A 121,896-nucleotide genomic window follows, 5' to 3' on the forward strand; every position below is an offset into this window, starting at 1 on the left:
TAATAATTTTTGTTGGTTTACTACCCGTTTCCCACCTATCCAACATTGATACAAATGATATTAATGAATGATTGCATCTATGGTAGATAAATTTGTACCTGTGTGTTGTTATTGATCCAACAAAAACCTCTACATGAAGAGTTCAAAAAATGTCTCCTCATGGAAATGTGAGAAATGAATCAAAAAGCTCACCTAAGGTGGTTAGAAACTGTGATAAATTTAGAAAAAGCTCACCTAATTTGAAAATTTCTAAAAAAAGCTCACCTAGTCAAAAAAAGCTCGCTCGCAAAAGCTCGCCTAAGTTTTTTATTCCTCTAAGAGCGGCTTGGAAGACCATAGGAAATTTCTATGTGGCTAAGATAAAAAATCACACCTGGAATATTGTAGGCGACTCTCTAAGAGAGGTGACCAGGGAAAAAGTTTGCGGAAAAGAGAGGCAATTAGAGAAAAACGTGCAAAAAAACTAATTTTAAACATGTCTTGCATGTCAGTTTTTGCCCAAAAAGTACCCCAAACCCTTAAAAAAATCACAAATTATGACATAATTTGATGATATCATCGAGCTACATTATAAAGTTAACCCTAAATTTGATGATATGTAGTGAAAGTTATGATGAAAGTCGATCATATCATCAAATTTTCGCATGATTGTGATACAACTCGATAATAGCATCGAGTTTTGTCATAAGTTATGACAAAAATCGATGATATCATTGAAATTTGTTATAAATTATGATAGAATTCGATAACATCATCGAATTTTGTCATAACAAATACAGAAATAGTAAAACTACTATAACTTTTGAGCCAGAACTCCGTTTTGGGAGCTTTTTTTATCAAAATTTAGAGCATAATGGCTCTACAATTATATTTTGGCTCTTTGTTCAAATTTGAATCAAAATGTATTCCAAAATTGGGTGCAATGTAAGGGGGTCATTATCTACTACTACAAAATTCCTTATTAAAGGAAATTCCATCTAACCGACACATATACCCTACAAGTAGCAAGCAATAATCCTAGCATAAATATAGCTCTAATCTCCCATGTTCAAATAATATTAGGGCTCATTGATATTTTGTTTCAACTTATGACATAACTTGATAACATCATCAACTTCTATCATGAGCTATGAGTCATATTAGCATCAACTTTCCTCGTGACCAATAAATACTGGGATGGAGATCAAATTTAAACGTCCACAAATAGATGAGGATGTAATACATGTTGGCATCATCTAGGAATTACAGAATATATACTTGATGAGGAGACAAAAATATGCGGAGAGTATGATGGGTAGCTTCTTTTGATATGATAAAATGGCAATCAAGTTAATTTTCTTCCTTGTGTGTACATCGGTTTAATGCAGAATGTGCTCAATTTTATGTATTCATGCAAATCAAGTCAAGTCAAGAATTCCATTTTTCTAGTGGATTTTTTTTTGGGACGTATGATAGGAAGCAATTTGTTCAAAAATGAGTAAAAAATGATATTTTTAAACGGTATAAAAAAGAATATTCCATTTAGTTCTGATTTCTATGAAATAGTTCTCACTTCATCCGCAATAGTGTTCTACTCATCTTTCCTTCGTTCATTGGAGGATGCAGCAGATGTATGGTATAGCCAATTTTTGGCTGACCATTTTCAAACTTGGGTAACTCTAAGGGAGGAGTTTTTATGGACTTTCAAATTGGAGAACTTTGAACAAATGATTGTCCAGGATTTGTCCACTGACACCACGAAGCCTGAGGAAAGCATCTCTGAGATGTACACAAGGATGAGGGTCTTGGCAGCTAAGATGTCTGTGTCACCTAATGATGCTATCATGAAGGGGTGGTTTTTGAAAGCATTACGCCCTACCATTGCTATAAGGCTGGTTGACAAACTCCCTGAACATGCCTCACTCCAAGACTTCCTGAAGGAAGCCGTCAAGATGGAATGGTCACAGTTAAGTTTCGCCTCATCATCGACTAGACCACCTAGCTCCCAAGAGAGGAGGGATCATCCTCATGGTAGCAACTCAAGAAGGAGTTAGAAGAAATCAAATAAGGTCTGTAGGATATAATAAAGGTGGATGGCCAGTCATCCTTTGAGGCCCAGATTCAAAGTGGTCTTTGGTGCACAGAATGCAAGGGTTCTAACCATGGTCACTGGGAGTGTCCCTCCAAGCGTAAGGTACCTACTTCTACCTCCTTTTGTACATTTTGTGAGATCAATGGACATGATGCCTCTGAGTGTAGGTACCTCAAAGGATTAAGGAAGCTTCTTTCAGAGTATACTTCGGAAGAACCTCTAGTTGCTACAATCAATAGAGCTGTACCAATAACTTCTAGCCCATCATCAGTACCTCATGCTCCTCCTCTTACACAAGCATCTGAGCCACCTTCTCCTCCTATCATACCACCTCCATTACTTCTAACTCCCCCTTTGCTCCAAGTTCCTGCACCCAATTCAATTGGTGCCCCTTATTTCTATCCTCAGCCTAACTATGCAACATACCAACCACCTATGTCAGGAGGTGGCTATGGACCCCCTTATCAACTTGGTCGATGGGGTGGTTTCCGAGGTGGACGTGGAGGTGCAGGCAGAGATACCAACTTTTGAAGACCCATCATGTGTTACAAATGTGGCGAGTATGGCCACTACCAAGATGATTGTACACAGCCATTCGAGGGACCCTATTGTACATAGTGCAACACAAACAACCACTACACCAAAGATTGTCCCAATGGAAGAGCGGAACCTGCATCCCAAGTGAATATGGTTGATGTAGTAGTGGCGAGAGAGGGCAACAACCCCCATTTAATTAGTGCTGTGTTGGGCTCTATGACATGGTCATAAACAAAAGGTGATAAATGTAAGGAGGACTCAGAGTCAGCATCAAAAACCTTAGCATCAATCAGTTCGGCAAGTGTTCCCCCACAAAGGTCATTCTCCTCTCCAAGGTACATAGTACATCCAGGAATAGATCACCCTTTCTTGATCCTGATAGTGATTCAGAAACAATCTCAAAGGGCACACAGCCATTAAGGTCTACCACTAGCTCTGGAGGTGCCTCATCTTCAAGCATCAAACCATTACAAGAAAGTCAAGCATCAGACCATTACATTTCTCAATTGCCTCCTAGGAGGTCGACATAAGGGATCTACTCCCAGTGAGCCAACACTAGAGACATTACCGGCTCAACATGGGTCTACACTAGACTACTACTCCACATACACTGCCCTCACTTATGAATAGAGTCCCAATGGATATTCATGGAGTGGAGCTTAAGGATGTCTTCCTTGATGGTGGGGTAGCCATGAACATCATGCCGAAAGGTACACTCCAAAAATTGGGTTTGAAGTTGACAAGTGATGTTCGACAAGGAAGCTGTCATCTTGGATTGGATGGGAGCCCTGGGATCCTTAGCCATCATTATGGTGGAACTATGCCAACAAGAAGATCCCAAAAAACACCTTAGCACTTCAAGTAGAGTATCAAAAGTCCACCAAGAACCCTATGCACAGGGTCTAGCTAAACTAGTTTACGAAAGGATGCCTTTTTGTCTTTGCAATAAATCCACACATGTATTAGAGAATGGTGACTAGGGGTACGGCACAAGGTAGTGTAGAGGGTACTACTATGGACACCAATGATCATGCCGAGGACAATGATGGTACTGTAGTGAATGCTGGCAATAGTGTAGTGAGCACTGACTTTGATACAGTGCCTGACACTTGCAGTAGTGCATTGAGCACTAACTGTGATAAAGCACCTGACATGGAGGACATTGGTCGAGATGATGTTGATGGTACTATAGCATACAATGATGGATCTACTGTATACAATGCTAGGATTGCACAACCCACCAATGGTACTCCAGTGTACAATGATGGTACTATAGAGTACAACCATGGTACTATTGAGTACAATGAAGGTCATATAGAAGACAGTAACACTAGTGGAGAAGAAACTGATGGTGATGGTGATTTAGAAGACAGTGACATAGACATTGCTAAGCTTGAGGAGAATCAACACCAAGGGCTTGAGGTCTTGGGGAGACCCACGGATATGATGATGAGGACATGGCTGACCTCACTCTGGTTGACCTTTACTTATCAGAAGCCGACCACCCCTCAGTTGAAGACCTTTCGAGAACCACTTATGAGTGGAAGGCTTACCTTACTAGGGCATGCTGAGATAGACACCGAGGCATCGAAGGCACACAACATCTACCGACTCTACATCTCGACCCGTGCACATGCCAGAGAACCCACCAATTACTTATCCCCCATCTTGGTTGAGAGAAGTGGAGGGAGACTTTCCCCTTGAGGATACTCTAGCACATATAGGAATGAGCACGGGTGAGCCAAGTACCTCAACATCTCAATGCACTACCCTTGATGATGCATGGAACTGTGGTACCTCAACATTGGGACTGAGGACCCCAACCTTAGCATTTGAATGTAGCCACTTGGGTCTGAGAACATGATTATCTCCTAGAAGTAGTGACAGATCTTTTTAAAGAATTTGTGGATGTCTTTGCCTGGTCCTACAAGGATCTAAAGGGGGTGCTAGTTGCTTTCATGGAGCATTGCATCGACTTATACCAAGATGTAGATCCTGTGATTAAAGGTCCATATTCAATGAATCCCAACTATGGCAAGGCAGTCCAAATAGATACACAAAAAATGGAGCAAACAGGATTAATCTACCCAGTGGATTACTCGGATTGGGTCAACGGAATTGTCATTATACCCAAAAGAGAGACTGGCAAACTCAGAATATGTGTTGACTATCGGAGTTTGAATCTGCAACATGATGTGATAGGTTTCCCCTTCCCTTCACCGATAGAGGGTTGGAGACAGTGGTAGGACATGCTTTATACTCATTCATGGATGGGCACAGTGGGTACAACCAAGTTTGTGTGAAAGATACCTTGTCACTCAATGGGGAACATACACCTACCGAATGATGCCCTTTGGATTATGTAATGCCCTGGCAACATTTCAATGAGTTGTAACCAAACTCTTTCAGGAGAAAATTGGCAAGTTTCTTGAGGTATTTCTAGATGACTTCTCTATTTTTAATAGTAAAGCCACCTCCCATCTTGATCCGGCCATACAAAATGATCATCTACATAAGTTAAGATGGGTCTTTGATAAGTGCAAAGAAGTGTGCTTGTGCTTGAACCTTGACAAATGCTTCTTTCTCACACTCTGAGGTGTTCTCCTTGGTCATATTCTTTCTATTGAGGGCATGACTATTGACCCCACCAAGGTAGAGGTGATCGTCTCATTGCCTATCCCTCGTACACCTAAAGAGATGAAGTCTTTCTTAGGGCATGTGGGATATTATCAAAGGTTCATATGTTTCTATGCCGACATTGTTGTTGCACTGGCATAACTCCTACATCAAGGCCGATTTGGGCCACCCGCAACAACTAGCCTTTGATGATTTGAAGCATCGCCTCATGAAGGCCCCCATCCTTAGGCAACTAGATTGGGATGTCATTTTTCATGTCCATGTGGATGCTAGTGGGAGGGCAATAGGTGCTATACTAGCTCAACCTAATGAGGATAACAAGATTGATTTGCCCATCTACTTTGCTAGCCGACAACTCAATGGAGCAAAACGCAACTACAATTCCACAGAAAGGGAGGGCGACATGGTTTATGCCATGACCAAGTATCATCATTACCTCTTGGGAAACAAGTTTGTGATCATCACTGATCATCAAGCTCTTAAGTATTTATTGGAATAAGCCTACTCTTGGTGGACGATTAAGCAGATGGATTCTTCTTTTTCAAGAATTTGAATTTGACATTGTGGTGAGGGTTGGCAGACTACATCAACTTGCAGACCACTTGTCCAAGTTACATTCCGAGGAACTAGCCAGTGGTAGCACATATGAATTACCCAGTGTGGGTCTTTTTGAGGTGATGACACTACCTGATGAATGCCTATTTGCGGTGGATTGCTTTCCACCATGGTATGCCAACATAGTACAATTGTTGTCTACAGGTGGCTTTCCTCCAGGTATGACTCCAATAGAGAAACGGAAGAGGATCCTTCAAGCAGCTCCTTTTAAGTAGTTGATTGTAGGTCAATTGTACAAACTCGAGAAGGAACATGTCTTGGGATGGTGTGTGCTTTCCCACGATACACAATCCATTCTTGCAAAGGCCCACACTAGCATAGGTGGAGGGCATATGGCCTCAGATGCTAGTGCTTAGAAGATCATGCATGTTGGGTTCTAGTGGACCAATCTCTTTTGCGACTGCCATGCTTATGTGACCCGATGTGATTCATGTCAAATGAGAAGGCCCCAAGCCTACAAAATATGAGTACCTTCCTCTAAAATCATTTACTCTAGTGCACCCCTTCTATTGTTGGGGGTTGGATTTCAATGGGCACATCTCTCCTACCACACGACAAGGGGACAAGTATGCTCTGCTTGTCACTGATTATGGAACCAAATGGGTCAAAGCCAAGGCAATCAAAAACAGTATAGCCTAGGTGGTAGCCACATTTCTATATGACCAAATCATCTCTCAGTTTGGCTATCCTATTGAGTTGATGAGTGATAGAGGATCTCACTTCCTCAATGACACCATTGTTGCCCTAGTTAACATGTTACAAATAGTTCACAAATTTCATCTCCCTATTACGCACGTGTGAATGGCCTAGATGAGAGCTCAAATTGAACAATGTGTAGGATCATGCATCGTCTTTGCCTTAGTTGTTTAGTAGATTGGGATGACATACTTCCAGTTGCTTTATTCACCTACAACCAAATGGCTTACAAGGCGAGTACTGGGTATTCACCTTTTGAGTTGGTCTATGGATTGGAGGCTGCCATGCCTTACAAATTTCATCTTGACACCCACAAGTGCTTCTGGATAAGGATGACAACTTTGAAGCTTGTACAATGGAACACTTGTGGGATTTGGAGGCATTGGCAGAGCATCGACGTGAAGCAATCTTCGCTCAAGAAGTGTGGTAGAAATGACAGAAAGCATGGCATGATCGGAACCTCAAGAAGAGGGATTTCAAAGTTGGTGATTTAGTATTGTTGTATTCGAGTAAGTTTCTCAAACACAAACCTAAGTTTGTAAGTGGTTGGATAGGCCCATTTTTCATTACCAAGCTTATCCCAAGTGGCAAAGTCTACTTGGCCACTTTGGAAGGCAAACTCCTAGCTGCACCAATGAATGGGCCATGAGTCAAGAGGTACCATGTTCAATGAGGAAACAACCTCCTCCCCCTTGTATATACACTATTGTCTTCTCCTTTCCCCCAGTATCAACTTCTCTTTCTATGTGATTATCACTTTCTCTCTCTACATGGGTCCTCCTCTTTCCACTCCACTATCACTTTATCTCTCTAAGTGAGGGCTGCCCTTTTCACCCCGTGTCACCTTCTCTCTCTCATTGAGGACCCTCTTTCCTACTCCAGTGTCACTTTCTCTCTCTAAGTGAGAACTCCCCTGTGTACTACCATCATCATGTAGAATAACAACCTCTTTGCCATTAATGAAACCTTTCATTTTTAGAAGAGTATGAAAATTATACTTACCTCTCTCTTGCTTTGCTGCTTCATCGTCGATCATGTGCACTTTTGCCGTTGGGGTCTTTTTTCTTTTGGGACATTCAGTGGCTATGTGTCCCACCTTGTTGTTATTTCTTTCTTCAAAAAATTTCCATTGTTCGGCTTCGAAGAAGAATCTGTCTTCTATGGAACAAAACCATTTTTAGATTTAAAAAAGGGTTTTTTATCAAATCTCTTTTTCTTATGGAAGGGTACATGCCATTCCACATCTTTCCCTTCCTTTGGGATCCCATTCTTCCTCTCACAATTCATTGCAAGAGAAATCGCAGAGTTCAGTGAGCGAGGATGAAACATGTTAATCTCGGCTCTCAACTTAGATTTTAGACCTACCACATACTTCCTGCATTGATCTCACTCATTAACTTTCTCTAAGGACTATAACTGGATCAACATTTGCCAAAACCTATAAGTGTATGTCGAGATCGTTTCCTTATTAGAATGCCTAAAAGTGTCCCACTATTGTCTGGATTTTCCTTTGAATTGTGAGGGAAGAAAATCTCTCTTGATGAGCTTTTGAAAAGACTTTCAAGAATTTGGACGCCTTTTACTGTGCTTAGTGATGTTCCACCAAAGTGCAGCACTCTCCACTAAATGATTTGTAGCACATTTAATGTTATCTTTTTTAGAGAATTTCTCCCCAAGAAAAATAATCATCTAGCTGACTGATCCAAGACAAGACAGTGCATGCTTCTTTCTTTCCATCGAAATTTTGAAATGAGAAAGCTTTTCTACTTATCTTACTCTCCTTTCTCAAATTATGTGCTCTCAGTGTGGCTTTGATTGTCTTGATAATAGGATCATCATTGGATGACTCATTGTCAGATGAATACCTCTTCCTTTTCTTACCATTGATTTTCTTTTCCAATCTCTCCCTATGCTCATTGGCCAATTGTGCCTGTAGTGCATCTAATTTCTCCTGAAGCATGGGTGGTTGTGGCTGATGCACCATGCTAATGCGATAAATACAAGTAAAGTGGAGTGGAGGGAAATAAGGATAATAAGAGTATGAGAATTAAACAAGTGAAAAAGTGTGATTCGAGTGTATGGTAAGAAATGGATGGTAGAAGATACTAAGTGTATGAAATATAAAGCAAAAGAAATCACTTATCTCGCTCTTTGATCGGAGGTAGAAATACTAGAGTGGGAGATATGTGACCGATGATGTCGCTTGTTGTCATCTTTTGCACTTGACTACTCTCCAATTAATTGCACGATGATTTTGTGGTTCCAAATCATGTTCTTGATTCAAGCTAGGGCCCTCTTTTGTCTCATGTGTAAAATTGTTGCTCACCAATCCTTCTGCTAAGGTTTGTGTAATGGGGATATGATTCCTCCTTTCCTTTGAAGAGATCAATTAGGCAAGGTTTCCCTCTTGCCCCATTGATTTTTGAAATTGTTTGTTGATTCTATTGGTTGGTTTCTCAAAAGCCAGGTTTGGGGGAAGGCAATCTTAGAGGAATAGAATTATTGTTTGGCAAAGTAGCTAGTGTGTCAATAGTTTGCTGATGGCACAACCCTTACTCCTAAAAACATAGAGCATGATGTGAGATGCACTATGCAATGTTTGGATATTCTTTTCAAAGCATCTGGATCAAGAATTAGTCATACCAAAATAGGATATGCTAGTCTCATTGGAAGGATACAAGACTATTTGAAAGAACTGGGTTGTCACAGGAAAAATAAGGGGATTGCTGCTTGGAATACCCATGGGGTTTGAAATGTCCATGAAGAAAAGGTGGGACTGGTTCATGGAGAGATTCAAAAGAAAATTGATAGGTGGACAGGATTTCAAGCCAATCTTGCACAAGTAGGAGATTGGTGCTCAATCATTGTATCTATCCTATTTTCATATTCTATTTATCTTGTTGGGCTCCATCCAAATCAATTTTGGGCAGATTCATTAGGGTCTGCAAATCCTTCCTTTGGGAACTCTAGAATCTCTAAGGTAAGATGGTCTTACTACATTAAGCCTAAGAAAGAAGGAGGTTTAGAAGTAATTGACATGATAGCCACTATAACTAGAAAACGCTTTGCAACTTGGACTATTAAAGATATCTTAACCCAAAGTGTGATTAGGCACAACTTCTACTAAGAAATATGAACTAGGTCATGTCAATTGTCTCTGCTATCTACAATCTTGAACCTTGTAAAGCTAAAGGTAGCTCCCTTTGGTAGTCTACCTAGAAGGCCTTTGAGGAGATAAAGGCTTTGTTACATTTTTTTGTAAAAGGAGCCTTCATGGTTAGTAACTTTATATGGGTTTTAGCCATCTTCAAAAATCCACATCTCACAAAGGAACAATTCTCTCTAGCCAGTATTCTCTTTAGAAAAGGGCTGCAAATTTAGAGAGTTTAGTTGGATAGGAAGCTTTGTTCTACTTCCTATTCCAACCCCTTCCTCTGACATGGATGATCTTTTCAGAACTCTGAATGCCAGATGGTCATTGCAAGATAACAGGGAAAAGTGGTATGAAAGATTTGGGAAGCTATGTCACAGGCAGGCCCCTGAAAAAGATGTCTTGCCTAGCCTAGCTTACTCTGCATAAAGTTCTGTGGACCAATGCAAGAGGACTCAAAATAGGGAAGGGGGATGGTAACTATAAAAGATGCTCGGCGGGTATTCTTGAAGACATTTTCCACTTGTTTGTTGCATGCCTGCATTCTAGAAAGGTGTGGAAGCTCAAACATTTTGAATTTGGAGAGCTAGTTAATTGGAAGGACATTTTATTAGGAGATGCATTCAAAACCAAGAAGGAGCTTTGGTTTTAAATAATCGCTCATGCTTTATGGTATTGGATATCTAGAAATAATTTTCAATTTAATGATGTGGATATGTGTACTAATGCTATGTTTTCTGCATGGTGGGATTGGGATTGGACTATCACAGTGCAAAATTGGAACCTCTCCTTCAATGCTCAAGTCTCCCACTAGACAAGTAAGCCATATAGCTTCCTTGCATGCCTCAATGGCTGCAACATACTCTGCCTTAGTGGTAGACAAATCCGTACATGGCTGCAAATGAGAGACCCATGAAATTGCACCTCCAGTGAATGAGAAAACATATCTTGTAGTAGACCTCTTGGTGTCTACATTCCCTGCAAAATTAGCATCTGCATATCCAACAACAGATGTGTCCTTCCTCCCAAAAAAATGCACATGTTCTTTGTATCATTCAAGTATCTCATGATACCTTTCACTGCCTTCCAATGCTTCTTGCCAGGATTTGCCATATACCTGCTAACAACTCCCACTGCAAAAGCAATATCTAGATGTGTAGCAACCATGGCATACATCAAGCTTCCTACTATGGATGCATAAGGTATCTTTCCCATTTTACCCACTCCTCACTGGCATAAGTCCTCTCACAACGAACTTGCAGAGTAAGGCTCTGCACTGTAGATCCGGGTCGATGATATTCAAACCCCCTTCTCTTGAAGGAAGAATCAAGGTCTCCCAAGCCACCCTGGTTGTAACATCAGATGTGCCATTTAGACCACTCCATAAAAAGTTTCCTACAAGCCTCTTAAGCTGAGTGACACAATCCCTAGAGTGGAACCAACAAGAGCATACAAATCATGCCGTGGCTAGAAGAACTTGGTTAACCATCACCACCCTGGAAGCCAAGTCAAGTTTGGCTGAGCTCCAGAAAAGGAGCTTTCTTTTGATGCTCTCCAACATCGGAGCAAACCATTGTGAAGGAGACATGCCCACCCCAACTTGGCAGCCCAAATATTTGACAGAGATGCCCCTCTGTACCCAAGTGAAGTGGAAAAAAGAGGCATATGCTCATGCTTATGCATGAGCATATGTCTACTTCGCTTATGCTCATGCATAAGCATAAGCATGAGCATATGTCTCATTTTCTTATGCTCATGCTTATGCTTATGCATGAGCATAAAGAGAAGGGGGAAACAGAGAATAAGAGGGAAAGGAAAGCGGAAAGGAAAGCAAGAAGGGGGAAATAGAGAATAAGAGGGAAAGGAAAGGGGAAAGGAAAGCGAGAAGGGGGAAAGAGAGAATAAGAGAAGGGGGAAATAAGAGAAGGGGGAAAAAGAGACATATGCTTATGCATGAGCATATGTCTACTTTCGCTTATGCTCATGCATAAGCATAAGCATGAGCATATGTCTCATTTCTTATGCTCATGCTTATGCTTATGCATAAGCAAGCGAGAAGGGAGAGATAGAGAATAAGAGGGAAAGGAAAGGGGAAAGGGAATTGAGAAGGGGGAAATAGAGAATAAGAGGGAAAGGGAAAGGGGGAAAGGAAAGCGGAGGAAGGGGGAAAGACAGAAGGGGGAAAGACAGAATAAGAGAAGGGGAAAAAAGAGAAGGGGGAAATGAGAAATAAGAGGGAAAGGAAAGGGGAAATAAGTAGTTAGGTTAGTTTTATTAAGGAGCAACCGGCGAGGGGGAGGGGTAGAGAGAGAGAGGGGGGAAGGGAAAGAGAGAGATAGGGAGAGAGAGAGAGAGAGAGAGAGAGAGAGAGAGAGAGAGAGAGAGAGGGAAGAAAGAGAGAGGTAGAGGAAAAGAGAGAGAGAGAGAGAGTTAGAGAGATAAAGAAAGAGAGAGAGAGAGAGAGAGAGAGAGAGAGAGAAAGAGTGAGAGAGAGAGAGAGAGAGAGATAAAGAAAGAGAGAGAGACAGAGAGAGAGAGAGAGAGAGAGAGAGAGAGAAATAGAGAGTTAGAGAGATAAAGAGAGAGAGAGAGAGTGTGTGAGAGAGAGAAAAAGAAAGAGAGAGAGAGAGGGGGGGACGGATAGAGAGAGAATGAGAGAGAGAGAAAGAGACAGAGAGAGAGAGAGAGAAAGAGAAAGAAAGGGGGAGGGATAGAGAGACAAAGAGAGAGGGGGTGGGGGGAAAAGAGAGAGAGGAGGAGGGAAAGAGAGAGAGAAAGAGAGAGAGAGAGAGAGAAAGGGGGAGGGGGTGGTGATGGAGGGGGTGGTGGAGGGGGGAGGGGGGAGGGGGGAAGGGGGGAGGCGGAGGGGGTGGTGGAGATGGAGGGGGGAGGGGGAAAGGGGGAGGGGGTGGTGGAGATGGAGGGGGGAGGGGGAAAGGGGGTGGTGGAGATGGAGGGAGGAGGGGGGAGGGGGAAAGGGGGTGGTGGAGATGGAGGGGGAAGGGGGAAAGGGGGTGGTGGAGATGGAGGGGGAGGGGGGAGGGGGTAGTGGAGATGGAGGGGAGAGGGGAAAAGGGGGAGGGGGTCGTGGAGATGGAGGGGGGAGGGGGAAAGGGGGTGGTGGAGATGGAGGGGAGGGGGTGGTGGAGATGGAGGGGGGAGGGGGAAAGGGGGTGGTGGAGATGGAGGGGGGGAGGGGGGAGGGGGGGAGGGGTGGTGGAGATGGAGGGGGGAGGGGGAGGGGGGAGGGGGTGGTGGAGATGGAGGGGGGAGGGGGAAAGGGGGTGGTCGAGATGGAGGGGGGAGGGGGTGGTGGAGATGGAGGGGGGAGGGGGAGGGGGGAGGGGGTGGTGGAGATGGAGGGGGAGGGGGAGGGGGAAAGGGGGTGGTGGAAATGGGAGGGGGAAAAAAGGAGAAGAAAAAAGCTTGACGGACGAAAATCCAAAGGGAGGAAGAGGTGGTCACCTGAATGCTCTCCAATCTTTCTCGATGTAACGTTGTTGAGGAACAATGGACAGTGGGTGGATGGCTAGGTTATTGCTACAAGATGGGCTCGAAGTCACTTACCATGTGAGGATGGGAGTAAGGTGGTGGTCGATGGAGAGGGAGGAGTGTCTTACATAGGGCTCGGAATGAAGAAGATGATGGAGGCAAAATGTGAAAGATGAAGAATGAGGGGGTGGAGAGGTTTTTTATAGGAAATGAGTTTAGGTTTAGGGTTTAGGTTTAGGGGTAAACCCTAAACTCTTCCCGAGCCATAACTTCTTATGGATAGCTTAGTTTGCTCTTCTACAAAACGGTGAAATGATCGAAATTGCAAGCTCTACGCATTCGTGTCCACGACCTAGCCTGATTATATATCAAGTGGCTTCTTTTTTAAAAATATAGAAAATTTCTTAAGGTAGTAACCCAAGGTTGATGCTTGGGGTTGATATGTTTGGCTAGAAATGGAAAAAAAAAATTATTCTCCTTTCCCTTGAGTGTTATGTTCATGAAAGTTCGAAGTAGTTAGTTTTTTACACACACCTGCATATGTTTACTCATTACTTGAGATGCTAGTCTCCCCGACAGCGACACCAAATGTTGGCTCTTTCCTACTGCTTTCGTAGGAAGAGTTGGGTATTCTCAGTATGCAGGGTTCCGAGGCTTTTTGTCACCTTCATATATATTGGGGTTGTCGGTTGTAGTATATGTGTAGCTTAGGACCTCGAGTCATGTTTCGGTGAGAGATGTAGGCTTAAGTGTGGTAAGCAAACAAAGTGCATGCATGTGTAAAAGGAACGTGTATCATCGTGATTGAGGCAATGAAGGCTTTTGCCTTCATTAGGGGTTTTAGGGTTTAGGAGAAGGTTCCAAGGTTTAGAAGGAGGCTCTAGGGTTAGAGGGAGTTCCAAGGTTTAGAAGGAGGTTCTAGGGTTAGAAGGAGGATCCAAGGTTCAGGGTATAGTACATGGTGGAGAACTCATCTCCCTCATAGATCATGGAGTTTAAGGGTTGAGGAACAAAGGGTTTAGGGGGAGCATAGGAATGGGAGAGGAAGAAGGTGTAAGAGCATGGGGGAAAGAAGAGAGAGGAGGGAGGAGGAGGAGGAGGAGGAGGAGGAGGAGGGAGGAGGAGAGAGGAGGAGGAGGAGAAGGGAGGAGGAGAGAGGAGGAGGGAGGAGGAGGAGGGAGAAGGGAGGAGGAGGAGGGAGGAGGAGAGGGAGAGGATAGGTTGCAAGGTCGGAGGAGAGGGGAGGAGGAGTTGCAAGGTTAGGACATGCTTTTGGATGTGGAGTGCAAGGAAGCATGGACACTTGAGACAATTGCTTGGAATACCAAAGTAGAACTCAACACAATGCCCCAAAGAGTGCGGACTTCATTCCATTATGGGGTATATATACAAGTTGGAGAGCTTCTCTCTCTGCATGTAGGAAGTGTAACACATTCTCTCTCTACATGTAGAAGTCGTATGTAGAAGTTATAACACATTCTCTTTCTACATGTAGAACTCGCATATAGAAGTTGTAACACATTCTCTTTCTACATGTAGAACTTGCATATAGAAGTTGTAACACATTCTCTTTCTACATGTAAAACTCGCATATAGAAGTTGCATGTAGAAGTCACATGTACAACTCATATGTAGAACTTGCATGTACAACTCGCATGTAAGAGTCGTATTTAGAACTTGCATGTAGAACATGCAAGTTGGATTTCTAAGAGGGATTATTTCTAGCCTTATGCAAGTACAAGCGGAGCTTTGCCGCTACTCTACACACACATGCTATTCTACCTAAGTCCATGTTGGCACAGAGACAATAGCGATAAGGTCCACATACCTTAGGGTGAGCACCTTCCCTTATAGGTATCGTGTGTACTACCACTTCTAGTGAAATTCCTTTCATCTCTTTGTATGACCATGCTAAGCAAACACGGTATTCCATTAGGAGTGTTTTGAGTTTGGTTTCAAGCTATGGAAATCCCAATGAAAACCAATTTTTCTTCCTCCCCTTCAAGGGCGAGGCTTTTGTGCATGTTTTTGCTGGTCCCTCATAGATTGGAGTTTCTCCAATGCTATCAGTTTCTTGAACTTCAGATTCTCTTAGTGGTCTTGGCATTGCTATTGGCACACTGGCACTTGTGTAATTCTTGAAGTATTCTGGCACTTCTCAAAGATCGGCCTCTGATGGTGTTGACGTAGCCTCACATGTGCCATGTGTACTAGGTGGCATAGTTGCATTTACCAATTTGTTAGCCTCTTCTTGACTTCTTTTCTGAAGTCTCTTAATCGAGCTTCATCCAACATGTGGCTTATATTTCCGAAACTTCTTACATTGGGGACTGTGGGGTAACTTTTCCACTGGTAAGGTGTTTCCAAGTAAGGGTTCATTTGTTGTGCATACTCCTTCCAATCCCTCAAGGGACCATTCAAGAGGCGGTGGTTCTGATATTGAGGGAGCTGGCTTTGCAAGGTACAATTCGACGATCCTTGTTTGGACTCATTCGAATTCATTGAAGTGTTCAGCCTTGGCTTTTTTACTTTGTGGGGCCAAGTCATGGATTGGGTCTTGAGCTTGTTTCTCAGTGTCAAATTGAGCTTGTTCCTTTTGTACCCATTGTTGAAGTGCCTGAAAACAAGCCTTCTCCACCTCTACATTTGGGTATGGAGCTTCTTTTATTTGAGGCTCGGGAGTTGATGTGGATGAGCTCGGTTGCTCATTGCTTGGTAGAGGTGGAGGCACTTGTGCTTTCTTTTTAAGAAGTCGCTTTGGTTGGATTGGAATGTTAGGGTCCTTGGTGGCCTCTTTCTGTTGGCATGTAATTACATTTACAAGTGATATTACACTTGCTGGACCCAGACTTTGATGGTCCACCCCAATGATGCCGATTGGGATGTCAGGCTTAACCTCTATTTGTTGTGGTACGTTATTTTTCATGGGACAATTCATATAGGCATGTCCTATGCCACAATCTCTGTAGAGTGGTTGGAAAGTAGTGGGGCTAATTTGCATAAATTGGTATTAGACCCTATAAGAAAACAATACAATGTCTGTGCTCAACAAATAACAAAATCCTCGTATGCAAGAGAGAAAAGCAGATAGTATGGAGAATCAAAAATTTGATTACTGTAAAACTAATACAATAGATGGCGCTGCCTCCCAACCGTGCACTCCTGTGTGAGAAGCTTCGATGGCATGCTGGAAATAGTAGAGGACAGAGGCTGGATGCTAAGGAATCAGGGTTGCTATAGCCAGTGATGAATATGGGCTTCATGGGCTTGCTCTTATATAGCCACCCATCGTAATCGGGTTAGACCCAACTGGGTGACTAGTCGGCCCAAAACAGCCGACTAGAGGTCGGTAGGCCACTGACCACACGATAGAATCGTGGCGTATAATAGAGCAACTAACCTACATTTGGTCTAGAGCCATCCAGGATCATCTAGGGCTCCAAACGGGCCCCGCAACCTGAGAGTGGGTTGCCCCAAGAAATGCTCCATCTACCCTTAGTGTGGTCAGTCATGGGATGCCTTCCTACACTTGCATGTAGCCTAGTTGGCAGTGTGCCAACTCTATCTAAAGCCGTCCAGCCATCAGGCCACACATGGCCCCCATCTGGTGTCCAAACCAAGACCTACCGGATAACCGAGCTACTCAAATGCCTTCTCCTCATATGGGGGGCTTACAAGTAGAGTTAGCTGGTTCCCGGGTAGTTACATGAGAGTGGAGCATTGATATCTAACACCCCCCCTCAATGTCCACCCGGAAGTGAACTTACTTTTTTGTCCCAATGCCAAGTCGATGAAGATGCCTCTCCAGCAAGTCTCTTCCAAGAGCCTTCGTGAAGATGTCCGCAGCATTCTCTATAGTCGGACAATGCACCAAGTTGACCTCTCCATCCATGATGAGCTCACGTACAAAGTGATATTGAATCTCAATGTGTTTCATGCGAGCATGGTACACAGGGTTCTGCAAGTCTAATTGTCACATGATAATTGCGTAGGTTTGTTCTGCACTACACCTATGTCCCCTAAAATCCTCCTCAACCACACTGCCTCACAAGAAGCAAAACATGCTGATTTGTACTTAGCCTCGATAGAAGAAAGAGCAACTGTAGGTTGCTTCTTGCTGACCCATGACACAGCTCCAGATCTAATTAAGAAACAATAACTTGTCACTGATCTCCTGCTGTCCACGTCTCCTGCCCAATCCAAGTCACAGAATCTGGTCAAGATGTTGCCCTTGGTATAGGTGATGCCTTAATCAAGTGTGCCTTTGATGTATTTCAGCACCCGCATCCCTGCCCTCCAATGGTTCTCCCGGGGCTTATTGGAAAACCTACTTAGTACACCAGTCGCAAAGCTAATGTCCAGCCACCTGTTGCACAGGTAAATCAAACTACCCACAAGCCTTCTGTACTTCGCTTCGTCCACCAGTGGTGATGAATCCTCATTTGAGAGCTTCACGTCAACCTCCATAGGGGTGCCAAATGTCTTGCATTCAACCATGCCAAATGCCTTCAGTATCTCTCCAACATACTTTAGCTGTCAGATGAAGATCTATTTTGGCTCTTTCCAAACTTCAATCCCCAAACAGAAATGCATCGGTCCGAGGTCTGTCATTTCAAACTCTCTTCCTAACAACTGCTTTGTCTACGATATCTTTTCTTCATGGTTTCCTATTATGACAAGGTCATCCACATAAAGGACCACGATCATACACCTGCCTCCTTCTCTCTAGCTATACAAATTTGCATCAAATGGGCTCCTCCTGAACCTGTTTTGCAGAAAGTAGGCATCAATCCACTGGTACCATACTCGTGGGGCGTGTTTCACAGCCTGCAAAGTGCCTTCTTCAGTTTACAGACTTTACCTTCTGAATCAGGGATCTGAACCAGGGATCACAAAACCTGGTGGTTGTTCCACATATACCTCCTCCGTGAGATCTCCATTCAGAAAGGTGGATTTTACATCCATCTGAAACACGGGCCAACTTTCCTATGCTGCTAAAGCCAAAACACTGCGAATCCGAGCTGTGGGAGCAAAAGTATCCTGATAATCAAAACCATGTACTTGTGCGAATCCTTTTGCCATGAGCCGAGACTTGTACTTATCCAATGTGCCATCGGACTTGTACTTGGTCTTGTACACCCACTTGGTGCCGATTACCTTGCATTTTGGTGGTCAATCCACAAGGTCCCAAGTGTTGTTCTTCATTATGGAGCCATACTCCGACTGCATAGCCTCCATCCACCTATCATCACCCTGTGCCTCTTCAAGACACTTGGGTTCTTCAGCACGGATCACCTCTGTCATCAAAGTGTAGTTGACCAAGTGTTCCTATGCCCTTCTTTGCTCCTCTAATCTCTTGGACCGGTAGTGTTCGGATGGTTCCTCCTCAATGGTTGGAGGTTCTCTGCCATCCAAAAGCTGCTTTACCCACTTCGGGAATGGCCGTTGCCGTTGTGGTTATGCAGGCTCTTCTTTCTCTTCTTTATCTTGAATCCTCCCAAGCACCATTGGGGGGGTTCGGTCTATTGTTGGTGGTTGTATTGATAGATATCCTAGTTCTGGTTGTCTGGAAAGGAAGCATCCTCCTCCAATTAATGTGGCTGTTCTGAGAAGACCACATCGTGACTTACTATTACCTTCTTGGTAACAGGATTATAGAGATGGTAACCCTTTGCCTCTTCACTATAGCCCAAGAAAATACACTTCCGGCTATTCTGTTCCCATTTGGTCGTGTTAGCATCAGGGACATGCACAAAACAGTCACATCCAAAAACTCTGAAATGTGTAGCTAAAGGTTTCTTACCAGAAAAGGCCTGCAGTGGAGTCATCCCATTCACAGCCTTCGTGTAGCTACGATTTAGAATGTAAACTACTGTGTTACATGCTTCAGCCCAGAATGTCTTTGGCAAATCTCTCCCTTTCATCATACTCCTGCCCATTTCGAAGATGACACGCATCTTGCGCTCTGCTACTCCATTTTGCTGTGGTGTATGTGGCGGGGGTTTCTGCCTCTTGATCCCGTGACTTTTGCAATAACTTTTGAATTCACTTGATGTGAACTCACCACCTCTATTTGATCTCAAATTCTTCACCTTCCTCCCCATTTCTTTCTCGACCATCACATGCCATTCTTTGAACTTACTAAAAGCCTCATCTTTAGTCTTTAGGAAGTATATCCACATCCTTCTATTGTAGTCATCGATCAGCGTCATGAAGTAGTAGGAACCACCCAAAGCTTCCGTCTCCATCTTTCCGCAGAGGTCCGTGTGAACGAGCTCTAGAGGAGCTTTTGCCCTGCTAGCCTCTTTAGGAAAGGGCTGCCAATGCTGCTTGCCCATCATGCAAGTTTCACATACATCGGGCAGATCTATAATTTCTTGTAGGTCTGCAATCATTCCACTTTTATGCATCTCCTTTAAAGAACTAAGGTTTAGATGACCAAACCTCTCATGCCACAGCTTAGTGTTACTCACATTGGCTCAAGCACTGAAAGCTGAGAGTTCGTAGATGTTGTTGCGCCGTGTACCTTTACCAATGACCTTCCCTTGAAGATCCAAAATCTGTGCATCATTCTTATCAAAGTGAACTTTCCCAATTGGGTGACCGACCCAATCGGTCCAAAAACCGCCGATTGGAGGTCAGTCCCGAAATAGGCCACTTACCACATGATAGAACCGTGGTGTAGAATAGAGTAACTAACCTACAGTCTCCGAGATCTCATCTGGGGCTCCAAACAGGCCCCACAGCCCAAGAGTGGGCTGCCCCAAGAAATGCTCCATCTACCCTTAGTGCGGTCCATCATGGGATGCCTTCCTACACTTGCATGTAGCCTAGTTGGTAGTGTGCCAAATCTATCTGAAGTCGTCCAGCCATCAGGACACACATGGCCCCCATCTGGTGTCCAAACCAAGACCTACTAGATAACCGAGCTACTCAAATGCCTTCTTCTCATATGGGGGGATTACAAGTAGAGTTAGCTGGTTCCCACATAGTTACACGAGAGTGGAGCATTGATATCTAATAGACCCTCTGCACCTTCTACATAGTACACTGGGTACTCTGTTTCATACTCATATGACGAGTCTACTTCCTCCACTTGTAATTGATGTATTGGAACTACTTGAGGAGCTAGATTTGGTGCTCTTGGATATGGTCGTGGATTTGGATTCCTAAGTAGTTGTGGGACTTGTGTCCAAATGGGAACAAGATTTAGCTTCGGAGCGAGGGGCGCTTGTCTATCACTTGCCTATACACTAGCATGGGTGCCACTTGATATTGTTGAGGTCGAGGCAGGTTGTTGCGCATGTTAAAGATGCAACTCATGGCCATCGATGATGCAGATATGGCACCACAACCTTGGTGGTGGATTTGCTTGTGCAGTGATCCTGGCTCTTAGGACCGAGCACTCATTTGCTGTATGATTGGCCATGCGATGTGGACACCAGACATTTTCTCACTGTGGATATGTCTGAGTTGGCAGTTGAGACAAGTGAAGTTTTTGTTCCATGGCATGCATCATGTCTTCTTTCAGCTTCATGGTCATCGCCTCTAGGCGATCTTCATTTGATGTTTTGGCAATGGACTTGGATTTACCTTTTTTCGAGTGCTTATCTCGAAACCTAGATCTTCTGTCATCACTACTAGTGTATGAGTCAGTCATGCCATCCTTGATGTCAATGGCTGCCGCATGAGCAGTACTTAACATGTCATAGCTGCTTATCTTTTTCATATCCTTTTGGATTTTCTTTCTTAGTCTTGCAATGGACCAGGCCGTAAGGTACTTTGCATCGAGGCATGGGTCACATTTGGCGATTAGTCTTTTCATCTTACCCAAGTACGTGCGTACATCTTCTCGACGGCCTTGTTCAATCTTGCTTAGTTGGAGAGTGGGATCATCTTGTAGCCTCTCCATTTGAAAGCATCTTTCAAATTCTATTTGAAGCAGGTCCCATGTGGCGCGCTCTTCTACTAGAAGTTCTAGGTACCATTCAGACGCTTCATCAGTTAAGGCCATGGGAAACCAAGCCACCTTGGTTTCATGGGATTGATCTCCACCTGCTCAAGCATGTGGCATCAAAATGCTAGAGGAATCGGGCTGGCTCTCCCCTACCATTATATTTGGAAAGTTCTAGTGTTCCCAAGGGGTGCCTACCTTGAGTCTTATTATTTCTTTGATTAAAGAAATTGTCAGCCTCTGCATCAAGGTCGATATCCCCATCATTGTCACCGATGGCGTCCAGCCATGCTGTGGTGTGGAGGAGTTAAAGGGAGTGATTGAATCTCAGGGGGGATTCGGGGTAGAGGATTGTTGGGGGTGTTGGTTGTAGCAGAGCTGTATGTGAATTTGGCGAGCATTGGAGTCAGAGTCATTGGCCAGAACGTAGCTGCATGTAGATTGGGTGAGATGTCTCTGCCGCAAGTGTGGGTGTGGATGTAGTTTTATTGGGAGGGTTAGAGTGGTGTTAGTTTGTGTAGGGACCATCATGTTAATAATGTACCTAAGATTGTCCTACATGTGTAGAGAACTATGCCGGTGCAAACGGATCGTTAATCGGAGGTCACGGCATGAAGATACGACCGAATTTGTGCGAAACGAGGCCCACATGGGGGCACGAATGAGCGAGTGCTAGGGATGCCAAAATGATGTGCAATGGGTTGTAAAAATGCCCCTTATAGTGTTGATTCTGTGTGTGAAATTTTGGTTCAAGTGGGGTTTAGTTTGGGTCCCAAACGGTGGGCATGATACGAAGTGTTGAAGTAGGGGTAAATTTGGCCTTTTTGGGGGGGGCTTGGTCTTAAGGGTGGTGTGAATGGACTTTAAGTCCAATTGAGGGGTTTGAACCAAGTTAATTCTAGTTAGATTAACTAACTTATATCCTCCCCAGTTACTAGAACTGGGTAGTTAACCTAACTAGTTTTATTAGCTACAGTTAGTTACTAACTGAAGGTTTGTTAAACTAACCTAGTTGTTAGTAACTAACTTAGGTTAAACCTAACTAAGTTAGACTAACCTAACCTAGGTTAAACTAACCTAAGCTAGGTCTAACTAACCTAACCTTGGTTAGTCTTAGGGTTAGGTTAGTATTTTTTTATTTATTTTTTTAATTAATATAATAAATTGATTTTTTTTTAATTTATTAGGGGGGGGATTTCGAACGGCGGCGGTGGGGGGGGGTTACGCGCGATAGCGGGGGGTGGAAGGGAGGGTAGAGGGGAGGGGAGGTTGGAGGGGAGGGGGAGCGCAGAGAGGTGATGGGAGGTCGAGAGCTTGGGCGAGCGGGCTGAGTGGAGAGGGCGGAGGGGAGGAGAAACACAGAGAGGGGAGGGGAGGTGGAGAGGAGGTTGGAGCGCAGGGAGAGAGGTGGAGAGGAGGTTGGGGCATGGATGGCGGAGGGCGCAGGTGGCGGGGGCGAGCGAGCGCTGCCACTGGTGGCTCCGTCGTTAACGGGGCGGGTGTTGCACCAACCTAGGCTAGCGCTACGCACGAGCATCACCTACTGATGGGCCTCGCTGCGGGCATCGCCGCCTGAACAGCAAGGGCTAAGGCTCAAGGGCCTTAAGCCCTTGTCAATTAGAAAGGGCCTTAGGCCCTTAGTCTAGGGAGAGGCTCATGAGCAGAGGGTAGAGAGAGAGAGAGAGAGAGAGAGAGAAAGGGGGGGAAAGAGAGACAAAGAGAGAGCGAGAGAGAGAGAGAGAGAGAGAGAGAGAGAGAGAGAGAGGGGGGGGGGGGGGGGGGGGGAGAGATGGGGGGGTGTGGGGGTGGAGATGGTAGGGGGGGAGGGAAGGGGGGTGGTGGGATGGAAGGGTGTGGGGGAGTGGTGGAGGGGGTGGTGAAGAGGGAGGGGGGAAAGGGTGGGGGTTGAGATGGGAGGGGGGCTGGTGGAAATGGAGGAGGGGGGGGGGAAGGGTAGTAGTGGAGGGGGTGGTGGAGAGGGAGGGGGGGTGGGGGAAATGAAAGGGTGGGGGTGGAGATGGGAGGGGGGGTGGTAATGGAAGGGGGGGTGGAGGGTTGAGTGGGGGTGGAGGAGATGGAAGGGGGGGGGGGAGGTGGAGATGGAGGAGGGGGGTTGATGGAGGGGAGGATGGAGGGGGAGATGGAGGAGGGAGGGGGGGGAAATGGGGGCAGTGGAGATGGAAGGGGTGGAGGGTGGAGGGGGAGATGGAGGAGGGAGAGGGGGGAAAAAAGAAAAAAACTTAACGGATAGAAAACTTTGACGGAAAATGGAAAACTTTGATGGAAATCCAAAGGGCGGAAGAGATGGTCACCTAAATGCTCTCCAAGTCTTTCTCGATGTAACGGGATTGTTGAGGACCAATGGATGGTGGGTGGATGGAAAGGGAGGTGGTGGAGATGGAAGGGGTGGAGGGTGGAGGGGGAGATGAAGGAGGGAGAGGGGGGGAAAAAAGAAAAAAACTTGACGGACAGAAAACTTTGACAAAAAATGGAAAACTTTGATGGAAATCCAAAGGGAGGAAGAGATGGTCACCTGAACGCTCTCCAAGTCTTTCTCAATGTAACAGGATTGTTGAGGACCAATGGACGGTGGGTGGATGGCTAGGTTATCACTGGCCAGATGAGCTTGAAGTAACTTACCATGTGAGGATGGGAGTAGGGTGGTGGTCAATGGAGGGGGAGGAGTGTCTTGCATAGGGCTCGGAATGTGGGAAAGAGGATGGAGGCAAGATGTGAAAGAAAAAGTATGAGAGGGATGGGTGTTCTTTTATAAGGAAGGAGGGGGAGCTCTAGATTTAGTCAAACACATGTCCACCTTTGAATTTGTCCAAGTTTGACTAGGGAGGTGGTATTAATTTTTCTTTTGGGTTATGGCATTTAGAACCTTTAATCATCGATTGCCCATAACTTTTGGTGGTTGTGTCAGAATGTGATTTCGTAAAAAAGGAGAAATGTTCAGAATTTCAAGCTCTACACTCTAACAACCATCATATGGTCTAATTTATTTCTTAAGGTGTTGTTTTTCTAGAAAATATGCATTTTACTAAGACGATAACAAAGAGTTTCAGCTAGGATTTTTTTTTTTTCTTTACTTGAGTTGGAAAAGTTTTAGCTCTCCTAGCTCTTGAGTGATATGTTCATGAAAGTTCAAAGTAGTTTGTCTTTTACACATACCTGTGTATGTTTACTCATTACTTGAGATGCTAGTCTCCCCAACAGCCATGCCAAATGTTGGTTCTTTCCCACGGCTTTCGTGGGAAGAGCAAGGTATTCTCAATATGTAGGATTCTGAGGCTAATTGTCACCTACAAATATATCAAGGTTGTCGTTTGTAGTATACATGTAGGTTAGGACCTCGAGTCATGTTCTGGTGAGAGACGTAGGCTTAAGTGTGGTAAGCAAACATAGTGCATGCATGTGTCAAGGAACGTGTATCATCATGGTTGAGGTAATGAAGGCTTTCGTCTTCATTGGGGGTTGTAGGGTTTAGGAGGAGTTTAAGGGTTAGAAGGAGGTTCCAGGGTTTAGAAGGAGGCTCCAAGGTTAGAAGGAGTTCCAAGGTTTAGAAGGAGGTCCAAGGTTTAGAGAGAGTTCCAGAGTTTAGAAGGAGGTTCCAAAGTTTAGAAGAGGTTCCATGGTTTAGAGTAGAGTACATGGTGCACTCGTGTCCCTTGTAAATCATGGAGATTAAGGGTTGAGAAACTAAGGGTTTAGGGGGAGCATAGGAGTGGGAGAGGAAGGAGGTGTAAGAGCATGGGGGAAAGAAGAGAGAGGAGGGAGGAGGAGGAGGAGGAGGAGAAGGGAGGAGGAGGGAGGAGGAGGAGGAGGAGGGAGGAGGAGGAGGAAGAGGGAGGAAGAGAAGGGAGGAGGAGGAGGGAGGAGGAGAGGAAGAGGATGGGTTACAAGGTTGAAGGAGAGGGGAGGAGGAGTTGCAAGGTTAGGATATGCTTTTGGATGTGGAGTGCAAGGAAGCATGGACACTTGAGACAATTGCTTGGAATACCAAAGTAGAACTCAATACAATATCCCAAAGGGTGTGGGCTTCATTCCATTACATGCAGGAATTGTAAGACATTCTCTCTACATGTAGAACTTGCATATAGAAGTTGCATGTAGGAGTTGCATGTAGAACTCGCATGTAGAACTTGCATGTAGAACTCACATGTAGGAGTTGCATGTAGAACTCGCGTGTAGAACTCGCATGTAGGAGTGGCATGTAGAACTCGCATGTAGAACTCGCATGTAGGAGTCACATGTAGAACTCGCATGTAGAACTCGCATGTAGGAGTTGCATGTACAAGTTGCATGTAGAAGTTGCATGTAGAACTCGCATGTAGAACTCGCATGTAGGAGTTGCATGTAGGAGGTGCATGTAGAACTTGCATGTAGAACTCACATGTAGGAGTTGCATGTAGAACTCACATGTAGAACTCGCATGTAGGAATTGCATGTAGGAATCGTATGTAGAACTTGCATGTAGGAATCGTATGTAGAACTTGCAATGTGTAGAACATGCAAGTTGGATTTCTAAGAGGGATTATTTCTAGCCTTATGCAAGTACAAGCGGAGCTTTGCCGCTACTCTATACACACATTTTGTTCTACCTAAGTCCATGTTGGCACAGAGACAACAGATTTCCATATCCAGGCCACCATTTGCAGTTTTGACACTCCCGGTGGATCCAGAGTGGTCCAAAACTTCTACCTGAGAAGGTGCTTCTAGTTCCGTGAACTTTTGAAGGTGTGGTAAATCTCTGTCTACTCCAACGTCTTCATTTCGCCATTTCCTGTGTGAGTGGGATCTCAACATTTGGGCCTCCATTTGCAAAGCTGTCTATCCCATTGGATCCGGGATTTGCCTGAAACATATGTCTACAAAGTTGGTTGCCATTCCGTGAAGAATTGACAGAGTTGGCATTGAAGGAAATTTCTCAAAGTTTCCAAGACCTTCTCATTGATTGCCATGTGGCATTTTGGCTAAGGTTAAGTTTCCTAAGGTTCATTTTTGCAAGTAAATGCAAGGATTGACTGGCTCTTACTCCATCCTTAAATGAGATTTTGGAGTTGTGGCAGAAGAGAGATATTTGTAGATTGTTTTGCTGAGTTTGATTATGCAGTGACGCCCATGTTTTGAGACATCCTAGGTTCTACTTTCACTAGCAGTCATTGTCATAAGGCTGTGATTTCTTGCATATACCTTATGCAGATGACTCTGATTGTAGTCTAAACCATGTGCCCTCATTTATGGTTTGCATTGGGTTGTAGTGGATGCTTTACAGGCCATTTTGATGCATTGCGATCCTTGTTGGATGCGCTGATAGGCCCAGATTGCCTTGTGGGATGCTTTATTGATGGACGTTTAGCACACAAATGCTATTTCATGTTGAGGGATAGCTTTGACATGTATTGTAGTGGATGCACAGGTTATGCTATGATCTTTTGGATGAGACATTATTGATGCTTATGCCCATGGACGGTGTTTATGCTTGAGGCATTTGGCTCTTATTGTGGCATTATATTTGCCATTGTTTTGTCATTGTGGTTGACATTTTCTTTTGGGCCAAATTTGCTCATATGGATGCATAGTATATGCACATGAGTCAGATGCATTTTGATGTTTTGAGCCTTGAGTTTTGGTGATACTATCCTTCATTAAAGCAAACATATTGGATGCACCTGGTATTTGGTGTGATTTCTCTTTTGCAGGTACTAGCATTTGGGATTTTCTTTCATTTGCATCATGGCATCCTCTTCCATGTCTGAAAAGAAGTTTTTCAAGATTAAAAAGTTTGATGGGACAAACTTTTCTTTGTGGAAAGAGCAGATAAGGGATGTGCTTATTCAAAAGAAGCAGATTAAACCCTTGGTAGGGATTGAAGCTAAGCGTGCAAATATGTCTGAGGATGATTGAAATGAGTTGGATGCATTAGCAAAGTCTACTATTAGACTTCATCTTGCAGAATCTGTTTATTTCATGGTAATAAATGAGCAGACTACATAAGATTTGTGGAAGAAATTGTGTGCCACTTATGAGAAGGAAACTACCTCTAATAAAGTTTACCTCATGAAGAGGTTGTTGGAGCTGCAGATGAAGGAAGGGGTCTCCATTGCTTCTCACTTGAATGAATTCAATATTATTTTCAGCCAACTTCAGGCTCAGAAGATGAATTTCGATGCGGAGACTAAGGCAATATTTCTCTTATGTTCATTGCCATCCTCATGGGATACCTTCCATACAACTATCAGTAACTCTGCACCTGGTGGAAAACTGAAGTTTGATGATGTTGTGGGTAGCTTGTTGGCCGAGGAGATTAGATGAAAGTCTATGGATGGCAACAAGCAGGATGCAGCCTTAAATGTGCAAAGGGGTAGAAATAGTTCAAGGGGAAGTCCCAAGAAAGAGGGAAGCAAATCTAGGGCACAGAGCATTGAGTATTACACTGAGGCAAGAAGGGTCATATGAAAAAGGATTGCTACAAGCTGAAAAGAGAGCAAAAGGATAAGAAAAAGAATGCAAATTGGGGTGCAAATAAGAAGAAAGAGATTCCAAGTGAGGACAAAGGAAAAATGAAGATCGAGGAGATTAATGCAGTCACTGACGATAGTGACAATGACATTTTCTTTATGTCTAGTCTACCTGAAAACTTGCTCACCACTTTAGATGATGCATATTCCCAGGATTGGATTTTGGATTCTGGTGCTTCATTCCATGTTACTCCCCATAGGGAATGGTTTTCCACTTAAGACAATGGAAAGCCAGGTTGTGTGCATCTTGAAAATAACTATGCATGTGACATAGTGGGAGTAGGTGAGTGGGAGTAGGTGACATAAAGTTTTCTTTTGCAAATGGGTCTGCATTTGTTTTAAAAAATGTGAGACACGTGCCTAAGTTGACCAAGAGTCTTATTTCAGTGGGTCAACTAGATGATGCTGGTTTTCAGACCACTTTTGGCTTTCAAAGTTGGAAATTTCAGAAGGGCTCTATGGTTTTGGCTAGGGGTGCCAAGTGTGGGACTTTGTATCCCTTACATGTATCAGGGGTGTCTGATCATGTTGTTGAATAACCGAGCAGCCAAGTACTTCTTTGTGGCATTGTAGGTTGGGGCACATGAGCCAGAATGGAATGAAACTCTTATGCCATTTGGGTTATGTACCGCATTTGAGTTTTTCTGATTTTGAATTTTGTGAGCACTGTGTTTATGGGAAGCAAACTAAATCAGCCCATAAAAGAAGGGGAAAGAAAGAGCTTGAAAGGCTCGATTTGGTGCATTCAGACATATGTGGTCCCATGCCTACACGGTCATTAGGCGGGGCTGAATACTATGTGATATTCATTGATGATGCAACTAGGAAAGTGTGGGCTTATGCTATAGCTCAAAAGAGCAATGTGTTCCAGGTATTTCAAAAATGGTTGGCTTTGGCTAAAAATCAGTCAGATAGAATGCTTAAATGCCTACGGACTAATAATGGTGGAGAGTATATCTCTCATGACTTTCAGCATTTCTGTGATACACATGGGATTAAGAGGGATCTCAAGTCCCCTCACACTACAGAGCAGAATCCAGTTGCAGAACAGATGAACCGCACCATTTAGGAAAGGTTGCAATGTATGCTTTCCAATGCAAGTCTTTCTGGTGGTTTTTGGGCTGAGGCAATGAAGACTGCAGTGCATGTGATCAATAGATCACCTAGCAGGAGTTTGGATGGTGGTATTCCTAAAGAGGCATGGAGTGGCAAGAAGCCCTCTTACTCTCATTTGCATATATTTGGGTGTGAGGCATATGCACATATGGCAAAAGAGCTTTGGAAGAAGCTAGATCCTAAGTCCAGGAAATTGCATCTTTCTGGGTTATGGTGAAAGTCGAGAGATGAGCTATCATCTTGGGGATCTAAAAGCAAAGAAAATGATACGAAGCCATGATGTCTTCAATGAGAAGAAGATGCATAAGACACCCATGAGGGATGTGGAAATGAGGAGAATCACTTTCCAAGATGTGAATCCACCCGCATATGTTGATAGACAGTAAGCTGAACCGAATGTGTAGGAAATGGTGCCACAAGGTACTCCCATAGGTACACAATCAAGGGTAGATGATGGATCATCTATTGGTGGCAATGATGAACCAAATGTGGCTGATATGCAAGCAAGACCACAAGCTAAAATGCCCTTGAGAAGAACATTTACAGTGTTTAGACCACCTGAGAGATTTTTTCCAAGGGTAGACTATGTGATGCTTACTGATTGCAGGCAGCCTTCTTCCTACAGAGAGGCTATGATGCATGAGGATCAGTGCAAGTGGGAGTATGCTATGCAATTAGAGATGAATTCACTTGTAAAGAATAAGGCTTGGGGCTTGGTTTCTTTGCCACATGGAAAGAAAGCATTGCCATGTAAATGGGACTACAAGATGAAGGTCACAGGTGATGATGTGCCTAAGTACAAGGCCCGTTTGGTTGCTAAAGGGTTCAAGCAAGAGAATGGTGTGGACTTTGATGAGATATTATCTCCAATTGTGAAGATGACCACACTTAGATTTGTACTTGGACTTGTGGCAACAGAGGATATGGAGCTTATGCAAATGGATGTCAAGACAGCTTTCTTGCATGGGGATTTGCATGAGAAAATTTACATGGTACAACCAAAAGGCTTTGAAGAAAAGGGCAAAGAGCATTTGGTTTGCAAGCTGAAAAAGTGTCTCTATGGCCTTAAGCAAGTGCCTAGAGAATAGTATCACAAGTTTGATGCTTTCATTCGATCCCAGGGTTTTAGAAGAAGTGAGATTGATCATTGCCTCTACACTACAAGGGCTAAGGATAATAGCCTGATACTATTGGCACTTTATGTGGATGATATGTTGTTGGCCAGCAAGAACACTTATGAGCTTGATGCATTGAAGACCAAGTTGCATTAGGCCTTTGACATGAAGGATTTGGGACCTGCAGGTCATATTCTTGGTATATGCATCACATGTGACCAGAGTAGGAAATTCCTTTGGCCTTCACAGAAGGAGTATGCCACAAAAGTGTTGCAGTATTTCAATATGGAGGGGGGGAAGGCGATAAGTACTCCATTGCCTCCATATGTGAAACTAAGTTAGGTAGATAGTCCCAAATCAAATGAGGAGAGGGCCATGATGGCCAAGGTTCTATATGCATCAACGGTTGGGAGTCTTATGTATGCTATGATAGCTACTAGACCAGACATTGCATTTGCAGTGGGAGTTGTTAGCCGATATATGGCTAATCCAAGAAAGAGGCATTGGGAGGCAGTTAAGTGCATCATGAGGTACATGAAGGGTACCAAGGAGATGTGTATCTACTTTGGTAGAGGAGAGATGCATGTATTTGGGTACACAGATTTCAACTATGTAGGGCATGTGGATAGCAGGAGATCCACTTCTGGTTATGTGTTCACCTTTGCAGGTGGTGCAGTGTCGTGGATGTCTCATGCATTGCTTTATCTACAATAGAGTCCGAGTATGTTGCAGCCGTAGAGGGTTGCAAGGAGGCTATATGGCTTGATTGGCTAGTGAGAGATTTGGGGATTCATACAAGTGGACCGACATTGCATAGTGATTCCATGGGTGTTATTCAGCTAGCACAGAATCTGGTCTTTCATGCAAAGACCAAACACATTGAGGTCAGCTACCATTTTATCAGGGAGGTACTTGAGGACAAGCACATAGAGCTTGTCAAGGTTCATACAGATGATAACCCTATAGATATGCTGACAAAGAGTCTACCTAGTTAGCGATTTGAGTATTGTCATGTATTGATGGGCATTGGATAGTATGCTCATTGGTTGTTCTCCCTTAAAGGCACATTGGCCTTTAAGTGGGAGGTTGTGGGGGTTAAAGGCCACTGTACCTTAACCCCGATTATGTACAATACTCAAACACATATATATATGGATGAAATAGAAGATTAGGGTGTTCTGCACCCACTAAAACTTGTGTCTCTCAAGCTTTCTCTCTCCCTCTCAGCTTCCGTTGTATCCTCACAGGATGCTTATATAGAATGCTAGCTACAGTACCAGATAAGCATGCCATGTCAATTCAACCACAATAGATGCCACTATCTGCAAAATGGCACAAGAGATATGGTCATGTTAATTTCGAGTACTTGTTAGATCTCAGGAATCAGAGTATGGCAATTGGGATTCCTAAGCTACAGTTTCTTGGAAAAGTTTACAAAGCATACTGCTTCGGCAAACAAAAGCAAACCAACTTTGGCAGAAGTACCTCTTGTGCATTAGGTATTATTGATTTGATACATACAGATGTATGGGGTTATGCCCAAACCCGCAACATCAATGGTTCACTTTACTACTTGACTTTCATCGATGACTACAACAGATATTGTTGGGTCTACTTTCTGAAAGAGAAATCTGAAGTGTTTTCCAAATTTCAAGAATTCAAAGACATGGTAGAAAACCAGACAGGCAGAATGATCAAAGTCATGAGATCAGACAGAGGAGGTGAATACATGTCTTTAGCATTCATGAACTTTTGCAGAAATCACGGCATTCGAAGACAATTCACATGTGTAGATACTCCTCAGTAGAATGCAAGAGCTGAAACGAAGAATGTTACTTTAGCAGATAGTGCTAGAGCAATGCTTAGTGAAAAGCATCTTCTGAATCAGTATTGGGTAGAAGCAATAGCCACTGCAAACTATTTGCTTAATCAGCTTTCGACAGAACTGATACAAGGTACGACTCCTTATGAAGCACTCACTGGACACAAGCCACACATTGAGCATCTCTGCATATTTGGTTGCATAGCATATGCCCACATACATGATGATCATCGTAGGAAATTGGATGCGAAGTCATGCAAATGCATCATGGTTGGCTACAATGAAGAAAGCAAAGCATACAAGTTGTATGATCCCATCAACCGCAATGTCATTATCTCCAAAGATGTAATCTTTGATGAGGAATCAGAATGGAAAACGTCAAATACACAAGAGATGGAAGCATCGACTTCACAGTCATCTACAAAACAGGATGATGAAGAAGAGGAAGAATTGCCAGCAGAGCCACAGCAAGTCAGACGGTCTACTAGGGAAAGCAGACCACCAACCAGATTGACATATGGTCAGAAAGGCAAAGCAATTCTGGTGGAAACCATCAACTATGCTCTTATGACTACCATCATGGCTACAGAAGAGCCAGTGTATGTTGAAGATGCATGTTGAAGATGCAGTAGACAAGCCAGAATGGCAAACTACTATGAATGAAGAAATAGATGCTTTGTATAAGAATAATACTTGGGAATTATGTGACCTTCCACCAGGAAAGAAGGCCATAGTAAAATGGGTATACAAAGTGAAGTACAATCCAGATGGAAGTATTCAAAGATACAAAGCCAGACGGGTTCTTGATATCACTAGCGACACTCAGCAGATGGAATGTGTATCAACTTGATATCAAGAATGCATTTCTCAATGGTTACCTAGACGAGGAAGTCTACATGCAACAACCAGCAGCTTATGTTGAACCAGGAAAGGAGAATAAAGTTTGCCATCTCAAGAAAAGCCTCTATGGCTTAAAGCAAGCACCCAGAAGTTGGTATAGCAAAATCAACAAGTATTTTGTTGATCTGGGATACATGAAGTCCAATGCAGATCATACTCTCTACTACAAAGTTCAAGGGGAAGACATTACTCTTGCACTTTTGTACATAGATAATCTGATTGTGACCGGAAGCAAGGATAGCTTCATCAGAAAACTAAAACAAGACTTAACTACAAACTTCAACATGAAAGATCTTGGACTTATGCACTATTATCTTGGAATTGAGTTCTAGAGAGATTTAGGTGGCACATTCATGAGTCAGCTCAAGTATGTTGATAGTCTCCTGAAGAAGTTTCATATGGCAGATTGCAAGATTGCAGCCACTCCCATGGAGTACAGTTTGAAACTTACTAAAGATTCAGAAAAGCCTACAATCAATGACAGGTACTACAGGTAGCTCATCGGATCTCTTATGTATCTGACTATCACACGGCTAGATATTTGTCATACAGTAAGCTCACTTGCACAGTTTATGGCAGAGTGCTAAAAGGATGTACTTTGCCATCCACAAAAATTGAGCAAAAATTAAACAATGCCGAGGTTAATTACACTACAACAGAGAGGGAAGGCCTGGCCATGGTTTACACAGTTAAGAAGTTCAAGCATTACTTGCTAGCTAATAAGTTTGTTTTTTTGGTTGATCATCAAACATTACTGGTTAACAAGCCCTGCATGACAGGATGCATAACAAGGTGGATGCTAATCCTTTTGGAGTTCGACTTCATAGTCACGATGCATAAAGAAAAGACCCACATCCTAGCCATCAACCTTTCAAGGATTCCCAATGGGGAAGCTCCAATAGAAGTTGAGGATGACCTCCTAGATTCTCCCCTATTTCTCATTGACATAATTTCAAAATGGGCAGGCAAAATAGGCCACTACCAAGCAAATGGGCTACCTCTGGACAAAGCCCTCAAGAGGGACAGATCCCGCAAACTCATTAAAGATGCAGCGCCATGCCAACTAATTGCAAGCCAACTCTATCGCATGGGCAAGGAGGGCATCATGCGTAGGTGCATGTGCGAACATGAATATATTGACGTGCTCAAAGAAGCCTATTTAGGGACAACAGGCAATCACTTTGCTGCTAACATTACAGCATGTAAGGTATTACAAGTAGGCCTTTGTTGCCCAACTCTCTTCAGAGATGCAGTCCAGTTTATCAAGTGATGTGATCCCTACCAAAGAGTGAAAATCCCACATAAAGTGGATATAATGCCCCTAATGGGAAAATTAACCGATCAACCTTTTGAGAAATGGGGCATAGGCCAACCCTTCAAAAGGTGACTTATATAAAAGGCCAAATGGTTGACTTTGTTCTTCATTGTTCTTTGCACAAGTTTGAATACAAGCTCCCTCTTCTCCTCCAAGAGAGTGTTTTGGGTGTTCTCTTGTTTCCATTGTAGTGCCCTTGTGTCTGCCACTCCATCCCCCTTCACTCTCCTCTTCCCTTCTCCTTCTCCCTGAAGGACAAATTGATGTAATGGGGTGTACCTAGGGGTACAAGGTTTGTGTGAGTTTATGTTTCACCACATGGTGGTTACAATGACCAGGTTAGGTGGTAGAAGGTTGTAGTAGGTGTGATTAAGAGAATCATGGACATGATTGAGAGATACTGGGAGAAATTTGTGGATCTAGATGCTCTCTTGAGCTCACATATGATGTCACTCTTGGATGTAACTTGTGCCTATATATTGGGCATATCTCTCATGAACAAACTATCTCTTTTCATCATCTTGGTATCTCCATCTTGTCTCCATGCTCCTCCAACATGTGGTATCAAAGCCGTGTTCACCCTCCTTGAGCCCTCTTTGGGTGCCATGTCATCATCTTCCTCCAAAATGAAGGATTTCTTCCCTCTCTTCCCACGTTTTTTCCTTAGGCTTGTTCTCCTCATTCTCTAAGCCATTGTCAACGCCCTTTGAGATCAAGCATCTCCATGATGGGGCAAATACCTGGCTAGGATGAATTAGAGAATAGTGGCTTCCTCTAGCCATGCCGACACATCTACAATCCATGCCATTTCATGCAATGCGACTTACTAGAGCCGAATTTCATCAATTCCTCTTAGGGGAGGTTGGGTGACCTTATGATGGTGGACAGATCAAACAATGATTGTAGACTATGGGGGGCTATAGTAGTAGAGCAATAGCTAGGCAACCAACCAAACCTAATGCATGAACTATGAGATAGAGTTGCTACGTGCAAAAGACATTAGATAATCATAGAGGCCATAATATATGTCTAAAGAGGCTCAAGAGTGGTAACCTTGAGTGGTGGTGTCTTTACTTGTGGTAGAGAAAAAATGGTTGACCAAAGAGAAAAATATGCATAGGGATTGTACAATGATGCTAAATTGAACACACAGTCCAACACATAGTGATGAGGATGAGAGAAGATACCAAAATTTGGCCATATAAAATGTGCATGATAATGTAGTTACTTTCTCCTCTTTCTCTAGTTTTTCATGGAGGAAGGCTACAATTTATCAAAACATTACCAAGCCAAGAATTGGTATTTTCCTGAATTATCTAATACGGTCTTTCTATTAGTCATTTAAAATATTAGTTTCTCTTACCTATGCTCATATTCAAGATGAATTAAGAAACAAACTGGATTGAAATCTATGATGTGTATTTCAAATTCTATGATAAAGAATCAATGACATATTGTCTTTATAATGATGTTAAAAGAAGTCTCGATATCATTATAGATGAAATAATATAAAAGTTTCCTCAACCTAGTAATAATATCAGGGTCAATGTATGATTGGATGTAGCCATTTTTTGTGAAGTTGAAGGAATATATTGCATATGGATAACCTGCTTGCTTCGTAACTTATGCATTTCTCAATGAAGGTTGACAAACTTAATATTTAAACTAATCTAAATATTTTGAACTTGAATTTGAGATCATAACATTATGCAATTTGCATCTTCAATGAGATCATTAAACTATTGCAAAATGCTATAATGCCTATGAGGCAGGTATCTTAGACTGTATAGGATATAAAATATATTTAAAACATCAAATAATTGTACTCATATATATGGAAGCATTTGTTCATTTGAATTTACACTATTTGATCTTCTTACAAATCAAAGCAGGCAACCAATTATGGTTTAGGTGTCTAATATTGTGCTCCAATTATGCACACACATTTGAAGGTGCATAAATACTTTTTTAAATTCTAGTTAAAGTCAAACTTTTTGAAAAAATGCACTCCACACATAAGGAGCTACTGCATGGTGGTCTTAAAACTTTGATATTTGGTGATATTTGTAGCTTCATTCATCCATATACGGATGTAGGTTGGAGGAAAAACTCAACTTATACATGTGCAATTCTTTTTTAATATATCCAACATTATTTATCATTTTGCATTAGTTCTTTTTCAAGTCACTCCCTTATAAGGAGATCCCTAAGCATATCAAAGGTGCTTCCATTTCTTAATCCACAACACCAAACCCACTAGCAAGCCATTTATCTTTTACTTTTTTTAGTCTTTTTGGGCCTCTTTGTACTTGTTGAAGAGGCACAAGTTGGTGACGTGTACAATCAAATGTAGCAAAATATGACCATTATCAAAATTTGACATGTCTTACTTTGTCATCCAAAGTTGCACTTCTTACATGTCCTATCACCTATGCAGAGCATTCTCTTAGCATGTATGACATGTCCCTTTCAAGCTTTTCAAAATTGTTTTTCTCATTGTAGCTATCTTGGTTTCTTCTCATTTGTGTACCCTTCCCTTTGAGGGACATTCGCCCTTGTGCTTGCACCTTTCTCTTTCAGGGACACTTGTGCCCATGCTCTCCATGATCCTCAGACTCAATTAGAATGTGCACAAGTTTTGGTCCTTGTTTTTCTTCACAAGATAGATGGCCTAACATGTTTTTTTTGTTCTTAGTTTAGTTTCTTTATTTGAAATAAGCTACTACACTGTATGATGCAGTTTGCCATGGGTTGCAAGAGAGCTAGATAGAGGCTATAAGATAAAAAAGTTGATAAGCTTGATTAAGATATTATCTCTTTAGTGGTTGGCACTAGCCTAGCTAGCTCAAGGACAAGTGGAATGGGCTTAGAAGGACGGACTTGAAAGCTAGAGGGACTAGCTTGGAGAGCTCAGGTACCTTCTTGACAACCTAGTGGATAAGCAAAGAGGGGGGTTGGTCCTCTTCATCTAGGTCGACAATCTCAGTTTGTCCATGATGGCAAGAGGCAAGGGCTCAGGTCAACCTTCCAAGGCTCACACACCTAGCCAAGGTACTTGTCTAGTCACCAACCAATGAAAAATCATACAATAATGTGGGTTGAACTTTGCTTGGACCTTGCCATCGATTGCCTACAATTGTTGCTCAAAGTGCTTGTGAAATATAGTGAGCTAGTCAACTACAACCTTGTCCTCACAATCTGATAGTGCTTTTGCAACATGATTGGAGAATGTTGCCAATGCTCTTATTTAAGCTGACATATTGGATAAGAGATGAAACAAAGGATGGAACTTGATATCTAGGATCTTTCTAATAAGGTAGCTCTTGGACACTAAGTAGCTCTTTTTCTCAAAGAAAATATTGCAATGCACATTGTTGGGCACTGGCAATCCATAGGGATAGGAGAACATAGGAACACTATCAAAGCAACAACTTGTCAATCTACACATGGTGGTACCTAATCAAGTTGCTATTTTCCTTCTTGTATGACTCTAAGAGATCCTCAGCAAAAGAAGCATTCTAGAGATGAAGTTCATCATCGCCATCCAAAGTTCACTGCGCATCTTTCATACCCTCACCACTTTTGCCAACATCTACCCACAAACATCCCTATCCTCTTAGATGGACAACATGTACCCATGAATCGTTAATGAAATACGTTACTGTCTATGATCCCTTCTAGAGAAGTTCAAGGAATATGAACCCGAGATGAGGGAATAAGACTCCATCTAGGAGGGTATGATACGTGGATGGTTGTTTAATTTAAACTGCTCAAAAATGGTGAATATTACTACATTGTTTCTTGGTTTCATTAAATCATGTGATTGTCACACCTACGATCCAAGTTCTCATGCACGATATGGTGGCCGCTAGGCATTGTATTGAGCAACAAGGATTGAACGACCAAATCTTACAAGCTTGCAGAGAAGACTCTAAGCGAGCGTTGGGGCTAGTGTTTCAGGAGATTGCAGATGCCTCCCCAGCTAGCAACTAGCCTTGGGAGTTGAAACAAGCTTGTTAGACAGATGTTAGTGGGATACTAGGGAGTTTGGAGTTTCCTTGAGATCCCACCCACATGAAGCTTTAGTAGCCTGACATTGAGCTGTGAAGAGAGTGGGAGAGAAGGAAGGAGTCTCACTTATAGCTTTCTCACATATGCAATGGGGGAATATACACAAAGGTGGAGGCTGAAAACAGTCCTCTTCTTAGTTGTGAAAGCCAAAAAAACTCTCTTAGTACAAAAGAATAGGTGAACCCTATATGTGGGTCTCAAACCAAACTCAGCTAACTAAGGTGGCATACTAACTGAGCCACTAACTAGAGTACATAAAGATAGCTGTCATCCAGCTATTATTCATGGGCGGGGTACCAACCACATCTACAGCTAACAAGTCGGTGACATAAATGCACAACGGTCACCCTGGCATATCACGAATAGAGCTCGATATCTCAACACTCCCCCTCGAGCTCAATCCCAATTCTTGCACACCAAGCAGGTCTCTAAACTTGCACAGCTTCTCTGCACCCAATGCCTTCGTGAATATGTCAGCTACCTGATCCTCTGTGCTGACATAAACTAGATCAATAAAACCTACTAGAACCTTCTCCCATACATAATGATAATGCACCTCAATGTGCTTTGTTCTAGTATGATAGACTGGGTTATTTGCCACGTGTATATTGCTCATGTTGTCACAATAAATGACAACTGGCCCATCTGTAGACTGATGCATATCATAAAGAAGCTTATGCAACCAAGCTGCCTCACATGCAGCCATTGCTGCACCCCTGTACTCAGCCTCTGTACTCGACAAGGCAACTGTAGGCTATTTCTTACTACCCCAAGTGATTGCAGCACTCCCAAGAGAGAACACATATCCACTGGTCGTCTATCAAGAATACTACCAGCCCCATCAGTGTATCCATGCAACTGTATCTGAACCCTAGTCTCATAAAAATAGTCCATACTACAATGTGGACTTCACATACCTTAGTATGCATCTAGCCGCATCCAAATGTGGTTTCCTTGGAGCCTGCATAAACTGACTTACCAACCCAACATCATAGCTCAAATCTAGCCTGGTAATAGTCATATAAATCAAACTTCCTACTATGCGTTTGTACATAGTAGGGTCTTCCAAAAGCTTACCTGCATCTGTGCTCAGCTTCACATTCTACTCCAAAGGAACTGAAATAGGCTTACAGCCTATCATCCCATATTTGGACAGCATGTCCAATCCATACTGCCTCTGCAAGAGCCATATCCCACTTGTGGATCTAATCACCTCAATGCCCAAGAAGTAACGCAGCTCTCGCAAATCCTTCATCTCAAACTTCTGCTTCAATAGCATTTTCACATGAAGGATATCTTCATCACTATCACCTGTGATGATCAAATCATCAACATAAATGACAAGCAACATAATGCCTTTCTCTATTTTTCTCACATAAAGTGAGAAATCTGCCTTGGAAATCTGAAAGCCAATAGTGACAAGATACTGTCCTATCTTGTCAGACCATGTCTGGGTGCTTGCTTCAAGCCATACAAGGCTTTCTTCAACTTGCAAACAAACTCAAGATGAACAGCATGAACATAACCTGGTGGCTGCTCCATATAGACCTCTTCTTGCAAATCACCATGCAAGAAATCATTCTTTACATCCATTTGATGTAAAGACCATCCCTTTGATGCAGCCATAGCAATGACTACTCTTACGGTTACCATCCTTGCAACCGGACTGAATGTTTCTTCATAATCAATGCCATATGTCTGTGCATACCCCTTGACAACTAATCTTGCCTTGTATCTATTCACAGAACCATCTGCATTGTGCTTCACCTTATAAACCCACTTGCAGCTAATTGCATTCTTGTCTTTAGGCAAAGGCACCAATTCCCATGTAGCATTTGCTTCCAAGGCATCCATTTCTTCATCCATGGCTTTCTCCCATTTTTCTTTTCCCATGACTTGCTCAAAAGAAGTGGGTTCTAGTTCATGTATCACTTTGACCATATAGGCACAGTGAATGGCTATAAATCCATGATATTTCAGCCTATCCACAGGATGCCTAGCTCTAGTAGACCTACGCAAAATAGGCTCACTAGCAGGTGCTCTCAAAACATCCCTTGTCTTCCTTACTCCAGGTGTAACAATAGAAGGAATACCCAACTCATCATCAAGGCTTTGTTCTGAGCTACTGGATTCACCATCCACATAAGAGTGACTTGCATTCACATCAACCATGGGCTGATCTACTTTCTCTTTTTCTTTTCGTGATACTTGCATATCATTATCTACATTGCTTTGAGGAGATCCTCCTGATCTCAATCTGCCTATCCATGGTGAAGTATGTGAACCACTGCTAGAGGACACTATAGGTCCATTGATATTTTGTGATTGCTGCTATGAATTCTGTAGCATTACCATTTTGTGCATCTACATCATCAATCACATTTACTGGTTTATACCAGCTACTCATCTCATCAAAAACAACATCTCTGCTCACTATTAACTTATGAGTAGAAGGGTTATAGCATTTATACCCTTTCTGCTATATAGAGAATAACCAATAAAGATGCACTTCTCAGCGTTTGGGTCCAACTTGGATCTCAACTCATCTAGCACATGAACATAGGCAATGCAACCAAAAACTTTCAAATGAGAAATACATGGTTTCCTACCAGTATACCTCTCCTCTGGCATCATGCCATGTATTGCTGCAGTGGGATTCCTGTTCATTATGTAGGCTATTGTAGCAACTGCTTCAGCCAATAATAATTTGGCAAGTCTTTTTCATTGAGCATGGCACGAGATACCTCTCCAATATGCCTGTTTTTCCTTTTTGCAAGTCCAATTTGCTGTGGGGTATGACTGCATGAATATTGCTGGTTTATGCCATGCTCCTACAGGAAACTTGCAAACTCATTTGAGAGGTACTCTCCTCCTCCATCTGACCTTAGGCATTTTATTTGCATGCTTGTTTCTTTTTCAACCATAGCTTTGAAAGCTTTGAAATGCCCAGATACTTCACTTTTCTTTTTCATAAAATACACCCAAACTTTTCTATTGTAGTCGTCAATAAAAGTGACAAAATAATGACAGCCTACAATAGATGCAGCCTTAGTAGTCCACACATTAGAGTAGATTAATTCCAATGGCCTCTTACTCTCTTGAACATGTCTAGGAAATGGTTTCCTTGCCTGTTTTCCAAATTGATAGGCTTCACATACCTTATGCATTTTTGCAACCTTGAACTTACACAATCCTACAACAATATTTTGGGCCTACATTAATTTAAGTCGTTGTACATTAACATGACCAATGCGTTTATGCTAGATATCAATATCTACAACTACACCGGTCCCATGTGCAAACATTGCTGCACTTAATTCAAGCATGTCCGCATCCAACGTAAACATCCTGCCCTTCTTCTTCCCCTTTGCTATCAAGCGACCTTTATTTTTCATATCCTCAACAAAGCATCCATGAGGATTAAATCTAACTTGCAAGCCCTGCTCAACCATTTGACCAATAGAAACCAGGTTCTTGGTGATATCAACCCCTATCTATCATTTTTCTTAACGGCATTGTCGATTCACTGACATATTCAAGAGTGCAAACATAAAGATATGACCATGCGAATAGCTTGAGCAGCACCTTCACAATCTTCTAGTTCTCTTAAACAGGGTGCAATCTCTTCTAATGGAGTTCTTCCAGGCATCCTCTTTATCACATCAGAAAACATATGCCTATATTAGACATAACATGCAATCCACTACACCCATGATCGCTTAGTAGGTGGGATGAATACAATACCAAACATACCTGGTGTCTCCACCAAAAGATGTGGCACAGGGTTGAGGGTAATAAAACTTCATGCACCTCTTAGCTTCCTACTACTTTCAAACTTAGTGATAGAGATCTTTATCACTAGCAAAATGAAATTAACAAAAGCTTTCATGCCAAAAGGCGCACCACATTTTCCTCCCTTATATGAGAATGAAGATGGTAACATCCCAAGTGATGTTGTACTCTAGCATAGGGAGAAGGAAAGGATCAGCAAAGGCCATAATCTCCCCAAGCCAATCTGCAACAAAGAGAAGTGTGATACATTATTGAAAGAAGATCTTGAAGCTGAATATGACATTAACTCATATATATCGAGGAGTTTAAAAGCGGATTGGTTCGGATGGGTAGGTTCTGAGGAGACATAGCACCTACTTCATAGATACCTCTACAAGTAGTTCAAAAGGCTCTTCAAATAGTCAATAGACACAGAGGCCTATAACTTCTAGCAAATACATGATATAAAAGATTCAAACACATTTGCATATGCACCTTGAAATGGGATTCACTCTGATATAAGTTTTGTAGAAGCGGCGGTGGAAAACTTATGGACATTTTACTGGAAGGGGTTAAAAAATGTATGAAAAATAAATAGTCACACACAGAGACTCATAACTTTGGATTTCACATTTAATTCAAATATTGAAAACATAAGGCAATGCACCCTGAGGAGAGCTTCGTGCTAATATACATTTCGTCAAAATTGTAGCATCGAGTAGAAAGTTATGAGCAAAATACCGATAGGGGGTCAAACAATCATTAAAAACACCTATTCCTTCTATTGATGCCGACTTGGGAGAATACTCTCTCCATGCTCAGACTTTATCAATGATCCAAGTTCCTTATAGGTCAACTAGGAGGGAGGTAAGAGCTCCCTTCATGGCTTGAGAAATGGATAAACCATGTATGCATAATGAGCGGCTGAATAGAAAACACTTTTGAACACTTTGGAAGAGAGAGCAATGGAAAAAGGGGAGAGACACTCAAGAGAGAGAACCTGAAGTGGCCTTCATTACCAATAGAGTGAGACTTTAGTCAAATGCAACTCAAAACATTACAAAAACAAGGGAAAAGTAGAGGTTTTTATACATACAAGAGGGAGAGCGATCTCCAAGACTACTCATAGAAAGAGAATGAACTAGAGAGATATGGATTCAAGAGTTTAGATAAGAGGAAATCTATAAGAGGGAGAGAGAAGGCTCATAGAAGAGGCTTGAGGGGACTAGAGGTACAGTAGCATGAGGCTCAATGGTGGAAGAGAGGTTGAACAAGGGAGACGAGGGCTCCTTTTATATAGATTTTGTCACCCTCCTTCTCCCATTTATAATTTTTGCCCATCAATCACGTAAGCCCGTATGTCACCATCCCTATCCTTTTAGGCTACTCTTGACATGTGTCTCATCAAAAGATGCTCAAGACTCTTAAAATATTGAGAAAGTCAAGAGTCTCCCTATATGGAGCCCATAGGGACCCTCTCTTTTCCAAATGTCCACATCCTCCTTATTCCACATAGGAATTCTAGAAGGATTCATCTTGACTCCACACTCTTCCACACTCCCCCGTATCCCTTCCACACACTTGGCATGTGATCTCTCTTACATTATTTAAACACATGGACATGAGACCCACTCTTTATATGACTCACTCTTCCTACTCATCCTCTCAATCCCGTACAATATCTTAGAAAATAGAAATAAGTGAGAGCCACTAGGCTGTCACTTGATACTCACACTCTTATCTAATATAGAGAAAATCAATACCAATGCCAAATAAAAGATGTTTATGAAAGGAGGAAAATGCTATGCAAAAGCATACTCTACCTCCCTGACAAGTGTGCCAAAGATGTGGTCTGACGGTGACTGCACATGTCATGAGGATCTTGAAGGGATGCCATCATAGACTCCTCTCCCAAAAAATTCCTCACAAGAGATTTGCAAAGCAAGAACCTAACGCTTGTGTCATGCAAGTGCCTACCAGACTGGACAAGTTAGATTTGAGAAGGACTAACTGTTATATTCCTATCAACTTCTTCAAACAAAGCGGAACAAACATTGAGGGTATACCAACTGACCTCCTAGAACTCGAGGATCCTGACTTCATTGCTCCAAAAAACCTCCAAGGAGCAATGAGTGAGGATGAAAGTGAAGAAGAAAATAATCAAGAATTTGATCAAAACCCAGATGAAGAAAGTGACATGGACATAGAGCCCAGACTAAATCTGAGAGCTGTACAAAAAGTGACATGGAATAAGACACAGATACAGATCTGGATTTCAAAATCAACAATCGTGGATATTATGCAGTGCCAAATCACCGATAAGAGGAGGGTGAAGAACAAAAAAAAGGAGCACCAGAGAGAGTCCACCAAGACTTCCACAACCATCGGTACCACCAATGGCACACCCAAATGTGGCCAGTTTGAAATGTAAGTTTTGGGAATTCTAGGGAAAAGAGAAGGAAGATCTGAACAATCACGTGGCCCAATTTGAGACACAATGGTAGGCAAGCGGCTTCAACACTTTGTTCAGAGACCAAGAAAAGCTCCGATATTTGCTGGAACACTTGCGAGTAAAGTTGAGATGGTTCACCCCATATGGAGTGGCAAATTTTACAACATACGATGAACTCAGGACGTTGTTTTTGGAAAGATTCAAAAAGGAGAAGACTCCAAGTGATGTTCGAAAAAGGTTGAGGGAATTGAAACAAAAAAAGCTATCAGTGGAGGACTATGCTAAGCAATTTCTCAGTTTGAATGCAAGACTTGACCCACTGAAAGACAAACACCAGAAACAATTGTGGAATATTTCTGCAAGGGATTGTAGCTGGAGATCAGAAGTGCAATTCGCAGCATGGCTGTTCTAGCGGTTAGAATGGATTTAACTCTCATAGAGGCAGCCAAACACGTGGAAGGAAAATTTGGTACAGCAAAGAAAAAGAAGAAGACAAGCATAGATTTTGAAGAAGATTCCGATAGCAGTTTGAACAACTCAAAAAGAGTTCAATTCCAGATCTGCCACAAGCAATGATGACTTCGACAATGATTTGGGCGATGATCAAAAGAAAAAGAAACAAAAGAAGAAGAAGAGAGTAGCAAAGAAAACAAAAAAGGAGAAGGTAAAAGAGAAGAAAGAGAAGTCAAAGTCAAAAAAGACCTCCAAATCAAAAGAAATAGCAAAACTGGTGGAGCAAAAAGTCCAAAACTTGGGAATGACAAGCAACCGACCACAGTTTCAGTAGTGTGGCATTTGTTTGAAGAATCATTCGATAGAGGTGTGCTAGTATAATCCCAATGCATGAACAAATCAAGGCCAACATTAGGCATGGATCCAGCCACCATAGGAGCTAACTGAATCTTTATTGGGGCAAATGCCATAGAAGCGGCACAATAGATGCAACAACCACTGCAACAAGGCAATTGGAATTAGCAAAGAAATTGGAACCAACAAAGAAACTGGGGACTGAATTCCAAAGAATGTGGATACTGTCAGGTATTGGAAGATCATAGATAGGGACCGAATTGCCCATTATGGGTGAAGCATCGATTGGAGAGGGGGTTGAGAATCACAAGATACCTAGCTCGGAACCAATAGCAAAATCAACAAACAACCTCAACCACCACCATAGGCAAACGCGGTAATAATTCAAGAACTACCAAAAGTTCTACCCCACAGAGGGATGTTCTTGGCAAAAAATCTCCAATACAATCAATATGAGTTATGCGACTGCTTTGGATGTATGCTCATTGAGGACATGTCAGAGAGTTCAGAAAAGGTTAACGTGCTAGCCGTGACATGATCCAAGGGACCAATGAGGGAAAAGCCACTGGAAGATAAAGAAGGAAAGCCTAAGAAATGGCACCAACAAGACCAAGAAGCAGTCCGAAATTGGCATTAAAAGAAATACATAAGATACAGGCTAAAGAGGAAAAAAATCAGATATGGTAAGCCAAAGGAGAAATCGAGTGGGATGGTGAATCCAACAGGCGAATTGACAAAAAGTTCGATGCAGATCAAAATTTGGAAATGGAATACAGAAAATCATGTGAGGATGGTCTCTCAATAGAGCTACTTTTAGCCCTGAAGCAGGCATTAATAAAGATTACACTGGATTAGTTATTGAGTCTAGTTCCTACCTTTCGAGAAAATTTTATTAAGCAATTTCAAGATGATGGAAAATCGGAATGGATGGAGGAAACCCTGCAAGAGGAAGAGTACCAAGATGGTGCAAAAGATCCACCAGTCATGCAAGTCGAACCAGATGATGTGGACTATAAGGTCCCAATAATAAAGGTACATTGCAATGGTCAAGAAATACAAGGCACACTACCAGATGGAGGATCGAGTGTGAACATTCTCCCGCATAGCATGTATAAAAAGATGGGATTGAGTGACATGGAAGAGGCCCCATTCTAGATAAGGATGGAGGATCAGCAGCATGTTCAACCAATGGGCATTGTTCAAAACTAGCAAATCAGCATTGAGGGAATGACATTCATAGTAAATTTTATGGTCCTAAAAATGGAACAAGGAGATTTGTCTTACCCAATGCTACTGGGCCAGCCTTGGTTCAAGATAGCCTTGGTTCAGCCTTGGTTCAAGATAGCATGGATCAAGCAAGATTGGGGAGCATCTAAAATCACAGTCAGAAGTGGAAAAAAGAAACTATGGTTGGAAATGACTCCAAAGGTAGTTTTGCAGAAGGAGAACAAACCATTGATTGCACAGTGTGTCAACATGCTTACAGAAATGGACGATGATGAGGAACATGAATTCTTGGATGTGAACCCATCAATTGTACCTCTATTTGAGGTGGATGTGAACAAAATTGTGCACCAGTGCCTGGTAGAACTAGCGCAAGTATGTCAAATTTCACCCAAAAAGCCTAACAAGGTCCCAAAAATCTGACAAAATGGTCGTGGACTCGAAATTTGAAAAAGAAGTGGAGGATAATTTTGCACAGCAAAAATGGAATTAACATGTGATAAAAGAATCCTTGGAAGCATATGAGGATCAAATGAAAAGAACATCGAGAGTAATTGAAGATGATTTGGAGGAATTGAATCTCGGGACGACAGAAAAGCTACAACCGGTGAAAATTAGTGTGCACGCAATAGGAAAGTTTAAGGAGGATCTGGTGCAATTGTTGATAGAATTCAAAGATGTGTTCACTTGGGAATACATGGACATGAAAGGAGTGGACCCAAACCAATGTGTACATTGCATTCACCTCAAGAAAGATGTAGTGTCAATTGTGCAGCAGAGATACCAAATGAATCCAAACTATGTGAAGTTGGTAAAAGAAGAAATTGATAAGCTACTCAGAGTTGGTTTTATCTATCCGGTGGACGAGGTCACATGGTTGTCACCCATCATGATTGTTTTGAAAAAGAATGGCAAACTGTGGGTTTGTGTGGACTACAGAAAACTAAATGCCACTACTATAACTAATCCATTTCCTATACCCTTTTGTGACATGATGTTGGATGCAATTGACGGGGACGAGGTGTATAGTTTTCTGGATGGGTTCAGCGGCGGGTATAACCAGATTTGAATGGCCAAGGAAGATAAAGATAAAACAACATTATTTCACTAGCAACATGATGAATTTTGTCTTGAAGACACACCGCCCACATTTCAAGGGTGGATACAGAAGGTGTTTGCCCCATATCTCACAACATTAAAGCGGCTATTCTTGGATTATTTTAGTGTGTTTGGGAAAAAGGAGAATCACCTTAAAACTTCAAATTATGTTTTGTTACATGTTGAGAATATCGACTCAGTTTGAATCCAATGAAATGTGCCTTTGTAGTCCGAAGTACTGGGGCACATCATTTCCAAAGAAGGGATGGCAATCGACCCAAGAAAAGTGGCAACCATTCAGGAAGCAAAGGCACCACGAAATGCAAAGGAAGTCATACAATTCATTGGGTAGATCAAGTGGCACAATCAATTTGTGCAGTACCTTTCCCATGTGTGTCAACCCCTAACAAAGTTGACAAAGAAAAATGAGCAATACATTTGGAAGAGGATCACGCTCTAGTTTTACTAAAGAAAATGCTAGTGGTAGCACCAACTCTAATTCTGCCAAATTGAAACCTAGAATTTCATGTGCTCATAGATGCATCAGACATTGCTATCGGATCAGTATTGATGTAGACACATAGGTCCAGATGGTTCTAACCAATAGATTATGCAAGCCAAACTTTGTCACCGGTAGAACAAAATTATCCAGTCACTGAAAGAGAGGGATTGGGTATGATTTACTCATTACATAAGTTTTGACATTACCTTCTGGGTAATTGGGTGGTGTTCCATGTAGGCCATCAAGCATTATTGTACCTAATGAATAAGCCTCAGCCGTCAGGAAGGCTGGCTCAATGGATATTGCTACAAGAATTACAAAACCAAGTGATGCATACACCAGGAAGACAACACTTAGTGGTAGACTACCTGAGCAAATTAGAAACGTGAGAAAGCCTGGGTGGGGGTATCCCAAATGATTTATCAGATGCTACATTGTTTTTGGTACAGGTGATGAGGGCAACAAACTGGTATGACCGGATGTTACAATTCCTCACAAACAGGGGCTCCCAGAGACATTTACGAAGGATCAGCGATGCCAATTAGTGTTAAGGAGTAAACCGTTTATGGTGATTGCAAGTGCATTGTACAGGCACCGAATCAATCAAGTTATCCAGTGTCCAAAACATGAGCGGCATGCAGTGTTACAATAAGAAGCTCATTAGGGGGTGGCAGGCGGACACTTTGCCGATGAGATCACAGGAAAGAAAAAATTTTCAAGCCAGGCCTTGGTGGTCAAAGGTGCTCAAAGATTCTCATGAATTTGTGGCCAAGTGTTGGTATTGTCAAAGAGATGGACAACCTACCAATGCAAGTAGATTACCCCCAAATCCCATTATCCCACCACTTAATCCATTTTAAAAATGGGGATTAGATTTTGTGGGACTAATAAAGCGTGTGGCATAGATCACAAGGAACCAATACATTCTGGTGACAATATATTACTGCACCAAATGGGAGGAGGCACAAGCACTCAAACATAATTCCTCGGGTATAGTATGGCAAAATTCCTATATCAGAATATCATAACCCATTTTGGATGTTCGATTGAATTGGTATCGAATCAGGGAGGCCACTTCTTGGGAAGGGCAGTAAAGAAGCTAACAATGATTCACATACATTTTTTAGTTGTATTCAAACTCTATACTGTAGTTGATAATCACGTTTGAAGGCAAATGGAATCTTGGTACTGCACCAAGCCCTTCCATTTATTTTTCAACATGGTCTTAGCCTGGTGAGATGTTGCACCAGAAAGGGGGTTAATTATAGTTGGAGGATGAAGTACAGCAGAAACCTAACTAGGCTCTTATGGGTTCTTATCAGGAATTTTTTCCCAAGAATTTCTAGCCACTAGGATATTCAAGGTGTTAACATAGGAAAATGATCACCCGGATTAGGGGGAAAAGCATATATGATTCGAAAGGGTACAATCGTAAGGGTGTAACTTTTGGGGATCAGATGTAACTGAAAAATATGTAATCTGCGAGAGGGATCATCTTCCAGAAGAGAGAATATATCAAGTGAATGGTTTTTGGAATCTGATCTACTGTTTTCCATGTCTATTTGTATATTGAATGTCTCTGATCATCTTTTCCTAAAATCTGTAATAGAAATGAGAGAGAGAGAGAGAGAGAGAGAGAGAGAGAGAGTTCCTTTTAGAACATGCATTGAGAATACTTTTGAGTGTGGCGAGAGATCCAAGCGAAAACATCAACCCTTTGCCTTGCAACCTGTTCAATCTAAACACAAATGTGGAGTTCTACTTCTCGTGTAGGAATTCTACACCAATACCATTTAAGTCAAAAGCCAAAATGGCTCTGCCAACAATAAAGTTTCCCAAATTACTTGTTACTCTAAGTACAACACCTCCTTTGCCTTCATCATGATCTGTTGTAAACCATTTTCTTTTGTTATCAATCTAGTGTAGCTGCCATTTAAGCTTATTTCCCCCTTCTTTTAGCTCCTAACATCCATTTTTCAAAATCATCTCTTTTGCCTGCACCTGTTCTTGGATTTGACTGGGCATTATGTAGGTGCGATTACAAAATGCCTCATTAACCTTCTCTTCTCCCTAGCCTCAAGGTTTATAGCCTCATTTTCATTCAATGTACCACTGGCTTGTTGAGGGCCCTTCCTTTCTCTTTGGTTACCTCCTTTGCTCCTTACCTTGATAAAGATTTGTTCAACACTTAGTACCTCAAAGGTCTTACTACTAGCTATCCCTTTACCCTTGATCTCCTTATGTGTTTAATCTTGCTTTCCTCTTTTAGTCTCAGGCATCTCCTTCTATATCACAAGCACCTCTTTCTAGCTATCGATTCAGCTTCTAGTTTTGGGGGTTCCTTAGTCTTTTTCACAAAAAATTTGCTAGTTTCCCTTTGCAAATAGTCTTTGATAAAATGCCCCCCCAAGCCACACAAAATGCAATAATTTGAAATGCTCTTATAAAACACCTTTTGTATCAACCTTTTGGAATATTCTTATAAAAGACATTTTGTATCAACTCTATACCCATCCCATCCTATAGCCTAATCACACTTAAAGGGTCAATTACAAGGTCCATGAGTACACAATCATGCAGATTGCCTTATGGTTTATAAATTTCTCTACCTCCAAGCTAAGAAACTAATCTAGAGGTGCACATAGGGACTCCATTTGAGGGGAAAGTGACAAGGCCAAGTTTGGAAATTTTGCTTGAATTGGATCTTTAGAAGGTGGAGGCATGCTTGAGAGAAAAATAAGGATCTCATAGCTAAATTGATAGGGGTTGGCTGCAATTGGTCCAAGATCCATCCTTTACTACCACACTCACCGTCTTTAGCTTCTAAAAAAGAAGACCAAATAGCCATTGCATGAAAGTCAGATGTTTGAGACCAACAACCCCTTTTTCACCCATGCAAACCCTCTAAGAAAATAGCTAGGGGTCTAGGGCCATGCACGTATCATACCAATGCATTTTCACAAAGCCATTTTGTGGTGTTGTTGAATAAACCTATGTGCAATTGCACATATGGGATCTTACCTGGAAGATATTCCTCATCTTTGTGGATAACTTTCATTTGGTCCTCATTCTTTAGAAATTTCCCCCTTTTGGGGCATGGTCGATATTTTGTGGGTCCAATGTTGAGCACTTCCCAAGGAGATGCTTTTGTCTCCATGGTGCACTGAAGAAGCATTATGATCCTCCTTAGATAGCACCAGCATGATTCTCTCATGTTTTATGGATTGAGGTTTGCTACACATCAATTTTTTTTCCCTCTAATTCCCTTTTGGGTGGACTCTCTAATTCCCCTTTTTTGCTCTCTAATTCCCTTTTGGGTGGACTCTCTATGGGCTTCTTGCTTTCATCCATGCTAGTCTAAATCTAGATGACTAATGGCATTTGAAATTATGACAATCAAGCTAAAAATTTCCCTATATACTATAATCTTACACATGCAAAAAATAGGTTCAAATGGGGTTGGACTTAGTGCTTGTCATGTAGGTGACCTAAGTTTGTTCCCCCGGTAGTACCAAAATGTTGTCAGCTTTCTCTCATTTCCAATTTTGGAGGTTTTTGTCACCTACTATGTAGTTGCTCATTGTAGTATAGATGTTCACACATGTAGCATAGGTCCTTGGGCTATATCTCAATGAGAGATGTAGGTTTAAGCATGGAAAATGATTCTTGTATTAGCATAGGTGGAGAAGAAATGTTGTTCATGAGGTTGGATGGAGATTCTCACCTTCATATGTGTTCAAGGGTTTATGAAAGGTTCATAGGGTTTAAAAGGAGGATAGGATTTAGAAATCTAAGTAAGGGTTTAAGGCTTATAGAGATTTACAAGGTTTAGAAAGAGTTCATTGGTGTCCATATCTTTTCAAGGGAGTGCTTTGGCTATCCCTATCCTCTTAGATAAATCAAATATACTTTTAAGCTCAAGTTATTGCAAGCAGAGTTGTGCATTCTAGGACCTAAAAACCGAATGCAATGATCATGACTATGTTATAGCCTTGTAATCCCATCTTTTCTCTCTGCTTACATCGTGCACTTCTATTTCCCAAAATACTTTGGTTACTTCATGAGCCTTGGAAGCATATGATGCTCTCTATATAGCAGTTGCATTCAAGAGATAAATATTAATGCCCTCATCTTACATAGGTATTTTATCATAATCCTTCAAAAACTCTTTAATGTTTTTATAAAATCCCATTTTAAAAAATGCCTTCTATAAGTATAATTCTATGTAAAAAATATAAATTGTCTAATTAAAACACCCCTTCTAATGAATGCATGTGCTTTCTTGCATATCCCCAGGGGTGAAAGCATGTGTGGTGGAGCCTTAATTGTGTTAAAATGCAACAAAGGAAGGCACACATATAGCACCCATTTTTGTCATCTATGCTTCATATTTTTATCTTAAAATACATGTCTTTAGTTCTAGTCTACATGTCATGCTATCACACTCTTTGAACGTTCAATCATAGGATATTTCTCCTTTAAGCATCCCAAATAATTCTTACTAGGATATAAAGATGATTTAATTGAGAAAAGGACTAGCTAGAGAGGGATAAAGTCGACAAATCAGACCAATACTAGAGGCCTATAGTCGCAACATTAGACCAACAAATAGCTACCTATAGGAGAGCTAAGACCCTACCCTAAAAGATAATGTTTAATCAAGAATGTTAGTAAAATTATTTGTGAATGAGTAAAGTCGTGGGTGTATAAGCTCGAGTATATTGTATGAGAGTATGTGAATATGTGTGCATGTGTAGAATTGTATACATGTGTCAACATGCGATTGATTGTGTGTGTGTGTGTGTGTGTGTGTGTGTGTGTGTCCCTCCCCTAACTCAGAGGGTAAGAACACATGGTGGAGACTAAGCCCACCATGTGGAACTTACTCCCCACCTAATAGTGTAACAAGTGACGTAAACAAAGAATAGTATAAGTGAAATGAAAATGTTAAAATAAGGGGTAACATAAGTGGTAACATATCCCAATTTGGTAGTTGCTTAAAGTTGGCATAAGTAGCAGTACAGATCCCAATTTCATCTAAGATATAGTCCATTGGTTCTACACAAATTTTTTTAAGTAGCCATAGTTTTAAGCAAATTGTACATAAGATGCCACTATATATTTGGGGAACCTTGTCAAACATTCTTTATGTTGCTTTGCTTGCCAATTGTACACAAAATTCTGCTTGATAAAATCCACATAGCTACTCCACACGCACAATGTTCTCATGTTGGTTGCTCTTGACCCTTGTATTGCGTGGTTAGAACTCATGCACAAACCAAATGAACTCAATGAAATTCATCATTTCACATGTTGCAACAGTAAAGAATCAAAGGCATACCACCCTTTTGATCAAATTAAAAGAATATTTATCATCTCTAGAGATGCATTTAAATCAAGTTGCCATAGTTTTGACAACATAATCTCTAACTCCAACTGACTTCAACAAATTATTGGTAATTTTTTGGCTCACTCTCAAAATATTTAGTCCATCATGACAACAAAAAGTAAAGACAAAGCAAATTTTTTGGATATTGCAAATACTATAGCCATGACAATTATCATAGAGATTCAAAGGGGATTCCAAAAACTTCCACTTTTCAATTAAAGATCTTCAAGAGACCAAAAATTTCCAAAAATTCTCCAAAAAGATGAGCTAGCAATTTTTGATATATGGCTAAGGCCATGGAAATAAGAGAACCACATCTTTCAAATAATAAGCTCAAGTTCTAAAATGACAACATGCAATGAATGAAGAATATTATGCTCCAATTATGAACCAAACATGAACTTTAATAGTTTTTCTAACAAATGAAAATCATGCTGGTTCTGGACAATCACATAACTGACGATTGAGCTGAACCAGCCTACGGTTGCATGATGTTCCAACCACTAGGCTGGTTTAGGACAATCACATTTAGTCCAAGCCTCGTTTAAGAAATGAAACAAGTAAACTATCCCAAAGCTCAATCACAAACAACCACCGGGTTGGTTTAGGCACCACTGACCTGCGTTGTATTTAGCATGTGTATGATGTGCTCCTCACACACCTTGCATCCCGTCTGCTTCTTACAGATGTCCTTTCTATTTGGAGAAACTCTCGTATTTTCATGCTAAAATGTCGTCACTGTAGCAATGACTTCCGCACTTAGGCTGTCTCTCCTTTTCTTGCATTTTGTTGAAGCCCATAGACTTCTCAGATCGAGATGATCATGCATTGCTTCAGCTCTACGTTCAATCGTTGGAGCCACGTTGGTCCTTCTGATTGACATCTTCGACATTGTGCACCCAAGCCATTTCTCATTTGTTTCAGGGGACACCAACATAGCTAATGTCACCCTCTTTGCAGCTAGTTGATCTAAGCTATGCACCCCTTTCACTTTCTGTAGGCCATTTCTCAGGTTAGAGAGCATCGCCTTTTGGGCATGCATCTCTCGAGGTGTTGGTAGGGTTGTTACTCTATGAACTTTAGGGTGCAGGCTAAAGCTTGTGAAGACTCGAGACTGGTAATCACCTGAATGGCCTGATGTTGTTGCCTCGAATGCTCCCACCAATTGTGACACCACAACTAGTGTTCTTCGCTCCCATCGCAATGATCGAATGCATGCATCTGCAACTGCTTCTTGCTACTGCTTTGCAAGGAGTCTTCTTTCTTCTCATTGTTTCTCCCTTCACAGACGTTGTAAAAGTGTCTTCCCTTGCCGATTCGATACCGTGCTAGCTCTTTCCTTGACCTGCACTCTGTTTCTTATGCCTTGACATGGCTTTTTGGCTTTCCTGTCTCGTCGCCTTTGTCTGCTTCTCTTGCAAGCCATGGTGAACTGCATGTTGCCATTAACGCCATGGCCACAATCAGTTCAGTATAGACCCAGAGAAGCTAGTTGGTGAGGCAAGCAAAGAACAGAAGACAACTTACCCGAAAGAAGACAATGGCAAACCGAAGTCTGCGCAAGGTCACGTAGAGGTGTGTGTGGGTTGCAAGGCGTTTGCAGGATGGGGGTAGGTTGTAGGTACTTAATCTTCCAAGATTTGATGGGCGTGAGGTGTGAAAATTCAAAATTCGCGGGAGTAGCAAAATTTCAGTTGCCGGTCCCTCCCAAAATTTCAGTTGTCGGTCCCACAGACTTGGATATCCCAAACAAGTGCAATGTGGCCTAAAATGCTTCAAAACACAAATAGGCCAAAGGGCACGCTATCGGGTTTGATGCTGTGTATTATTAAATGCAATGACCTTTGGCATGCTTATGAGCCATATAGCAAGCAAGTGCATGGAAAAAGAAACAATTCAAAATTGTAAATAGTGTTGGATTTATTAAAATATCTTTGCACATGCACAAATTGCACTTTTCCAACTTCTTCCATTTTAGGGTGAATCTAGATATGAATACCAACAACTATCAATGTTTTAAGACCACCATGCACTAGTCCCAATAGTTTGGATTCCAATTTTTCAATCAGTTTTGGTTTTAAAAAAATAAAAAAAAAGTTATGGAGCGTGCCCTCAAATGGGTATGCATCACTTTAGTACAACATTGGAGGCCCATTAACCCATGCGTAATGATCTCATTTAGGTGTGTCCTTGGGTTGAGGAGAAGCTCACGTAGTGTACTTTAGAATGATTACTTGGTTGCATGTATGTATAGAATAAAAATTCGATGTCTTTGAATAAATTGCTATATCCTATAGTCTTCAGAATGCATGCTTGTAATGCTTTAAGGGTCTCGTTCCAAATCCTTATTCCATAATTTTTTGCTCTAATGTTCAAGTTTGGAATGTGTACTACAACTTGAAGACAAAGTTTGCCGAATTCTGTTAAGCAATGCATAAGTTATGGGTCATGCAAGATACCCATATACAGAAAAGTCCTTGAACCTCACAAAAAATGGCTACACCCAAGCAAACAATGACCCCAAAACACTAGTCACAATAGTGAGATCGGACACACTAGTGATAATAAAAGTCACACTAGCAAACCTCAATAGCACATGGGACTACCCACTACACTAAACTTCTAGTTGTGAAAAGCATAGGTTTAGTTCGGTGTCCCAAATTGAACCTCATAAAAAGCATCCTCTGGGACTCCCACCAAGTCAAGTGTGATTCCATGGATCACTTGGCCATAGTCTCCCAACACAGGTCTTATATGAGCAAATACTATATTAATATCCTAAGGAAAAAATAATATGGAAAATAATCTCTATAATATCTATGTTGCTTATTTGCAACTGACCTCATTTGTGCATTTGACTTATGAGTCAAAAAGTACAACATGAAGACCTACTGAAGGGATCCACGAAGAATATGATAAAAATCATCTTCAATAGATATTCACTTTCAGTAATAAATAATCTTCAAGATATGTATACTTTTAACATAGCATTGAAAACTTGGGGAACTATCCAAATTGAACTTATGAATGCTATTTGGGTGATAATTGTCCCATACCAACACTACATCAATTCATTAACCATGTTAATCTAGTACAAGTCCAAGCATTATTACTCAAATTTCGCAACATCTCTACAGTGCTGTATACCATTGAGGAAATAACAAAGACAAAGTCAATTCTTTGAATCTCTCTCTTATAATGTGAGTACAATAAATAACATATATTTATATATGGCCAGTAGATAAATATATGTACACCAATTTTCTCAAATCTTTAAAATAGGTTAACTTAAAAGTTAAGGTCTTGGTAGCTAATCATGATCCAATATCTATTTTCTTATTGAGGTAGAGATATATAAAAGACGTTTAGTGAATCCATGCTTAGAGATTTTTGTCAATGTTTGACTACAATATTCATAGACCATATACAATACATTTAGTTGTGTAACAATGTTGAAAATATTTTCTTCTATGTTTAGGGTGGTGCCCGCCTAGAAGGGGTGTAGGTTGGGCAGCTTGAGTTAATATTATTAGATCCTCTAAAAGGGGCGTCCCCTTAACGTCAATATTCATAGATGCCTTGTCGCAACAAATTTTCATAGTTTAAAAGCTATGTCATCATGTGAAATCTATCAAATTGACCAAAATAAGTTAATTGAAGCATGCCATATGTGCAAAACAATAAGAGTTCTAATATTAGACTCAATTTCCCCTAGAGCAGTTTGAATCGGTTCAAATAGGTGCCTATAGTCGAACGAAGTAATAAGCATGAGTTAAAAGTTGGAGTTCCAATCTGTCGTCTGATGTTTTTCGGTGTTAGCTGGCCTAACAGGAGGCTTGGAAGGATTGAACATTTACATTGGATGCGCTTCCTAGACGTTGTTCGGCCTTAGAATTAACAAGAGCAACAATGGCGGGAGGATCGTCAGCGCACAAGCAGCATAGAGCTGCCAAGTCCGGCCCTACAGCGAAGAAGAAGCAGAAGGCGGACAAGAAGAAGCGTGGGGTTGGCACCCAGCAAAACAATCCAAAGGTGGGTGTTTGCATATCGGTCTGGCGGGCAATATGCTGTAGCTTGTCACGTTGAGCTTTCCCCTCATCGAAATATAACAACATGATAAAGCTCCCCAAATTTGATGCTGAGTTATGATGTCTTGGTAAATAACACCCAACATACCTGTAATTGCTTTGCTGGCTGAAGATACTAACAGGTTGTGCACTCTACTAGGCATTTGCATTCAGGTCGGCTGTGAAGGCAAAACGCTTGCAAGCCATTTCGGCTGAAAAAGAACAACGGCGACTTCACGTACCTGTGGTCGATCGCTCTTCTGAAGAACCTCCGCCATATGTCATCGTTGTGCAAGGTCCTCCTCAGGTTTGTAATATGTATCCAAGTAGTTGAATGCAATAGTAAGTAAGTAATTATTTGCAGCCAGTATGTAAGGGGTCTTGTCTCGCTTTATTTTAGCAAGGAAAACCCATGAATGTAGAAAGACTCCAATAACTTTGTAGCTTAAGTTTTAATCTTTATTATATAAGAATGCTTTTGTGGTAGGAAGTTAAGGATTGTGTTCTGCACTGCTTTGGTGTCCCCCCTATAATTGTCAATAAATGCTCCTTAAGATGTTCTTAAATTGCTAAAGAAAGTTTTTTACAGTGTTTCGCCTTCTAATTTTCGAAAAGTAGCACAATGTTTTTTCCAAATACAAGATGTATTCCAAATGTAATGATATCGTTAGATTATCCCCAGAGATTTATGTGGTGTGGTATTGGATCACTTGGTTTTTACACCACCTGCCTATTGCAATTCTGTTTGTGTTATCTTGACAGAATGGATTTCTGTTTTTGTCATTCTCACTTTCTCCTCGATTATGTTGGATAGATGCACGTATTATCAGAAATGGAGAAGATAGGTCGAGGACCTGAAAGGTTACAAGCCAGATTTATGATGAAAATAGTGAAAAATTGGGAGATGCGAATTAATATATTAGAGATGAAAAGGTTTGACAAAACATACAAGGCCTACGACATGTCTGCACTAGTGTTCAATTGTCTGGGAGTATGAAAAAGCAGAGTCACAAATTTTCAAAGGTTACCAAATGCAGACAATTGAAATAAACCCTTGGGATGATTAAAAACTCTGAAGGTCACTCACAAAGGTGATTGGCTTCTCCTTCAAGGATTCCAATATGCTTTGGATGCAGAGAGGTAGTCCATTACGCAAGAGAATTCCCCAAGAAGCCCTTAAATGGAAAGACCATATCTGGGCCAGAAGATATTGATTGGATTAAGATTATGGCAAAACATAAATTAATGTAAGATTGCTTCATGTATGGCCAAATCTGCCCTCTCCTTGCCCTTGAGTAGTTTATCCATGCGGGTTTTTACAGGGGTTCTTCCTCACAGAAACATACACGTGATGGGCTTTCACTTAAAGGCGCAAATTTTCACGGAAACGGTGCCAAAATATTGCCACTATTTGTCACAGAGGACTGGATCCCCTAGAATTGCTTATACGAACTGCAATCCTCAAACCATGTATGAAGCAGACTACACAGATTAAATGCTTGAAGGAGATCAATAAGAGTCTTCTTCAAAGGGGATGCTATTGAGGACTGCAGATGGACTTGCCCCCTCAAAAGGCCTTAGCTTTGGGCTGGGGTAACATATATACATTAATACGCTGACTCAATTCAAAAAAATATGGGAGCTGTCAAAATGAGACTAACAGTTTGCCTAAGGCTGAATACAACCTGTCGGTAGAAGACTGAGAGAGGCAGAACTGCACCTCTGCGCCCTCTTCCCTGTGCTGCTGGACCAGGTACTGGCCGCCTGCCTGGGGCTGGAACTGCTGCTGGCTGGAAGCCTGGCTACAAAATCTGATGTCCAAAATAAGGAGGGGAAGACCTCCTTTTATAGGCGTCCTGAATTAGGTCAACAGACTTGCTCACCAGGCTGGCTGACCAGACAATCTACCCGATTGGTTAGCCAGTCAAAGTGTTGAGGGCTTTGCTTTGAATTCTTAGGTGCGCTCCTGTTGCATTTCATAATAATAAATTTAAACTAATTAATTATTTGTTTTGGTGGCTTTTTTCCTGAAACTCACCTGGACGATGCCACCATTGCATGCAACTCCTCTGCCTGGGCCTTGGTATTTGTTCTGCTCCCAGGTTTCCTGGAGCTCTCAGTCCCTTGCATCTTGGGGTTTTTCCCTGAAACTCACGTGGGCACTGCCGCCTTGCTCGCAACTCTTCCCTGTGGGCCTTGGCATTCGTTCTCCTTGCTGGAGCTCCGGTTCTTCTCTCACAACTGTCAGCTCCTTGCCTCTCAGCCCTTACTCAGCCTTTTCTCAACCCCTTACCCTCTTTCAGCCTACACCCAGCCCTCTCACTGCCCTTGCCCTCTCTCAGCTCTTCTCATCCCTTTCTTTCTTTCTTTCTCAGCGCACACTCAGCCCTCTCAGCCCCTTGCCCTCTCTCAGCTATTCTCATCCCTGAATCCTCCTCAGCCCTCTCATCCTTTTCCCCTCTGTCAGCTCTCTTTGCGCTCTGGCCCCACCTTCATTCTTAAATCTGCCTCGTACATCTTCTCGGATGTTTGGTAAGAAGGGACTTGTAACTTTTTGCCAAAGGCTGCCTCTGTGAGAACTGCAGCGAAACTGAACACCAAAGGAGAGAGAGAGAGAGAGAGAGAGAGAGAGCAAACTACTCACAAAACTGAACAGGAAAATTGTGAGAACAAGAGAGAGACTTGCACAAGGAGCTTTTGGAGAAAACCCCTTTACTGCTGGAGAAAATCTCAACTCCAAGTGGACTGCTGGCTGTGTACACTGAGATGGAAAACAATGAGGGGAGGGGGTCCTATATATAGGGTCTCCCCTGCCCTAACCAACCGACTAGAGGGGGGCTGAGATGGCCGACCAGGGGGGCCGACCTTCAGTCGGGTCTACCCAACCAGCTGGTCGGTTGGGGCCTGGGTAACCCCTCAACCAAGGCGCCACCTAGGCGCAATGAATGCGGCCTCGTGGCAGCCCTACAGCAGGCCCGGGGCAGGCACAAAAGCCCCCGCAGCTCCCTGGGTATGTCTGCAGCAATCCCGGACTGATGGTGGCCTGGTACGGGCTCCGTACACCCTGAACCTGCTCCGTACACATCCACATACATGCTGGACTGAACAGCCATCATGGTGATCCCACCTCTCTTGGGCGGGCAAACCCACAAACAAGGCCCTCACTCTCCCTCACATGTGCGGGCAGACCCACAACCAAGGCCCTCACTCAGTAATATAGGAGATGTCACCTCTAACACCCCCTCTCAGCTCCTGGATCATGGATCATCCTGAGTGAGCTGGAATGGTCTCCAAGCAGCTGATGCGTTGAGGGCTTGTTGAAGAGGTCCGCCTTGTCCTTCGTCTTGCAGTAGGTAAGCTCGATCACGTCAGCGAGCACCTTCTCCTGGACATAATTTGGTTCGAGCGTTGAACACCTGGTTTCAAGCAATTGCAATGCAACTTTGATTGTCACTGTGGATGACTGTCGGGGAGGTCTGTGGGAATCTGATCTCCCCTAGTAATTGGTGGAGCCAAACAACCTTTTTACCAATACGAGAAGGAGAAGAGGAAGCTACATATGGAAGCTACATATGGAAGCCACCCATGCAACATTGGCAGCGCAACAGGATAAGATCCTCAGGGAGGGTATAGAGTTAAGGTAGAGCAGAGAAGAGAATTTGCAGAGAAGTACGTAGAGCACCTGCAGCAGTAGCTTGAAGACACTAGAATGGATTAGAACCAAGTAGAGGTCGATCTAGAAAAAATGAAAGAACAACTTGAAGCTTAGAAAGTAGAAAAAGAAGTTACAACATGTGAACGCATTGAACATTGAGACGATCTTGTAGCTTAGCTGAGAATGGACAATGCACATGTTGTGGCAGTGATGTAGGGTTTGCAAGAGAGCAAAGACAAGAACGATGCAGCTTGGAAAGAGAGCAGAAAGGATGCAGATCAGGCAGAGAGCATCCATGGTGGAGCTCATAGCTAGAATGAGATTGTGCGGTATTGGAAAGAGAAGGCTTAATATTGGAAAAATAAGCACAATGCCCTGCAGGTAATTTACAATACTACTCTAGAGGAGCATGCCGTGGTTCTTGAAAATTATAAGAGGTAGTCCATCTTTTCTGATAGCCAAATTACTTTGGCGGTCTGAAGAGAGGCCTAGGTTGAAACTGCTAAAGAATTTCAAGAGGTGCTATTGTAGCTGATAGAATCAAATAGAGCTGTTGCCATTAGTGAGAACCAAGTGGAGGAGCTAAAAAAGAACATCCACTTAGAATGAGGCAAGAAGGAATCAGAAAAAACTTACTCATGTATAAGATGAGACCGTGATATTGACAGCCGCAATAGTTAAACCAGAGGAATATCCTCTTACGATGCGGCAAGGTCGTACGTGCACACTCTGCCGTGGGCACATTATAGATGAGTGCCAAATCTGATGGCCTAGTGTGGCCACCCTATGCATGTGTTTTGCTTTGGGGTGTTTGTGCATGCAACCTCTGTATATGCATAGATTGTTGTATGCCAATGCTCAAGGCATGGAGAGACCAACAGTGCCTGCCTGCTAGAGCTATCTATATCCAGAGAGAGTAGAGGCAAAATGTGCTTTGACCACAAAAAGAAAGGTTCCCTTTGATGGAGGGACGATACAATCCCTTGATGAAAGGAAGAAGAAGCCCATTGATGAAGGGAAGAACCCATTAGCAAAGAAGAAGCCCCTGCCTCATGAAGGGAAGAAAAAATCCCTTGATAAAAGGAAGAATAAGTGTCATGTGGACGTGATGGCGAAGTGATTAAACTAATCGCCACTAAATTTGGCCTAGGGGTGCTGGGCTAGGGGCATTAATTAATGTCCAAAGGGTACCTATGATTAAATGTGCAACAAGTGCAATTCCTAGTGCTATTAGCTTGGTTCCATTCACTAGGGTCATGTTTTAAAAAGTGACCCACTAGAGGTTCTATTCACTAGGGTCATGTCTCAAAAAGTTACCCCCTAGAGCCATTAAATTCCCACGTCCACTTTACCATGTGTCCTGAGTGTTCGCATGCTCGCGCTGTATGCTTGACTTGTGGCGTGTGTGTCTCATCTAGAAGCACTTGCAAGGTCTTGGAGCCCTACCCTATTCTATCCTGTTGTTCTGGGTCTTCATCCCTACCAAGGAGTCTTCTTGGAGTGCGCACAGATTTGTGGAGCTCTCCCGTTGCTGGTTGCTGAAGGCGTTTTTGATGATTTCTCAGTGACAAATCTTCTCCTGCTGGTGTTTCCTGCTGCTGGTATGCTCCCTGGGCTTGAGCGTCTCCATTCTGGGCCTTTTTCTTGACATTCTTCGTGATAGATTGCTTCCTTTTCACTGTTTGAGGCCATAATCCTGGCTGCCTATCTCCTGGCTCCTGTCTGGTGCTGTGCACACTGAAATCGGAGATTGCTATGGGCTGAAATCCTCAGTTGGGTGGGCGACTTCATGGCGAATTGGTTGCTGATTGCTGGTCGATTTCTTCTGGTGCTGGAAGGCAATCAGGGACAGCCTCCTCCTCCGAGAGTCTGTTAACTATTGGTCGACCATCTTTTGGGGCTGTTTTGAGCTGAAACAGGTTCCATTTGCTGGCCGTACTCTTATCTTCTTCTTCTGTGTGTGCATCTACTACCCTTGCTGAGCTTTGGAAGTTTGCTTGTCATGCCATTAGCCCGGAAGAGGATTGGGGCACTGGTTGTGTTACTCTCTTCCTTGGAGAGCAGTGGCAAGCCTTGGACTCAGTGATGGCCTTGAATTGTGTGGATGCACTGCTTGGTATGATGTTGGGTTATTCCGCTTGTGATATGCTGGGCTACTGAAGGGAACCAAGAGGATAGCACTGGGTATTGGTCACCTGCACAGGCACTGGTTGGCATTGTACTGGGTTGCATTTGCGGGTGAGTTCAGGAAGGGAGTCCCTTGTAATTGAACTAACCAGTGAATAAATAAATACCGCAAGGGGCGCCAAGTGTTGGGGCCAACAGGTGTCACTGTGTATGCTTATTGAGTAGGGGCATTCTAGCCTCCCTTGTTTTTGTGATTCAGTAATGCTATGTTGTGGAATTGTATGCTCTAAGTATTGTATCTAGCAATGGCAATGGAATATGGTGGTCGTTTTTTTGGTGTTGTGAGAAAGTAAAGTAAGATATACTGCCCTTTGTCAGTCAAAGGCCGGTTATAGTGGTTCCATTGCTGGGACCCTCATCAAATCATCCAAAGGAGTTCCTGGGCAGCTTGGGCAGAGAAAGTATCTGCTGATTTTCCTTGGTACAGCCACCCATTGCCTTTGATATGGAGCATATAAGACTTGGTTATGATGCAGACTTAGAGTTTGAGCCAGAGCTGCAGTCAGGGGGAGCACACCCTAGAACAAGAGTGCAAGATGCAGCCCGTGAAGGGCAGAATACTCAGGCTGATGTATTGGGGCAGCATGCTCCTCAGGGAAGCGAAGTACTACCACTTTCAGGGCAGCCAGCTCCTCAATTACATAACCCTGCTAGTACAGTTGCATTACATAACCCTGTTAGTACAGTTGCATTGGTGCAGACCCAAGCGTACAGCCAGATGCTATGACCGTGATGCAAACTTAGATGGCTTCTGTGTTACAAGTTTTAACTCAGCTCACTCAAAGCTTTGTTGAGATTGTACATAATCCAGCTCGAGTGCCAAGGGCAGCGGCACAGCCCACATAGGATCCACAAATGCATGTGGGACAGCCAGTACCAGAGCCACAGACACAGCCACTTGCAGTGCCACCGTGTTACGCTCTAGCCGAGGTAGCATGACTTCACCACCCTCCCTCCCAACCCACTCACCCCTCCACCCTTTATTCATCAAGCATTTTACATTTGGGGCGTCTGGACGTGGATTATACAGAGAAGCTGCTAACGTCATGCGATGACAAAGCTTGGAGCGCAGCAAAGCTTGGAGCGCAGGTGTGACGACAAACGCGTGGACGTGATATATGACGGGTCTGTTCGCATTTGCCCGTGACCTCCATGCGACGGACTTAATTGACGATCTATGGATAATGAACGACAATGACGTGTCTGCGTGGTGGTCCTCCGGCACTGGCGAGTAGGAAGTGCGGTGTGGTGTGCATAATGGTTCGTGGGCTTGACGAATTGGTTCTGCGCTCACGTGGAGGTTCCCACGATTAAGGAGAGATTTTGATCCGTTCCAGTCTTGGACGGGCTGACTCGACGAATTGATATTGGTGGCCCTCCTGCGTTGGCTATCGGGACTATTGTGCATCCTTGGTGGAGGGATCCCGTAAGGCAGGTTGACGGACTGTTCGGGGGTTTGGACGTGGTCATGGAATAGACCAGCGAGCAAGGTGGTGGCGCTGTCCTTCGTTCTAAAGATAGGGAACTAGTTTGTGAATTGGAACGAAACCAGAGAGCAGGTTTCGATTAGAGAGCTACGCCTTGGCAGAGAAAAAGAGGAGCGCATCATTTGTTTGTGGAGCTGAGGCAGGAGCGAACAAGACCAGGGAGCACTTTATTTATTTTCCCTTTTGGTTTTCGTCATTCCTGTTTTGTCAGAAGCAGTTGAAGCTTTTGTGGTTGTAGCAGAGTTTGCGGTTTATGATGCTATAGCAGGGACAGATTATGCCTGTGCATATGCCTTTGTGCTTCAGTCTGAGTTGACTTGCAGGAATTTCCCTAGTATAGGGGAAAGCGCTATTTGGGTTATGCTTGTGTCAAATGCCTAGTCAGTGTGCATGTGGGATTGCACGAATTCCCTAGTATAGGGAATTGTGTCAGAGTGCCAGTAACCTGAATTGTGTCAGTTTTTAAATACAGTTTTCTAGCGGTGTTTAAAAAAAAAAAAAAACACCCATTGAACTGAATGGAAGTAGAAGAAGGGGCTTCCAGGAGGGACCCTAGTGAGTCAGGAGTCCGGCCGACCCAGTAGGTGTCGCGCCCAGGAGCTCACACCTTATCTGGCAGGATTGCATTGCTTGAGGATGCCTTGCAACAACTATTAGCGCAACAGTTACAGGCCAATGCAGGGCAGTCTGAACTTAGGAGAGCGATACACAGTATGTCTACCAGACCTTCTCGAGAGGAGAAGGGAAAGGCTCCAATGGAACCGGAGTCTAGTGTCCATACGGTCGAGCCTAGAAAGGCTAAAGTACCAAATATTGCCAATTACAGGTCAGAAAAGTATTCTGGTCGGATGAACGACCGTAGTTCCGATGTCATTGAGACCTGGTTACACAGATGGGACGAGGCGTTCGCCATTTGTGAAATCAGAAATGACATCAAGAAGATCCGCGAGGCCACCCACATGTTTAGTGAGGTAGCGGATCGGTGGTGGATTAAGCAACAAAAAGATGGTATAGCATCCACTGCCTGGGAGGGGTTTAAAAGAGAAATCAGGAAAACTTCTTACCTCTTGATGAAGCATCCCGAGCTTGGGATCAATATAGGAACCTTCGTCAGAGAAATTTATCAGTGGCAGAATACACTGATAAGTTTCGAGAGAGCGTAATGAAGGTTGATGAACCCCTGCCTCAATTGATCCAAGTAAAAGATTTCATATTTGGATTGAATGATCGGATAAAAATGGAAGTTCGGACTAAGTACGCGAACACGTTGGATGATGCAATAGCCATAGCCCTGAACTATGAAGATGCTAAGGGCAGCAGACCAAGTGGGTTTGCATTGGTCGGGACCCAGTATGGGTACCAAAAGAAATCTGGGTTTAAGAAGAAATGGATTAGTAGAGGGAGTGGTTCTCAGCCGAGTGGTCAAGCCAAGCAGGCGAAACCAGCTGAAACTCCTAAACCAAGTACCACCATTGGAGTGAAGAGGAAAGTAACCCCAATGGCAGCCCGGGCTTGGTCTAAGTCCCCCTTAAACCCAGAACAAAGAGAAAAGGCGAGGAGAGAAGGCTTATGTTTTGGTTGCCTTCAGCCTCATCAGTGGAAGGATTGTCCACGTAACAAAGATCGTCGGATGGCTGAGATGGTGGTCTCAGAATGCGACGTGGAGATGGAGGGAAGTCCCAGAGCGGAAGAGATGCCAGATTCAACTAGCGGGATCTTCTCAGAGGTCAGTACCTTGTTTGTTATGTGTGTCTGTTGCTAAGCTAGTTACGAGTGCACCTGATAACATCCTATCTAAGCCCGCAGCAACGGGGTATACAGCCTTTAATGATACGGAGTTAATTAAAATGAAAGGGCAAGTGGCCAATCATGATGTCATTGTGTTGTTTGACTCGGCGTCAACGCACAATGTGATTAACTCCAAGCTCGTGAAGAGGCTGAAGTTAAAGACTAACCCATTTGACTAGGTGAAATGCTCGGGGTGGCTGGAAATGGCTGAGGGGTGAGGCCCACTCTGATACCAATGAAGGCAAATGGAAGCAATGAAATGGAGATGGTGGAAGTAAATGAGCTGAAACTGTACTACGACTAATGAATTGCAGGAATGAACCAAAAGTACAAAGTACACACAATATAATTAAACCCTAGGACGGGGTATCCTAGTAGTACCTGTGTACTAAGTGGCACAGGTCATAAGTGCCCTAACTGTCCTAACTGCCTATATCCTGGCCAGGGAACATAAGGCACCAATGGATAGCCCATGGGATGGCCTACACCTCCTGTACATGTGGGCTGCAATGCTGCAAAGCTGCCAGCTTGCTTGGCTAATTGGTGGTGAAAAACCATGCAGTACTGTCAATCTAAGGCTGGTTTTGAAGCCCTCATATATTGTACTGGAGAGTTGTTTGGAGATTAATTGCATCGATTCCAACATTTTTTGATAGAGTTGTGCTTGTATCAATTCCAACATCCTTTGTGAGAGTTGTATTTATGGAAAAGTATGATTCTAGTGAATTACTTAATTAATAAGGTGAAATCTAAATAGCCTTGAAACTGAAATGCAATATTTTAAATCTCAATAACATTTAAACAGAGTCATGCTTGTATCAATTCCAGCATCGTTTGTCAAAATCGTGCTTCATGCGGAAATGTGATTTCCAGCGAATTGCTTAATTATAACAAGGTGAAATTTGAAGGGGTCATGCAACTGAAATACATTATCACATAAGCGGTAGGATTTATACATAATTGAGAAAAGGAACACATGACACTGTGTGGGGTATCAACAGAGACGACCCTTTCCCAAGAATAAATCCTGTATCAAAAAATATTCCTTTACCTCAATGATACTTGACCGCCCTTTACCAAGAATAAATCCTTGTATGGTCCTTTATTACGACAATACTTATATTTGGGGTTAAGATAGAATCAAATCTAAGAAGTCCCTATTAATGGATAACAGGTGAATTACTCCTTGAATACTAGTCGAATAACATGAATAACAACGAAAATTCTCCTTAAACAGTAGTCGACGAATGACATGAATAACAATGAAAAAACTAAGCAGGAACCATAGGCTGCGTGAGTAATCTTTCAAGCAGGCTCTGACACAGGCACTTCATTGTCAGGAACACCAAATTCTAGTATCTAATCTACGATCAACTTCAAATACTAAACAATCAACCCCAAGTGCCAAAATTGGAAGATTATATACCAAAGCTCAGCCCAATGACAAATTACAGCAAGAACTCTCCCCAAATTTCCTCCAAATGCAATCAAAATCAACAGAATGCCTCCTATAGCAACTCACAATTTGCGAGGAGAGCTTCCAAGTGCAAAATCTCAGCCCAAAGTGTGTCCTAGCACTTCCAATTTGGAGAAAGTCTGCAAAAGGAACAGCCTGTGTGTTTGTGTAGAAGCTAGCTTGGTGCAAGATCTATGCTTTGAAGATGCCTAGGTACTGGCCTGGGCCTGTAACAGGCAAGCTGAAGTGAGGTCGCAACAAGAATAGGGATTTATGGCCTCTGGAAACTGACGAAATTGGAGCATATATGTGGAAATAGATGGTAGATGCTTTAGTCTATGTAAGGTTTCAGTACTGGCTTCCAAGTAGCTTGGCAGAGAAGGTGTAGAGAGTAGGTGGGAGCAAGATGAAAGCAACGAGATGGCTTTAGCAAACTCAAAGTTGTGGAAAGGAGCACAGCCTGAATATGGAAAATAGACTAAACTATTTTATTTTTTGACTAGTAGAAAGTTGAAAAGCTGTAAAACAAGGCTATTAACAAATTAAAAAGCTAAAATCAATAATGAGGCTCTAATTAAATCATTAATATTAAGTAAAAATGATTAGTGTAAGCTAATTTAGGGTTACTAATCAGAAGTAGTTAAATAATCATAATTAGACCTTATAAATTTCGCCAATGGCTTCTCTACCCATGCACACAATCAATTTGGATTATCCCCAATTTCACTAATGTGATCGATATTTTGTGCTTGTGATTGATTGGGGTCCTAGTTGATAGACTACAATAAACACTTCAAAGGAAAGGTGGTTTTGCAGATTAGTTCCGCCTTAAGGGTTAACTTCGCTCTATCTTCTTATGGTAACTATCATTGCCCCTTGCTCCACACACCAAGGCTCACCCCCTAGGCCAGTATGAAATTGCCCATTAGAAACAAAAACCCTATAGATGTGCGAAGCATCTCAATCTCATAGAGCATGTTAATCTAAGATTAGGTAGAGGGTGATCTTGTAATAGATTAAAAAACTTTTGAGTATGTTAGAGTTATGCAATAGTGAAAGCGTGTTTCTAGAGTTTTAATTAATAAATGCTTAAAAATTTAAATAGCCATATTAAATAAAAAATTTGAATAAACAATTATTGCGAACTTGACATAGAGAGATACAGTTTGGATAGAGAAATAGAGAAACTATAGCACCGCATGGGTTGTGAATGAGGATCACACCCTTTTAGAGAAACTCTAGACTATTTCAATGATGCTTGACTTTGATTACAAGAACAATTGTAGAAGTTTATACGGAATCAATGAATCTAGAATTTCCTAAACTATCATGGAAGGACTTGGTTTGGTGGGTAGGTCGAATAATAGCTTGGAGCTTGGGAAAGAGGCAGATAGCAGAGAAAAACCACACACACACACACACACACACACACACAAATTTTGATTAGTAAATGTATCACACACACTAGCATTTTTGAACCATCAGATGGTGTCCCATTGATGAATTCAACTGAAGTCCAGGTGGCAGGATTTAAAATTCTGAAGAAGGTGAAGCACAGATGATGACAAAACCTGGACGAGGGATTGCAACAGTTTGCCAGGTGCTCAAGACAAAGCGTAGTTTCAGCAAACAGTGTCTAGCTGGGTTCTACGTGGCTGCAATATAACTCGTAGATGCTGTAACAGGTGGACAGCAGCAAAGAATTGGTGACTGGAATGTGTAGAAGGTCGTGGGTTAGTTATTCATGGTTTGAATTGCTCGAATAGCTTCTGGAGACAGTTGATGGAAGAAAGAAGGTGCCCTAGTAGCTAGGGCAGGTGCCTGGTCTAGAGATGCATGGTAGAATGGTTGCACGTGACGAAGGTATCTCTAGTGCAAATTGCAATTCATGAGTAGGTAAGACTTAATGAAGGAGAGAGGCTAGAATTGAAAAGCTGAGAAAGCAGTGAAGAGCTTAACAGCTTTTTGGTTTGATTAATATATTTAGTATTAAAAAAGAAATAAATATTCCAATTTATATAGGTTAACTAATTAGATTAATTAGCTACATCTGGATTAATTTGGAATTAATAGATTTTGCCTCATGACCCCTCCACTCATGCTCACAATTAGGCTTGCTAGGCTCATAACTCATGCTAGGAAAACAAATCAATTGAAACAATGGTTAGGTATCTATGTGCACTATCTACTGTGCACACAGCACGTGAGTGGTCAGGGTGGATTTACAGATTGTAGGAAAACACTCAAAAGATATGTGGAACGGGAGATTGCAGGTTGATGTTAAGTACTTCATTCTAAGCTTGTCAACCAGGCATCATTGCCTAACACATCCCAAGGCCTGTATAAAGGTGTAAGGAAACTAATTGAAAGGTCCTAGTGTGTAATCCACCAGAGTTGCCCAAGAGATTCCAACAAATTTTTAACCCCAAACTCCAATGTATTGTCGTGTAGATGATTTCATAAGGGCTACTGTGTATACTAATTTGTTTCCCTTTTTAAATTGAGTTTTTCTTTGTGTCCTCTCCTAAAGTTGACACTCATCCCGCTCCCCAAAAACCTTTTCATAAGCTGGCTTAAAGAGTTTTCCTTCTCTTGGATGGTAATCAGTGGAAAATCATCACTTTAGAGTAAAGTTCAAGCCTGACTCAATATGAACTTCAGGGGACAAGGTTTATGCAGTCCTATCTATGCTTGACAGGCAATGCTTTTGGGCCCACTTTCAAGGTGTGGACATGAAATCCCTCTTGAAATTTCTCTTGTTCTATCTACTTGTGTGACTAGTAGGCATGTACATGGTGTTGTTTGGGGATAGGGTTGTAATGAAATGTATTGGTCACATTGCCTCCACCTTTTGAATGGTGACGTTTCTGCAAAGAATCTTGGGTATGCCCCTGAGAGGTCCGGTCTCCCTTGGCTAGCATCTGTTGTAAATATTGTAATATTTAAGGAAGTGGCTGGAGGGTCAGGGGCATTTTTTCCTTCTATGGTTTCCCCCCCTAACCACAGTTAGTGGTATGAGAAATGAATTGATTCAAAATTATCATCTTTTTGATAACTAGAGAACATCGATGTGTTATGGTCTGCTGAAAAGGAGTTCCGGTTCATTTGATTGCCATTATATTCAGTGTAGGTTAATATTTGTTTATTTTACAAAAAGGATCCAATTTTTGATCAATGAATTTATCTATGCAGGTTGGCAAGACTATCCTCATCAAAACGCTCGTGAAGCATTACACTAAGCATAATCTCTCAGATATGCGTGGCCCTATCACCATTGTATCTGGTAAACAATTGAGAAACCAGAGCTAGCAGCAATAGATCACTTGTCAATACTTCGAAGTTCTGCTTTTGAATGGAATGCCACAGTACAGGATTATCATGAGAGTCAGTATGTCAGAAAAATTGGAGAATTGCTATGCGTCTCCATGAAGTGGATAAATTCTTTGGCCTGCCTGAACAAACTCTTGAGAATATGCACAGTGATAGAAGCAGCCTTAGCAGTTCTGTTGTAGATATGATAACACAAAATGGCAGGCATCTATGAGCATGTCAGCAAGATACCCCTTCTATGAGCGTGTGCTTTTTGATCTGCAAAACCTGTTTTATTATTATGAGTTCCAGCTGATTTGTTGGATTGGTGCATTATGTTTCAGGCAAGCAGCGCCGATTGCAAATCGTGGAGTGTGCAAATGACTTAAACACAATGATTGACTCAGCCAAAGTTGCAGACCTAGTTTTGTTGCTCATCGATGGAAGTTATGGTTTTGAAATGGTTGGTTAAATCTGTCTGTTGGATCTTGATGCACTATCATCACTCGTCAAGAAGTTATAATCTTCTTTTTGGAGAGATGGTTAACTCTGTCTGATTTATCTTGATTATGTGGTTCTTATTTGGTATTTGGTCAAATGCAGCAGATTTCGTAATGCTGTGTCTATTTTGCGTTTGGCTCATTCTCCCTTCTCTTGTACTCTCTAAAGCTACCATTTTACTGTTTCAAATCAATATTCTAGTTGTTCTTCCCCCTTCTTTCCATCAGTGCATTAGATGTGTCTGCAGGGTTTGTATGGTTTTACCTTCTAACTTTGCACATGGACTCTAGTAAGCGATTGCAATTATCTTTTGTTTAGCTGCTTTGGTGTGACAGTATACTGGTTGCTTCCTCTCAGTTTCAGTGCAGAAATGTAAAGGCTCACATCCTTTCTTTTCCAGGAAACTTTCGAGTTTTTAAATATCCTTCAAGTACATGGGTTTCCGAAAATTATGGGGGTCCTGACACATCTTGACCAGTTTAAGGATGTGAAAAAACTCCGGAAGACGAAAAAGCATCTCAAGAATCGCTTCTGGACAGAGATTTATGATGGGGCAAAGCTGTTTTATTTGTCTGGACTTATACATGGAAAGTAAGATACTTGCTGTCCCAAAATGTACTGCTTTCTGATATTCTCAGGTATTTGTTGCGTGAACGCATTTTTAAGAAGTTAATGCTCGAGGATGTCTTTTGCTGACCATAAATATACTGTAGTTTTAGAATTGGAAGTTTGCCTGCCAAATACAGCTAATCGAATTATATATAAGCAAACAGGGAATTTTGTGCAGAACATAGAAATACAGTTAACTTGCAGCTGCAAAAGCGGTGCACCATCTAGCATAGAACTTTTCTGCAGTACAGCATAAGTGTGCATGCTTGTTTTTTGGGTACTTATAACCTCATTTGCCTCAAATTAATTATGTTTGCAAAGCAGGACTGCGTTTTTGATACACAGTCTTATTTTTGAGTGTTGTGGCTGTGTAAACAGTGACCTTTCCATTGTTGTAAATATAGATGCAATTCCTAGAGCTGCTTGTTATTTCTTCTTTAAACTGCCAGTATACAGTAAGTCATCTTTGAGATGTTAAAATTGTAGGTTCCACCCTTTTACTGGTGATAATTGAGGTACATTCTGATGGTACAATCAACACCCTTTTCGGGGGGGGGGGGGGGGGGGCGGCGGGGTATATTGCCAGTTTTGAAATCACTTCATTGACATTATTTGCAAATTTCCTTAGTATCCAATAGGAGCTATACTGATCTATGAAGTATAAGATCCATTGAGCAGTAAAAATGACTGTTGTACTGTCATGTTGTTGGAGAGATCTCATAGTTACATGATGGAGTTTATACTATCATGAGGATAAAACCGCACTGCGCATTTTACTTTTACAGGATGAGTTTGGGCATGTTCCTGGTTCATTTCGATATATAATGTTAGTTTGGCAGCTTCCTTGCACTCTTTCCTTATCTCATGACAAACTCTGTAGACACTTACTCAAGGCAGGACACAAAGTTGGACATGATTGGTCACACCATGTCAACCTGGATCCAATTTGATGGTGCACATGTCTCACGCTGAGCTCCTAAAGTGTAACAATTTGAGTGTATATGATCTGACACAGATTGAACCTGGTTGATCCATGTTCGTCATTGCATAGCTGGTTAGGAGTACGAGTAAGATACCTGACTGAGTTCTGTGAATTGATCTAAAGTAGTCTTTTATAATTGGGATTGTTACTAACTTTTTTCTAATATACCACAGCTGATATATTCATCCATTGCAAAATCTTTGCCTAGATGGTCAGGAGTGAGCTACTTAAAATAGCCTTTTTATACTGTATGTTAGGATTTTACTATAGAACCCTTTTACAGTGTTTTCTTTAAGGGATTTTGCCTCTTTAAGGTGACTTGGCCATGGTCCTCCTTTCAGGGGGCAACCTCATCAATATTGGGAGGATAACATTAGCTACTGCACGCCTGTTTAAAAGCTTTTGTTCATAGCCTGTTCATAGGAGTACGCAAATCTAGAGAAATGCAATACCTGACCTTTCTTTCACATCCCATCACCTCCACATCCAAACAAATACAGACGACATTTGATTTGAATCAAACTTCTCTGCATTCACATTGCAGATCACTTTTGGAAGCAAATTCTGCGCGCACACACATAATAAATCAAGTTCTAACTTGAAACTTATGGTCAGCATTTTGATAGAATCTTTAATTACTCCATTCACAGGTACCCTAAGCGCGAGATCCATAACCTGGCACGGTTCATCTCTGTCATGAAGTTCCGGCCTTTATCTTGGCGCTCGACTCATCCATATGTCTTAGCTGACCGTTTTGAAGATGTCACCCCACCAGACAGAGTACATGGTGATCCAAAGTGTGATCGTAATGTGACTATTTATGGATATCTGCGAGGATGCAACATGAAAAATGGCATCCAGGTTCATGTCATTTGCTGTTGGATTACATTGTAATTGTATAGGTAAATGTCAAGCCTCACTTCTAATATCCTCTAATCTACCAGGTTCATATTGCTGGTGTTGGTGATTACAAACTGAAGAGTGCAAGCTCACTGCCTGATCCATGCCCTCTTCCGTCAGCCGCAAAGAAGCGCGGCCTCCGAGAAAAAGAAAAACTCATTTATGCACCAATGTCAGATATAGGAGAGCTGCTCTATGACAAAGATGCTGTGTATTTTAATATCAATGACCATCAAGTGCAGTTTTCCAAACCAGAGATGGAAGAAGAGGGGAAAGACATAGAACATAAGGAAGGTAGGGCCATAGTAGCTAGGTCTTGTTATGCATAGAATGAATGGTTTAACATTTTGGGTGACCATTGTGAGGTTTAAAAATTGCACTTTTTGTTTTGCTTTTAAATGGAGAGTCTGGGAATTTTCTTGGTTTCATCTGGATCTGTAATTCTGCCATATTTTAACCTTATGGATTTCGTTGAAATGGGACACATCCTATGTCTGGATTTGCTTTTTTATCAGCTGCCTTTTCTAAGCTTGTTTAAAGAACCTTTTGTTGGAATGGATTACTTTGGACTTCACAAGCAGTTGTGATGAAGCCTGTTTCGACTACTCTTGTTCATAATTGTACTGCAGATGTACATGAGGGATCTTGTTGGGATAGCGGGAAGTAAGTAGGAATGAGAAAACAGCTGGTTTGTATTGATTGAATTAACACAATCGGAGAGGGATAGCATACAAAACATGTGTGAGACATGAACAAGTCACTACATAGTACAAACACATGATTTACAGAACTAGGTTTTCTAGACCTTGTGATGAAATGGTAGTGCCATGGCAGGCCAAAAATTTATTGGCCCATTGCGATGATAAGCTGTCGGAGCTGAGCTTAACTGATGTTGGAATTTAAAGACCATCTCTAGTTGGTCCATAAATGACATCGGTGAGTATGCTAAATTGAGCATTGACCTTGAACACTCTCCCATACTGCTGAATTTGATATCGTGCAGCCCAAGCAGTCTCTGCACCATTCAAACTTTCTTCCACCTGATGGCTTTGTGAAATATCAGCAACCTACTGATTTGTGGTGCAAAATATAAGATCCAATTTGTGATGAAAGTCTTTCCCTGATGAAATGAAATTGCTTTGTCCCTGCAAGAGATATACGATTTTTGCCAAACAAACACAGCTTCTGTTGTCACAACACATAGCTGTACTATCATCCTATGGCATTCCAATTTCTCTTTGTAGAAGCCTCAACCATATGGCTTCACATGTTGCCATACTGGCTACCACAGCTCCAAGTAATTGCACTTGAGCCAAGAGAAAATATATAGCTTGTTGTAGAGGCTCTATCAACCGTTGAACCTGCCCAATCTGCAGTAGTAAAACCATGAAAGTCAAGTTTTTGCGTATATAAGCCCAAAGAACCTAGTACCCTTCAGATACCTCAATATCTTTTTGGCTGCTTTCCATCGTGACTTCTTGGGTTCCTGCATAATGCCGTGTCGTGGTCAAGTAAATATGGATGCCCATTGGCCACAAGCTGCTTGTATAGAGTGGCATTAACCAATCTGAGCTATATTGTACCGTCAGCTTGTCACTGCCATCTATGGTAGTCTAAAGAGGTCTGCAATTTCGCATACTAGATCTCTTCGAAATGTTTTTAAAATATTTGACCGTTGACATGATGTTTTTTGCCATATCTCAATCTCCACGCAATAATGCATCAGTCCTAAGTTTGCCATCATAAATGACCTGCAGAAATTAGCATTCATTGCTGCAATGCGTGCACTGTTCTACCTGTTATGAGGATTTTGTTCATATATAAAATAACAAGCACCGTATCATTTCCTTTTGTAAATAATAGAGATTTGGATCAGCAAAGCTTTTCCTAAATCCTCTTTGAAGGAAAATGTGCATCTATCCTTGCATACATTTCTGAACAACGCCTTCAGGTTGTTCCACATATACTTCTTCTTCCAGGTAGCCATTAAAAATTGCTGATTTCACATCTGTTTGGAAGGTAGGCCAGCTCTTCTGTACAGTAATAGAACATACTATTCTAATAGTGCTGATTTTTTCCACAGGTGCAAAGGTCTCTGAATAGTCAATACTTTCAATCTGACTAGAACAATTTGCAACAAACCTTGCCTTATGTTAATTTTCCTTCAGAATCTTTAGCCCATTTTGTGCCTATGGTTGATTTCTGTGTGGTAACTCACGTATCTCCCATGTTTGATTTTCATGATGGAGTCATATTCTGACTCCATGGCATCCTGCCATTCTTGGATCTTGACAACTTACTTAAATGACACAGGCTCTTAGGAGCGTGTCAATTTGCATCCCTCCTACAAGCTGCTTTTGATGGTGTTTTTCCAGAATTTCCTGCATTTCAGAAATCCATGTACTTATGCAGTCCTGAGTTTAGGAATTATTGTCATCCCATACTTGGAATCATTTCTCTCCTAGTTGTGTAAGCTTATTTTTCTGTCCTTCTTGGAGCTATAATCCACTGTGGTGTTTGTTTCATCCTGCCTCAAGGTATAAGCGTGCTTTTAAAGGGTAAGATCGTATTCTTGTTGCATAATTGAACTTATATGCCCAAAGAAGAATGTAAAACCTTCTCACAAGGAAACATCTCAGAGTGAGATTCAACGCAATTTTACTGCAAAGTAGCATAAGCCCCAATTTTTCACAGCAATTTCTCCAATTTACTGCAGAATTTTCAAATTTGACAGTTTCACAGCACTTTACTCTCAATAAGCAGTTCCAACCTGTACATAATTGCAATATACAGCAATACTTGCTGTTTTCTGCCTGGTATGCAACTGAGGCAACTAAATTCGGAAAATTCCAATTGAGTTTTGCACAGCAGTGCATTTCCTTTTATTTAGACCTACAAATGTATCTAGAACAGTTCCAAATTGTTCAAATTTCACGTTTGTGAACTGTAATTTGCATTTTCTATGTGAAATTTGCCAATGTCTGCAATTTCCTTGCAAAATCTGCAAGCACTTTGCAAAGACTGATGCAATTTGTTTTGAATTTCACACGCGTAGGTTTTGCAACAGGTGAGGAAAGAAGAAAGGCTCAGGTTTTTTTTGCAGAGGAGGGAACCAAGCCAACTATATACAAAAACCTCTGGCTGCGCACTCATCCATGAGCTAAGACGGCACTGCAGTTGAGTCCAGACAGTACATTTCACACGGATGAAAATTCGCCAGTAGAATATGCATTTTTTAATCTAAAAAAATCAAGGCTGTTCCAGCCCACGTGTGAAACACGCCTGTTTATGGGGACTTGGTATTGTTCCTTTTTTGTTTATATGACACGACTTGGGATGTTGTGGCAATATAGACCACCCCCTTGGCTTTTCTGTCATAGTATAGAGGTCAAGGATAGAGTTCTTACTCTCCCACCTCTTGTATAATTTGTTCTGAATGGATTAAATTACCACATTAAAAAAAAAAACGCTTGTTCTGGGCTCAATAGACATGAACTCAAGAATTTATGCTAAGATACTATCTTTTTTCTTCATGCTTTAGGCCTTGCAAACACTAGATATCTTTTTATAACTGCTGATCCTCATTGAAGACAGCTGAAGCTACATGATGGAATCCCACTGAAGGGCTATAACTGCAGAGCTGAAGATGAGCTGACTGCCGCGAGGCTTTGGGGCTGCGTCCATGGAAGGATTGGGAGGGAGCTGCTGAGGCTACATGGGGAGCTACTACATCTACAGGGTCTGAGAAGCTGTGGACCCTGTTGCTGGAGCTAAGTTTTGGTAAGCTGGAGGAATTGTTAAAGAGGACCGGTGTGTTTTATAGGAATAGGGCTGCTGACTAGTCGGCTGGCAGGTCAATGCCTACTGTTGACCAGGTCTCACATCGACTAAAAGGTCAACGTGGATTGGAAAAGTCAACCAGGCGTTGAAAGGAGTATGACACAGCCCATGGCATCCCCTTCTATTGAAATTGAAACAGAGGGCAAAGCTGTAAATCCCTATACTTGGATGTTGGAACCTGTGCCTGGTGTCAAGTCATTGCTGTAGGTCAATGCGGACACCATCAAAAGTACCTGGGTTGGATCCTGAACTGTAATGGTGTGGTCTTGCCAACTGACAACTCTTGTGTGGTTAGCAAGTCATGGTGCACCAAGGATGATGTTAGCTAGGCCTAATAGGGCGACAATGAAGGTATGCTTCAGCCTTCTTTGCCATCCCGTGATGTGAAGCTCGACATCTTGGGCTACTAAGCTGGTGCTAACTAGGTGCTGGGTTGTGCCACCGAACCTGACGATTTGTGGGAAGGTGGAGCTCAGCCGCTAGTGTGGTGTCGAGCAAAATCCTCTGAGCTGCCTCTGTAAAAAAGATGGTGACCTTCTTGCCTGCTACTTGTCCATAACACGCAAGAACATCTTTGATGGGTTCTTTTATTGGGGTGCCCTTCTCTTGAGTTTCTGCCACCTGGGAGATAGCATAAATTGCTGCTTAGTGTTGGAACTAGGGGATCTATGGAGACTCAAAGCAAATGAAGCTAGATAATGCCATAAAGATGAACAATGTGAGAATGGCAATTTGAAGCATTAGTATTGAAAATGCGCACAAGTTTTTTTTCTTCTATTTCACGCTTTGGGAGTACATGATGATAAAGCTTCTCATAGTTCCACAATCAACTCCTTGCATCACTCCTTGATTTTCTCCATGAGCCCATGTGGACATCATTGCTTATGTCATCTCTATTCTTTGCAACACACACTCTCTCTCAAACATACATAAATTGCATGCATTCTTGGTGTACACATAAACACATAGGCAAGACCTTGATCCTAACAAACCCCACCTCAGGAGATTGCCTCATATTCTGTCAAAGATAAATCTAGGCTTATGGTTCCCACACCGGTTTTTCTAGTCAAGGATAAATCCAAGGCTCTACTTTCACATGCCAATTATGGGCTGACAAGGTTAGAGACAAAAAAAGGGACTAGGTTACACACACATTACATTCATTTCGAGATTTGTCTTTGGGCAGGGTGCCCAACCAACAAACACAAGAAAACACACAAAAATAACATTCAAAGAAACAAATCTTGGCTTTACAAAGCCCAAGCATCCTCAATAAAATTAGTTGGAAGCTCCTCTTCTTCAACCACATTGACTCTATCTTTCTTTGAAAAGAATCCTTCTCTTTACGGTTGTTTTTGCCACAAGTCTCACATGCCTTTATACAGAAGCAATCTTTTTCAAGATGATTGCTCTTGCCAACACAACATGAGATGCTACCAGTGCTGTTCCTATATGAAAAACTACCAAATATCACCCAAATTTTTCAATGCAAAAGATTTGTCGGGCATATGAACATATTTGATGCCTTACAAATTATTCCGAGCTATTCTCAAATAGCGTTGATCTATGAAATAGTCATGGGCAGAGGCGTGTGAGGAGCAGAGATGGATATTTGGTGTCAAGTTTGAGCAAGAGCAGCATGTGTTCAATAGACCAAGCTCAAACAAAAGATAATTCAGCTACTATAGATGATAGACAAGAAAATGACAAATAGGCAACGACCTATTGAATGCCATCTAGTAGCTGCTGGTGTTGAAGACAAATCTAGGGCAACAGGTGACAGCTTGAGAGGAGGACATCGGCGCAAATGTGCTGTGAATAGGCATGCACCGAGTAGAAGCATGTAGTGGGCACAAATGAAATTCTAGTAGCAAGCCTCCCAACAAGAACTAATGAGCTGAGCAACAATAAATCCATAGTTTTTTCCGCACGTGTATGGTATGGATACTGCAACGTTTGCAAACATTTGAAAAAAAGACGTATGAAATGGCATTTCAAATGGGACCAGAAAAAATGTTGAATGCCCTCGTTTTTGACGATTTTGACTTCGCTTTTCTTCCGCCTTGCCTGTGCGCTGTTCGTGAAGACTAGTAGAATATATCAAATCGTACAATAATCTGAATTTATACGATTGGATATATTCTAGTCTTACCAAGGTATATTATTTTTTATCATATTCCAGCCTGCTTTCCCTTCCTTTCCTATTCTTTGTTGTCAAAGCTTTGGCTCTCAACTTCAAAGCTGCTGTTGAGTCTTTCCTCCCCAATCGCTCATCTTGGCACTTCGTGCCGTGTGCACGCAGCTAAGCACTTTCTTCTTTCTTTCTTATGGATTTTGATGAAGTTTCTTCTTTTCCCCTCCAGGTTGTGGGGATGAGACAGGTGGCAAAGCTGTAGCAAAAGGCTACGCGATAATAAGTGATCAGGCGGCGTAGGCCAGAGATTGTGTTATGCTCTAGCTGAGATAGCATGACCTCGGAAAGATCGGTGGGCATTTTCCCTTAGAAGACCGACTTCTGTAATATTTTATGCGTAAATAAAATGGTCAAGGGAAGTAATTGCCAAGGTCCTAGGTGAGGGTGTATTGGCATCAACTAGGTGGTTCTGAGTGCTAAGGCCTAGGTGCACCTAAATGTGTAATAATGCTAAGGGGCAAATGTTTTAATTGTGCCCCAAGAGAGGGGTAAATGGTGTACCAAGTTAAAGGTCTAAAATGATGACATGTGGCAGAAGGAACCATCTAGGGAACTGAGGGCTTGTGGATATGCATGAAAAGAAATTGAATTACGTATCTTTTGTACATGGGATCCACGAGATAGGCTGGGTGGATATTTGGGATGCCAGCGCTTGTGATTTTGGATTAGCTAGTGAATCAATGAAAAGCTGAAGGATTAGAAAGTGTTCGTAAAATTTGGTATCAGAGCAGGTTAGCGTTTAGGCTGGATGAAGGGAGCGTAGACAAAGGATTACTTCGTGGAAAGAACGTGAGACCAGCGGTCGACGAAAAGCAGAGAGAGAGAGTTAGATAATGATCGTATCAATTGCTTGGTCAAGGTTGTGACGACGAACAGTAGGGCTTGGGAACGGTGGCGCGTGAAAGAGAGGAGTCGCGTATGAAGGAAGCACAGGGCTGGAATTGTTGGCGTATGCAAGTATCCATGGGCTGATGGATAGTTAGCGTGGGCTCTCGGACAAAGCTCTCAGCTTTCTTTTGCAGTGCAACCGATTCGACGATTCAGAGCAAGGACGGAGAATATAGGAACCCCGAAGCGTGTATCGTGAGTCACGCAGAAATGCTTATTTTGAGATTGAGATAGCTAAACAATCTGCTTATAGGCAATCTCTCTCTGTTGGATGATGCTTGGGACGAGCCCCATGCGCCTGATCCCTTGTGAGGTGTTGCGGAAGTTGTGCCTTGCGTGCGGAAATGGGCAGCGTGGAGAATGAATCCACATCCATTGTCGAGCTAAACGTTGGAGGGATGGAACCCATTTTCGCCACATTTTGAATTGGATATGGTCACGCAAATAGCCCGTGAGCGTGGGTACGGCTATGTGCACAGCTCTAGCTGGGGAAACGTATATCTGGCGAGGTTCTTGGAATACGATTACCTGCAGAACAGTAGCTTTCTGATATTCAGTCAATTGCGTGGGTTCAAATAAAATCTACCAAGTCTGAGAGACGGAGGAGTGGCACAGAGTTTCGAGGCTTGCAAAGGCTTTGGCAGAAGAGATAAATTTGAGACATCTGCGTTACGTGGAGCTTCCAGGGAGCATCATTTTTTCCCTTTCTACACAACATTTTAGTTTGCAGTCTATTTATTCTTGTACAGCAGAAGGAAATTCGAAGTGAAAAAAAGAAAAAAACTATTTTCCCTTTTTGAAAGAATGGAGGCAGAGGGACAAGATTCCAGGGTAAAATCCTGGTGAATCTGGAGTGCGATCTACACAAGAAATGTCCCATCACACAACACCTACTCTGGTGGGTAGGATTTCTGTACTAGAAGATGCTTTACAACATATCATGAACCAGCAGCTTCAAGTGAACGCTGGTCAAAATGAAATTAGAGAAATGGTGCAAGCTTTGTCGGCTAGACCATCTAGGAATGATAAGGGCAAAGCTCCAGCAGAGCCAGAGCCCAGTATACACTCATCAGAACGTGCGAAGGTCAAGGTACCTAATATTGCCAACTATAGACCGGAGAAGTACGCTGGTCGGATGACCGAGCGCAGTTCTGATGTGATCGAGGTTTGGTTACACAAGTGGGAAGAAGCCTTCGCCATTTGTGAAATCAGATCTGATCTAAAGAAAATCCGCGAGACCAAGTACCTGTTTATTGAGGTAGCGGATAGGTGGTGGATAAAGCAACAGAAAGATCAGGTTGCCCCTACCACCTGGGAAGGGTTTAGGGCTGAATTTAAGAAATACTTTCTTTCACCTGACGAAGAGTCCCGAGCTTGGGATGCTTATAGAAACCTTCGCCAGAGGAATTTGTCGGTGGCAGAGTACACTGACAAGTTCAGGGAATGTGTTATGAAAATAACAGACCCTCTCCCTATGTCGGTTCAGTTGAAAGACTATATCTATGGACTGAACGACAAGATTAAAATGGAAGTTCGGGCTAAATATGTGACTACATTAGATGAATCTATTGCAGTAGCCTTGAACTATGAGGATGCCAGAGGCAGGCCTAGTGGGTTTGTGCAGGCAGGGAGCATGAATACCCGAGAAAAGGGGGATTTTAGAGGAAATGGACTTCAAAGACAAGTGTCTCGCAGCCAAGTGGCCAAACCAAGCAGGTGAAGCCGGTTGAGGGACCAGCAAAGACAAGTACCACCGTTGGGGTGAAAAGGAAAGTAACTCCAATGGTAGTCCAGGCTTGGTCAAAGTCCTCGTTGACCCCTGAGCAAAAGGAGAAAGCTAGAAAAGAAGGATTGTGCTTCGGCTGCCTTTAGCGACATCAGTGGAAAGATTGTCCACTAAATAAAGACCGTCGCACGGCCAACATGATAATATCTGAATGCGACGCGGAAATGCATGAGAGTCCTAATGCGGAACATATGCAGATGCAATTGGCGGGACCTTCTCAGAGGTTAGTACCCGTGTTGTTAAGTGTGTCTGTTACTAAGTTAGTAAGCGGTGCACCTGATAACATCCTTTCAAAGCCCGCAGCAACGGGGTATACAGTTTTCGATGAGCCCGAGTTGATTAAAATGAAAGGGTAAGTAGCCAATCATGATGTGATTGTGTTGTTTGACTCAGCGTCAACGCACAATGTAATTAACTCGAAGCTTATTAAGAGGCTCAAGTTGAAAACTAGTCCGTCTGACTATGCTTATGCGGTCAGGATGGCGGACGGAAGTTCAACTGAAGTATGGGACCAAAGGGTTACCCAGTTGGAACTTCGAATTCATGACTATGTTGAGAAGCTAGACTTTGAACTGACCAGGCTTGCTCACGCAGATATAGCCTTAGGTATGGCTTGGCATTTTTGGAAAAATCCAGCCATTGATTGGAAAAAGCATATTTACCAGTTCAAGATAAACGGGGTAGAATATGTTTTACGAGGTGAGAAGGATTTACCTGGAGGACCATTGATTTCAGCCATGGAAATTTGGAAGACTCCGAAAGAGTTTCTATGTCTGTGTATAGCATCGGTAGAGTCGATTGATGATGCATCAACTAGCACTGAGGCTACCCAAGATGGGAAAATGGCTGAGTTGGCTAAAGAGATATCGGAGAAGTTCTCTGATTGTTTTAGGGATGAGTTACCTTATGGGCTACCTCTAGAGCGGAATGTTCAACATAAAATTGAGCTTATCCCGGGGGCAGAACCTGTAAATCGACCTCCCTATAGATTAAGCTTTACAGAAGAAGCTGAGGTCTGAAGACAACTGGAAGAATACCTCAAGTTGGGGCAGATTCAACCCAGTTTTTCACCTTTTTCTTCGCCAGTGATATTAAAGAGGAAGAAAGATGATACTTTTCGTCTCTGTATAGATTACAGAGCATTGAATAATATCACTATTAAGCACATGTATCCGATGGCTCGGATCGATGATTTGCTAGATGCATTACATGGAGCCGTAATTTTCAGTAAGATAGATCTTAAGTGTGGCTACCATCAGATCCGTATTAGAGCCGAGGATGTGTATAAAACCGCTTTTAGAAGCAGGCTTGGTCATTATGAGTTTTGGTTAATGCCCTTTGGACTTACCAATGCTCCAGCTACATTGGTCATGCTTATGAACGATTTACTACGTCCGTATATCGAAAAGTTTGTAGTACATTTTATTGATGATATTCTGGTATTCAGTAAAAGTATTATTGAGCATCGTGAACACTTAAGAATAGTGTTCAGTACTTTGAGAAAAGCCAGTCTTTATGTAAATAAGAAGAAAACTATACTATGTATGGTTAGACTTGAATACTTAGGATTCATAATAACTCCAGAGGGGGTAGAAATGGATCCAAAGAAAGTGGTTGCGATACTGACTTGGCCTTCCTTCTTGGGATTTGTCCAATTTTATTGATCATTCTTGGGATTTGTCCAATTTTATCGAAGGCATATCAAAGGATATTCTGAAATAGTATCGCCATTAACTGATCTGACCTCAGATAAAGTACCTTTTATATGGGGACAGAATCAACAGGAAAGTTTTAACACCTTAAAACAAGCTGTGGTCACAGGACCGGTGTTAAAAATAGTTGATCCCCAGAAACCATTGTTCTTGGAAACCGATGCAAGTTGCATTGCGGTAGGAGCAGTTCTCCTCCAAGAGGGAAGGCCAGTAGCCTTTGAAAGCAAGAAGCTTTTTTCCTCTCAACGGAATTGGCCAACTCATGAATTAGAGTTGTATGCTGTTGTCCATGCTTTGAAAACATGGCGACATGTTGATCATGATACTCTGAAACATTTTTGTAAACAACCTGACTTGAGAGGCCGCCAAGCTAGGTGGGCAGAACTCATGCAGGAGTTTAATTTGACGATTCGGTACCGAAGAGAAAAAGATAATAAAGTTGCTGATGCGTTGTCACGCATTATGCATAACATGAGTTTCACGGTATTAGAGAGTGCTCTAATGGCCGAGATTAGAGAAACTCAAAAGGTGGACGAGTTTGTCGAGAGTCTATGGCCTAAGGCTCATGTGTTAAAACCCGGTGAAAACGAATCAGCCTGCCAGGTGCACCTGATCACCATCCATCGACCGTGAGGGTCATTGTAAGCAACCGTGGGCTGTATATCATGTTTTACCAGCATGCAAACCCCCAAAAAGTGCATTGTACCAGCATAAAAAATATCATAACCAGCATAGTGGCCTTGCTGGCCAGCCAAGAATGGCCAGCCAAGAAGTGTTGGTTGTGTTCCTGTAAAGAGATCACATCGGGATGCATTCTATGTACATAATGCCAGAAAAGTCTCCACTCATTGACATTGCAAAGACCCTGAACATTGTATGTGATGCAAGTAATTGAAGTAGACATAGAAGATATTTACAATCAAACCAAAAAGCAGAGTAAAGTATAAGCTGTCAGGCCTCAGCCATGACATCAACATCCACCTGGGCTCCTGGATCATTAGCTCTATGATCCTCATCATTGTCACATACAGGAATGCCTCTTTTTAACACATCAACCCACAGTTGAGAAGCAAGGCTATCAGCGGGGGTAGAGGTCTGACCAGGGGTAGAAGTTGAAGCATCCCAATGGCGAGACTGTAATGGACGTGGTTTAAGAGCGAATACTTTTTTGGGTTGCTGCCAGACAGCCTGGGGAGAGGCATGAGATTCTGAAATTTTGCCCTTCCCCTTATCCTTTTGCTTAGCTGAAACCTGAACCACATTTTCTTTGGAAGGGACATATTTGGGAGCCACATCACCCAGTTTGGTAGGCATTGCCTTAGACCCTGGGGCATAAGTTGGGGCGGGAGTATTTTCTGGAGCAATAGCTGTGGGTGGGAGCTGATGCAGGACTGCAGGACACTGTGAGGCTAAGTGGCCAAACTTATGGCATGTGAAACAAGCACCTGCAAAAACTCCCCATTTCAAATCAAAATATTTTTCACCAAGGGGAACATCCTCCACTTCTACCGCATTGGAAGGAGGGGTTGGGTGATCTGTATCCCAAAGAATACAAAAGCGATTGCGATTACCCGAAGGACGTGGAGGGCATACAACTTGCCCCAAAGTGGCTGCCAAACTTGGTAACTCAGGCCTCATATAGTCCGGAAAATCCACTACCTCAACCCATACGGGGCAGTGATGTCGAATGAGGCTGTGGTAATCCTTGTTTGGCGACCATGGCATGACATGCACCATTTGTCTGCCATAGAATAAGGGCGACATCTCCAATATCTGCTGACGATATGAGGCATCCAAAAAGTGCACTTCATAAAAACCCCTAGAAGCAAAGTATACTCCTTCAACAAAGCAGCCTCCCAACAATGCCTGAACCCACTGGGCCACATCATTTGCTGAAGGTAACTTTCCTGGGAAAAAAATGATAACTGCTTGCTGAGAGAACTTTCGAAGAGGAGCAACCAATGAAGGCAGCTTCAACTTGTATTTGATGGCTGGGGGAGGTTTGGCCCACTCCTTCCGGCTGTGATGAAATTCATCTTTAAGCATGTCAAAAACATAGTGAGCGTCTACAGAATCTGCAACAGAGACATCAACTTGCTGTCTTTTGGAGTCCCGGGTCGACTCCTTGCGAGAGTAACTTTTGAACTGGTCCTCCATGAAGAGAAACAAGGCGGGATAGATGAAGTGGCAGAATCAAAGCAAAATTGTACGGACAAGGAGCAGGCTGAAAGTACGAGCTGTACGGAATGTGCAAATCGTATAGATGTATGGAAGAAAGTCTAAAGGGGTTGAGTCGTACGAAAGGAGACAGAGAGCGCAGAGGCTGTACGGAATGCAAAGATGGAAGAGGCGGCTGACGCAAAAAGACAAGGCAGGCTGTACGGAAAAGGACGGAGGGTACGGCTATACAGCGGAGATGCAGGTCGAAGGATGGGCAGATGTGGCGAAGCTGCGCAGGGAAGAGGCGACCTGTCTGTACAGCGTCCGTACAGATGTACGGCGTCCGTACAGTTGTACGGACAGAGCGTGGGGCTGAACAGAGGCCTGACGTGAACCTGTACGGAGGCTTGGGGAGGCTGAGCAGCAATGCTCACGACCACACACACACACTCAATCTTTGTAGACACACACACACACACACACACACACACACACACACACGTGGAATGAGAGAGAGAGAGCAAGAGGATCACACCAGGAGAAAGAGATAGAACAGCCAGCTATGAGCGTAGAGAAGAGGCGTGTACAAGCACCGTACGATCAGTTAAGCGTGAAGCAGCCCAAACGATCAGCCAAGGCCTTAAAGGGCGTGCCAGAATCTCTGTACTGCAAGGGAAAAACCATCTGTACAACAACCTACGTCTTGGTTTGGTTTCAAGATCCCGATCAGCCAGGAAATTCGTCTGTACAGCATGGGAATTGCTCCGTACAGCAGCCTGGATGATCCGTACGGCCTGTATGGAAAACCGTACAACAGTGGTGAAATAAAAATGGATTGAGTGCAGCCTTGAATGTGTGAAAAATCGCCGTATGAGATTGGTTCAGGGGAGGTGTGGAGATGTCAGAGGAGGAGATCAGAGATAGACACGGGCCACTTGGACAGATTGCTGCCACCAGATTACTGATCATGAGAGCTATTCCTCAGGAGTGGAGGGATATGCTTACAGATCCAGCCTATGTTCATCCCATCTCTACTTGGTCAGGTTGTTTTAGTGAGGCTGGGCTATGCATTGGAGCTCGTTTAGGACTGGCATGGTTTACTTATTGAGTCGGACTCCTCTCACAGATTGTATCCCACTCAGCCCCTGGATCGACAAGAGCTCCTTTGGCTGAGGGTCAGGGTCATTGGTTGCCTGGGTAAGGAATGGGCCATAGATCCTTCCAGGTTGACCATTGCAGAGGATCCTAGATGGTGACTTTGGATTTTTCAAGGTCGACCTCTGGTGGAGCTCGATTGGGACCCAGGTGAGTGGACGTGGCCTGCTCCGGTGGCAGGCGGCCGTCCTCTTCCCTTTTTCCAGTACTCGACAAGGGCAGGTTACAGGCTTCAGCAGAGAGACTATCATCACCGACCATCAGCCTCACAGCATTGGCACGCACAGGGACTTACTGCAGAGCTCTTGCTGAGCTACTGGACTCACTTTTGGGGCATCAGTAGAGCCAGGAAAGTATCCTATTTTCTTTGGCTCACTATACATAGGGGTATACCTGTGGGTACTTGGCTTCAGCAGATGGGTAGACCCTCCTTGTGTATGCGTTGTCAGCTTGCAGAGGAATCTAGTAAGCATTGTTTATGGAGCTGCCCCAGCTCTAGAGTGGTATGGACATGTATTTTCAGGTTGTTCTCATATGTTACATCCAAGCCTTTCTGATGACATGGGGTGCTGCCCTTTGGGGGAGAGGATCTGGAGCCTTTGCTCTCTTTGAGTCAGAGTCAGGAGACCACGGTTTCTTCATGCAGCGTCGCCAGAGACGGGGTCCCACAGATGTCAGCATCATGGAGCCGCAGGATTTACTTTTGGTACCTGTACCTGCTCAGGATTTCATGCCTACTTCACCTGCAGGGTCAGCTTGGGAGGTGATTTTCAGCATTACTCTATGGCGGATATGGTGTTCGTGATGTTCTTTTGTCCTTGGGGGCCATTTATGCACGGAGGCTGACACTCTCGCTTCCATTTGAGCGGAGATTATCTTCACTCTCAGGAGTCAGTGGGAGCGGTGTACAGGCACCTCTTTGGCAGCTCGTGGGAGACTTCTATCATTCATGAGGACATGGGACTGCTCATTATTTTTTCATTTGACTCCTTTTGGGATGTCGTGGCATTTTAGACCACCACCATGGCTTTTTTGCCACATTGTTGAGGCTACGGATAGACTACTTTCTCTCCCACCTGTTGTAGGATTCGTTTTGAATGGAATATATCACTTTTCTCTTTAAAAAAAAAAAAATCGCCGTATGAACTAGGAGAAAATCGTACGTACGCTAATTCACCAAGGTGCAAACAAGGTCTAAGGATAGAGAGAGAAAAACAAGGTAAAGAGAGAAAGATCACACTTGCCATCACATGCACACTTGGGACTATCACGTGGCTCATTAAAGCCCCTAACCCTCCTACCAATGACACACTTTGGGTTCCCTTGGGCCCAACTTTATGACCTCTCTAACCTTGCATTGTCCCTAGCATTTGGGCCTAGTGGGTGCACCTAGGAACTAGTGGGTGCACCTTAGGGGTTTTTCAATATCCACGGGTTGATATGCAGTGATGGGAGTGATGTGCCCTCCATTGACGGCAACCCAAGGGGCCGATTGGCTAGAGTCGGAAAAGCTGCTTCAAAAAAACCCGACAATCACAATCCTGGTACTTATTAAGTTTTTCATTTGCTTAACTTCTTGAGTGGTATTTGTTGGGAAGTGGAAGAGAAAAGATGCATCATGGCAAGTGGGAGTGAGAACACAAATGAGCCAAAGAGTGTGTGTTCATTTGAGAGGGAAGCCTCTCTTTAATAGAATGAGAGAGAGGGTGGCCTAAATCATAGGCACCTCTCCTACATCAAAGGAGATAACTCCTACATCATAGGCACCTTCCCAAGTGGGGGCCTTGCACTACATCACCACCTGTGTCATGGTCCATAGCACTAAGTGTGCTTCTCTACATGCACACATAATCATATAATTGCTACTAGAGCAAGCCCTTGATCACACATATCCGAACATATCCCCTCTCAAGGGTTTGCCTCATGCTATGTCAAGGATACATCTAGTCACATAGTTTCACATGCCATCTCATGGTGGTCAAGCATAAAACTATGGCTAGGATCTCATGCTAGCAAAGGTGCCCAATGGTTAAGGTTTACAAATGGGATACCCCCCCCCCCCCCCCCAAATGGTTATCTTCCTTGCATGTACAAGGATTCATCTTAGGCCTTTGTGTGGGCCTAGTTTCTCATGTCTGCAAGAGGTACCAATCTTTTTCAATGTTTGCCTGCTTTGTACTTGCCCTTTGATGAGAACTTCACTGTAAGTGCTTGAGTTTGATCTTCTACCTTCCTTGAAGCCTTCTTTTTCTCTTCTTCTTGTAGAGCACTGATGATGCTCTCTAGTGTTGGTTGGGGAAGATTCTTCAAAGTAGCTACAACATAGTTAAAATCCTGAGGCATACTCTTCAAGAGCACAACCATTGCATCATCTTCATTGACTGGAGAGTTGATTGAGGCCAATTGTGTCATAAGACTCCTCATAGTGTTGACATGAGCTGCAATAGTGTCTCCATCCATCTTAAGTTCAAAGAACTTAATTTCAGATTCAACTTAGAAGTATGAGAGCTACCACCAAATAACACATCTAATTTATGCCAAGTCTCAAAATGAGATTCCTAATCTGAAATATGATGCACATAATCATCTCCCAAACCTAATGCAATGATTGCATAGGCTTTCTCTAACCTTTTAGCATTTGCTGGTGTTGTTGAAGTAGAGTCACTTGCCCTCCCTTTTCCTTTGGTGGTGGAGGATTTACCCTCTTGTGATGACCGATTCCTTGATTTGACTAAATCCCACAAATTCTCCTTCATAAGCACAAATTTAATTTTCATTTGCGTAGTATGGAAGCCTTGGCCATTGAATTCGTCTATCTTAAAGGTAGCCATGAGAGGGTCTTACCGTTATGTCTAGGTAGTGTCTGCTCTCTTACAAAGGGCTATAAATCTCAACCATTCAAGTGCATATTGCAAGCCCTAAAATTAGAGAATCCTTGTCTTTTTGCATCAAAATAATAATATGGCTTATATGGCTTTTTCTTCACAAGCTTTGTCACCTTTCTATTGACATATCTAGGTGCTTGTTTCTTCTCTTTTGCTTTCACATATGAAGCATTGGACGAGGAACAAGAGCTAGGATTTCTGAATAAGCATTACTAATTGAAAGTTTTACTGACAATAAATCATCCTCAACACCCACATGAACTGAATTTTAACATCAAATGTCAAAAACTGCCAAACTGACTTGCAAAATGCTAGAGCGAATTGGAGGGCTGAATTCAAACACTCTGAAGCATAACTGAGAGGACTTTTAATGCGCAATTGAAGGTTTTATACCAGGGATTTTCCACCAACAAGGATAGGTAAAATTGGGCGCAATATCACTTGTGAGAGTTGCGCCAAGTCCGACTGTTCTTTCTACGATTTCTCCTCATTCCAGCAAGCATTTGAGCTCAGATTTGAACACAAGATAGCTTTTGGTCTCGCCCACCACTGGCTAGAAGGAATTGGCAAATGGTTGAGGCTTTCATCAAAATTTTGCGACACATCGGCGGGTGAAGAAACTGTCGGCACGAGCTACAGAGGCGTGGATTCTCCAATTCCACCAGGTTAGAGTGTCGCTCCAGGACAAAGATCCTTCAGCTCAGAGGGCTCAGCAAATGGCGCAACAGTGAAGGAGAACTGAGCTCTGCAAGCTTTGGAGAAAAAGGGGGCAAAATGAGAAAGAAGGTGGAGGGTGGAGAAGAAGGTGATGAGGTGGCATTTTGGAGCTATAATAGGCTAGAGGCTCAAAGTGGCTCTGATAGCACATGTTGGGAAGTGGAAGAGAAAAGATGCATCATGGCAATAGGGAGTGAGAACTCAAATGAGCCAAAGAGTGTGTGTTCTATTGATTTGAAAGGGAAGCCTTTCTTTTATAGAATGAGAGAGAGGGTGGCCTAAAGCATGAGATTTTGGATGTCTAGTCATGAGTTGCAGTTTTAGGATTTTGGATGTACACGTCTTCACTTGCAATTTGAGGATTTTTTGTTTCTTTTTTGGGGGGTGGGATGGCGTGTTAATGAAGATAGTAGGATTTCTAGTAGGTTGGGTGCATAACTTTGTGATAGCATTGTGAAAGGGCACATTTCAATGCTATTTCATGTCTTGTTGGGTTGGGATGTGCGTTGCTATGTATGCCATAGCCCTCATTTTTGGTTTTTTTGGGCATTTTGTTACACAACACTCTCTTGTTCTGCAACTACATGCTTACGTTCTCTAGCGTCCCTCTTCCCCTTTGCCTTTTGTGGAGCACCCACACATGCACACTTACACAGCGTGCACACTGAAAAAACAAACGAAAAACAAAGAGCAGAAAAATGGTTTGGTACCACGGTCATTTGTCTTGTTTGACTTGCCGTTATTACGCTTCAGTTTTCCCGTTACAAGCTTGATGCTGGGATGCTTCTTTTCCTTGCCTCAAATGATTATCACAATGCTTAGACAATGAGTTGGTTTTGTGTGACAAATTTTCATCTATGTGCAGAGGGAGGAAATGCTGATGTGGGAGAGGTTTTGGTGAAAACACTTCAAAAGGCCAAGTATTCTATAGATGAAAAACTTGATCAAAGTTTTATTCAGCTTTTTAAAGGAGCTTTCCCTATCAAACCTGAATCTGAAAAGGCAGATCGTGGTGAAAATCATGGGGCTCAGCTTAGTGAGGAAGGCAGTGGGAGTGATGAAGAGGACACAAGGCAGCCTAGCCACGGAGTCAATGGTGTATCTAATGAAGTAACTGAAGTAAGAGAACTCAGGAATGGGAGAATGAGGAGAAAAGTCTTTTTTCACGAGGATCAAGACAGCAAGGTGCTCACAAAATTTGATGATACTTAAAAATTTTTTGGTTTGCTTTCCTATTCTTTGTCAGCACTTGAAAACTATTCTTTCTATCGCACATGGTCAAATTCCAGACAGCCTTTTATATGGATGTGGCGAAAGAAAATCTTTCAGCAATATAGTCTTCTGTATAAGCATGCTTCTAGTCCTTTTATCTTTTTCTGTAATGCATATTTCGTCTTGAGCAAAGGCAAGGCTTGTCTAGGCAATGTGTAATTAAATGATCAATATTAGAATTCTACTCTCTAATCTCATCAAACACAAAGAGCTGCTATCAAAGTTTTTTTAGCTCACTTGAAAAATTGCAGTACTCTAGAAATCTTTGAAGCATGGGAGTGCCAATATAGGTGCTGCCGCCCTATTGTGAGGTATCTTCAAATACGATTCGCAGTGTCATTACTTGCCCCCTCTTATTAAAGCGTGACAGCACTTTTCCAATGTTCAGAATTGCGTAGTATGAGGAATATTCAAATGCAACCAGCTAACTTGTATTGCCACCTCTTCTCAAATTCGGTGACAATAAAGAAAATTCCTCAGACGGCATGCTGAGAGAACTTAGGTGCTTTATTCCTGGCTTCTCTAAAGTTGTTCATGCATCTGTTTCTTTACTAGTTTTGTGTATATGTCATATGCAATGGATCCAGCTGGTAAACCTGCATTAGATACCTCTGTGGACTGTTTGAGGTGTTTTCTGTTGCTCAGCAATCACTTATGGTTGATGCTAAGGTTGATAACAAGCTTAAATGGTAAGATGTCCATGTATCCACAAATGCATGCAAAAATTATCTGTACAGAATACATATACTGCAAAAGCCTTGGAGTTTCTAACATTGTGCAATTGACGGGTATGCCCATAGGGTGTTGGAATCTTAAAGTAGTAATGAGTCTACATATCTCCCATGGAGGAAATGCTATGGCATCAGGGAAAAGGTTGGAGGGATAGTGTGGCACCAAAAGTTCAATCATTGCTACAGTTTTAATGTGTTGAAATCTGAGTGTACATACCTCCAGACTATTAATGAAGAAAACGCCATGGAGTCCAGGAAAAGGTTTGGGGGATAATGCGGTTTCTAAAGACCTTAATAAACTTTCTTTATTTCTTCTTTCTCAATCTCTTACTTTCACTCTATCCTCCCTTCCTTTCCCCTATCTTTCGTTCCTTCTATTAGCTCCCCCCCTTCTCTATATCTCTATAGCCCCCTATTCTACATAGGTATTAGAGCACTTTTTCAGCTCTTCTACCTCTTACATTTCAGACAAACTCAATTCATTTCCACACACATCCTTATATGGGTAGACAAACTTTTGACTACTCGCTTGAGCATATTGCTTAGTCAAGAAGCAACGTAAGTTCACAGTCAAACATAGTGTCATGAACCAAATCAAAGAGGTATCGTTTTTCAAGTGTTTGTTGTTTAATATAAATTCATTACTTTTATTTTTTTCTTATTAAGTCAGATGTGTGTTTGTGAGGTTGGAGACTGAATGTCCACCCTAGTTATAACTTGTGGGGTGAAGTCTCTGGAGTTGGTTAACTGAGGTCCAACCCAAGAACCATAAGATCTAGAGTTGGTTAAATGAGGTCCAACTGAGGAGCCATCAGGGTTATTGATTTGTTTCGGTGAAGGTGGCATCAAACATATTGAGATAGGACTTGAGATGCAATCAAGAGGATTGCAAGGTGCCACTAGTAACACACCTCTGCCTATATGTCTCTTTGAGCACTAAAACATAGAGGTCATTAGATAGCTTAACTTGGTGTAAAGGCTTTTGGGGTATGTACCAGTGCCTTGGAATTGACGGATCAAAACAGTACAATCCATAAGGGTGCAAGGCTCAATGTTATAGGTCCTCATAGGAGCAACCTTGGCAAGTCTGTGTACCGTTTTGCATATTGAATGATGTGTTTATCTACACCCATGTGTTAACGCTAGGCCATGCTTGTACAAAAGGGGTGCAAAATATCTAAACCTGATCCATTTTGATAGCTTTGCATTTATAGGTCCTCGCAGTGATTTTTCATTTTAATCAAATTTGATGCAATATGCAGTTTACTATTCCAGAGTGATAAAGACATGATCCATAGTACACCTTGGGCAGAGAGATCCAGGGGTGCCCAAGGAAGGTTGCCGAATTGATCCTTGAAAGAAGAAATTAATTTGACAAAGGAGGGGCATAATGCTTCACAAGAATATCAATTTTCAAGGAAAGAAGGCACCATTAGGAATCTCTTAAAGAATACTATGTTACAGATTATTGACAGAGATTGGTCTCCTAACTTACTATTTTTAGTCATTGACCAATAGATGGATTGGCTAGGTATTTGTGCACTAACCAGCTTTCCGAGGAGCAAATGAAGAGGCATTGGAGCTGTTTGTAGCTTGGGTGATGCATCAAAGCTCAACTGCAGTTTAAATTGCACCCATATTTTTTTAGCACTTTGAATTCAAGTTGGAGATTTTTGAACTTAAAGCCATGTCAAAGAGCCCGAGAAGGTGAACATTTCATTCCACAGGAGCATTGGAAGATGCGATTTCAAAAAGGCACGCGACCCGGGTCCCTATGAAGCACTTAACATGGAAATGATGTGGCATTGCAGTTTCTTGACCCTTCCCAAAAAGTGCTTGTTGGATGGCTATCAAACCTGGGATGTAGTGTAGGAGTTCATCATATGCTGCAAATAATGAAGATTCTAGGTTGAGCTTCCACAAGGAGCTGAGAGAAACTATGGTTAGAGTTCTCACTCTGGTGTTACCATTAAGCTCGATGCGATAGGGAGAGTTGATAGACGATAACTTTATATTACATTCTTTCATTGTTTTTTCACTCGTGACATTTAGGGATGCACCACCATAGTCACATGCATCTGGGACAAGTGGTTGAGGCATACCTACACTCACCTCCTTACGTCTCCTACAAAAGACCTGCTAGCCAGTAGCAACAGGTCCCCGTGCTGAAGACAATGTCTCTTCTTCTTGTGAGATAACTGCTTACACATTGTTCTGAAAATCTTCCGCTTCACCAGCTTATCTGCACGCTGCCCACACATTCTACCTATTCTGCTTCCTGTTCAGTCAGCCTATGCTAAATCCTTTTCTGCCCTCTTTTAAGATTCAGTCTAGGCCATTCTTCCCTATTGGAACAGTCAGCCTATGCTAAATCCTTTGAATCTACAACGAACTGCAAATAATCTCTGCTGAAGCAAAGCATCTACAACCAGTACCTTCGTCCATGAGTCTTGCAGATGGAGGGGACGGGAGAGGTTGGTATGCACAGACACGCAGGTGGTTCAAGAGATTGGGACTCCACATGGATAACACTCCATCTATCCCACTTGGGTACCATGAGAACCTGGTTATTCAAAAAGTTCTCTTACAACTACACAACACATTCAGGACCTGGTTGGAGTCGAGAGAGCTTCCAGTGAAGCTCAGCTTCTACAGAGATCACTGCCTTCACATATTTGAGGAGGGCTTTGTTGTCCGGCTAGAGTATAATCAGATTCACTTACAATACTCATTGCGGATATCATTGGGCCAGTTTCGAGTATCATCACACTGACTCTGTATCGAGAGTAGACAAGCTGAGGGGATACCTAGGGAGAGCCGCCTATGTATGCGCAATCGGCAGGAGATTGAGTCAGAGGAGCTCTTGGCACTCAGATGCCCCGTGTACTACGAGATCTGTGGTCACTATCGTTGTCTCTTTAGAGACGGCTTTTGGGCCCCTCTCTCTAGACTCCTTTCATATCCAGACCAGCGATGCTTCGCTGCTTTCATTCATGAGGTGGTTTGGCATAGAGAGCACTTAGGATTCAGAGACAGGCCTCAGATATACCGCCCGACTCTTCTCAAAGTAGGATCACGGAGTTCTTCCAGTCAGTACGAACCACACAATCATTGATGCAGACGGTAATAGGGATCCGGAGCCTGATGCACGACATACTTGGCAGTGGACGAACATGCAGATCACACTGTGTGGCCTCCCATCCTTGTTCTGACTTGGAACACGACCCACGGGTGTTCTAGTAGCGTTGGTTAGGCACATAGTCATTGCCAAGAGATCGAGACTGACAATGCCCACAGATAGTTGTCAGCGCTCCATCACTGGCTATGCTTCAACACGACCCCACCCCCCCCTCACGAGCACCCCTTGACATTTACACCCTATGAGGCCTCATTGTACTGGCCAGAGCCGACATGCCCTAGTGGTGTGGATTGATCGACGTGATGATGAGGATGACGATGATGTCACTACTGATGATATGACTATGTACTACTTAGGACTTAGCTTTCAGCATGGGTGATGACGATCATTTAGTAGCTCCATCCTTTGTGCTTGTTGTATTAGGTTTTCTACTGATCTCATAGACCCATAAGTCTTCTGTAGACTATAATAAACTTTCTTTCTACTACATATTCAGTTCGGAGAGCCTCTCCAACAACTCCCTTCATTTGACTAAAATGTCCTCATACTTGTCGCCTGCCATATAATCTATCAAAGCTATCCTTCGAAGTAGATGAAGAACTGGTTGTTGCAGTGTGATAGACCAACCTAACTCTCATTCTCCTAGGCCCTAGTTGGGCAAGGGTGATTGACCAGATGTCATTCTCTTTCCTCAATCTATGCCTTTGATAGGCAAGATTGAGACTCCTAAATTTCAATACAACAAGAACAATGCTTAATAGAACTCTATATTAAAGCTCTTTTAAAAAACTAAGTCAATTGGAAATGATAAAGGTTGGTCATATCTATATGGGCATGGCTCATTTTGAATAAAGCTACCTATGGGCGGGGGTTTCCCTCCTTGGCTCATCAATCTGTGTCTTCGCCTTGTCTGGCAATTATATACTACAAAAGGGACTGAAAGAATTGATAGTCAACGTACATCACCAACACCAGGCATTCTCACATAGTTGATACTTCATGTCCATTGCTTACCTCTAGTAGGAAATACATAGCGGCCGCTCACTTCTCTCCACATTCTGTTTTTGACCTATGTGCAAGTCATTATTGTAGATGTTGTCGCTTTACTAGTGTGAAGGCATAGCTTGACAATCAAATAAAATTGGAGTAGATTTGGTGCAAATAAAAGAAATGGGCTTTGCCATTTCTAAATTCCAGATCATCGTTTGTAGAAGAAGGCTAAAGCACATGAGCTGTCGAGAGCAAACGACAACCGCTCCAGTCCTACCTTGCCTATGGCCTTCTTAACTTTCGGCAAGCTAGGCCTCTTTTGAGGCCAATCCATCTTGTTACGTAGTTGTCAGCTCGTCCTTGGAGGCACCTTGGGAGTTCATGTTACTCATTTTCTACGTCTTTGGTGGGGTAGATTTTGCATATTCTTCCCTCTCTTGGGACCTTGGGTTTATTAAAGCCTTTGAGAGACCTAAGGGTCTATGATACTTTAAAAACTAGATACAATAAGCTGAATGGGTGGAGCCTCTAAGGGGGGATGTGCACCCAAGAAAAATACAACATAAACGTAAACATAAACACTAGTGCAAAGTGTTTGAGCCGATGGAGAGGATGGGAACTGTGTTGTGGTGTCAATTTGGTGGGCTTTTGTGTGTTGTCTCAGGAACCAAGTCTATGTGGTGGCTCGATCTGTGATAAGAATGGATAAGAGGATCTCGACCTGTGGTAGAGTGCTGATGTCGATCAGTATGCGTGGTCGGCTCTAGTCTCCTAGCTATGGCCCTGCATGAAACAAGTGCCCTACACCGGTTGGATGTGCGTCTGGTTTGGTGAACATGGAGGAAAGATCCCTAAGCCTGATCTATTGCATCGGCACACTGACAGCTCTGTCGTATCTCTCGCTCCTGTCCTCAACGACAATCTTCCTGGGGCGTTCTGGTCCATGCTATCTGACTGGAAATGCTATACTGAAATGGGGGACAATTTTTTCATATGGAGTCCCAGATTCTCAAACCATCTGCACCTTTGATCACCCTCAGCTTGCTAATGTCATGGATGCGGATAATGTAAACCATGGTAACCTGCATTGGCCCGAGGTCGAGGAGCCATAATCCTTGACTCGGTGAAGATATGTGATCCCTTGGAATGCTGCGTCAAGGTTTGTTAACGTTTGTGAAAGAAAGAAAGAGAGTTTTAATAACATCTGGGAAAGGGAAAAAAAGCCTATGAGACCAAGGAGCGAAAATCCATCATGAGAAATACACGGGGGGAACTAGAAGTGTCTAGCACACCTCAAAGAAAAAACTACCAATGAATTGATACATGAAAGCCCAGAGTGAATAGCACGAACTCAAAGAGAGCCCTTTATAATTCGGGAGTAAATCCTATCATGTCATGTCATGGTGTGTCTAGTGTCTAATGTGATCTGGTGTCTATGTGGGCTCGACTAGGGTCCCATTGAAAGGTCGTATGTCTTTGAAACATCTTAGAGATCTGTTGCTTGTGAACTTGACTCCTCTTTGTAGGGCCTACTTGGGGATGACGTGATGTAGCTCAACGTCCAGAGGTTGCTATGATGATACCCCCAACAGGTTGGGTGCTCGTGGGGCATGTATCCATCTTGCTAACCTCACGTGTGTGAAAGTCAGGGTCGTAATCGCAATGTCTCCCGAACACTCTTCATGTGAAGAAGTCTGTGATCTCTTGCTGTTTGGGGCCATATGGCATAGTATGTCTCATGAACTTGGACTAAGTCGAGTGACCTCGTGTACAAAGAGTGTAGCACACTGTTGATCTGGATACTCAATGACTGGACTCATGTCAGTAATGAAAAGGCAATGATACCTCCCTCGGAGTCTCATAGTATTGCAGACATCGCATCAAGGCATGCTCCTCGGACTCCACCTCTTGTGTGTTGCAAAGTGTGCATAGCCTTAGATCTCTACAATGTCATGTGGTTGCAATCTTATGTCTTGCCTCGATCTAATTTGGCCCATGGTGGTCTGTATTGCATGAGAGAGGTGGATTTGCGAGTATCTTGGTGCTTGGATAAAGTCGGCTTGCTGATATTGTGATGAATTCTTTCTATCTTAAGTGGTGTGTTGCTGTATTAGCTAGATTGTCCAAGCACCTTTTTTGCTAAGGTGCTTGTTTGGATTAGCCTTCTCCTTTAGTGCCAGCCTTTATGGATGGATGCTCAAGTATATGTGGGTGAGTGTGGATTTGTATGTGTGAGAGCATATGTTTATACTATGGTCTACACCCACGGTGGGAGGGCTGAAGGGAGGCGGGGGGGCTGGGAGGAAGAGAGAGAGAGAGGTGGGGGGGGGAGGGAGGGATTTGACTTAACTTCATCAATGTGTTGCTTTGATTTGAACAGGAAAGAAATGGTGGAAGTGAGAGCAGTGATGTTGAAAGTATGGATGATGGACTGAGTTCTGAAAACAGTGAGGGGAGTGACGGAGATGTAGGGCTCCTGGATAGTGGGGACAGTGGCAACAGTGACAGTGATAGTGGTAATGATGGTGATGGTGAGGGTAAACCTTCAGATGAAAAAATTCCAGGGGAGAGAGAGTTTACACATGGGGACTTTGAGAATGCCCACATCGCAGACAACAGTAGAAATGGAAGCCAGAGGGTAGATAGTAACGTGCGCACAGTATCAGATAGATTGAAGTTTACAAAGGAAGACCTTGAAAACATGTCAGAGGTGCAAGATAAATTCTCTGGAGACGATACTTTGGATGCACAAGGTGGTATTGGAAACCTTTTTACAATCATGCATACTGATATCCCAACTAGAGCATGCTCATAGTAGACTGACACTCCCTTCCCTGTTTTGTTTTTGGGTTGTGCCTATGCAAGGTATTGGAAATGCTACAAAGTGGAAAGAAGATATTGTTGCCCGTGCTGCTGCTAAGCAGACTATGACTTTAATGCAGCTGGTTTATGGTCAGTCGGATGCACCAGCTTCTAATAATATTGGTTCATATATGGAGAGTAATTCTGAAAGTGATGAGGAGGAATTGTTCAAAGTGAAAAAGAAACATTCTGAGGTACATTTTACATTTATCAAAGAGACAGCTTAATTATATGTATGAACAGTGACTTTGCAAGGATTGCTTATTTGCAAAACTGACAATTGATGGTCTGCTTTAGGATCCAAAAGAGAAAACTTGGCATATTTCGGACCTGGATGCAGAGGATTGTGTGAGGCTTCAAGTGACTCCTGATGAGTTGAGTATCTGGGATGATCCAAGTATGGTTGAAAGCATACGGGATAGATTTGTTACTGGGGATTGGTCAGCTGCTGCTCGGCGAAATGAAGCTCCTCAGGACATTGATGAGGATGATTCAGCCTCTGGGGAATTTGAAGATCTGGAGACTGGTGAAAAATTTGGCAGGAATCAAGTAAGTGAAGACAAGGATTCAGTTGATAAAACGACTGCCACCAATGATGAAGAAGAAAGAAGGTTAAAGAAACTCGCATTGCGTGCCAGGTTTGATGCACAATATCCTTTGATCTTTCCAGGAAAACCATGACATTTGTTGGTTTTAAATATGAAGATACGGTGTTGCTTGCAGTTTTGAAATAGCACTAGAGTAAATTAGATTTATATAGTATAGCTCAATAATATTGTCTTACAATGTGACACCAAATTTTGACTCAACACCGCTCTTTGTTGGGGTGAGGCTTGAGCACCTCTTTTTTCACTGTAGTTGTGTTCCTTGGGCTCCTTGACTTTAATTACGTATGATGGTTCTGAACTTGTGGATGAGGAGGTTCAAACCACCAAAAAGAGAAAGAAAAGTTTAAATCAAGTGGGTCAGTCAGATTATTTTGATCAGGTAAGTCTCATTTGAAATTCCAAAAATTTGCACATTAGAAAAGCTTACAAGCATTTTGAGAATGAGAGCTTGATTTGACATTCTTTCTTGAACATTGATTTCAATTTCTATTTGATAGTAACATTCGGCATTTGTAGTTAAAAGGGGAGATTGAGCTCCGAAAGCAAAGAAACTTGGCTGAACTGAAAACTATCGATGAAGAGACACGGTTGAACATGGAAGGCTTCCAAGTGGGGACATACTTGAGACTTGAACTACATGGCATACCCTGTGAGATGGTGCAATACTTTGATCCCAGGCATCCTGTTTTGGTGGGAGGAGTAGGGACGTTGGAGGAGGGAGTTGGCTACATACAAGTTCGATTTAAGAGACACAGATGGCATAGAAAGGTTCTGAAAAACCGTGATCCAATAGTTGTGTCTGTAGGCTGGAGACGGTATCAAACATTGCCTGTGTATGCATTAGAAGATCGTAATGGCCGTTATCGGATGCTAAAGTATACCCCTGAGCACATGCATTGCTTAGCAACCTTTTGGGGACCCCTCACACCTCCCAATACAGGCGTGGTTGCTTTTCAGAAGCTCTCGAATGCCCAGGTACAATGGTCAGAATAGTGGTGATCAAGGCAGAATACTTTAAGAGAACAATTTGGATTCCCAACAGATAAACTAGTTTTGTGCTGAAGCAGACAATGTTGGTTTTATCTGATGTGCAGGAGTCTTTTCGGATCAGTGCAACAGGTGTGGCATTGGAATTCAATCAGTCTGTTGAAATAGTCAAGAAGTTGAAGCTCGTTGGATACCCATTTAAAGTGTTCAAGAAAACAGCCTTTATAAAGGATATGTTTACTTCTTCTCTGGAAGTAGCCCGATTTGAAGGAGCAGCTGTTCGAACTGTCAGTGGTATTCGAGGTCAAATTAAGAAGGTAATGTGTAAAACGTCTCTTTAGCTATGTATAAGATCTTAACCTCTGCAGATTTTGATAGTTTCCTTGATATTGGGCTGCTGTGGGGGATAAAACTATGGATTTAAGGTCGTGTATACTATGGTCTTGCGTGGGGGGAAAAACCATGGATTTTCGTGTATACTATGGTCTTGCGTTCACCTTTTTCTTTTCATCAGTAATGTGTTATGTTTTTCATAACAAAACATCTGAGAATGAACAATTGGGCGATGTAAGGATTGGATGGTTTCCCACTATGAGAGTTAAATAATGTTCCATCTCTGGTTTCTGCAGGCTGTAAAGACAGGCCAGGGCAAGGAAGGAAGTATACGGTGTACCTTTGAGGACAAAATTCTGATGAGTGACATTGTGTTCTTACGAGCATGGGTCAAAGTAGACATTCCTCACTTTTTCAACCCTGTGACAACGCTCCTTCAATCTCATGACTCAGTTTGGCAAGGCATGAAAACGGTGGCTGAACTTAGAAGAGAAAGTGGTCTCTCCATTCCTGTCAATAAAGATTCTGTGTACAAGGTAATTTCAAAGGCTGATGTGCTGCTTTTTTGGATGCTGTGGATTTCACGTTCATGTTTGGACATAGACGCGTTCACTCTGTGGATCTGTTGGTGTTGTGAGAGCTCCACGTAACATAAGTTTCTAGAACCAAAGTATACATTGTAATTCTTTTTTAGTTTTAACTCCATAAATAAATTTTAGTATTTACAAGCAAATCGCATCAACTCTCTTTACCTGTAATGGACAGATTTATGATCATGTGTCCCGTGATATTTATCCTATTATTGATTCATTTCAAGAGGAGGATTGGATTTCTTTTGTGTAAACAGAATTTCAGCTTTGAGGACTCTCTTTGTATATACCAACAATCGAATTTTGTGTAGTTTGTAATGGCTAGACTGCAGGCATTATTATTTTCTCTGCTGTATCTAGTGCCAATTAGAACTGATTTCTGTGAAGCATATTCTTTTCATGGCAGGTGTCATGATCTGTTTGGTCCATGAGCTTCATGAGCATGTGAAAACACTGCATTTATCATCTATCAAACTTACAGAAATCCATTGACAGTTTTGTAGGTTACCTTGATTGATATTGATCCATCAACTTCATGCATGCTCAACAATTGATTTATAGAAACGTTTTCCAAAGTCTCAGCTAAATCTGAATGTTTTCTTTGGCTGCAGCCAATCGAGAGAGAACCTAGACGCTTCAATAAATTGAAGATACCCAAGTCTCTCCAGTCTGCACTGCCATTTGGCTCGAAACCTAAGCTACAGAAACAGCGGAAGCAACCGACATTAGAAGCTCGTCGTGCTGTGGTTTTGGAACCTCATGAGCGCAAGATCTATACTCTTGTCCAACAGCTAAATACCATTCGTAATGAGAAGGTAAGTTGTTATGATGTTCTTGTTATAATGGTTTTATTGTTGGTCGCTTTTGTGAGATTCCTTCTGTCCTCAGTTCATCATTGCATTAAGGTCAGAGAACTTGTCGAGCTCTGCAGGTCAAAAAGCGCAAAGAACAACATGCAATGAGGAGGAAAGCTCATGAAACAAAGAAAAGTAAAGAAGAAGAAGTAAGCAGGAAAAGGCGACGAGAAGAAATACGAAATCGCTTTAGGGAAGCAGCAAAATACAGGAGAACAGATTGATACAGGGTTTGAGATGAAACTGCGTCTGGGAAGTTTAAAAATACAGCAGAACGAAGTAACTGGGCATTCTGGTAACGGAAGTTTACACAAGCTTCATCAACAGGAGGATCTGCTAGACGTTGGCTAAAGCTTAGTTTGTAATTATATCATCCTGAGATTGATACTTGAGCTCAATGAGGGCTGACAAAAACTAGGTCGGTCATCTGATTCTTTGGAGCACAGAAGTCCCAAATTATGCTCTGATGGCAACAAATATTTGCATTGTTGCACAAACTCAGGATAGCTTTGTCCTGTGGGTGAGGAAACTGGAGCTATATGTTTTCAGTATTTTTACATGTTGGAGCTTCGAGGCAAGGAGTGCCAGGAAATGTCCCCGCCATATAATCATTGCAATGGGTTGCAGCATCTCCCACAGAATGCAGTGCTTGCTCATGAAGCCTTGAGAATCAGTTCAAGCTGGAATTGAATGGGTATCAGAAGGACGGAAATCTTATTTTCCTATTGGTCCTCATGGAGACCATTAGATGGACTAACTAGCTCAAGGTTGCCATACTTTAACAAGAGTGAAGTGGTAGCAATAGAAAGTGCATTGATAAGGTATATGCCTGGAGTATGTCTCAAGAATGTCGTTGAATGATCTTGGTAAAATGGCATTCCTTGACATCCCAGAATTTGAAATTGGGCTAGAGGTTTGATTTGTATATGCAGTACATTACCGTGTGTCGACAAATCCTTTACTCTCCTGATGCTCTGAATGAGATCATGTAGGCTTAGTACGCCTTATCATGCTCTTGGGCTCCACAGGGATACATGAGCCCTTTGTTTGCATTATTTTGGGTTTTGAAATTGCTATTCCAGCCACGAAGGTTGTGGCCTGAAGACTCACAAAATTTTTCTTAAAAGACAATGTAATGTTTATCGAACGTCAAAAGGTAATTTTATCATACAGTAATTGTGTTGGTAGTTTGCATTAACTACTTATTACAGGTTATATTATTTAATGTGCCCTTCGACTATTGAGATAAAGGTCTTTTCTTTCATCAAAGCAGGAGGCATCATCTTATTCATGGTTGATGCAGATTTTTGAGCGCACAGAAAACAATGATCTCTCACAGGGGCATTTAATTAGACTTTTTGGCTCCAATCTGTTTCAGCCTTTGGAAAGAAAATGTGAAGTGTATTAGGTTGATTGGCAGGCAGCTTCAGAAACGTAATATTAGTAGACGCGTGTAGAGTATTTGATGTATGTAACAAGAGAGTATAAATATATAGGAACTAAACACATGGTCATGTTTGGGGTAAATTCTTAAAACTTGTTCGCGAGAAGTATGAGCCAGAGAACTATTTCCTTTCATGTTACAATGTAGAGTGTAGATGCGATTAGAAATGTAATAAATTTGGTTACTCTGTTTTGGTACCATCAAGCATACGGAGTATTTGTAAGCACACTATGTCCAAGATGAGGCACAAACATCCTCAAAGAATTGGTATGGGATGCGTGCAACCATCCAAGATGAGGCACAAACATCCTCAAAGAATTGGTATGGGAATGCATCCACCAAGCAACCATGTCAAAGGCATCATCGCAGGTAGTGCAAATTTAAGATTTTCAATCATGTTGCTTGTTCTTTGTTCTCTTCATGTTGAGAGTATCTAGATGAGTTGCATGTTTTATACAACCGAATGCAACATTTCTTATTTGAAAATAAGATACAGTTTACTAGCATCTTCCATTATCTTGGCTCATTGCGTAGGGCTTGGCCTCTGTAGACTTTGGTATACAATGGGAGCCAAAGTTTTTTGTTGTTTTGAAAAGAATACCTTGAGAGTAGATATGTTGCCGAAATGAATGCCTTAGCAAAGATTGTTAGAATAAGGGGATGAGGGGTGAGAGCAAGCTAACATACCACAAAACCTTCGAACGGGGATGAGGGGTGAGAGCAAGCTAACATACCACAAAACCTTCCTATTACATGGCTATTCAAAGAAAAAACTCTAATATATATTTAGAGTTATGGTTGCTCTCCATATCCTTCTTTGGACTACTTTATGCTTGTATTGTTACATTTACATGAAAGTCTGTAATTAGTACTTTTCTTTTATTCAAAAGTTTCATTTCTATGATACATAGCTCTTTGAAAATTTTAGAATTTATAAGCCTTGGTGGAAAGGCATGCGACTTGATAATAGAGAGGGTCAGGGGTAGTGAGATCGATGATTTTGTGTTCAAAGTGCATTTGTAGGGTTTGGGGGATTGTGCATGGGGATAGTGTGTAGGTGGCGAGTTGTGCGGAAACCTCTTTGTACATGGTGAACTCTTGTTGCTTCCTGTCTTCAAGTGTGGACTTCTTTGGGCATGTAGAGGTAGGAAGCTGCTCATTTTTGGTTTGCAAGGTGATAGTGAGGGTTCACTCCTGTTAGAGGTGGTCTTGCAGTGTTTGGATTTGTCATTCACATCCTTCCTTGTGCCTTGCATACGTTTCCTTGGCTTGTATCTGTCCCTCTTCCGTGATTTTGAGGTCCAATTTTTGTCCAACTGGTCCATCATGGTCTAAACCAAGGATTCTCTAGTAGAGAGCTCATCTTGAGCTTTGTAATAGTCACTACTAGGTCCTCGACCTTGACCCTGTACTCCTCTGTTTTGTCCAAGGCGGTTTGCTCGGTAGCCTGTGCGGCAATCATGAGTGTGTGGCTCTCACGTGCCTCGACTTGAGCTTGCAGTAGAGAGGACAGAGGGGTGGTGTGCTCTTGCCTTCACTGCAAAATGGTGCGGAGTACTTGAGGGAGTTGGGCCATTGCATCCAGTAATTGGAGCTCCGTATTGTCTACCTTTGACAATTGTTTGGTAGACATCACGCTGGAACCTCCTTGCGCTCGGTACTAAGGTGCATCGAAAAATTCAAGGCTTCTATGAGCCCTACCCATGGAGAGGAAGAGGAGCTTGTGAGACAAAGGAAGATGGCTCTTGGGTTTGCTGTACGGGTGGAGGTGGGAGAAACTGATTCTGCCCTAGGGTGGAGGCCTATATCAACTGTATCTTCCCCTTGAAACGTGTCCACATCAATGGGGGCTTGGATTGTTGCCTTGCCTTTGGGTTGACGGTTTGAGGCCTCACGATGTCTTTCTCTTTCGAGGAATTCTTGCACTTGACGGTCTTCATATTGCTCCCTCAATTGGCTGTTGAGCAGAGTGGCTTAATGGGGCGCACCCAGATGAAGTGTGAGCCTTTTGGGGTCGGATGCCCTTCTCTCTTCTTCGGTTAGAACTTCTGCTATGGCTTCTTTGTTGGCTAGCCCATATTCGACTGTTGGCTGTTGTTCCAACATGTGGTAGATGATGGGCATGTAGAGAATTGGGTTGCCCAAGACATCTCCATGTGTTTTTAGGTTCTCCCTCATTTGAGTGTGAAAATAAGCTTCCCAATTTGTGACTTGTGGCTCTACGAGCCTGGCAAGTCTGTTCGACACTATAGACTGGTGGTGGTCCGTATGTTTGAGCTGTGTCAACAGTTGGAGGACTCTTGCTAATTTGTCTACTTCTGGCACTTTGAGCTCTGAGAAGTTGATGCAACCCTTGCTTTTCTTTCTGTCGTAGTTGAAGATTTTGCTGAGGGGCTCGGTCAAATTCTTCTTGTGTGTGTAATTTTTTGCAACCACTGGTAGGCCGAAGGTTGCGTGCCCTATAGCCACATTGAGCTGTGGAAGTGGGGGGTCCCTGTTGCATCTTGGAGTACGCAAGCATGTGAATTCGAATTGTAAATGTTAATGAATTCCTCGAGCAGCTTCATATTAAGGTGGCAGGGTAGTTGGTCCGCGACTAGCTTTAGACCTGTCATCACCAAGGATGCTTGCACTTTGGATCCTTCAGCACTTGGTAGGTGGCCGCGTTGTGGTAATAGAGGGTTTAATCTTGATCCTCATAGACATAAATGGAGTGAATGGCGCAACCATTGAGTTACTGGAGCCAAGCTTCATCGTGTGGTAGTGTCTTGACAACCTTGTATTCTCCCTGTGCTGTAGCTGGAGTGCAGTTCTTGGATGATCGAGAAGGCAAGATGGTAGCCATTGTTGTTGGCTCTTGACAGGTCCGTTGAGTTATGATCCCCTTCTCAGTTTGTAGTTTGGCTGTAGGTACGTCGGAACGCATCCTAATTGATCCTGAGGGAGCGCTCTGGGACTCAGATGGACCGGTGGGCAATGGTTGGTAGGTGTTGGATTGGGGGGCAGAGGTCGAGTTCCCTTTCAAATTCAAAGAATTCATTTTTGGGATCCATTGGGAATGAGGATAGGCACGTAATGAATGAGTCTATGGAGGAGGAAGAGGCACGAGGACATTCAAATGGAGGTTGGTGGGCAATGTGGAAGGTGGCAAGAAAACTGACAGTCTTGTTGTTTTTGCTAAGGCGATGATCCGGGGGGATAAGGGGTCCTTTTATAGTTTTTAGTATCCCATTGACCAGGGGGATAGCGTTATGGCGATGATCCAATGGGATAGCTAAGATGATGAGTCGGAGGCTTGGAGGTATGGCACCGGTCGGTGGGCGAGTGATAAGGCGATGATTCGAGGGGATAACAGCTTAAGGTGACGATCCAACGGGATGACTCTATGGCATTGATCGGTGAGTTAGCAGTAAGGAGACAATCTGCGGGGATAACAATTTAAGGCAATGATCAGGCAGGATGACTCTATGGCATTGATCGACAAGTTAGTGGTAAGGCGACGATCTGGTGGGATGGCAGTAAGCGACGAGGTATCGACTAGGCTTGAAAATGAAAATTTTGACCGCTGCTAGAGTTGTTGAGGGGGCCGTCACATGCGGAGGGTGTTGCTAAAGAGAGAAAATGGGAAATACATACTTGGCGATGCATAGACTTGTGAGGTCAGCGTGCAAGGATGCAAAAACTGTAAAACTGTATTGGCCGTATTCACCTAATGTTGACTGTGAATTTGGGTGTGTGTGTGTTGTGGTTACCAAGGACTTGTGAGGTATTGGTGATATGCCTACTGCACAGACTCACCTAGACCTGGACTTGATGATCGTGCACTTAATGAAGGATTGTGATTATGTGGAATGCAGTGGAGTTGAATTCCAAATAGTGGCATACCTCGTCATCAGCCAGGTAGAGCATGTGCTGATTTTGTTGATCATCCTGTCTGTCATGTGTGTATCAATGCTATGGTGTTCACATTGATGGAGCTCCCTTGGAACAAGGTGCATGGTTTCTTGTGTGGCTGTACCCCAAGCAAGGGGAGGTTTTTGTGGTACCACGGCCCTTGATTTGACAGGAGAAGGTTCGAGCGATACTGTAGGTGCTACCTTGAGTACGGTGACTTCGGATGGTGTTCACATGGGTTTCGAGGAAGGTTCTTGTGTAACTACCTTGCTTTTAGGGGTTGGTTCTTGAATTGCTCCCTCGATGACCTTGGCGACTTCCCCTTGAGTTGCACTATACATGGGATCATGATACTCCTTGGGCTCTCAGAAATGTCCATCGTGTTGGGCTCGAGGGTAGGTCCTTTTGGGATTGCCTTAGGAATTGATGTAGGTTCTTGTGTTACTACCTTACGAATCCCAGTGGTGTGAGTTTATGTATTTTGTGTTATTGGAAGCTTTGGGAACCAAACATATTGCTTGCCTTTATAGTAGCCTTTCGGCTTTTAGTAGCTTTGTCACAACCGAGTGCTTTTGAATCTTTTGCTCGTGGAGTATTGGACTTTGTCCTTGTCAGTGAAGCGATTGGTGTCGTCAGGCCCTGCTTTTTGATGGAACTGCCCATGTTGACGTGGGGCGAGGAGGGGTCAGAAACCCTTCCATGGCTTCGAACATCCAAGGTGGTTGTTCTCTTTCACAATAGTGTTGTGCACGAAGGACGGCCTTGTGCACCCATTGTTCACAGAATCGCTAGGTCTCGCTCATGTCAATGGGTGTGGGAAGTACAGATGGGAGAGTAGTGTGCGGCAAAGGTTTTCCTTTATTGTTATTAGGGCTAGGACTTCGAGTGGCATTGGGATGGATCTCCTTTTGGGGACGACCAAAGGGTGCGAGAGGTCTCTAGAGCTTTGGAGTTTCCTTCCTTTGAAACTTCCTTGCCTCTTGAAGGTGGTCATACTTTAGGAGCAAAATGGTCTTTACAGAGCGGAATTACTATGTGCCCCAACCTGCAATGCCACAAAGAAGTGCTTGGCTGCTCAGTTATTGCAACAACATGATCAAATACCCTTGATACATGCAAGGGATACAAAGTCCCACACTTGGTACCCCTGGCCAAAAGCATAGAGCCCTTCTGAATTTTCCGACATTGAAAGCCAAAAGTGGTGTGAAAACCAGCATCATCTAGCTGACCCACTGAAATAAGACTCTTGCTCACTATAATCCAAAATCCAATCCTGGGAATATGCATCATCTGAAGTGGTAAACAACTCTTTAGATAAACTAGACATGAAGAGAACGTCATTGTCACTATCATGTGTGACTGCATTGATCTCCTCGATATTCACTTTTCCTTTGTCCTCCCTTAGACTCTCTTCCTTTTGATTCGCACCCCAATTTGCATTCTTTTTCTTATCCTTTTGCTCTCTTTTTAGCTTGTAGCAATCCTTTTTCATATGGCCCTTCTTGCCACAGTGGTAACACTCAATGTTTCATGCCCTGGATTTGCTACGAGGCTTCCCTCTTTCTTGGGACTTCCCCCTGAACTGTGATCTGCCCCTTTGCACATTTAAGGCTGCATCGTGCTTGTTGCCATCCATAGACTTCCGTCTAATCTCCTCGGCCAACAAGCTACCCACAACATCATCAAATTTTAGTACTCCACCAGGTGCAGAGTTACTGACAGCTATACGGAAGGTATCCCATGAGGATGGCAATGAACATAAGAGAAATATTGCCTTAGTCTCCGCATCAAAATTCATCTTTTGAGCCTGAAGCTGGCTGAAAATAATATTGAATTCATTCAAGTGAGAAGCAATAGAGACCCCTTCCTTCATTTGCAGCTCAAACAACCTCTTCATGAGATAAACTTTATTAGAGGCAGTTTCCTTTTCATAAGTGGCACACAGTTTCTTTCACAAATCTTCCGTAGTCTGCTCATTTACTACTGTGAAATGAACTGACTCTGCAAGATGAAGTCTAATAGTAGATTTTGCTAATGCATCCAACTCATTCCAATCATCCTCAGACATATTTGCAAGCTTAACTTCAATCCTTGCCAAGGGTTTAATCTGCTTCTTTTGAATAAGCACATCCCTTATTTGTTCTTTCCACAAAGAAAAGTTTGTCCCATCAAATTTTTGAATGCTAAAAAACTTCTTTTTAGACATGGAAGAGGATGCCATGATGCAAATGAAGCAAAAATCCCAAATGCTAGTGCCTACAAGAGAGAATCATACCAAATATCGGGTGCACCCAAATGTGTATGCCATAATAGAGTGAAATATCACCAAAACTCATGTCTCAAAGCATCTGACTCATGTGCATATACTATGCATCCATATGAGCAAATCTGGCCCAGAAGAAAATGCCAACTGCAATGGCAATTCAAAATGCCAATAAGTGCCAAATGACTCAAGCATAAACACCGTCCACTGGCATATGCATTAATAATATCTCATCCAAGAGAGCATAGCACTATCAGTGCATCACCTGCAATGTGTCAAAGCTGTCCCTCAGCATAAAATAGCATCCATGTGCAAAGTGTCCATAAAAATAGCATCCCACAAGGTAATTTGGGCCTATCAGCGCATCCAATAAGGACTGCAATGCATCCAAATGGCCTATAAATCATCCACTACAACCCAATGCACACCAGGAATGAGCCACACTGCTCAAACTGGAACCAGAGTGATCTGCATAAGGTATGCTCAAGAAATCATAGTCCCACGATAATGACCGCTACTGAAAATAGAACCTGGGATGCCTCAAAACATGGGCGCCATTGCATAATCGGACTCAGCAAGAAAATCTGCAAATATCTCTCTTCTGTTGGAACTCCAAAATCCCAACCGATGAGTGAAAAATGGGAGTTAACACTTATCCACTGCCATGTGGCATAAATCTAAGGTTTCAAAACCTTAGAATGAAAAATGCATAACAGAGAGACAAAATCGAATACATAGAGATCTATAACTCTGAAAATCCTCCACCGAATCACGTAAGAACTGACAGGTAGGGATTTTTGGCGTCCGAAACGCAATGGGATAGACGGTTTTGAAAATCGTGGTCTCAATCACTGGGTCTAACACACGGACTGAAAAACGTTTTTGGAAATAAAGCTGTTTGTAAACTCCACCAGAGTACGAATGATGAGCAACATAGAAGTTTTAGGACCTCCTGAGTCCACTGGAACTGACAGATCTGCAAATGGTTGCTCCAAACTTGAGTTCCAACACCCGGGCAGAAAAACGTAGAAACTGACACAGTGAGTCAGAAATCCAATGAAATGATCCTAGATTCAAGAATAAAGGTGTTTCCAAGCTCCTGAAGTGAAGTGGATACCAAAAGCAAGCAATAGTTGCTTCTACAAGTCAATACGGAGTCTCTGTCATCGAACGGAATAGGGAAAAGCTCAAAAATTTTGAAAACACTTAACAGGCTCTCAAAACCACTTCGCAAAGCCAAAGTGACTTTTCCAAATGTTCCTCCAAGGTCTCTACACACTCGGATGCAAGTAAAGTCACCCATAAAGCTTCCCACAGAGCTTCTCCTTCCTCTCACAGAGCTGCTGAGCTTCAAGCATTCACGCACACTCAGCTAGATCACCTGGGCTCTGATACCAGTTGAGAGTACTCTCAACGGAAGCAAGAACGGAAGAGGGAGAGAGAGAAACAGAGAGCCACACAAGTTTTGGTGGGTGCAGAACCACCCTAATCTTCTTTTTCATTCATTTATATATGTGTTTGAGTATTGTACATAACTGGGGTAAAGGCACAGTGACCTTTAACCCCCACACTTGCTATTCTTGGATGTGTTTCCTCGAGCATGTCCACATACTCGTGTTCGCACATGCATCTGTGCATAATGCCATCTTTTCCCATGCGGTAGAGTTGGTCTACGATTAGTTGGTACGACCTTGTGTCTTCAATGAGTTTGCGAGCTTTGTCCTTCTAATGCTAGGATGGGCTGATGTGGCATCTTGTCTCAGCATCCAGTAGCCTATCATCCCTTTGGCAAGGTAAGTAGGATTCTGCATAGTTATGAGCATCTTTTACGACTATGGGCCACAATAGGCCTGCTTGTAATATTTTTCTACCTGTGATTTTTCCTAACACGTGTCCTCCTACTGATCCTCCATTTGCCTCTGCTAGAACAACTTCTTGCTCATGAGTTTGGATAAATCTCTCAATGACTTAGTCTATCCCTCTTCCATATAAAACTCCAGTAATTACTAGGAAGGGCTTGCTTTATAGGACAAGCTTCTTTCTCTGATCTCTAGTTAGGGATTCAAGAATGAGACCATTAGTTAGAAAGAATAACATTTTGTCATACCAATTTAAAGGATCTTCTATTCTGATCACAAATATGCCAGCATCAGGTAGGTCATCTGGAACACCAGTTGGATCTTCTCCGGATGTCAGTCTTCTAAGATAATCTACAATATCATGCCGTTTTCCAGGTCTATGTACAATTGTATACTCAAATTCTTGGAGTAAAAGCATCTATCTAGCTAGTCTGCCTGTGAGTTGTGGTTTATTCACCAAATATATGAGTGCTTGGTGGTCCACATGAAAATTAATTTTGTTACCCAGTAGGTAGTGTCTGAATTTATGCAGCACATATACCATCCCAAGTGCCTCTCTTTCCGTGATAGCATAGTTCCTTTCATGCTTTGTGAGGATCGTGCTTGCATAGCACACTGGTCTGAACCATTTGTTTTTCCTTTGCTGCATTAATATTGCACCAACAGCTATGGCTGATGCATCTACAAAGACCTCAACTGGTAAACTCCAATCAGGAGGTTGGAATATGGTTGCTATGACCAACATCTTTTTAAAGATAGTGAAAGCCTCATCTTGTTCTTTTCCCTATACATATGGTTTTGTTTTCATAGTGAGATTTGTAAGTGGATAGCATATCTCATCCAAGTATCTAAAAAATTTGCAATGCCATTTGACTTGCCCAACAAACCTTTGTAATTGTTTTACATTCCTTGGTGAATTTGCTTTCTGAATAGTATAGGCTTTCTTAGGATCAATTTCCATCCCCTCCTCTAATATAATATGTCCCAAGAGGACTCCTCTCCTCACAGCAAATGCACATTTTGCAGGGTTAATTCCTCTTTCCAAACACTGAAAAGTCATCCAAAAATACTCGCATAAAAGGTGTTAAGTATTTTGCAAATACATTTTGGATGTATTATTGGAAAGTAGGTGGCGCATTTTTCAGTTCAAATGTCATCACATTTGATGCAAATACTCCCCATTCAGTTACAAATACTATTTTGTATATCCTTAGGAGCCATTCTTATCTGATTGTAGCCACTAACTCCATCAAGGAAAATATAAAGTTCATGGCCTGCAACATCATCTAGTAATGAGTCGCAAAATGGGAGTGGAAATGGATTAATGATTGCGGAGGCATTCAATTTCCTTAGTCCACACATATTCTGAGTTTCCCATTATTTTTGGGTACAATGACAATTGGGGATAACCATGCCACATGGCCCAAGGGATATATGAATCCAACTTTGAGTAGCTTGTCTAGTTCCTGCTTTACTTGTCTGGCATAGTTAGGGTTCATCCTATATCTATGCTAGATCATGGGTGTTGCATCTATTTCTAAGTTGATTCTATGTTGGTAAAATCTTGGGTCTACACCCTTCATGTCTGTATAGTGCCATGCAAAGACATCTTTGTATTCAACCCAACAATTTCTTGAGTTGTTCTTTGAATGAACTGTTGAGGCCAGTGCTTATAAGCACTATTTTGGGGTTATCATAATCATCGAGATTCATTTCTTCTAGATCATATTCTTTGACTCTATGACTCCTTTTCATATGCTCGTCAAATTGTGCTTCTACTTCAATGATGTCTTGCATACTTTTTTTGGAGTTCTCCTCTGATATACCTTCCTCACTGTCTGCCTCTTTTGCTGTGTTGGCATTTTTGTTGTTTGATTGTGCATCTGACTTTTGTCTGATTCTATCTAACTGTGTTTTGTCTACAGTTGGTTTAGCAGTAGCTGGTTTTTTCTCTAAAGTAATGTATTGTTCGACTATCTTGGCCACATCTACCTCAAATTATGCCGAGGGAAACTTCTTTTAGATGTTAGGAAAATCTTAAAATTTTTATTACCTTTTTTTATTGTGATTCTCTCAACTCCCCAATCTTGTTTCACTCTTGCATCCTCTCAGTCAAGGTCCACCTAATAACATGGAGTGGGAACTGGCTTTTTCTTCCATTCTGAGTACAACAAATGTAACCGTGAAACTCAATCCCCAAATGCTAGTTTCGTGGCCTCTGAGGATACCAAGTGGTTGGATTCTTCTTTGATCAGCCATTCTCACTTAGAATGGTGCTGGAGCTAACTCATCGTAGCAGAATTTCTTGAATAACTCCTTAGATAATATGTTAACACCTGATTCCCCATCAATTAGGACATCTGGTATTCGTTTCCTTTTGTATTCAACATTAATTGTGGGAACTCTGTAATCCACCTCTTCTATGTATAAATTTCTTGAGACTCCTCTTATCTTCTTCTATCATCGTCACAGGTGCCTTGGTTTGGTTGTCTCCTTCCAAACCTTGAAACAATTGTTCCTTGAATGCTGGTTCAAGATTTAATAGTTGGTCCAATGTGATTTGCACTTTGGAGTGTAATAGCTCTTTGAAGAAATTATCATCCTACTCCGAGCCTTTTGCATTTTGGATGGTCTTCTTCCTCTGTAGTAGAGTGTCACTATGCACATTAGAGATATCTTCTTCCTCATCATGATGTAGTTGCTCTTTGCTTTTTTGCATTCTGGTTGTTGGACGGTATCCGATTGGATTTTGACTGTAATTTTACTATTTGCTTGAGGAGATATGTTGTTGTGGTCGGCGGGCTCTGGCTTTCTTTCAGTGCATCAAATGTGTCTTGTGCTCCCCCCTTATGATATGTCATTTTGGCATATCCATCATCATTGCCATCCTTTTGTGTTTCTATAATTCTTTGACACACATCTTTATGCTTGCAATCGGAATGCTTTCCTAGTGTAGCCGGAACTGATTTGGCTTTGCATTTTCTGTGTAATTGTGCCTCTTTTGCATCCTTGGATGAATTGATTTCTAGGATTTGTTCTAGAGCTTGGTTTCTCACTTTTGCTTGCTCTACCCAATAAATTGGTTTGATTAATATTTTTTGAGGTTTCTCTGAGTGTTGCTAAGGGTTTTTCTCCCTTTGACCTAGTGATTACCATTGTCTCTGTAGCTGCCTTAGGTTCTTTTATCCCGGCTATGTTGCTACCCAATGTGTAATGACTTTGTACTCTAAGAAATTATGTGTTTTTCTTAGTAATATATAATGTTTTTTCCTTTTGAACATCTTTTGGATGTAAAATCTCCTTGGGCTCTTCAATAATTGGTTGTAAGCTGACCATGTTTACACCTGTTGGTGATGGTTATGGAGGATTCGGGTTTTCCCTTGCATTGTATTGGGATAATTGGGATTCCTCTTTCTTCTCTATGTTTGCACCATAGCTCACATTGTGGACCTTGTCTATGGCCATCTTCCCCATAGTAATTGCGTGCTTGATTCATGTTTGGCTATTGTTGACCACCTCAGTTTTGGTTATTTTGCCTCCTCAGGGAAACATTGTTGAGTCTTTGTTGTCTCTATCCTTGCACTACAATCTGATTAGCTGCTTTGCTGGTGGAGCTGTATTGTGGGATGTGAGCTAACACTCTTCCCCTGAAATGTGGGTTATACCAGCATTTGTCTTTATCATGGTTATCTTTTCATAGAATTCACATGCAATATTTGCCTAAGTTGGTGACAACCTTAAATTCTGAAACCGTTCTTTTATCATTTGTTCTAGATTGGATTTTGCTTTTGAGCTCTTTGGCTTTTGCCTTCTTGTCCTTTATCTTCCTCTTTTTTGCTGGTTTCTTCCTCCTCAAATTCTTCATCAGAGTTGTTAGAGTTTGGTGTATCATTGTCATCCTCCTCTGCGTTGGAGTCATCTTCTGTGTCTGAATCCGTGTCAGAGTCAGATGCTCGTTTCTTCTTTTCTTTCTTTGACTTTAATCTCTTCCTGCTACTGTAGTTCTCAATTGCTTGGTTAGTCCTTTGCAAAAGTAGTCACCAAGTTGAATTTTTGTGCATAGTTCTCCACCAATAGGTCTTTTTGTTTGATATTCCAAAGATTCTTTAGAACTTCTGGTGTTTGTTCTTTTCTAAATATACTTGGGAATGAGACTTTCAAGGCATCATAATCCACAAAATTTGCAAGACCATATTGCATAAGCCAAGTCATTGCCTTACCTTCAATATGATCAACAAATTGCTCTTTTATTTACTGCATTAGGTAGAGCTCCAAACCTGCTAGCTGCCCAATGGGTCTTGAACTGTCCAATCTAACTATTTGGATGTTGTCCTTTCTTTCCCTCAAACTTTTCTTCTTTGACTAAGGGGTTCTGCATCCTGATAGCTTGGAGAACAAGTGCCTTCTTTTTTGGTTGAGGTGGTAAGGGATTGAAGTTGATTTTTCTTTAGGCTGTAATAGATAAGCCTGTAGCTAGATGTGTTCCCACAGTTGTTCTGAGGAATGTCTCACTAGATGTTGAAATAGGCAACACCTCAAGTTCAGCTATAGCTTCTTGAATATCCGAGTTGTGAACCAAATTTGATGAGGAACTCTCCCTACTTGGGATATAGTCAAGATCACGAAAGATGATGTCAAGATCTTGATCTGTCTGACTCTATCGGCCTCAGCTCTGGCTCTATTCCTTGTGAAGTAGATGCCTCCGATCCGGTTTGGTGACGGTGGGCCTTCAATTTCTTTTGACACTCACTGGGAGTGCCTCCATGAACTATATAGTTGCCTTTATACCAATTTTTTGGTGTTAATGGTCACCAATCTTCTTGACTTAGCATCTTTTTCTTGCTTAGAGCTTACACTTCATCGTCAGTGACTACTGTGTCTAGTCAGACATTGTTTCGTTTGGTTGTAGCTTGTTGCTTGATATAGTTACTCAATACATTTTGTAACACCTTTGAAGCTGTTTTAGCTTGTCCATCAGGCTTTGGAAATGTTGCAACAAGATTCTTCATCTTCGTGCTTATTTCTTTTAGTGGTATTAGCTGGAAAAGAAATCAAGACAAGAGGCTAGAGGATAGGTATGGCAACGCTCGAGGGCCATAGAGGAATAGGGAACATGAGGGGAGAAGCATTAACTTGGGTGGGGAAAAGAGACTAAAGAGGGGAGGGAATGAAGAGGGAGACTATGGCACAAGGGGAGAGAGAGAGGGGAAAGAAGAGCATGTACATGATGGGAGGAGGAATGTAAAGATGGAGACATCAAGAGAAGAGGGCCATGCTTTATTTGAAAGGAAGGGAAGGGGGAAATCAAAGTACTAGCTAGGTGGCTTTACAAGAATGAGTGTGTTACATCAAGGAATAGCCCCCTCATTTTATAGCCAAGAGAGAGGGTCTCTCCCAATAAATGCATCCTCCCACATGCATGGTGTGTGTGGAAGGGTCTCCCATGTGGGCTAGGCGGTTACGCACTCTCAATTGTGTGCGATAATGCTTGGCCACATTTTTCCACATATCAACTCCCATATCCCAAGTCTATGATACTCCCTTGATCTCTTCCCAATTTTATAATACGTTCAAATGTCTAGGAGGACAAATGGAGGGTTGGCACAAGGAATCTTGCCACCTCATCCTATTTTCCCCATTATTTAACTTGCACTCTTGGACCTTCTATACCTCCCCCACATCCTAATGGGAGATATTCCCTACCCAACTACTGCCCCTTATAGGCCTATGCGTATAAGGAACATACCACTCCCTAGAGGACCTCTAGTCCATCCGGTTAGGCCCAACCAAACCCAAGTCACAATGAAAATGCCTAGTGGGCATGGATCCTCCCATCCCAACCTTGTGCCATCAAATCCATGGAACCCTTCATCAAGATCACCAATGTACGAGACAAGGCTCACCATTCCACAACCTCCTCTTATAACATATCCCATGCTTCTTTCAATGTCTTGATTGTATTGAGCTGTCCTAGCATGACATCTTGCACATTCTGCTTGATCAGATGATAGGCATACTTATCTTTCTTATCCCATTTTGCCTGAGCTCGGGCAATGGCAGGATCGGCTATTGGTGCAAAAACTATTTGTGTAGATGTAGATCTCGTTGTAGATCGCATTGCTGGTGCTGTGACAATAGATGGAGTAGAGCTACTGGTGGCTGGATTGTCCAATGGTCTAGGTGTAGACCCATCGACATACTCTCATTTGTCCTAAAGTACAAGAATGTTCTCCATTCAGTATTTCCATGTACTATAATTGGAGTTGTCTAACTTAGTAGATGCCTCCAAATTGAGGTTGCTAGTTGTAGACATGGTGCAAGAAATGTACTCAAAAGTGTTGTGAAAATCTCTATATGAATCAACTACAAATACACTGACTATGCCAAGTGAAATCTATGTACTGTCGGTGAAGATAGAACTGCAATATATAAAATCTGATCTGTATTACAAGGCTTGTGGCAATGATGCCAAAAATAGCCAAGAGGCTTTACAAGGCTGAAATGATGTGCACAATGCCATGAGATAGCCAAATAAGCTTTACAATGGTGGCATGTGTGTGTGAAATCAAATGTTATCTGCCCACTGAAACAATCTGCAATGCCTTTGAACTCTAAAGTCTACTCATTGAACTGATGAATGTAAGGTTTCAGGTAATGTAATGATGTGAAATTGTATGTGAGTGTATGGACTGACTCCGAGTAGGTACTAGTCGAGAATTTCAAGCATGGCTTAGATTGGCAACTTGGGGAAATTCAAAGCAGCTCATTGGAGATGCAGCTCGTGGCGGGACTGTGGGATGTGCCTTGGTACACGGGCACTGGAGCTACAGTCAGCATAGTTGGAGCTGAGGGCTAAAGCTACGTTTGGTTGGAGCCTTGGAGTTCACAAACTATGGAGTCTTAGAGCCTTGGTGCTATGCAGCACTGCCAGTCGGGCTGTTGTAGAAGATCTCATGAATACTCTCAAAATATCATGAAATGAACCTCATAGAATCTCTCACAACTAAAATCTCGCTCCCTCTTTCTCTCTCCAATGAATAGAAACTCTCAAAGAACTCTCGAAGGAGATGAATGGAAATCTTCTTCCAATGGACGGAATTGTATGACGGAAATTTCTATCAAAGAAATGAAAGGTGGTTTCTTACCGGAAGTGGACACTCACGGAGAACACTCAAGAGAACTCTAAATCTCACAATCTCTCTCGCACTCTCAAGGATCACAATGCCTCAGCGGAAGGCAAGGGTGATCTGCTACCATGACAAAATATGAAGAGGGGAGAGGAGAAGAGTGGAGATGAGGAGAGAGGGCACAGCTAGAGAGCACACCACAAATGACTAACTGTACGCTAGATTTAGTTGAAAAAATAGAATATATACAAACCCTTTTAGGGTTAGGGTTAGGGGATCTAACCCTTTCCTTTATAGCACTCTATAAGGTTAGTTCTATGCACATATGATCACGTGATGGTGCTATGCACACATGATCACATGATGTTGAGCATGAACTCTCAACACAAGGCTGGGGAAATCTTCCAGGCGGAGGGTGAGGATATACACCTTGTTGAGGGTATGCATCTAAGGGAGGACCATACATTTCAGGTGAAGGCGATGGATACATCCTTGATGGGGGGTGGGGGTATGCCCCTGAGTTGGACCCCCTAGGTTGTTGTTGCAAGAATTGAGGGGGTTGCAGAGGGACAACCGTCTTCTTTGAAGCAGGGTCAAATTGAACCTTATCAAACTTTTGAGCAATCTCTTATGCTCGCACCATGGTCTCTGGATTCTCCCATTTAAGCTTGAGGTGGAATTCATCACTTGCTCCTGCTACAAGGTAGCCTAGTATATGCTGAGTCATTCCAGCTCAAAATCCGACATTGTCCTCCTACATGGCAATTAAATGGTCCAGGAGCACGGCCACTCAATCCACATATCGACGCACCGTCTCACCTTCACACAACGGTGCTTGAAGGCCATAAGATACTCATTTGGATTTTCTTCAACCCGCCGACCACAAAACACAAGAATGTCAGCCATGCTTGGAAAATGGAAAAGAGAGAGGCGAAATGAGGCTTATCTATTGGCAAACAATGGAAAGAGGTAGCTTGAACTGAAAATCAGGTGAAGATACATCCACAAAGCACACATAGGCAGGGTAGGGTGTGACTAGTGTATTGTGAAGAGCTATACGGGAAGAATCATAGAATAGCTCATAGACAATCTTAAAAGGACCAAACCTTATTGGTTGAGGCATGATATTGCATCCATCTTTACAGGCGAAGGTTAGAGACACGGCATTGCATGAGGTTATTCATCAAGGCAAACAAGAATGCCATGACAAATGTCAACAGTTGGAGAGCTTCTTCCAGTTCTTGTAGTCACCATGCTATTTCTTCAAGGGGTGTGTAGTTTGGCATCCTTCTTTTGAGCAATGTCCTTATGGACTTTTCTGATGATGTTTCGAAGTCCATAAACTCATATCAAATATGCACAACACTTAGTTTCATGATGACCACAACCTTTGCATTCTTTACAAA

The 121,896-nt window shown here is 42.4% G+C and overlaps 1 protein-coding gene across 1 annotated transcript; it reads left to right on the forward strand.

The window, feature by feature from the left end:
* Nucleotides 1–57,013: 57,013 nt before the first annotated feature.
* LOC147904375 (P-loop containing nucleoside triphosphate hydrolases superfamily protein) lies at nucleotides 57,014–105,257 on the forward strand. Its single transcript, XM_087386187.1, has 17 exons — nucleotides 57,014–57,291; nucleotides 57,487–57,633; nucleotides 71,092–71,182; nucleotides 71,553–71,671; nucleotides 72,110–72,300; nucleotides 73,951–74,161; nucleotides 74,245–74,494; nucleotides 92,403–92,722; nucleotides 100,050–100,422; nucleotides 100,535–100,725; nucleotides 100,829–101,181; nucleotides 101,422–101,518; nucleotides 101,656–102,114; nucleotides 102,234–102,443; nucleotides 102,756–102,995; nucleotides 103,661–103,864; nucleotides 103,981–105,257. Exons 1-17 carry the CDS (start codon nucleotides 57,169–57,171, stop codon nucleotides 104,125–104,127), a joined length of 3,726 nt encoding a protein of 1,241 aa, XP_087242313.1. The 5' UTR covers nucleotides 57,014–57,168; the 3' UTR covers nucleotides 104,128–105,257.
* The last annotated feature ends 16,639 nt before the right edge of the window (nucleotides 105,258–121,896 follow it).

This window comes from Dipteris shenzhenensis, chromosome 2, assembly GCF_047967505.1.
Source record: "Dipteris shenzhenensis isolate YYH24624 ecotype China chromosome 2, Dip_SZ_1.0, whole genome shotgun sequence".
In the NCBI taxonomy this organism is placed as follows: Eukaryota; Viridiplantae; Streptophyta; class Polypodiopsida; order Gleicheniales; family Dipteridaceae; genus Dipteris; species Dipteris shenzhenensis.

What these genes read in the sequence shown, in the direction of transcription:
- LOC147904375 (XM_087386187.1), top strand. Translation starts at nt 57,169, where the DNA reads ATGGCGGGAGGATCGTCAGCGCACAAGCAGCATAGAGCTGCCAAGTCC. An exon ending in TCTGGACTTATACATGGAAA is followed by an intron (nt 72,301 to 73,950) that starts GTAAGATACTTG and finishes CTCCATTCACAG; the next exon opens with GTACCCTAAGCGCGAGATCC. An exon ending in ACGAGGATCAAGACAGCAAG is followed by an intron (nt 92,723 to 100,049) that starts GTGCTCACAAAA and finishes TGATTTGAACAG; the next exon opens with GAAAGAAATGGTGGAAGTGA.